Source organism: Pteropus medius, unplaced genomic scaffold, assembly GCF_902729225.1.
Source record: "Pteropus medius unplaced genomic scaffold, Ma_sr-lr_union100, whole genome shotgun sequence".
NCBI classification, from domain to species: domain Eukaryota; kingdom Metazoa; phylum Chordata; class Mammalia; order Chiroptera; family Pteropodidae; genus Pteropus; species Pteropus medius.
This window is the reverse complement of record NW_024345602.1, coordinates 1,310,737-1,454,915: the sequence shown is the minus strand read 5'-3', so window position 1 is coordinate 1,454,915 and position 144,179 is coordinate 1,310,737. Positions and strand designations below refer to the sequence as shown.

At 40.0% G+C, this 144,179-nt stretch overlaps 4 protein-coding genes, 1 non-coding gene and 1 pseudogene across 12 annotated transcripts; 3 read left to right on the top strand and 3 right to left on the bottom strand.

The window, feature by feature from the left end:
• The first annotated feature begins 5,010 nt into the window (after positions 1–5,010).
• GP9 (glycoprotein IX platelet) lies at positions 5,011–6,970 on the top strand. Its single transcript, XM_039874654.1, has 2 exons — positions 5,011–5,177; positions 6,121–6,970. Exons 1-2 carry the CDS (start codon positions 5,028–5,030, stop codon positions 6,664–6,666), a joined length of 696 nt encoding a protein of 231 aa, XP_039730588.1. The 5' UTR covers positions 5,011–5,027; the 3' UTR covers positions 6,667–6,970.
• Positions 6,971–31,381: 24,411 nt separating this feature from the next.
• Positions 31,382–74,223, top strand: RAB43 (RAB43, member RAS oncogene family). 3 transcript variants are annotated; one of them, XM_039874625.1, is made up of 3 exons: positions 31,382–31,807; positions 67,000–67,183; positions 73,976–74,223. In XM_039874625.1, exons 1-3 carry the CDS (start codon positions 31,604–31,606, stop codon positions 74,194–74,196), a joined length of 609 nt encoding a protein of 202 aa, XP_039730559.1. In that variant the 5' UTR covers positions 31,382–31,603; the 3' UTR covers positions 74,197–74,223. The 3 variants fall into 3 exon arrangements, with proteins under 3 accessions (XP_039730559.1, XP_039730558.1, XP_039730557.1); XM_039874624.1 differs by lacking the exon at positions 73,976–74,223 and adding an exon at positions 70,062–72,260 and having other exon boundaries at positions 31,393–31,807; positions 67,006–67,183; XM_039874623.1 differs by lacking the exon at positions 73,976–74,223 and adding an exon at positions 70,062–72,260 and having other exon boundaries at positions 31,401–31,807.
• LOC120612167 (5S ribosomal RNA) lies at positions 68,680–68,798 on the bottom strand. The gene has a single exon (XR_005655368.1). It is a non-coding gene; the product is annotated as a 5S ribosomal RNA (ribosomal RNA).
• A 2,397-nt stretch (positions 74,224–76,620) lies between the features above and the next one.
• On the bottom strand, positions 76,621–109,751 carry ISY1 (ISY1 spliceosome associated protein). Its single transcript, XM_039874622.1, has 11 exons — positions 109,472–109,751; positions 107,429–107,451; positions 106,789–106,840; positions 105,982–106,047; positions 105,758–105,800; positions 95,964–96,076; positions 93,100–93,217; positions 87,156–87,278; positions 86,208–86,329; positions 77,756–77,842; positions 76,621–77,357 (listed from the first exon to the last, which is right to left on the bottom strand). Exons 1-11 carry the CDS (start codon positions 109,472–109,474, stop codon positions 77,250–77,252), a joined length of 858 nt encoding a protein of 285 aa, XP_039730556.1. The 5' UTR covers positions 109,475–109,751; the 3' UTR covers positions 76,621–77,249.
• Positions 90,563–93,106, top strand: LOC120612152 (40S ribosomal protein S3a-like; annotated as a pseudogene).
• Positions 109,752–125,035: 15,284 nt separating the features above from the next.
• On the bottom strand, positions 125,036–135,222 carry CNBP (CCHC-type zinc finger nucleic acid binding protein). Of its 6 annotated transcripts, none has more exons than XM_039874626.1 (5): positions 135,052–135,222; positions 127,201–127,338; positions 127,010–127,102; positions 126,638–126,839; positions 125,036–126,113 (listed from the first exon to the last, which is right to left on the bottom strand). In XM_039874626.1, the coding sequence occupies exons 2-5, from the start codon at positions 127,322–127,324 to the stop codon at positions 125,996–125,998; spliced, it is 537 nt and encodes a 178-aa protein (XP_039730560.1). In that variant the 5' UTR covers positions 127,325–127,338; positions 135,052–135,222; the 3' UTR covers positions 125,036–125,995. The 6 variants fall into 6 exon arrangements, with proteins under 6 accessions (XP_039730560.1, XP_039730563.1, XP_039730562.1 ...); XM_039874629.1 differs by having other exon boundaries at positions 127,222–127,338; XM_039874628.1 differs by having other exon boundaries at positions 126,638–126,836; positions 135,052–135,221.
• Between the last annotated feature and the right edge of the window lie 8,957 nt (positions 135,223–144,179).

Sequence of the window (144,179 nt, the reverse complement as noted above, 5' to 3'; positions counted from 1 at the left end):
CCAACACACAGGAACAAGGAAGCAATGGAAACACTGAGCTACAGAAAGCAAAAGATAAAATGGTTATAGGAAAACCTCAATATCTCAATAATCAACCTAAATGTAAACGGACTGAACTCACCAATAAAAAGAGTTGCAAATTGGATCAAAAACAAAACCCAACCATGTGCTGCCTCCAGGAGATACGTCTCGGTTCCAAAGACAAATATAGACTCAAAGTGAAAGGGTGGAAAATGATATTTCAAGCAAATGGCATTCAGAGAAAAGCGGGAGTAGCGTTACTAATATCAGATGAAAGAAACTTCAAAATAAAAAAAGTAAAGAAAGATACTGAGGGGCACTTCATAATGATAAAGGAAATCATGCACCAAAAAGACATAACACTTATGAATACCTATGTTCCCAATCAGGGAGCCCCGAAATATATAAAGCAATTACTAACAGAACTAAAGGGAGAAACAGACCAAAACACTATCGTAGTAGAGGGCCTAAATATCCCACTGTCGGATACGGACAGATCATCCAAACAGAAATCAATAAGGAAATAACATCCTTAAATGACACATTAGACCAACTGGACATAATTGACATTTACGGAGCCTTTCATTCCAAAAGAGCTGCTTATACATTCTTCTCTAGCGCACATGGAACATTCTCAAAGATTGACCACATAGAAATGAATGGGATCCAAAACTTACCTAATTGAGTGCTTCATATGGAAAAAAATTAACTAATTTTTATGAGTCAGCAAATTAAAGGGTACAGATAATAGAAGAAAATTCCCATTACGTTATACAGAAAACAATCCTCTGAAATGTGGAGGTTTCTATTGAGAAATCAGTTGACAGTCTTATGAGAGCTTCCTTGTAGGTAACTAACTGCTTTTCTCTTGCTGTTTTTCAGAATCTCTCTTTGTCTTTATCTTTTGGCATTTTGATTATATGTGTCTTGGTGTGGGTCTGTTCGGGATCATCTTGTTTGTGACTCTCTGCACTTCTTGGGCTTGTATGTCTATTTCCTTTGCCACGTTAGGGAAGTTTTCCATCATTATTTCTTCCAATATATTTTCAATTCCTCACTCTCTTTTTCTTCTTCTGGTACCCCTATGATATGAATGTTGCTATGCTTGATAGTGTCAGCTTTCATAGGGAAAATGCACTATGTTTTGGTGAGAGCTTTAAATTAGGCATGTTCTTTGTTCCCTCTAAAGCCAGCTCCTAGGACCCACCCCTATACCTGCATGGTTCCTGGTTTGGCCTGCTGCCCAAACTTGGTGATCCATGCATGTGCAACATATGCCTGGGCATCCAGGAATCCTCTAGGCCTGGGGGGCTCTTAAGAAAGGTTTTTAACCATTGCATAACTCCCCGGATAAAGGGAGCCCCCACCTTTTCGGGAAATTGTTGTAAGGTAGTTGCTTTAAAGCAGCCACAGTCCAGTCAGTCTGCATTTGGACTTGCTCCTCATGGGATTTTCAGCTCCTCCAGCCAGCAAGACACCCAGATGTCTCTTATTGGAGAGAACCTTGGCTGGGCTGCCTGGTTTTCTTCTAGAAAGGCAGGGTTAGATAGGACAAGGGTCTCAAGGTCTGGGCAATTCTTACTAAATGCTATTCTTGCTAAATGTTAAAATGTAGCACAGTATTTTCCAGAACAGGATGAGCTTGACAGGAACCCAACCAGATAAGTATAGCCAACTGCAAAGAAGAAATCAACATGTAATTACCCAAATAATATATATAAGCAATGGCTAAACCTTTCTTCCAGGAGGCAGAGCTTTAAATGTGAATCCCCTGTCTTCTTTACTTGATGCGAGTAAATAAAACTGCCTAATGACAACCACATCTCATTCTTGAATGGAACACCCCAAGCGAAGAAACTCCTGAGTTCAGCAACAAAAGTCCACATTATCCCAGCTTGGTCTTCAGGGAAGAAATACACATGTGTGTAGGTTAGGGCTTTTAATGAAACCTAAACCTTTTACCCCAAAAGCCAGCATTTGGGACTTGGCATGTGCCTACACTTACCTGGTTTTTGTGCCTCACTCCCAGGACCTGCATAGTTGGCACACGTGCAGTAGGCACCTATGCTGCCAGAAGCCCTCCAGGCCTGGAGGGCTCTTTGGAATATTTCCCATTTCCCTGCATAGTTCCCAGCAGCAAAAAGGATATGTAGGGAAAACTCTCATATGTGTAGGTGAGGTCTTTTAATTAGGTCTATGCCTTGTCCCCTCAAGAGTCAGCTCCTTGACCTGGCTTCACTCTTGAGTGACCTTATATGGGTAAGAAAAATATACAGGGAAAAAAAAAAAGTCTTGCTTCATATTGAAATTGAGGAGAATTTTTATTGTCTTCTTCCTGCTCATCTGTATGTTTTAATCTTTCCACAATGAAAATGATATCCTATTCGTATAGGGCTGTGTTCTGTTTTTTGGTTTTCTTTTTTTTTTTTGGTCATTGTAGTTATTTTAAGCTGTACATGCTAAAAGTAATGAAATCTCAAAGGCCTAAGAGAAAGTGTGTGTGGGCCTGAGCATGTTGAGGTCGGATCAGTAAAAATGGCCTGGGGGCTCTGAGATACCCACTCACTGGGACCCCTTCACTACCTACTATAATGGTATGCAGGAGGCAAGTGGAGATGATACCAGGCAGGGAGTCCATGAGGGTGAGGAGAGAAGGCCCCAGGAAGAGTTTCTTTGTGGGGCCCAGGCTCCTGTGAGAGTCCTCAAGGAGTTCCTGCCAGGTGACCCCACAGGGGCAAGAAAGTTACAGAGGAGATATGACTGAAGCGGACTGGACAACACCTTGGCCCTCTGTGCATACTTGGTAATGACCTTGGGCCTCACAGGAAGGTAAATGCCCAGCTCCTTCTCAGAGAACAAACTGGGCCAAGTTGCGGACAGAACCTGAGAACCCTCTGTGAACTGGAAGGGGAGACCCTGGTCTCTCTAGGGAGGCCCAGCTCAGATTGCCACAGGGAAGGACTTAGGCTAGTCTGAGTGGAAAATAAGAAGATAAGAAATAAAAACACACACTCTATCAAGTAATCCTGGACAAGGATAGTTTATCACAGTTCGTTTTACCAAAATAAAATATTATATTACGCTTTTGTGCATTTTATTCCTGTCACTCAACAATACTTAGTGGAAATTCTTTCAACACAATTCCTATAGTTTTATTTCATTTTACATGACTGTATAATATTCTTTGGTGTGCATGTGCTAGTATTTATTCTTTTTGTTTCCAGTTTTTTGCTACAATTAACAATGCTGCAACACACATCTTTGAGTATTACAAAAAAATCCAGATGTTGTAGGAACAGAAAGTTGCTGATGGCAACCACTGTGGCAGGTGTGCTGAGAAGCTCAGCTAGCCAGACCTCCCTTCAGCATCTGCACAATAAGGGTCAGGATTTAAAAGGACCAGGGTCCCTCCCTGCTGATCAAATCTTTTATAGTCGAACCATTCATTTACTCATGCAATCACTCAACACAAACTAATTGAGGACCTAGATGTGCAAGCACTGACCTAAGTACTGTGACTTTGACCACGAAGAGGGTGGATAAGGCTCCACCTCTCAAGGAGCAGACATTCTGGTGGGGAGAAGCAGATGATAAACCTACAAGTGGATATCAACTCCATGCGTTGAAAAGTTGCAAAATGCTTAATAAGAAAAAATATTAACACTCTGTTGCAAACATAAGGAATATTCCTGAGCGTCCCATGTATAAACAGTGTTCAAAGCACCCTCCAGCTCTCTGCCTTTGACCTTTCCTGCCCTGTAACTTCTGCTGTTGCCACCCTCCTTTAAAGAACAAAAATCAATTGGAAAGCATCCAGGTTCCCTCCATCCTGGCTGGAGTAGCATCTGGCCCTGCACAAGCTCCAGTGGAGCCTTAGCAGGCAACACAGCTGCTCTGCACCTTAGTTTTCCCCTCCAGCACTAAACCATTTGGAGTACTTCCAGCCTGGGAGCCCAGGATCCTCTTTTTGGGTTTGGCGTTGTTGGCCAGCACTGGCCATGACTATGGGGAATAGCCTGGGAATCCCCTTCCTCTCCTCAGCAGCCCCCCACTCTGAGTTCCTCTCCTGGGCCCCTCTGGCCAAGAGCTCTGTTTACTGAGGTTGCTAGAACCCCTTCCCAAAACATTGCTATACCCCAGGGGTTCCCACACTTCCATCGCCCCTTGCCCCCTCGGTGGGTACAAATCTTCCCATCTCTTCAAAACTTTTATTGACTTAGTTGATATTTATAAGTGATATTTTTATAACTTATTATAAAATGCATACATTAATGTTTTAATTTTATATACAGTTTAGAATATTTTACTGTTAAGATTATACTGATTAATATTTTGATATTAAAAATATAATTAAAAATACATTTCTTTTAAAGGAAACTTTATATCACTAACATAAATGGAAAACTGATGTCACTTCTCTAAGTGGAATGTAGCTATAGAAATAAATATAATGTAAATCAAACAATGGTCCTAAATTCTACCAGACTAATGTCTGATAGAAGCTCTGAGCCCCAGGCTTATAGGCCTTTATTAAAAAGTGGTATCAGGAAGTGTTAGAAGATGCTGTAGATGGCACCAAATGGAGACTTTTTTCCTTGAACTATTCAGGACCAAAGAGAATTAAGAACTAAATCACCCTCTCCGATAGAATTTTTGTCTTGCCCATGTTTGCTGCCCAACTCAACCCTTGTGAGGCAAGCACGACAGGGACTATTGCTCCCATTTTCCAGATGAGCAAAACTGAGATTTGGAGGAACAACCCACAGAACCACTCATCTCCAGGGCCCTCTCCTCCCGGAAGCCCTCCCTACCTCCTGGATCCAGGTGAAAGGCCTCCTTGGTCCTCCCAAAGACCCTGCACTAAGGCTCATCTAGGCACTCACTGGTAGTACAATGGGATGCACTATGAGACCCTTTCTGTAAACTGGGGTTGATGTAGTGTTCTGTGCCCAAGGCACTGGGACCCCAGGGCCTCCCGCCTCTGGAGATAGGCTTTCCAGGGCTGCATGCAGAGGATAAGCCAGGCTATTTTCATCACTTCCTTCCTCCCACTTAAGCAGTGGTCATCATCGGCTGCCTTACATAGAACTGCCACCTCAGCCTCAACCAGAACGGTTCAGGCCACAGAAAGGGGTACCCAATTACAGGCCTCGAAGGTAAGTGGCCCTCCTTATTACTCAGCACTACCTCTCCTAGGCCTCTCCTAGGAAGAAGTGGGGAGGCCAGGTGTCAAGTCCTACCTCTATGCCTCCTTCTGCTCTCCCCTCCAGAAGACAGCTGTGAGCATTTGCTGTAAGATACCTGCTCCTTGGCTAAGTCAAGATTTGTTGGTTTATTCAATAAATAGTAATTGGAAGACGGGGAGGAGGGTCCAGTGGGGAGTCTTAGGAAGGGGAAACAGTCATGGAGGGAAGGCAGTGAATCAGGCAGAAACTGGCCCACGAGACCTGAGTATGAGATTGGTTTTTGACACAAGTCACTCTCTCTTTCGTGAGCCTCAATTTCCCCAATTCCAAGCATTAGCCTAGATGAGTGGCTTTCCAGAGGGACCCTCTTCTGGGTTCCCTTCCATGTCCCCACCTCAGCATCCTCGTCCTGCTGTTTTCTACACCAAGTACCATGTGAAGGTTCACTTAGCCATGGCAAGCTGTTTGGAATTGATGGGATGAGGTGTGGTCTGTGAAGTCCACACAATTGGCCTGACCCCAAGCTTAGGCATGGAAGGTAGGAGCAGCCTTCCCCACGCTCTGGGGGCCAAGGGCCAGGACTGTAAATCATGTAGCAGGGATCTGTTCCCCCCACCTCCTGAGCCCCCATCTCCTTTCCAAGAATGTGCTTACCCTTGCTCCCTTCCCCCACCTCAGCAACCCTCACTGTCCTGCCTTCTAAATGTCCAATGAGGGTCAGCCAGGCTCAGGTTGGGTGCACTTCACTTCAGTCTTCATCACCACAATTTCACAGATGAGAAAGCTGAGGCCTGAGAAAAAAATTGTCCCTTGTCTCAGGTCAGATCCCACTGCTCCCACAGTACCCACTGGCCCTTGGGATGGGGTACAGGCTGCCAGGCCCTTGCTCACCTCACGGCCATTCTCCCTACAGCAAGCTTGTACAATGCCTGCCTGGGGGGCCCTGTTGCTGCTCTGGGCCACTGCGGAGGCCACCAAGGACTGCCCTGCACCATGCACCTGTCAGGCACTGGAAACCATGGGGTTGTGGGTGGACTGCAGGGGGCAGGGTCTCACGTCCCTGCCTGCCTTGCCAGCCCATACCCGCCACCTCCTGCTGGCCAATAACAGCCTTCGATCCCTGCCCCCGGGCGCCTTCGACCACCTGCCCCAGCTGCAGACGCTTGACGTGACACAGAACCCATGGCACTGCGACTGCAGCCTTACCTACCTGCGCCTCTGGCTGGAGGACCGCACACCCGAGGCCCTGCTGGATGTCCACTGTTCCAGCCCCAACCTTGCCACCATCTATCCACTGGGCCAGCTCACAGGCTATGAGCTGGGCAACTGTGGCTGGCAACTACAGGCATCATGGGCCTACCAAGGGATCTGGTGGGATGTGGCACTGGTTGTCGTGACCACAGTGGGCCTTGCTCTCCTGGCTGGCCTGCTGTGCACTGCCACAGAATCTCTAAACTGAGCCCAGGTTCCCTGGGTCACCCTCAAGCCAGGCAGCCAGGCCCTCCCTAGACTCCAACAGCTCTGATCAGCCAGGATCACCAATAACTCAAAATAAACTGGCTGCTCAGCCACTTTATCCAAGCTCAAAGATTTTCTTTTCCCTCTCAGTTCCTTCTGGAAACCTGAGTTCATTTTGTTATATCAGATATCAACTGGGGCTTCTCTGTCCCCCAAGTTCCAAGTAAAATGGGCTCCCCCCAACAATTCCACAATCTGGACATTTAGAGCCTTCCCCCAGTGCCTGCCAGGTCCCAGGACTCTGATTCTCATACCCTCCTCTGTCTACCAGGACCTGCTTCCTACATGGGCTGTCACATACAGCTCAGGCCAATTGCACATCAATATTCAGTGCCTCTCCAAATTTCACACACACACACACACACACACACAAAACTTGCTTTCACAACACAGCAGTGAACAGACAGGAGGTAATGAAGACCCTGGATGGCAGGAAGGTAGAGAGCATGTTCATCTCTGCAATTCATTCACTGAAAAAGGCACATCACCATTCCCAAAATGGCCTTTGGCCACTGTCTGGCCCTGAGGCCACTTGTACTCACCTGGCTTCACCCTATCTTCTCCTGCACTAGTTTCTGTCTTCTTTTCTTCCTCTCTACCCTTCTTCTTCAGAAACAAAACATCAAATTACTCCTTTTCTCATGGAAACAACTTCCTTCCAAGTGCTTACATCAGAAAACTGCAAACTCTGGGGTCTCACTTCTACCCCATTCAATAGTTACCAAATTCTTCAAACAAGTCACTTCTCTCCATCAGAGGAATTCTGGTGCCAGCAGTTAAGATAATGAACTTTTCTCCATCATACAAGATAACATTTACAGGTCCATTACCAGCCACCCCAAATCCAAATATAATTATACCAAGGTCCCTCCCTCAAGGAGTTCCATGTGATGGGCCTGTGGCTCAGAGGGTACCCACAAGGAAGGCCAAATGGGCCTAGAGTGCCACTGAAGGGCACTGACCCACAGAGATGAGACTAGAACAGGAACCCCAAACTCAGGGTGAGGGATTGCCAGCAGAGACTAGTAGAAACTGTGGCAAATCAGAGAGCCCATGTTCCACCCAAAGAGGTCCAGCCAAATGCTGATATGTGGAGATGTGGACACAGGTGCCCAGTATTCCATTCTTCCAGAAATATGGGAAATCTAGATCTTTATGTGAAATCTCTGAATTATTCAAGTGTTGGCAACTAAATTAAAAATAATAATATATATTGATAGGAGAAATATAACATATTATCAACTAGATGGAGTCCACAGGATGAGAGTCTGTAATTTGTGCATTAGGAATCAACTGTAACACTGCTGCCTAATGAGAACAATGGTAACAGCTGGCATCTACTTATTGCGCACATGTTATGTGCAAGGCCCCATATGGAACTCCTCACATGAGGTCATTTTCCTGTACCCTGCGAGGAAGGTACTGTTCCCCTGGCCGTGTATGGAGGAGAACACAGGCTCAGGGCCCCCAACAGTCTCTTCATTGGCATGGTCCCAGATAGGCCCTCTTCCACATCTGAAAAGTGCTCCCTTGAACACTTCCTGGGCCTCCTAGAACTAAGGTTCTTCAGCATGGAATGCCCCTAGATTCTGCTCCTTCATAAGGCCAACATGTGCAGCCACAGGTCTAGCAAAACAATGATTACAGGCCTTGATTCTGTCTACCAAATAGCTTGGTCCAGTAAGAACCTGCCAAGAGTCTGTGCAGCACAGCATCACCAGTGCAGATGACTTCCCTGAGAGTGAGAGGAATGAAGAGAGCTTCAGCAGCTGGATTTCCCAAGGGGATAAAAGATTGACATGAGATCCCCAGAGAAACTGGGAAGTTGTATTCACCATCTCCATCATTCCCATTGTCTCCATCCCAGGCCAGCAAGGCTGCCATCAGAGAGCCACCTGCTCTAAAGCCACCAACCCCAACATCAATGCCTCCCACCACCACAACCAACCATCCCCTGCCAGCCACCACTGTCCCCTTTAGGACCAGAGTCAGCTGTACAGTCAGCTCCCCATGACCACCAACACACTCTCCCCACTCCTCACAGCCATTAACACCATGACCACCACCCTTGGGACCCATCACAGCCTGTACACCAGCCTCACATCTGCCATACCATTTGTTCTCCCTATCACAGCCATGGACATCAGCCTCATGAGTCAACACTGCCCCCCATTGCCATTCTCTCACCTCTGCTGTCACCACTAGTGCCAAAAAAATGTAGACCTTATCCCCATTATAAGCAAAATACCAGCTCTGTCAGTGCCATCAATCTATCCCAGTCACCATGACAGCATCCTCATGATCATCTCCTTCATGAGTATTTTCAAATCCAGCTACACATGGAGAACTTGCCAAGGTAATTTCTACTAACTACTATGACAACCACCACACCTTGCTTACCCCAATTGAGGTTTGCTCCCCTTCATACCCCCATGTAGTCAATTGTTCACCAGGAGGCCTCCCATGGGGCTCCTGGCTCCTGCTAAGCCTGTTCTCTAGTACCTGCTCAGAGCCCTCTGCTAGCCTCCTGTCTTCCTGCAGCTATTGGGCAAGTAGAGATAGCAAAAAGGAACACACAGATGTTCCTGGCCAGGCCTAGAAATGGTATAGATGAACTTCACAAGCAATTGTTATCTCAAGCCCAGTCACTGGTACCACCCTAACTACAAGGGAGGTGTGAAAACATGCTCTTCCTCTGAGTCCAGTAACAGATGGCAGGTGGGTATATGGCCATTGTCGATCCCAGATGGTCTATTCTAAGGTAATATGTACCTGATCAGAAACAGGACATGCTATAGAAAGGACATTTTGTGAAGCAGTGGGCACTCTTAGGGAGCACATGCTGAATCTTGGCCCTGAGCCACAGCCAGACCCAGCCCCTAACACAGTGCTCATCTCCTCTTTTTTTATATATACACTTACCCACACCTCCTGTGAGCACAAGTGCGCACACGAACGCTCGCACACACACGCAGTCCCCCAAGGATTGCATGCCGGCCCAACCAGGACCCTCACCATCTTCAGCCCCTGATGATAGTAAATTCTCTTGTCAAGCAAAGAAGGCACTCCAGCCCCAGTGCATGTGCCTGAGATAGCAAAGAGCAGAAGATGGAAGGTTCTGCCCTTGCTAGGCTCTGCCCAGGTTGAGGGACCAGTGAGTCCATGTGACCAGGGCTGGGCAGCCACTGAAGTATTGTAGTTGGAGAATATGCTCAGTATGATTTCAGTCCTCTTAAATTTCTTGAGGCTCCAACATATGGTCTATCCTTGAGAATGTTCCCTGTGCATTAAATAAGACAGTATATTCTGATGTTCTGGGATGAAAAGCTCTGTAAATATTTATTATGTCTGTTTGGTTTAATGTGTCATTTAAGACCAATATTTCCTTAATGGTTTTCTGTTTGCATGATCTAGCCATTGCTGTCAATCGGGTATTTAGGTCCCCTACTATATAATTGTGTTTTTGTCAGTTTTTCTCTTTAATTCTGTTAGTAGTCACTTTATATATTTTGATATTCCCAGTTTGGGTGCATGTATATTAATAATTGTTATGTCTTCTTGATATATCATCCCTTTATCATCATAAAATGACCTTTGTCTCTTATTAACATTATTTATCTTGAAATCTATTTTGTCTAGTGTAAGTATGGCTACACCTGCTTTTCTCTGGATGCCATTTCCTTGGAGTATCACTTTCCATGCTTTCACTTTGAGTCTGTTTACCTTTGCAGTATAGATGTGTCTCCTGAAGGCAGCATATGGTTGGATTTTGTTTTCAATCTACCCCTCTACTCTGTGCCTTTTGATTGGTGAGTTTAGTCCATTTGCATTTAAGGTGATTATTGATACATGAGGAATTTCTAAAGCCACTTTATCTTGTTTTCTAGTAGATCTGTGTTTCTATTGTTTCTTTTCCCTTGTATTTCTGTCATTTTAGTTTTGTGATAGTCTAAAATTTTTTCTTCATTTTCCTCTTTTTTGTTATATGTTTCAGTTCTAGATTCTTGTTTTGTGGTTATCATTAGGTTTATGCAAAAAAAAAGTTTTATATGTACAATAGTGCTTTTTCTTCTGATTATATCTTATCTCCAGTCACCTGTGCAAATTCGGTCCTTTTTTCCCCTTACATATTATGTTTTTGTTGTCATAAATTATTCCTTTTTGTGTTGTGCATTCATTTCCAAATTGCTGTAGCTATTGTCATCTTTTTAAAAGTAATGCTTTTGCCTCCTTACACCTTTATGTTATATTTAAGTGTTTAATACCCTATTCTGAACAAGAATCGCAATTTCCTGCTTCAGTCTGTCTGTTAGTCATCTTCTCACAGTTTTGTATCCTTTTGTCTTTTTGTTTCAGGTAGAAGAGCACCTTTCAGCATTTCCTGTAATGCAGGCCTTGTGGTGGTAAATGCCCTTAGCTTCTGTTTGTCTGTAAAACCTTTATTTCTCTTTCATATCTAAAGGAGAACTTTGCTAGATATATTATTCTTGGCTCTTTTTCAATATTTTTAGTGTTTGATTCCACTCCCACTGAGCTTGCAGAGTTCTGCTAAAAATTTCCATGATAATCTAATAGAGTTTCCTTTATAGGTTACCATCTTCTTTTCCCTGGCTGCCTTGAGAATTCTTTCCTTGTCATTAAATTTTGACAGCTTTAATATAATGTGCTTGGAGAAAGCCTTTTTGGATTGAGATAATTAGGTGTTCTGTTTGCTTCTTGTTTCTGAAGATCCAGTTCTTTTCAAACGTTTGAGAAATTCTCAATTATTTGTTTGATTAGGCTCTCTGTTCTCTGATTCCTCTCTTCTCTTTCTGGTATATCTATTACTCTTATATTGCTCTTTCTAATAAAGTCAGATCGTTCTTGTAGTGTTCTTTCATTTTTTTCTACTCTTGATTTTCTCTTTTATTCTACCTGAGTCATTTCTAGATTTCTATCTTCAATATTACTAATTCTTTCCTCCATCTGGTCTGCTCTATTTCCCAAGCTCATTCTTCACCTCATTTATTGAGTTCTTCAGTTCCAAAATTTCTGTTTGGTCCTTTTTTGTAGTTTCTTTTTCTTTGGTGAAGTTCTCCTTTAGTTTGTTGATTTTATTTCTGACCTCATTGAATTTCTTTCCTGTATTTTTTTGTATTCCATTGAGTTTTTTCAGAACTGCAATCTTGAATTCTCTATATTTAAATCCGTCTTCCATGTCTTTAAGTTTATTTTCTGGAGATTTTTCACTTTCTTTCTGAACTCTCTTATTATCTTGGTTATTCATTGTGCTTGACGGATTATTTCATTTGTGGGGAATAAAAATCTTTTTTTTTTTTAAGTATTTGACTCGGCTGTTTAGCAGGTTGATAAGTAGAAGTCTTTCTTTTGTTTTCCAGTAGGTGGTGCTGATGCACAAATGTTTTTCTGTTACCTGCACTATTAAGTCTTCCAGGATCTCTGTAGAACAGTGGTACGTCGGCTATGGAAAACAACCCCAGTATTCCCGGAAGATCTGGGCATCCTCTCTCTGCCCTAGTCAACTCAGTCTCAGTGTACCCACCCCCATGGTGGGATGTGGTAGACTGTGGGTCTCCTGGCCTGTGCGCTCCTGGTGCCATCTTCTTGTAACCAAAAGCTATGCAATGGGTGAAAAAGGGGTGAAAGGGAGGTGAGTTCACAGGTCTGCAGCTCATTTCTTTCCGGTGGGTACAGCTGCATGAGTACAGATCATTTACGCCAGAAAATTGTTCCCGGCCTTTCATAACTTTCTGAGTGGTGATTTTGCTGCCAGGCAGGCCCCCAGAGGTTATGGGGATGGGTTTCCATGTCTGGAGCTTTCTTTGTCCTGTGATGGTGGTTTGTGGAATGCTACTACCCTTTGCACCACCTCCGTGTTCCTGACCCTGGGCCAGCCACCCAGGCCTGATTTTCACCTCTGCCCCTATGGTCTGGTTTGCCCAGTGAGGGCTGCACCCCGCCCCTTCACTGCTATCATATCCACTGGGGCTGAAGCAAGCACTGGACTGTGTCTGTGGCTCCCATTTTTGTCCTTCTCTCAATCCTGTCTCTGATCACTCAGATATGCCTACCTTTAAATGTCTCGATGTATGGATCCCTCGGACATATTGTGTGTTGAGCAACATATCCAACTTGTTGTAACTTCAAGAAGAAAGACGTGGTGGTCCTCTCATACAGCCATGCTGCTGATGTCACACTCTGCCCTGAATTCTTAATGTTTTCACGTGTAACTAGTTTTGTGGAATTTCGAATGTATGACTCACTCAAGGAGAGACAAAGAAAGCCCAGAGACGTAGATGAGCCATTGATGGTCATAGTCATTGAGTAAGAAGAGAGTTGAGGAAGTGGCTGGGAGTTCAAACAGGGAGATCCTCGCAGGTGAGACCCTGCAGTGCTCACCTCTATGTCCCTACTATATTCAGTAAACTCTTAAGTATCAGGCACTGATCTAAGTACCGCCCTTATTAAGGTATTTAATATTCAGAACAAACCCTTGGCAGTAGGTGGTGGGCACCATTTTCACCTTTTCCTTCTTCATAGATTGAGAAACTGAAACACAGAAAGGTACGTAGCAAAGCTGGGATTTGAACCCAGGTAGTCTGGCCCTGAAGGTCAGCCTTGGAAGTCCTCCCGTGGCTGGTCACAGGCACTCAGACATTGCTGGTTGACCCAAAAAGCCTATATTATCAAGCATGGAAAGAAAATTCATGGGAAGTATACATGAAATGGATGCATTAAATTCTTAGATGAACACAGTTGTTTTAAGGTATACTTAAGAAAGGTATAAATAAGATACTACCCCATATGTTCTTACCTCTGCCTCTTACCTTCCTCCTTTTTAGCCCACACACAGTATTTGGTTCTTAAAATATGGGGATTCTTTAAAACAAATTAGGATGCCAAATATGTCACAGAATTGTCCTTCCTGGTAATTCAGACAATGCCTTTGACAGGAGACAAAATGTCTGGTAAGAATAAACCAGTATGTGCCCTCCACCAGATGAGTAGTCTTCTCCACAGGTGTTATTTAACCCTACATCAAGCCTCTCAAATAGGACGTATTTTCCTCTTGTAGATCTCCCCCAAACTGCCTTGAACCATGACATCATTTCATGAGTATTCCCAGAAAAGAGGTCTGTCTCAGGAGCATTAAAAAATTTATAAAGCATGGGGTACCTAGAATAGTAAAATTCATGGAGACAGAAAGTATAATAGGGATTACCAGAATGGGGGGAAGACGAGTTTGTCTTTCATGAGTACAGAGTTTGTGTTTGAGGTGATGAAAAAGTTATAATTGAACAACAACATAAATATATAAATATATTTATTAATGCTACTGAATTGTACACTTATGAATAGTTAAAATGATAAATATTATGTATATTTTACCACAATAAAAAAATAATAAAATAAAAATTTTAAAGCAATATAGCACATTTCTATAAGTTTCTTTACCTAAACACAATCACTCTGAACACATTGTTATTCTAAGCCTTTTTTTACATATATGTTTTTCTTTTTCTTTCTCTAACTCTGGAAAAATTCATTCTCACTGAAACTATTCCAGTGGTAACCATTTCAGTGTTTCCTTCTAGGGTTTTTCTCTATAAAGATGTATGTAGTTGAGATCATAACCAGACAATCATTCTTATCTCAAGTTTTTCTTTCATTGTTTTAAAACTAGGAACAGTTTTGTTAGTTTTCCTGATTTTATGTATATATAATTTGTGCTCATAGCCAAAAATTCAGAAAATAGATAAAACCGTAAAAGAAAATTAAAAGCCTTGAAATCTCACCTGCCAGCAAAATATTTATTGCTAGTCAGATTGAATATCTTTCCAGGCTTTTCAGAAAAATATTTTAATATATATTTTGCTCCATTACTGGTGAACATTTAGGTTTAAATGAAAAATTGCAATTAGAAACAGCTATCTGGCTTTTTTCATTTACTAGCATTTTCCAATCAATATTGAAATTCCAATCAATATTTTAATCAAATCCTTCATGAAGATTATTTCTATGCCACCCTTTTTTATTGGACATTTAGGTTATTTCCAAGTCCTTCTCCCACTCCAAATAAATAGAACATTAATTAAAATCTTTGTACACAAAACTTTTCCGCACCTAGACATGTTTGCTTAGGACAGAATCCAAAAGTTAATTGAGAGGATCAAAGGTCAGATTCATTTTCAAAAGCAAAAAATTTTCATTCTTCCCTCTCATTCCTCTCTCTACACCACTAAAAAGTAAAGTTGGCCCTAAAATGCTGGATGAAGAAAGGGAAAAGTTCTTCAGAGCAGAAATTAATATTACAAATAATTTAGAGTGCAAAAAATTTACTCAGTGTGTGAATGCAGTCTGGTAAATAAACATATGTGTTGGTGGTTCTCCAGAGAAACATAGTTCTCCAGAGAAACAACCAATATGATGTAAAAATGTATATACATATATATGTATATGTGTATGAATATATACATATATACACATGTGTATATATATGTATATGTGTATGTATATGTGTATGTGTATATATATATACACATGTGTGTGTGTGTGTGTGTGTGTGTATATATATACACACACACACACATATATATATACATATATATACATATATATAAAATATATATATATATTTTATATATAAAATATATATATACATATATATATAAAATATATATGTGTATATATATTTTATATATATACACATATATATTATACACATATATATTATATATATATATGTATATATATGTGTATATATGTGTATATATATTTTATATATATACACATATATATTATACACATATATATTATATATATATATGTATATATATGTATATATGTATATACAGAGAGAGGTTTATTTTTAAGATATTGGTTTATACCATGATGGAGGCTGGCAAGTCCAAAATCTGCAGGGTCGGCTGGCAGTCTAGAGACCAAAGAAAGAGTTAATGTTATAGCTTAAGTCTGAAGTCCATCTGCTGCAAAATTCTCTTACTCGAGGGAGGTCAATCTTTTATTCTATTCAGGCCTTCAACAGATTGGAGGCAGCCCTACCCACATTATAGAGAGCAATCTGCTTTACTCAAAGTCCACTGATTTAAATGTTCATCTCATCCAAAAACAGCCTTACAGAAATATCTAGAACAATGTCTGACGACATATCTAGGCATTATGGTCCATGGATGTTGTCATGAAAAAATGAACCAATACAGTCAGTAATATTTATTTGTTTAATCATATACCTAATCATAATGAAAATTAATCACAATGAAAACTCTCTTTTGGTGGGTGCCAGCTATTTGTTTTTACATATATTATCATTACATGTGCATGCTATATATTGTTCCCAATCTCAGACAACCATTCAAGATAAAAAGAATTATTTTAGATAAGAAAACTTAAGCTTAAAGAAAGTTATCGCCCAAAATAGCTGATACTTGCGAGAACTGGAATTCAAACCCATCATTAGTTAACCTAAAGCACCATAGTAATTTCCAGCCACCCCTGCCAGGGACAATTAGATGTGGTGAAGACTGCACATTTTCCATCAGTATTACTCTCCCCTTCTTTCATGGGAATAGAATTTTAGCCAAGCACACAACCATCCAGAATAAAGACTACATTTCCCAGATGACTTGAGTTAGCTGTGGACACATGACCATGTTCTAGCCAAAAGGATGCAAGCAGATGTGGCAACTTCTTGGTCTTGCCCTAAAGAAGAAGAACTGCCCTCTCTCCTCCTTTCCTCTTAATATAGGTTGGTATGCAGATGCTGTCCTTCTTGGACAATGCAGCATGAGGCGATACCTCAGAGTTGTCAGTATACTGCACAGAAGGCACCATATGGATCCCCCAACAATACTACTGATCTTGTTCTGTTTTTGTTCACATTGTTACATGGACATAGAAAAAATCCCATTCCTTCATTTTAGTTAGGTTTGTGTATCCCTCCTAAGTAGAAAACAAATGTGAAGTTTACAAATATCATAAGAAGAGAAGGCAGGCTCTGAAGTTCACCCAACCTGCTGGTTTCTTTATCTAATGCTTTGAACTGCTTACGTTAGTGGTGGGGAAAAAAAGCAGAAGAAGGAGAACATGCATACTTCAGTTGATGTTCTAGATTCTAAAAGAACTCTATGGAAATAGGAGTGATGTCAGAAACATGGTGGCATGAAGGATCACCCTGAAACTCTCCCTTTGAAATAACAAGTTGAACATCTACAACTCAACAAATAACACCCAACCTGCACACAAAGCACATCTGAGAGATCTGCACATCTGAGCCTCTGAAGGTGGGCAAATCCATGCAAGTCTAGGAGGCAGGTTAGTAGTGAGAAACAAAGTCTAAAGTCCATGCAGGAGGAGGGGAAGAAGACATTTCGTGGCTGGGTCTTGGCCCTTTGAAGCTCAGAGCAGTGATGCCTGAGTGATCAGCATATTCCACGCAGTAGAGCCCAGTGGTCAGGGCAGAGAACAGAGCAGAGACTGAGTGCAGAGGAGCAATGGCTGTGGCTTAGCAACAGCTGTTGCCAAACAGAAGTCTGAGTGAGGGGAGCCTGGCCATGCCTCCCGCCCCATATCTTCTCAGAGCTAACATCATGGAGCCCTAGAGGAATTTGTGCAACCAATATTGAAATATACACTACAGTCTGTACCAGGAACAGGCACGATGATATCGAAGGAAGACAGCTGAAACCGAGGGGACAGTACTAAGGGAAAGAAAACAGCCACACACACCACACTCTCCTAATCAACCCCATCCCAAGTCAGGCTGAGTCAGAAGGAAGCAGCAGAATATTGCATCTACCTGTTGGAGCGGTAACGAAACTTCAGACCTCTTCAGAGACTCAGACTCCCAACACCCTTCACACTCTTTCATGGGGCTGGAGCCCTGGGGCAGAGGTGACCAGATAGCAGAGGAGACACACAGACACATACCAGAGAGAAAAAGGCATTTTTGGCCTCAAAGCAGAGATCCAAGAGGCTCAACTCCACCTACTGGAAATCGAAAGAGAAACCCCTTCTTAACAACCAGCTAAAAAGAGATCACTATCTTATAAATTTTCTTTAAAAAAAAAAAAAAAAGAAAAAGCATAGTACACTGCCATTTATTTCCAGATAGAGAAGTAGGCCCTCAAATACCATGGATAACCAAAGTGACAAGGCAGCTCAAAAAGAAAGTAAGAGATTAGAAAAAAAGCTCAAAAAACATAGAAATATGCAATTTAAATGACAGAGAATTCAGGATTGCACTTCTGAAAAAACTGGGATGCAAGAAAATTCTGACCTACAATTCCAAGAAATTAGAAACAAAATAAACAAACAAAGTGAATACTTTACCAAGGAGATTGAAACCTTAAAATAGAACCAAATAGAACTTCTAGAGATGAAAAACACTTTAAAAGAGAAGAAGAATGAAATAGCAAGCTTATGAAAATAGAGCAGACCAGATGGAAGGAACAATTAGTGATAACAAAGACAGAAATCTGAAAATGATGCAATGGAAAAAGAGAGACTTGAGAGTGAAAAATAATGAAAGAACTCTATAAGAACAATTTGACACCATCAGAAAAACCAATATAAGAATAATGGGTATACCAGAAGGAGAAGAGAGCAAGAAGGAAACAGAGAGGCTATTCAGACAAATAATTGACGAGAATATCCCAAACCTATGAAGAGAACTGGATCTTTGAATCTAATAAGCAAACAGAACACCAAATTATCTCAACCCAAAAAGGCCTGCTCCAAGACACATTATAATAAAATTGTCAAAATTTAACGACAAAGAATGAATTTTCAAGGCAGCCAGGGAAAAGAAGATGGTAACTTATAAAGGAAAACCCATTAGACTATCATCAGATTTCTCAGCACAAACCTTACAAGCAAGGAAAGAGTGGAACCAAATATTCAAACTATTGTAAGAAAGAAAATACCAGCCAAGAAGAATATATCTAGCAAAGCTCTTCTTTAGATATGAAGGAGAAATAAAGAACTTTCCAGACATACAAAAGCTGAGGGAATTCTCCACTACGAGATTTATATTACAGAAAATATCAAAGGAATCATTCTACCTGAAAGAAAAGGACAAAAAATACATAACTATGAGTAAGATGACCAACAGGCAGACAAAAGCAGAAAAGTGCAACCCTTAATGAGAACACAGTATTAGAAGCTTAAATATTACATAATGACTAAAGGCCAAACAAAAAAAAGAAGATAACAACTACTGCAACATAGAAATGAATGTTCCACATATATAGCGATAATTTGAGACAATAAAAACAGAAAAATGAAGGGAGTAAAAATCTAAATCCAAGAAGGGGAATAGAGATAAGCTGAATGCAGAAGAAAATGAACTACTGTATACACACACACACACACACACACACACACACACACACACACATATACGTGTGTGTGCGCACAAACTTAATGGTAACCACATACCAAAACTCCAGAACTGAGACACATAACATAAAACAAGAGGGAACAGAGGGAAAATTTATTAAACACCACCAAATTAAAATAACAGACAGAAACATTAGGACAAAGAAACAATGGAGACACTGAGCTGCCAGAAAACATAAGATAAAATGGCTATAGGAAAATCTCATATTTCAATAACCACCCTTAATGTAAATGTACTGAATGCACCAATACAGAGTAGCAGATGGGATCAAAACACAAAACCCAACCACATGTTCCCTAAAGAAACACATCTCAGCTCCAAAGACAAATATAGATTCAGAATAAAAGGGTGTAAAATTATACTCCAAACAAATGGCATTCAGAGAAAAGCATGTGTAGTCCTACTTATACTGACAAAATAGATTTTGATATAAAAAGAGTAACGAGAGATAAGGATGGCACTTCATAATGATGAAGGGAACCATACATCAAGAAGACATAACACTTATTAATATTTATGCTCCCAACCAGGGAGCACCAAAACATATTAGGTGACTATTATCAGCATGAAAGAGAGAAACTGACAAAAACACAATTACCCCACCGCCAGCTATGGATAGATTATCCAAACAGAAAATAAGGAAATATCCTTAAATGACATTATTAGACTAACTGGACATAATCGACATTTACAGAGCCTTTCATCTAAAAACAGCAGTTTATATTCCTCTCTAGTGCACATGGAACATTCTCAAGGATAAACCATATGTTGGTACACAAAACTGGCCTCAAAAAATTTAAGAAGATTGAAATCATATCAAGCATGTTATCTGACCATAATGTTTTGAAACTAGAGATCAACTGCAAAAAGAAAGAGGGAAGAACTACAAATACAAGGAGATTAAACAACATGCTACTGAAGAATGATATGATTGGGTCAGAGAAGAAATAAAAGGAGATCAAAAGATACATAGAAACAAATGAGAATGAAAATACAACATATTAAAATTTTCGGGACACATAAAGCAGTACTAAGAAGAAAGTTCATATCATCACAGGCCTAGCACCAAAAACAAGAATGAGCCCAAATAAACAACCTAAAATTATATCTTTAAAAACTAGAAAAGAACAAAGTCCAAAGTCTGCAGAAGGAAGGAAAAAATCAAAATTAGAGCAGAATCGAATAAAATTGAGAACAAAAAGACAATACAAAAAATAAATGCAACAAAGAGCAGGTTCTTTGAGAAGATTAATAAAAGTGACAAACCCCAGGCTAGCCTCACTAAAAAAAGAGAAAGGACACAAATAAACAAAATCAAGAATGAAGAGAAGTTATGACAGATACCACCAAAATATAAAGGATCATACAAGATCTATGAAAATTTATTGAAAAATTATATGAAAAATTATTCAACACTAAATTTAATAACCTAGAAGAAATGGAAAAGTTCTTAGAAAGACACAACCTTCCTAGACTGAATCATGAAGAACTGGAAAATCTAAACAGACCGATCAACAATAAGGAAATTGAAACTATCATAAAAAACTTCCCAAAAAGTAAAAGTCCAAGACTATATGGCTTCACCAGTGAATTCTACCAAACTTTAAAGAAGATTTAGTACCTATTGTCCTTAAACTTTTCCAAAAAATTGAAGAAGAGGCAATACTTCCTAACTCATTTTATGAGGCCAATATTACCCTGATACCAAAACCTAGTAAAGATAACACAAAAAAAGAAAACTATAGACTAATATATGTCATGAACACAGATGCAAAAATCCTAAATAAAATACTAGCAAATCTAGTGCAATAACACATTAAAAAGATTATACACTGTGATCAAGTGGGCTTCATCCCAGGGGCACAGGGATGGTTCAACATATACAAATTGATTAATGTGATACACCACATAAACAAAATAAAGAATAAAAATCATATGATCATATTAATAGTTACAAAAAAGCATTTGATGATACAGCATCCATTTATGATTAAAACATTTAATAAAATGGGTATAGAAGGTGTATGACAAACTCTCAGCTAACATCATACTTAACGGTGAAAAACTAAAAATTTTCCCTCTAAGATCAGGAATGAGACAAGGCTATCCACTATCACCACTATTATTCAATATAGTATTGAAAGTCTTAGCTAGAGCATTCAGGCAAAAGAAAGAAATAAAAGGCATCCAAATAGGGATTAAGAAGCCAAATTGCCACTTTTTACAGATGACATGATTTTCTAGATAAAAATTCTAATGACTCCACTAACACACAATTACAAACAATAAATAAATAGAGTAATATTTCAGGATACAACATCAATGTTCAAAAATTCATAGTGTTCCTATGTTCTAACAGTAAATTTTCAGAAGAAAATTCCTTTTGCAATTGCAGCAAAAAGAATAAAATACCTAGGAATAAACCTAACAAAACATGTGAAAGACCTATATACTAAAAACTATAAGACATGATTAAAAAAACTTGAAGAAGACAATAAAATATGAAAGATATCTTGTGTTCTTGGATTGGAAGAATCAACATATTTAAAATAACCTTATTATCTAAAGCATTATACAGATTTAATGCAAATCCCATCAAAATCCCAATGACTTTTTTTAAAGAAACAGAACAGAAAATTGTGAGATTTGTGTAGAAACACAAAACATCCCAAATAGCCAAAGCAATCTTGAGAAAAAGGAACAAGGCCAGAGGTATCACTCTGCTTAACTTCAAATTATACTATGAATTGACAATAACCAATAGCATAGTATTGGCCAAAAAAATAATAATAATTAAAACACACACACACACACACACACATACACACATACACACATACACACACACATGCACACAGCACACACACACACACACCAATGGAACAGAATTAAGAATCCAGAAGAAGTAAACCCTGCATATATGGGCAAATAATTTTTAACAAAGGAGTTTTAGCTCCTTTGTTACAATGGAAAAAGGAAAGCCTCTTCAGTAAATGGTTCTGGGAAAACTTGAAAGCTACATGCAAAAGAATGAAACCAGACTGTTGTCTATCACCACACACCGAAATTAACTCAAAATGGATTAAAGACCTGAATATGAGACCTGAAATAATAAATTGCATAGAAGAAAACATAGGTATTAAACTCATTGACCTTGGATTTAGAGAGGAATTTATTAATTTGACCTCAAAGGCAAGGGAAGTAAAAGCAAAAATAAATGAATGGTACTACATCAAACTAAAAAGCTTCCGCACAGCAAAAGAAACTGTCAACAAGACAAAGAGACAACCATCCAGATGGGAAAATATATGTGCATACAACGTCTCTGATAAGGGCCTAATATCCAAAATATATAAAGAACTCATACAACTCAACAGTAAAAAAAAAAAATCCAATTAAAAAATGGGCAGAGGACCTGGACACTTCTCACAAGAAGAGGTACAAATGGCCAACGGACATATGAAAAGATGCTCAACATTGCTAGCTATTAGGGAAATGCAAATCAAAGCAACAATGAATAACATGAGACATCCCCAGATCTCTCTCCTTGGAACAATAAGCTGAGCATCTAAAACTCATCAAAAAAAACAAACTGCACACCGGCAAGTCTGAGTGTGGGATCTGTGCATAAGAGCTACCACAGATCAGAATCCCTGGGTGTCAGGCAGTGGACAGGAGATAAAAAGAAGCTGCCCAACACAGCCAAAGCTCCTTGTAAGAGGAGGGGAAGGGGAGAAGGTGTGGTGACTCCCCCGAACAGCACAGCCAGAGAGAGCTGTGAGCTCCACACAGCCCACAGTGCCCAATCATCAGGACAAAAAGCACAGAAATGGAGACAGCAGAGAAGCGGGGACAGCAAGAACCAACAGTTGATTTTTACAGGTCCCAATTGCAAAACTGAGGCTGAGCCGCAGGCCCCATGCCCCAACCCAGAAGGCTGCTCCCCCCATAACCTCCAAGACCGAACACCATGGAGCCCCAGGGGAATCAGAGCAAATGATACCAAAACTCTTGCTATCACTGACAGGGACTGAAATTGAGGGTAGCAAATGTGATTAAATATCTACAAGAAAGTTTAAAGGCATTATTAAGGCTTTACATGAAGCAGAGATCAAAGAAGCTTAGACATTACCTACTGGAAATCAAAAGAAAAATGCCTTCTTTGCAACAGGCTAGAGAGACCTATATATAGTAAATCTTCTTTCTGGGAAAAAAGCAGAATACATTTCCATTAATGCCCAGGCAAAGAAATAGTCCATTAAACACCATGAACAACCAAGGTGGCAAAGCATCTCAGAAAGAAACAGAAAATAAGCTTACAGATATAGAACTATGTGACTTAAATGACAGAATTCAGAATGGTACTTCTGAAAAAAACTCAATGAGATCCAAAACGAATCATATTAACAATTTCAGAAACTGAAAAATCAACTAGATGAGCAGAATGAGTTCTTTAGCAAGGAGATTGAAACCCGCAAATCAGAATTGAACTTCTATAAATAAAGAAAACACTACAGGAGTTGAAAAATGAAATAGCAAGCTTGAGAAATAAAGTCAACCAAATTGAGGAAAGGTTCAGTGATATCGAAGACAGAAATCTAGAAATATATCACAAGGAAGAAGAGAGAAAATGAAGAATGAAAAATAATGAAAGGGAAATACAAAAACTAGCTGATACCATCAGGAGAGGAAACATAAGAATAATGGGCATTCTTGAAGGGGGATTAGGAAGAGCAAGGATTAGAAAGCATTTTCAGACAAATAGTTGACAAGAATTTTCCAAATCTAAAGAATGAGCTGTAGCTTGGAATTCAAGAAGTCAACAGAACACCCAATTATCTCAACCCAAAAAGGCCATCTCCAAGACACATTGTATTAAAGTTATCAAAAATCAACGACAAAGATAGAATTCTCAGGAAAAAGAGGACAGTAACCTATAAAGGAAAAACCATTAGATTATCATCGGACTTCTCAGCACAAACCTTACAAGCCAGAAAGGAGTGAAATCAAATATTCAAAATATTAAAGGAAAGGAACTATTAACCAAGAATAGTGTGTCCAGCTAAGCACTCCTTTAGATATGAAGGAGAAATAAAGACCTTTCCAGCCATACAAAAATTAAGGGAATTCTCCAGTACAAGATCTGCATAAAGGAAATACTGAAAGGTCAGCTCACCTAAAGCCAAATGATAAAAAAAAATAAATACATACATAATTATGAGTAAAGTGACTAGCAGGCTGATAGAAGCAGAGAGTGCAACCCTTACTAAGAATATGGCATTATAAGCTTAAACAATAAGAAGAGATATGCTATAGCTAGATAGTAATGAACATTCAGCATACATAGGGACAAACTGAGATGACAATGACTGAAAAGGGGAGGATTCAAAGATTCACATTTGTGAAAGTGAATGGAGATAAGGCACACAGAGAAGAAAATGGACTACTATATATCTAACTATCTTCTACATACTTGTAATTGTAACCACACACCAAAAGTTCAGAACTATAATATATAACACAAAACAAGAAGAACTATAGGGAAAACCCACAAAAGCCAACCAAAATAAAGAAAACAGAAACACCAAGCTACCAGAAAGCAAAAGATAACACGACTGTAAGAAGATCTTATATTTCAATAATCACCCTAAGTGTAAATGGACTGAACTCACCAATAAAAAGGCACAGAGTTGCAGAATGAATCAAAAAACAAAACCCAATCATATGCTGCCTCCAGAAAATACATCTCAGCTCCAAAGACAAATATAGACTCAAAGTGAAAGGGTGGAAAATGATATTTCAAGCAAATGGCATTCAGAGAAAAGCGGGAGTAGCAGTACTAATATCAGACAAAATAGTCTTCAAAATAAAAAAAGTAAAGAAAGGTACTGAGGGACACTTCATAATGATAAAGGGAATCGTACACCAAGAAGACATAACAATTATGAATATCTATGCTCCCAAACAGAGTTAAACAAAATATGTAAAGCAATTACTAACAGAACTAAAGGGAGAATCAGACCAAAACACTATCATAGAAGGGGACCTGAATACCCCACTGTTGGATATGGACAGATCATCCAAATAGAAAATGAATAAGAAAATAATATCTTTAAATGACACATTAGAACAACTGGACATAATTGACATTTACGGAGCCTTCCATTCCAAAACAGCTGCTTATACATTCTTCTCAAGTGCACATGAAACATACTGGGACACAGAGATAGCCTCAACAAATATAAGAGGGTTGGAATCATACTAACCATATTCTCTGATCATAATGCTTTAAAACTAGAGGTCAACTGTAAAAAACAAAACAAAACAAAACAAGAAGGACCACAAATACATGAAGAATAAACAACATGCTACTGAAGATAAACTGAGTGAGAGAATAAATAAAAAGAGAGATCAAGAGATACATAGAAACGAATGATAATGTAGTACAACATATCAAAACTTTTGGGACATAGTAAAAGTAGTACTAAGAGAAAGGTTCATATCATTGCAGGTCTATCTCCAAAAGCAAAAATAGCACAATCAACAACCTAATGCTTCACCTTAAAAACTAGAAAAGGGAGAACAAATGAAGCCTAAAGTCAGCAGAAGGAAAGAAATAATTAAAATTACAGCAGATAAATAAAACTGAAAAACAAAAAAGAAAAAAGAAATGCAACAAAGAGCTGGTTCTTTGAGAAGGTTAATAAAATTGACAAACCCCTGGCTAAACTCACTAAAGAAAAAAGAGAAAGGACACAAATAAACAAAATCTGGGATGAAATAGGGGAAATTACATCAGACACAGCAGAAATACAAAGTCGCATACAAGAATACTATGAAAATTTTTTCAACACCAAATTTAATAACCTAGAAGAAATAGACCAGTACTTAGAAAGATACAACCTTCTTGGACTAAGTCAAGAAGAATTGGAAAATCTAAATGGACCAATCAGCAATATGGAAATTGAAACAATCATCAAAAACCTACCAAAAAGTCCAGGACTATATGGCTTCACCAGTGAATTCTACCAAACATTCAAAGATTTAATAACTCTTCTCCTCAAACTCTTCCAAAAAACTGAAGAGGAGGCAATGCTTCCCAATTCATTTTATGTGGCCAATATTACTCTGACACCACAACCTGGTAAAGATAACACAAAAGAAGAAAACTACAGACCAAGATCTCTCATGAACACAGATGCAAAAATCCTAAATAAGGCACTCGCAAACCGAATACAACAACATATTAAAAAGATTATACAAGTACTACGGTCAAGAGGGCTTCATCTCAGAGGCACAGGGATAGTTCAACATATGCAAATCGATTAATGTGATACACCACATTAACAAATTAAAAAATAAGAAGCATATAATCATATCAATAGATGCAGAAAAAGTCTTCGACAAGATACAGCACTCATTTATGATCAAAACACTTCACAAAATCGGTATAGAAGGAAAGCACCTTAACATAATAAAGGCCATGTATGACAAACCCTTAGCCAACATTATACTTAATGGTGAAAAACTAAAAACGTTCCCTCTAATCAGGAACAAGGCAGGGCTGTCCACTATCGCCACTGCTATTCAATGGAGGTCCTAGCGAGTACAATCAGGCAAGAGAAAGTTATAAAAGGCATCCCACCGGAAACAAAGAAGTCACACTATCTCTATTTGCAGATGACATGATTCTCTATATAGAGAACCCTAAAGACTTCACAAGAACACTACTAGAAACAATAAGCAAATATAGTAAAGTTTCTGGATACAAAATCAACATTCAAAAATACATAGCATTCCTATACTCTAATAACGAAGTGTCAGAAAAAGAAGTAGAAAAATAATTCCTTTTGCAATTGCAACAAAAAGAATTAAATACCTAGGAATAAATTTAATGAAACATGTGAAGAACCTGTATAATGAAAACTATAAGACCCTATTAAAAGAAATCGAAGAAGATACAAAGAAATGGAAAGATATGCCATGTTCTTGTACTGGAAGAATCAACATAGTTAAAATGACCATATTACCTAAAGCATTATACTGATTTAATGCAATCCCCATCAAAATCCCATTGGCTTTATTTTTAAAGAAATAGAACAAAAAATCATCAGATTTGTATGGAAACACAAAAGACTCCCAAATTGCCAAAGCCATCCCGAGAAAAAAAAGAACGAGGCTGGAGGCATCATTCTGCCCAACTTCAAATGATACTGCAAAGCAACAGTAATTCAAAACACATGGTATTGGCAGAAAATCAGACACATAGACCAGTGGAACAGAATCGAGAGTCCAGAATTAAACCCATATTTATATGGGCAAATAATTTTTGACAAAAAAAAAAAACCAAAAACATACAATGGAGAAAGGAAAGCCTCTTCAATACATGGTGCTGGGAAAACTGGAAAGCCACCTGCAAAAGAATGAAACTAGACTGTTCTCTATCACCACACACCAACATTAACTCAAAATGGATTAAGGATCTGAATATAAGGCCTGAGACAATAAAATGCATAGAAGAAAACATAGGAACAAAACTCAAGGACCTTGGACTTAAAGAAGATTTTATGGATTTGACCTCAAAGGCAAGGGAAGTAAAAGCAAAAATAAATGAATGGGACTACATCAAACTGAAAAGCTTCTGCTCAGCAAAAGAAACCACCAACAAGATAAAGAAACAACCATCCAAATGGGAAAATATATTTGCAAGCAACACCTCTGATAAGGGCCTAATATCCAAATATACAAGGAACTCACACAAATCAATAACAAGAAAAAAACAAAGGATCCAATAAAAAAATGGGCAGAGGACCTGAACAGACACTTCTTCCCAGAGGACATTCAAATGGCCAACAAATGTATGAAAAGATACTCAACATCACTAGCTATTAGAAAAATGCAAATCAAAACCACAATGAGATACCATCTCACACCTGTTAGAATGGCTATAATCAACAGGACAAGATATAACAAATGTTGGAGAGGATGTGGAGAAATAGGAACCTTCATACACTGCCGGCGGGTCCACAAACTGGTACAGCCACTATGGAAAACAGTATGGAGTTTTCTCAAAAAACTAAGAATTGATCTACCATATGATCCAGCAATCCCTCTACTGTATTTACCCCAAAGACTTGAAAACCCATATCCAAAAAGATATTTGCACACCGATGTTCATAGCAGCATTATTCATGGTGGCCAGGACAGGGAAGCAACCGAAGTGTCCTATGATAGAGGATTAGATAAAGAAGCTGTGGTATATATATACAATGGAATGTTACTCCCATAAAAAGAGATGAAATAGTGCTATTTGTGACAACATGGACAGACCTCAAGATAATCATGCTAAGCAAAATAAGCCAGCCAGAAAAAGTTGAAAATCACATGATATCACTTATAAGTGAGATATAAACCTAAAAGCAACAAATGAACTGGACAAACAGAGACTTATGGACATGGACTATAGACTTGTGGTTACCAGAGGATAGGTGGTAGGGGAGGAGGGGGTAGGTAGACAGGTAAAGGGGGTCAAATGTAGGGGTTTGGGGGAGGGTGAAGGTGGGTAAAGGGGATTAAATACATGGTAGCTAAAGGAAACTGGACTTTAGGTGGTAAACACACAATAGAATATACAGATATCAAATTATATTGTACACTTGAAAATTATATAATTGTATTAACCAAAGTTATCCCAATAAACTTAATTTTTAAAAAGTTTAAAAAATTTTTTAAATAATAAATTAGAATTGGGGTCACATTTTCATTACTAGTCTGGGCACTACCAAATTAAAAAAAAAAGTGGATGATATTGTTAGAGTCTTTACATTTTAACGTTGACTGTAGAAAGAAAGAGAAAGATGAAAAAAAAAGAAAGAAATAGTGGGAAGGAAAGGAGAGAGACAGAGAGCAAGGGAGGAGGAAGGAGAAAGATGGTACTCTCTCTAACCACTTGGAGAAGTTCTGATCCATTGATCATTGGGGTTACAGCACATGCTACAGATGTTACAGCTAAGATGATGCCACCATGTGGCAATAGCACAAACACAAATAAAATTCACTCAGCCTTTCTGCTGCCATTAGTTTTAAAAATGTTAAATTCTTGATACATTTTTTTTTTAATGGGATGTGTATTACTTCAAATTTTGGGCATTGAGACATTACAAGTATTTTCGAATTGCTCCATTTTAAACAAGCATAATTCAATTTCAGGTAAAATGCCACTGTGCTATTCAGGAATTTACCACCAAAAGAGAAGAAATGCAGGGTTGTTTTTTTTTTTTTTACAGCTTTATTGAGGTATAATTTGCATACCATAAAATTCACCTATTATTAAAGGTGTTGATAAATTTCCTGAGTCATACGACCTCCATGACAGTCCGATTTTAGAATGTTTCCATCACCTCACGAATGCAAGCTGGGCTTTCTGGCAAAATCCACGTCTAGACCAACATGCCCACCCCACCCCAAACTAATTCCAGTCAAGACCAGCCACTTGTCTACCTCACCCCTCAACTCTCAACATTCCTCCTTCCTCTCATGCCTCCAGTTGGTGACAGCCTTGACTCATCCTGGCTCCTGGACTCACCTTTCCTTCCCCCTTCTCCACCTTGTGCTGTAGGTAGCCACTCTGAGCTGGAAGCAGACGTTGTTTTCTGGGGTTCTGGGCTATGACATGGCCCACTTTCCCAGAGCCAACCCCATCCCATCCCATCTGCTTCTATCTTGGAATGAAGGCTATTTCCTGCCGCTCCAGCTGTCTGCTCATGTCTGACATATCAAAGCTGTGCTCCCAGAATTGCTTGTGCATAGCATTTTGGAGTTTCCTGTCTGGTACTGTTGGATATTTCCCATGGCAGTGGAGTTCAAACTCTTCCAGAACAAATTACTCTTCCACTTTTATCATGGGTCTATCTTTGCCTCCTCATTCAGTCTCTTCCCTACTTGGCCAGTAAAGCTGGTGAGGGGTCCTCAAGGGTACTGGTCCTGGTGGACTTCCTCTCTGTGGTCTCCTTAAGCTACGAGGCCCCCTTCCTTTTTCTAATGAGCAGGGTATGGATTTTTGTCTGCTCTGTTCACTGATATATTATTCCAAGATCCTAGAATGATACCAAATCTATAGCAGGCATTTAACTTATTGAGTTAAATAGAATTGGAGAGCTATAGTCTCCTTATAAGGGTGCTGTCTGAAGAGGGTAGGAATGTTCTTAATTCTCTTCCATCTAGGTAGCTAGAAAGCCCTTTGGGAAATAGGTTCTATTTTATCTATTTTAAGCTTCTTACAGATATTTGGATCTCATTTTTCTGAGGATCCCTAGCTCACTGGGCCATCTTGGGAGCTGGTCTGCCCTGCCAGAGAACTCCCTACAAACCTCCCCTGTTCCTCTGCTCAGGTTAATCTTTGATGTTTTACAGCTGGGTCAGTTCCCCCAGCTGGACCCATAACCCCAACTGAGCCAGCCCATCCTGAGACATTCAAGCAGCTGCTTCAACAGCTAGGCTGCCTTTTAGAGTTAGTATCTCCCAACTCCTCTTTCTGGCCTAGCCTTCCACCGAACAGGGCTCCCCAATTCTCCTCTCCCTGGAGTCCTGGGAGGTCATCTTGAGTCAGAGTTTCAGGTCCTCTCCACAAGGATTCTGGCCTCCTTCCCAGTTTTGTAGCCAGCTTAATTTCTGGCCTCACCGAAGACTTCTTTCCTACTTGTAGTGTGCCACCAGGCTTCTCCCTTCTTCAGTGCGGCAACATGCTACCACCTCTCCCACTCTTCGTTAGAGAAATTCTGCATTGTTGGCCGTTAGTGTGGGCACTAAGGTGACACTACTGTGGTTGTTCCCTTCCCCAGTGATCGACTCTAGAGGAACCCATTCTGGGTCCAAGTGCTGGGTTAACAGGCCCACGGAGACCCCACCATTCCCTCAAGCCTGCTCCTGACTGTGGGTCTGGAAGAGCAGCAGGTAGGCGAGCCCAGGAAGGCTGACCAGGCCTGGGGAAGGGGGAGGTGGGGCGGCGGCGCCGAGACAAGGACCTGGCTGGAGTCCTGGCTGGAGAGTAGCCTAGGTGAGGAAAGGTCTGAGGTGGGCAATGGTTTGGGGGCTGTGCAGAGGGTGGAATAAATAGGCGAGGGGGGTGTGAGGCGTGCTGGGGGCGGTGCTGAGAGCGGTTCTGAGGGCGGAGTCAGGCTGGGGAGGTGCTGTGGGCAGTGCTTAAGGCGGACCTGAGGGCGGGACTGGCCTGGCTGAGAACTGAGGGCCGGTCGCGAGCTTCGCGGAGGGCCGGGCTAAGGGAGTCCGGGGCGGAGCCCAGGCCGCGGCAGAGGGTCGGCGGGGGCGGGCCCGAGCCTGCGGTCCGCAGCGACCCCGCTTCAGGTGTTGCAGCGGCTCCACGTCGTCAGGCGTCTGCGGCTTCCGTGAGCCCAGGCCGCCCTCAACGTCCCGTGCGGCGGCCCGTGGCTGCCGCGCGGCCATGGCTGGGCCGGGCCCGGGCCCCGGGGACCCAGACGAGCAGTATGATTTTCTGTTCAAGCTGGTGCTGGTGGGCGACGCGAGCGTGGGCAAGACGTGCGTGGTGCAGCGCTTCAAGACCGGCGCCTTCTCTGAGCGCCAAAGCAGCACCATCGGCGTCGACTTCACCATGAAGACGCTGGAGATCCAGGGCAAGCGGGTCAAGGTGGGAGGCGTGGCCTGACTCTCCCCGCCGCTGCGCAGCGGGGGCACCAGGGGCGGCCGGGTCCCCTAGAAGGTTCTCCCTTAGCGGGGGTGAGGGCCACAGCTGGCGTCCACGATTGTCCTGAGGTGTCTGGCAAACCCCTTTCGCTTCTCCTTTCCTTCTTCCTGTCGGAACAGACCTGGCCTTTGGGGTCTGGGCCAAGTTCGGTCCGCAAAGCGCCGGCCTTAGGGAGTGCGTGCGTGCGTGTGTGTGTGTGTGTGTGTATGTGTATGTGTATGTGTATGTGTGTTGGGGGCTAGTGTGAGGGGGAGGCCCTGCCCTCGTGAGCTCACACCCTGGGGGACTTTGCTCCAAAATAACTTCGCCAATGTAAGGCAGTAGAGCGCCTGGCTGTGCCGACCCTTCCCCACCGCGGTCGAAGACCCCAGCTTTGCCCTCGGTGGGGAACCCAGCCAGAAAACTACACCCGCCCCCACGACTAGAGCGATCAGGAAGTAGTTGCGTCTAGGACCAGAAGGCCAAAACTTTTTGTCAGAATTTCCGGCCTGGCCACGCCTCCCTGCAGTCTCTTTGTGAACCTGGTGGTGGAACTTTACTCGACTAGGGCCAGCATTGGGTCCCCTCCCCCAGCTGGAGTTTAATAGAAACTGAAAACTTCACAGATACCGGAAGGTAGGGAAGAGGACCACTCTTTGACAGTGGCTCGGAATAGAAACAGCAGGATGTAGTTGCCACAGTCTTCTGGCAATGGTTTGATAAATATTTGTAATTGATGAATCAGAATTTCTTAACCTGGGTGTCAGCCCTCTCAAACAGAGGAGACGGAAGCCAGGACTGAGCATTGTTCTTGCTCAGTAACTTAACTGCATTGTACAGAAATCCTTTTCCATTCTTTCATGGGTTTGAGTTCACATGATCTCCAGGACAATTCAAGAGCACTGGGCAGGGGCAGTACAGGGTAAATGTTATCTCTGTGTTTTCAATTAGTTGATCCCTGATGCCGCAGATCTCTGCCTCCTTGGTCTGCTGTAAGTCTGCTCATGGTTGCCTTTGGCCTGAATAATTAATTAGCTCTTTGTTTCAGCAAAATTTGGGTGATTTCTCAGTGTTGCCTTTCTCCTGCCCCATCATGGAGAAAAAGTAAGCCAGCAGTCTTTACATGACCACAGTGCACCTAGAGTAGATGTGACTGTGGAAGCAGCAACTACCTGCCTGAAGGGTTATTTTATTTTATTTTCTGGTCTCCTTGGGATACAAAAAAAAGAGCAAGATGTAGCGGGCAGCTTTGAATCATTATTTGGGACCACCCCTTCAGAGTAGGTGGTGAGGGAAGAGCAATGTAATGGGTGGGATGTATCCATGGGTGAGTTTGTACCCTTTGATGATGCCGGCAGCCACAGAGAAAGTGGAGTATTAAAATATGGGCATAAACAGCAGTGTGTTCTTGCAAGCTGTCAGCCTGCTCTCACTCCAGTGTTTGTGGTGACCCATGCTAACGGTGGTCAAGGAGGGGGAAGGGTGTTCTTGTTTACCTGGCAAGATAACAACCTGTGCCCCTTTGGAGCCCAGGGTGTACTGTGTACCCAAGCACAGGTTATGCAATGTAAAACAGGCAGTTCATTATTTCTTTTCCTTACTGTCACCTCCAGATTGTTCTTAGGAGACAAGCAGGTGGGACTAGGAAAGGGAGAAGAGTGGGTATGGTAAAGCTTTTAATAGTTACAATCATTGCCCTTCTTGAGAGTCTGTTGTGTGCCAGCTGTTTTATTGTGTTCTTATTATTAACCCCTTCTTATATAGGATGGACTTGCCCCAGAACACACATCTAGTAAGTGACAGAAGTGGGAATTTTTCTTCCAGTTTTTCTGACTCTAAAGCATTGAGGTTTTTCTTCCTAAACCAGACCATTTCTTAGAATCTGATTGTTTGGAGTAGCAAAGCTCTTGGCAATTATTTACCTCCTCACTTTGCAGTTAGAGAAATCTGTAGCCCAGTGCTCTGAATTAAAACTGAGCAACAGTTGATAGGGGACAGACAGTCTCTCAAGTCAGGATTTGGGGGCTCTACTGACTCATCAGGAGCAAATCATTTTTCCTCTCTCCGAGTCTGTTTTCTCATGTGTAAAATTCCTCTGCTATATCTTCCAGCAGTGTAATTTTTTTTAAATAAGGTTATTGAGGTTTAATTTACACACAGTAAACTTCACCCATTTTTAGATAAAGAGGTCTGTGAACTTGGACAAATTTATACAGTCCTATAACCACCATCACCATTAGGTATAGAATATGTCCGTTAACCCAAAAAGTTCCCTTGTATCCCTTCGTGTCATTGCCCTACCTTCACCCCAGCTCCTGGCAACCACTGATCTATTTTCTGTCCCTATAGTTTCAACAATGTGATTTTAACTGGAACCTTTGATGAACCAGACTTTTTTGTTGTTTCTGCAACAATAAAATTCCACATCAGGGATTTAGTTTAGAACCTTTCCAGGATCTGTCCAAGATCCAACAAGCATCCAGTGTGATCTCCTAAACTTACTTTCCCTGTAATGCTGGCATTTGTTAAAGCTTGAGGATCCTTAGATGTAGATTACTTCGTAGTTTTCCAGCTCCTCTGAGCTCCAGTGCTTGGGAGTATGGTAGGATGAAAGGGGAAGGCCAAAAGGCCACAGGTTCAGAAGAGCCTTAATTAGCTTCTCATGCACCCAGAACAATACTACTTTTATCTAGTTTTATATTGAAGTTCCACTTGTTTTTATTTGACCAGGGAGTTCGGCTGCTAAAAAATAAAGTGTGAAACATCACAGATCTAATTAAATTCCTTTATTTCTATAGTCACTTCCCATTACAAGCAGAATAATATCCAAACTCCTTAGCAAACCCTTGCCTGTCTTGCTGACTTTCTCTCCCTTTGTCCCTCACTCACTACTCTTCAGCCCTTTCTGTCCTTCAAACACACTTGCCTCAGCCCTTTTGTATTTTTGCCCCTGTCTGTCATATTCTGTCCCAAAGGGATCTGTCCCTAGAGCCCCATGTAACTACTGCTTCATCATTTGGCTTCCAATGAGAATCTCACCTCTTAAGAGAGGCCTTCCATGGCCTCTCAGACCCTCCTTCCCATTACAGGATAATTCAAGTGTAAGTTTATAGCACTTACTAGAACTTGAAATTATTTTGTTTATTTGGTTTCCTCTTGTACAGTGTCAGTTCCTTGAAAGCTCAGGGATCCAGTCTATCTTGCATATCAGTGAATTTCCGCACCTATATCGGTGTCAGACAAATGGTGTTAAGTACATGTCTGTTAATTGATTTTTATTTATAGAGGGGAAGCCGAGGCCAAAATAAGTGAAGTGACCAACCTGCCCAAGGCCAAACTAGAACTTAAACCCAGGGTCAGCTTGGCTTCTAAGCCCGGTACCCAGTTTTACACTTGACCACCATTCTGAGTTCCTCTGAGTTCTAATGATGACCCTGAGATTCTGCAAGTTAATTAATCTAGTAAAAGTGCAGTTGTAGCCACTGCTCTTTGAGAGAAGAATGTGGACTTGGCATTTTATAGATGTTCAACAGTAAGGATTGAAAACTCAGTGAATTTCAGAGTGTTTGTCAGCTAACAGAACATCTAGCCAGTCCCAAACAGCTCATGTAGCCTGTTCTACTGGTTAGTAGGCCTTTGTATGTAGTGATGAGTTCCTGTGCCCTATCCCATGTGGATTTCTTCTTCTCTAACTATGCACACTGAACTTCAAGAGTGCTGCTAATCTTTCAAATTATAGAGTCTCTGAGCAGGAATACTGGATTAGAAGTCTAAAGGTCTGGATCTTATGTTCAACCCCACCACAACTGTAGCCAACTCCTTTTCCCTTCTTGGAGCCCCTGGCTTTCTCATTTGTGGAATGGGTCTAATGATCTTTATTCTCCCTGCTTCTTAGGTTGTTGGAAAACTATGGACGTGCTTAAAATAGATTAAATTCCCTTTATATATTTTTAAATACATAATTCATCCACATGGTTTAGAACTTCAAAATTTCAAAGACATGAAAGGGCATTCAGTAAACAAATCTCCTTTCTGTGTTTGTCCCCCAAGCCACCCAGTGCCCTCTAAGAAGAGGCCGTGTTAACTCATTTCTTATCTGCCCTGAAAGTGCTGTTGTAAATAAAACCAAGGAGTCATAACTATAAGGAATTGTTTTATTATTGCTGTTGTTACCATTTTCCTTCCTAAATTAAACAGATTATTTCTTAACCTGCCCTCTCCCACTCCTCCCCGACCTCCCTGTCTGCCAGGAAATCTCAGCAGGTTCTAAATCCTTAAAATATTCTGACTGTTCCTCTACTCACTCTTATCTGGGACAACACAAAGGCCTGTTATGTAAACTTGTTTTTGCCGATCACTGGGGACATTGGCCTTAAGATTACACACAGAAGTTCACCTTATAAAATTGTACCCCATTTATTCAGCTTTCTCTCAGGTTCATTATCCCCTTTTTGGGGCTGCTGCCACAGAAGTAAAGTCTATGCCCTTAGGCCTAGGCCTCCCGAATTTAGGACCTTCACCCTTGACTTTCAAACTTCCCTTGGCGCTAAAGTCATCTTTGTTTTATGGCATTTCCAAAAGGGACAGGATAAAAGGAACCAGCTTCTTTTAAAAGTTTACATCCTCAGGCCTTCCAATCAGGGGTCCACAAGCCTGCATCTGCAAGCCTGTCAGGGGAGGGCTCAATAAAGGAACAGTGTCCTCTGCCAGCACTTCTGTCTAGGAGAAAGCTACCCCTCCAGCCTTCACCCTGAAGCCAGACAACTCAGTTCCTTTCCATATGTTCCTGGCACCTTTCGAGCTGTTGCCTCAGCACTGGAGCTCAGAACAAGTGAGTCCATCACCAAATAAGTCCACATGCAGGCCCCTTAAGAAGAAAGTCTGCGGCTCCCTCAGCCCTCCGTCTCACTCAGCCACAGTCTCCACTGGTTTTCACAGCCAGAAGTTGTGGGGACTTCTCTTCGCAGTACTGGAACCCTAGGCTGGGGAACTTGTAGTGGGGCCGGGATCCCTCACTCTTCCAGGGGAACTTCTGCAGCCAAGATATTTTTCCTGATTCTCAACCACTACACACAGGTGTGGGACCAGCCTGTTTCACATCTCCACCCCTCTTACCAGTCTCAAGGTGTCTTCTTCTTTGTGTTGCCAGTTGTAGGATTTCTGTTCAACTAGACTTCAGGTGACTCCCAATGGTGGCTATTTTGGAGTTTAGTTTTAATTTTGATGTGGTTGTGAGAGGAGGCACAGCATTTACCTATTCTGCCATCTTGACTGGAAGCCTCCTGACTTCTTCAATTTTGATCAGAGATAGTAAAAGAACTGTTAGATAAGAGAGAAGTTCTAGGTCCTGCTAGTTGTCTGAAGAAATCTGTTCTTGAGACCATTGACAACCATCCTTACTGCAAAACAACAGTCTTCAGGCAGCATGTGTAGTGGAAAGACAGTGGAAATGGGACCAGTGTTAGAGCCAAACAGCACCAGGTTAAAATCCTAGTTTTACCACATGGCCTTGGGCACATGACGTCACCACTTCTAATCTGCTTCACCTGCAAATACCCTAGCTTTAAGGACCTGAGGTATAGTGGATCATCAGTAAATGGGAACTGACATTAGCATGGAATCACCTGAGAGAGATTGTGTTGTGGGGAATCAGGAAGTGTGGGGCTGCCCAACTGGCTTTGTTCAGGTTACTTCGCTGATCTCTTATCAGTGAAATGAAGAAAAGATTCCCTGTCTTACCTATCCATATAGGGTTTCTGTGTAAAAAAAAGGCAAGAGCCTGGCCCCTGGGGCAGATCTGGGCAGAGATTTCACACTGGTTAGGGGGTCACAGTGGGACAAGTCACACAAGGCCTTTAGCACCTTGCCTGGTCCGCATTACAGCTCAGTGTCGACATGTCTGTCTCCTTTACTCACTTTTATCTCTTTAGTCTTTAATCTCTTTTGGAATTTCTTCATTTTCCATTGACCTTTTTGTAGTGTTACGTCTATGGTAGGCCCTTGCTGAGGCCTAATGCTGAATGTGGTTTTCTTTCGATGCTTTGAGTGTAAGGAAATAATAGAGTTGAGTAGTAATAGGGCAGCCCTTCCTCTTTCATGTACTGCATCTTCTGTTTTCACCATTATTCTCATACATTGTTCCACTTGATCCTCGCAGTGGCCCTGTGAGAGAGACCCTCATTTTACAGAGGGAGAAATAAAGGCCTGTGTGTAGCAAGTCTGAACCAGAACCTAGCCTTCTAGCTCCTAGTCTGGTGCTTTTTCCTCATTGCTGTATTATGCCCTCTATCACTACCAACATACACATACATGTATGCACACACACATACACACACACACGTATGAAAAGGTCTGGGACAAATTTAATATGTAGACCATCATATATCACTTGTATTTTACATTTTGATGAACAGTGTTAAATGAAAATCCTAATGCCAAGTGCTTATTAAATAAATCCTTATGAATTGGGAGAAATAGTACATATGGCCAGTGAGAACAAAAGAAAAGCTCATTATCTAGAATGACCTACAAAATGCTGCTTTATTGAACATATAGTAACAGAAGCCAAGCAAGTGCTATTAGATAGAGGGCTTCTCTAACCTGCTTCGATGAATTAATAAATAAGGACCACTTATCATTAATAACTCCTGTCTTTATACCATTACAAATATGTCTTCCCCTAATCTCACTTGCAGTGCTTTGCCTTGCAAACCTCCCTTTTCTGGATTAGAAAAGGCAGACTTAATCCTAGGTAAGGTGTGTGAGCATTATCAGTTCTTAGAGGTTTTCACACACGTTCATAGTGATACCATCCCAAATATGAAGTGTAGCTAAAAAGTATAATGGCTGATTTTTAAAAAATGACAACCTAGAAATTAAATGTGTAAGTAGGTGCTGTCCCTTTAAAACTAGTCTCCATTCAAGAGTGTATAAGTATTTCCCAAAAGTTTATAATCAGCTATGATGATCCCTACTCAAAATCTTCAGAACCTGCAACTCTTTCTTTAGGCAGGTCATTCAGAGGTAGATTTGATGACTAATAGCAGAAGGCCACTAGAGACTACCACAGTGTTAGCAGGTCCAAAATGAGGTTTAACCATAAAATCACAATTCTAGTTCACATTAGGCCAGGTGGCTTGCCCAAGGACCGTGAGGGCAATTGCTGTATCTTTTGGGCAGTGACAGGTCATTGGAGTAAGTGTGCTGCCTCCTGATGTGACTACTTTTTAAGGAGACAAGGTTTATTTTGAGTTGGGAGGCCTAAAAAGTTGGTCTCTAGCTCTCAGCTAATAGTGGGTCATTTCCCCTCCCTATGTCAGTTATCTTGTTTGTGACATGAGGATATTGGACTATGCTATCTTTGAAGGATTCATCATTCACTGAAAAAAAAAATTCCTTGTAATTTCAAGCCAGGTAATCCACACCCCTGCCATTTTTATGCCTGAGAAGTGTACAAATCAGATATTTTTAAAATTAAAATATTCTATTTACATTTTCCAGTGAGAAACTTTGACTTTTTTTGTTTTAACTTGTTTTTTACTCTTGGGTTTTAACTCTGTAATGGATACACATATAGTGGGTTGTTTCATGATGAAAAACATGGATCACAGCTCTCAGAATAAACTTCACTTTGCTAGCTATCTGTCATGTTTACATTATAGATGAACTACATAGAAAAAAATCAATTTTATTATTGAAATCACAAGGTAAATACCTCAATATAAACTGACTCTACAGTTTTCTTTGAGTTATTTTCTCCAGAATAAGCCCTTGACAAGTATTGGCTGAATGAACAAGCAAGTGAGCAGGAGCGAAGGGAGAGGCACATCTGGATAGGAAAGTGTCAGTGGATCTGTAAGCACTGCTTCAAGAGTGGGATTCATGCAAAAGTTGGAGGGTACCTGAGCACAGAGCAGGAAATGAATGTGAGGTGAAAAGAGGGACCTTGTGGAAACTCGGGTTTCCCTGATACTGGAAAGGAGAGTGGTAATAGATGGAAGGCCCTGGTGTGTTAAGATGCTTTGGGGCAGTTTGCTCTGCATGTGTATACATGTATGTATATGTCAACAGATTATTATTTTGCTTTACATAAGTTGGCCTTACCTGATTATCCTGCCTAATGTAGCACTTTACCAAGTTCTCTTTTTAAAAAAATCTTTATTGAGATATAATCCATTACCATAAATTTCCCCATTTAAAGTATACAGTTCAGTGATTATGTATGTATGTATGTATGTATGTATGTATGTATGTACTCACCAAGTTGTGCAGCTGTCACCACAATTATCTCAGGATGTTTCCATCACCCCAAAAAGAACCTTGTACCGGTTAGCAGTCACTCACATTCCACCCTCTCCCCAGCCCCTGGCAACCATTTGTCTACCTTCGCTCTCTACAATGTTGCCAACTCGACATTACATATAAACTGAACCACACAATATTAGAGGTTTTCTTGTGTCTAGCTTTTTTTTTTTTTACTCCAAGCATGATGTTTTCAAGGTCTGAGTTACTTTCTTTCCTTTCCTTGTTTTGCTTTGTTTCTAATTCCCAGGACTTACCACCACCCTAAGTCACCCTTGCTTATTTGTTTTCAGGCCTGAGAAGGAATGTGATCTCTGCCTGTGGGCCCACACCTAAACCTGTGCCTTCCCTGTTTGTTGTTGATGAATGACTGAAGCACTCTGCCCTCACTGTTCAGTGACTGACTTTTTCCACGTAACAAAGTATATTTTAGTATTTATTGGATTAATTAGTTGTTTCTCTTTCTTGTCACCTCTAGTAATTTGGAAATATTTATATGCTACTTCTACTTATGTTGTTAAATTTTAAATGCATATTTAAACTTCTATTTTTCTATCTACGGTCTATAATTAATATCTATTTTTTGACCTGAAGAAGACAAGAACCCTGGCATGCTTTTTCTCCCTCCTCATTGCCTCCATCCCTACAACTTCCACATTAAAATCATCTAGGATTTGAATTCCAAAACATTATTAATTTTTTGACATTTTGCATCAATAGTTAGACTTAATTCTAAGTTTTATTTATGGTTTACTTTACTTCTTTGATTTATTTTCGTTTTGTCTGAATTGTTTCTCAAGTGCAAGTCTATAATTGATCAACTTGCAGTAACCACATATCCAAAATTAACTTTATTCCCCTCTCCTCCTTAAATGTTAGCTTGGCTAGATATAGAAATCTACTTAGAAAATAATTTCCTCAGAACTGTGGTGATATTGCACTACTTTAAAGCACCCAATGCTGCTGATATAAAGTCTAAGTCTAGCTAAGTTATTGTTTGTTTGAAGTCAACTTACTTTGTCTTTTCGTAAGCATTTAGGTTTTTTTTTTAAAAAAATGATTTCTGATGTTCTGAAATCTTACCATAGTGTGCCTAAGTTGTGGGATATTTTTCGTCCTGCTCTGAACTCAGTATGTATAATCAATATAAAAATGCCTATATTTTAATTGCACAGGACAGAAGCTAGAACCTAAGTTCTATCCTCAACATCTCTTACTTTTACCTCCATCCTGAAGCTTGTTCTGTTGTGCTTTGTTCTGGACAACCCCTGGGCTCCGCCTTCCAGCTCACTGATTTACTTTTTAGCCGTATCTCTTCTAATAGTCATTTCATCTTTTGGTTTCTTTATTTTGACAATGACATTTTTCATTTCCAAGATCTCCAGTTGGTTCTCTTTCATATCAGTAATATTTTTATTTGGAGGATATTATTCATACTTTTATTTTTCACAACTTTTCACTATGAAAAATTTCAAACATATAGAAAAGTTGAAAGAATAACGCAGTGAACCCCATTCATACTCCACCTAGATTCAACAGCTGTTCATGTTTTGCTGTATTTGCTTAATCTTTCTATGTATGTAATAGAAATATTTTTATTTCAAAGTAAGTTTCAGATATCATGATATTTCACCCCTGGATACATCAACATACAACTTTTAAGAATAAGCATAATACCCCTATCACATCTAAGCAAATCAGTATTCCTATAATAGCATCTACTATCTAGTCCATTTTTAAATTTCTCCAGCTTTCTCCAGAATATGTTCTATAGTGTTTTTCCCCTTGAACCAGAGTCCAGTATGGGTTTAGTCCAGAACAGTGCCTCACTTTTTTTTAACGTCATTGTCTTGTTGTTTTTATTGTCACTTAAGAATCACTTTCTGGATTTGTCTCATGGTTTCCTCGTGGTGTCTTTTCATTTGTTCGTTTATCTCTTATATTGCCTGTAGAGGCCTAATTAGACTTGGGTAGAATGGTTTTGGTGAGAATGACTTATTGGTAATGTTGTATACTCCACATGGCATCACAGCAGACGGCATGTGATGCCAAGCTTAGTCACTTGGTTAGGGTAGTGACCACCAGATTTCTCCATTTATATTTATTGTTAAAGATTCCTCTTTGTTCTGTTAACTTCGTTTCTTGGGCTATCATTTAAGAACCATAGCCTTGAGCTGGCCTTTTCTGTCTGGAGCAGTGGGCAAGTTGAAAAGAGAATCATGCCTAAGACTTGGAAGGTGCTCTGTTGAATTTAATTACAGTTGTTGGCTAGAAGTTACCATATGACACCCTGAGGCATACACTACATGTCAGGGAGATTATTAAATGGCAACAAGTTCACAGTTTATGCATCTATTCAGTAACTATTCTTTCCCAGGCATTGTTGTAAGCACTGATGAAAAAAAAAAGATAAATAAGATACAGCACACATCTGGTTGGGGGAACAGATGTGTAAATAAATAGCATGCAGTGCTATTAATGCTGTTTCTGTAGTGACTGTAATTTCTGAACCAAGAATTGGAACATATGGCCTGACAAGTACATGTGTGTTTATTGTGGTGACAGAAGGACTGAGTATTTAAAACTAGGACTGTTCCATCAAAGCAGGGCCCTGTGGTTGCCATGGCTGTTGTAGGGATGTGTGCTCAATGTTGCAGGGGCACAGAGGAGACAGCAGTCTGCTCTCCCCAGGGTCATAGAGGTAGTGAGGTTTGAGCCTGACCCTAAAAGATAAGTGAGTTTTCCAATGGGGAAAGACAGAAAGGGCTTTGCTACCAACATCATATCTGTACAAAGCCATGGAGGTATGAAAGACAGCATCTGTGTGTTTGTCCAGTCCGGTGTACTTGAAATATGGGGTTAGTGAGCCCATGGGCAGAGGTTAGGACCAGCGTTCTGATCATACTAGTAAGTATGTCAACTGTGTCCTAAGGAAGCACACTGGTCAGCTTTGTCTGGGAGACCCACTGTTTGTCTCTGAGGGTTGACATGGGCTGGAGGCATAATCAGCAGGAATTATGGGGCAGCGAAGGGGTCAAGGCTAGTGGGGCTCCCAGCTTGGCCCATTCTCCATTAATCCAACTAGCAGGGCACAGGAGGGACTGTTCGAGGGAAGGCAAAGTTCACTTTCGTTCATAAGGTATTTGAATCCCTGGTAGGCCAGGCCCTTGCTTATGAGGAGTTTTGGGGGAAAACTGTCTGATGGCAGGCCTGGGGCTTTGGCAGTGCTTGGCTGCTGGGAAAGTGAGGCCTCTCTTGGCTTGGCTTTTCCCATCTCCTTTGAGACACAGAGGGCATTTGAGCCAAGTGATTGGGCCTCCTCTACTAAGCTTTCTCTGCAATCCCACAGTAGGCCCATTTTCTACCCAGCTACCCAGGTGATACTTCACAAAAAAAGAAGCAAGTTGGGGTTTCAGGGAATTATTGTGGAGGCTATGAGGGCTCTACAAAACCATTTACCAAGGAAGTCAGAACTTGTAGTTGTGTCTCTAGGAATGCTGCCATTGCTTGCTTTCAGCATGCACTGTTGCCATGAGGAGCTTGCAGTCTACCCTGTTTGCTGCTGACTCTTCCCTGCTCATCTGGAATGAACTGAGTGGAAGGGCTTCTGGCATCCTGCTTTGAATGGTCACCCTACGTTTCCCCATAGTGCACAAAGTGGCCTGTGAGTGTAGTTTGGGTGGTGACAGGGAAGAGGGCCATGGAGGAAAGGCTTGGATAGTGATAGATGGTCTCAGCTTCCCTGGAGAGGGGAGAAAGGGGTCCCTGGTAAGCTGATGGCCCTTTGTGAGTGACTGGGGCAAGATTCATTGGTCAGAGGTGAGGGTCCTTTCCTACATCATGCCTTTTTCCCACCAAGACTGTTCAGGAAAGGGTTTGACTGATTCCTGCAGAAAATGTAAATCATCAAGATTTCTTAGAAAAAAAAGAAATGGATATGATTTGTGGAGGAACTGTGCATACATTATACGGTATGAGGTTTTAGAGTCAGACAGTGCTCTCTGACACTTCTTTCCTGTGACACTGTGACCCCTCATCTAAAAATAATAAGACTTACCTTCTGGGGCTATTGTGAGGATGAAATGGACCAACAGGCATGAAGCAGTAATAGTGCCAGTGCCTGGAGGTTCCCAAAGCACATTGGAACCCAACCTTCACCCTGTGCTCCCACCAGCCCTGCAAAATAGGGCTTGTCACTGCTGTTCCCAAGTTACTGGTGAGGAAACACAGACTCCAAGAAGCTACTGTGACAATCCTTGATCACTTAGCTGATCTCTGTTTCATTCAAACTGCAGATGGCCCTACCAAGGAGAGCTGCAATGAGACAGAGGACAAAGAAAATATTCTCTGATGCTGGGATCTTGAGTAACTATCTTTAGGGGGTGGGATGAATTTATGCTCAGTGGTCCGTCCCCAGCCTTACTGCCCACTGCAGAGGAGCAGTCTTGCCCATCTAACACTGTCTGTATGAGGTCCATGTTGCTTGCCTCTCCCTGTGTTGCTAGCCCAGCATTCTCACCTTTCTCTTCCTCTCTTGATCTCTGTTTAGTTCCTTGACTGTCTTTAACCTGCTAACATACTGGAGGTTTTGCAGCATTTTACTATTGTCCTAACAGTACACCCATGTCTCGGGCTGTGGCTTTTTTGCAAGCCTGGGCCAAGCTCTTCCCTTGGAGAACTGAGCCAAGAGAAGTGACAATGTTGGCTTGGAGGAGTAGCCCACAAACAACACTTCCTGGTTCTACTCACCACATCCCAAGACACCATGAAAAATAGCCCAGGAACTCGTATTTGGGTCTGTCTGTCCAGTTTTCAGAGTTTTGTCCTCAGAACTAAGTTTTCCAAGGTCCTTTTCTACTATGAGTAGCAAAGAACTTTCCATTACCTGCTTTGTCACGCAGGAGAAAGACTGTTCAAATACAATCCTCTTTTCTTTCCACTGGGACGGGCAGTGCTGGACACAGATTCTGAGAACTGAACCATGTATGCTTTTAACATAATAAGCAGCATTGATTTCCCACTGGGGCATATGCATACTCACTTCATAAGAATAGCAGCCATGAGACCCTGGAAAGTAGTTTGAACCTCACCACGCCTCTGGTCTCCTCACTGGCCTGACTACCAGGACCTGCTTTCGGAAGGCTTCCTTCCTTGTTGAGCACCTGCTGTGCACCAGATTACTGGTGGCACAAAGGAATAAGGTGGGGTCTCTCCTCTCAAGAGTCCGTTCTGGATAGTGAGAAACAGACTTACAAACCAGAAGCCACCATGCAAACAGCCCTAGGGCAGTTCCCATTATGAAGCCCATTTTGTTTGGCCTACAGAATGGCAATTTGCTTGTTTGTATTTTTATTGTATTTGCTTTAGGCAGGATATTCTTTTCTGTCAGCTTGCTGTATTTTATATTCCCTGCCTGGCCCCCAAAGACATTCAACATGTCTATGGGAGCATGAAAGAAAGGAGAATGAATCTGCTTAGGGTTGGAGCCCAGGCTAATGTCAAGGAAAGCTCTACTAACTAGGTGACTTTGGAACTGGGGTCCTGAAGGTTAGGTAGGAGTTTACCGAAATGGCAAGATGAATACAGCCTATCCTAGAAAAAGGAGATAATGACAAGAATGATAATACCCCATCATGGGTGTGGGGACTCAGAGGGACAGTATAAACTGGGAGTCATTAGATGTGGAGCGTAGAGGAGAAAATAAACCTCATGGAGACTGTGCTTCCCCGACTGAGGCAACAGTTGGTGGACCAGAGCCTGCCTGCCACCAAGGCAAAAGAAGGACCAAAACCAGGCCTTTTGAAACCCCCACCCCACTCTACCCCTTTGAAACTTACCACCTCCTGCTGAGTGAGAAGGGGTCAGTTCCTGTCTTCTGAGCCGATGCCTTCTGGGAGCCATTTCCATCCTAGCTGGGCCTCGCTCGTACCCTCTGTGCCAAGCAGATGCTTCTGGGCTTTGCTTTAGATAAGAGTAGCCCAGGGAATTTCCTCTAAAGAGAAAAACTGGCAGGGAAGGGTTAGAGAAGCTGACAGTGTGCCAAGTGGGAGGTTAGAGAGTTAGGGAGAGAAGGCTCAGGTATAATTCACAGTACAAAGTCCCTGTATATTTGTCAAGTGAAAGTGCAGGAAGAGAACTTCCAGGTGGTAGGGGTGGTAGGTGGAGAAGTAGGCAAGGTAGGGTGGCGGTTTCAACTTAGCAGATGTTCTAAGTAGTTTAAGGCTGATTATGTGATCTGGTAGTGAAATATTCCGAGTCTCATCAGGATGCGAATTACCCAACAGTTAGCTTTCCTAAACTAGGGCTTAGAGTCTAGCTACTAGATGAAGAGCAGATGGGGCAGGGTAACAGGCTCTGAGGGCAGAAATGGTACTCATCCATTCAATATATATTTACTGAGCGCCTTCTGCATGCCAGGCACTATGCTGAGTGTTGGACACATGCAGAAAGCCAGACGGACACATGCAGAAAGCCAGACAGACACAGCCTCTGCCCTTGTGAAACTCATATGAGGGAGACACAGTTAATATTTAAAAAGTGCAAGTTGGATGTGCATTATGGCAGGCAGCGGAGTGCACTGAAGAAAAATAAATTGAGGTGAGGGGATAATATGGGCTGCTCTTTTAAAAAAGGGTAGTCATGATAGGACTGTCGGCAGAGGCGATATTTGAATGTAGATTGGAATGAAGGGAAGAAGTCGGCATGTGGAGAAGAGCACTTCAGGGGAAACATCAGGGCAAGCATTTTGACATAGAGACCTCAAGGAGTTGACTCAAGGACCGGTAAGGAGGCAAATATACTGTGGTGAGGCTACAGAAGGTAAAGTTGGATCCTGTGGGTCCTTTTATCTGGGTCCTAAGAACCTAGGGGATGCCACTTGAGGGGGAGTGCAGAGGAGTGACAGGATTTCAACACTGTTTTAGCAACTTCACATTGGCAGCTATGTCGTCAATTGGGAACATAGGCAGAAGGCTGAGCAGGTTTAAGGCTGTCTTCAGTGACCTGGTGTCAGGCTAGGTAGAGGCAGTGGCAAGTATGAATGGGAGGGAGCAACAAAGGCAGAAGAGTGGAGACTCAGTGCCTTTGGTTTACTGCTCACCAGGCCCCTGCTGAGGACTAGAAACAGGGAGGTAGGCAGAGAGACAGACAGACAGACAGGCTTAGACTCACTTTTGTGCTGAATGCCTTCAGAACCAACCTTTCTCCTCTGTGACATTGGGCTTTTGGTCTCTGCAGGTCCAAGTGAAGATTCTGTGAGATGTCCCACATGCCACTCCAGAACCCCACAGTTTCTACACGGTTGGCTTTGCTCTGGTTTCTGAGACCTAGAGCTTAGAGGACTAACCGTCCTTTCTAATAGATAGTTCAGGATGATGCTAGTCAGCTTGCCTGCCTTCTCAAGTAGCTAAGGTGGCTGATCAGACGCATTAAACTTTTCACCTGGTCTCCCTTGGGGCCCTGCCTGATGGCAGGCCAAAGGCTTTGGCAGTGCTGGGAAAGTGGGGCTTCTCTAGCTTAGCTTTTCCCGCCTCCTTTGAAACACAGAGGGCATTTGGACCAAGTAGTTGGGCCTCCTATACTAATCCTTCTCTATAATCCCACAGTGGGCTGATTCTCTACCCAGCTACCCGTGTGATATTTCGTAAACACCAATCAGAACACATCTTGTCTTAGCTTGAGTTTTTCCTGGAAAATAGCCTGAGACAAGGGCTTGCATGTAGCTTACTTGTTTTGGGGTCTAGAGAGAGAAGAAAGGAAATGTTATACAAGGTTGCATTCTAAAGTTGGTCACTGCCATGGGCAAGTAGGGTTTAATCTGGCCTGAGCATCCTTTACCCCTGGCAAAGGGTTGATCCAAAGGGTGGTACATCCCTGTCACTTCTGGGTTATAAAAACATGAGTGCTTGGTGATTTCCAATAGACCTCCTGGGCAAGAATCAGAGGCTACATGGCAGGCAACAAGGCATGCCAGGTGCTGCAAGGAGTTTTAAGTTGTTATACTGTGTGAAGCTGGTTGCTGCTGTGATGGCCGGAGTACAAGGTGAACTGCTAAGATATGTGAAGTAGAATAAAAGAGGCGTCTGATACATATTTCCCTTCTTCAGACAATGTCCAATGGCTTCCCATTGCAATAAAAATAAAATTCACTCTTGACGTTGGCCTACAAGATCGTACATGCTCTAGCTTCCTCTGACTGCATCTCCTTCCAAATTCCTTCTTTGCCGCCATCTGTCCACACTGCCCTTTCTGTATCTCGAACATGGCTAACTTTGTCCTGTTTCTGGGCCTTTGCTCTCTTTCCTCTGCCTGAACATTGTCCCAATGGCTCTTCCTCATCAGGCCTCAGCTCAAGTGTCACCTTCCATGACCACCCTAGGAGTCCCCCAGACCGGGAGGTTCCTCCCATTACTTTGATTTTCTTTAGAGTGCTCGTTATCCCCCTCTGCAAGTATCCTATTTACATTCTTCTTGTCTGCCTCTTTTTACTAGAATGTGAACTCTGTTTTTGTTTCATTCCCTGCAATAGCTCCAGTTCCTAAACGGGCTGGGACATGGCAGAAGCTCAGTACATAATGACCTGTGCACACAACCCAATGTATTTTTCTTTGGGCACTTTATATATTCTGCTTTGTATTAAAGTTTCTTTGTATATATTAAAAATACTAGCCAAAAATTGTAATAGCTCAGTAGATAGTATTAAATTGATGCGTTTATCCAGCACCTTCTCTGTGCTAGGCACTGTGCACATTGAATCTGTTATTTTACCTTTCCAGCACCTTGTTTTACAATGAAACACTGAATTAAGTTTTAGCCCAGAGACACCAAGCTGGCAGATCTCAGAACTGGTTTATGATCTCAAGCCTGTTGGACTCCAGAGCACTGACAAGGCTCTTTATTTTCCCCTTTCTTTAATATGGGAGAATATGATAAGAATACTACTAGTCCTGAAAAGGATCTACTTTCTAAAAATATCTCCTCCATTACTGCCCAAATTTCACCAATTGGTTGACCTAGATAATGTAATCTGTAGCTGTTTTGTTGGTTTTTAATTTAGTTTTTATTTTTATCAGAGTTATACTCATGTATGGTTTAAAGAGTCATTTGGTTCAACCAGGCTTGTTACAAAAAGGTCTCCTAATACCCCTAACCCCAGTCTACAGGGGCAATCACTTGCAACTCTTTAGTTGATAGGGTTTTTCTATTTTTCTTGCTTATATTGCTCCCACCTCATTATAGGCATAATCTGTTGACTTCCCGCTTTGGAAGATGAGGGTTTAACTAACTCTCAGCACCACCTCAGCCCCCGTCACACACATACACCCTTTGCATCCTCCCAATAGACGTGTGGTAATACTGACTAGATCAGCATTAAGTTCCTTTCAACTCTATTCTTGAAATATATCCCAAATTCAATCACTTCTCCCTACTTTTTACTGCTACCGTCCTGGTCCAACCACCATGTCTTACCTAGATTATGGCCATAGCCTCCTAATTGGTCTCCTCATTTCTGTCCTAGTTCTCCTTTGATCTGTTCTCAGTACAGCAATCAGAATGATCCTGTTAAAAAGTAAATCTGATTAGCTTAAAATTCCTGTGGCTTCCCACCTTCACTTAGAATGAAGGCCAGAGTTCTTACTATGGTCTATAACAGCAGTCGTCAACCTTTTTGGCACCAGGGACCGTTGCTCCTATGAGAATTTAATGCCTGATGATCTGAGGTGGATCTGAGGCGGTGATGCTGGCACTGGGGAGCAACTGTAAATACAGATGAAGCTTCGCTCAGTTGCCTGCCACTTACTCCTGCTGTGTGGCCTGGTTCTTAAAAGGCCACGGACTGGTACTGGTCAGTACTGGTTCCCTGACCTATAAGGCACTGCATAATCTTGCTCCCTTGATACTTCTCTGTCATTCCTTCTTACTCTTTCCCTTTTTACTCTGTTCCAAATACAATGATCTTCTTACTTGCTTTGAATGTACTAGTCATATCTACCTCAGGACCTTTACACTTGCTCTACTTCTCCCTAGAATGTTGTCTGCTAGACATCTTTATAGTGATTTTCCTGCACAGCTAGATATCTGCACAGTTAGCTAATTTTCTTCAGATCTTTATCTAATAGTTATTTCAAGAAGGATTTCTTTGGCCATCCTATCTAAAACTTCATTCCTCACCATTCCTCATAATTTCTTCCCCTGCTTGTTTTTTCCTTCTTATCACTATTCAGAAAACTTGCCATTTTTATTAACTTATTTTATAATAAATATTTTTATATTATATGTTTATATATAAATATATTTTATAATAAATATAAATTTAAACTTTTTTTCAATTACAGTTGGCATAAAATATTATTTTAGTTTCAGATGTACAACATTGTGATTATTTATATAACGTATGAAGTGATCAATCCAGTAAATCTAGTACCCATCTGACACCATACATAGTTATTACAATATTATTGACTATGCTATATTTTACATGACTATTTTGTAACTACCAATTTGTACCTCTTAATTTTTTCTGCCCATCAACCATCCCCCAACTCTCTTCCCATCTGGCAATCATCAGTTTGTTCTTTATCTCTATGAATTTGTTTCTGTTTTGTTTGTTCATTTATTCTGTTTTTTAGATTCCACATATAAATGAAATCATATGGTATATGTCTTTCTCTGACTTATTTCACTTAGTACAATACCCTCTGGGTCCATGTTGTTGCAGATAGCAAGATTTCATTCTTTTTTGTGGCTGAGTAATATTTCATTGTGTATATGTACCACCTCTTTATCTCTTCATCCATTGATGGACACTAGGATGTCTCCATATATTGGCTACTGTAAATAATGCTGCAATGAAAATATGGATTCACCTGTCCCTTCACAGTGGTATTTTTGGTTTCTTTGCATAAATACCCAGAAGTGGAATTACTGCGTCCTTCTTGTCTCCTTTTATAGCCTTTGTTTTAAAGCCAATTTTGTCTGGTATAAGAACTGCCACCCAGCTTTTGTTTGTTTCCATTTTCATAAACTGTCTTTTTCCATTAATTTACTTTCAGTCTGTGTGTGTCTTTGGATCTGAAGTGAGTGTCTTATAGGCAGCATATGTAAGAGTCATGTTTTCTTATCCATTCAGCTACCCTATGTCTTTTGATTGGAGCATTTAACCCATTTACATTTAAAGTAATTGTTGATAGGTGTGTAGTTATTGCCATTTTATTAATATTTTTAATCTTTTTTCTTTTTAAGGAAGTTCTTCTAACATTTCTTATAATACTAGTTTGGTGATGATGAGCTCCTTCAGCTCTTTCTTCTCTAGGAACCTCTTTATCTCTCTTTCTGTTCTAAATGATAACCTTGCTGGGTAGAGGTAATCTTTGTTGCAGGGCCTTGCTATTTATCAATGAATATTTCCTGCCAATCCCTACTGGCCTGTAAAACTTTGTTGAGAAATCAGCTGACAGTGTTATGGGAGCTTCCTTATAGATAACTGCTTTTCTCTTGCTGCTTTTAAGATTCTCTCTTTGTCTTTATCCTTTGGCATTTTAATTGTGATGTGTCTTGCTGTGGGACTCTTTGTGTTCATCTTGTTTGGGACTATCTGTGCTTCCTGGACTTGCGTGTCTATTTCCTTCACCATGTTAGGGAAGTTTTCCATTGTTATTTCTTCAAATAAGTTTTCAATTCCTTGCTCATTCTCTTCTCCTTCTGGTAACCCTATGATGCGAATGTTGCTACTCTTTATATTGTACCAGAGGCCCCTTAAACAATTCTCATTTTTTGGATTCCTTTTTCTTGTTAACATTCTGATTGGGTGTTTTCTGCTACCTTATCTTCCAAATCGCTGATTTGATCCTCTGCTTATCTAATCTACTATTGATTCCTTCTAATGTATTCTTCATTTCAGTTATTATATTCTTCATTTCTGACTGTTTGTTTTGTATCTCCTTTTTTATATTTCCTATATCTTTGTTGAATTTTTCACTGATATCATCGAGCATCCTTATGACCAGTGTTTTGAACTCTGTCTGTGTTTGTCTCCATTTTGTTTAGTTCTTTTTCTGGAGCTGTGTTCTATTCTTTCATTTGGGATATGTTTCCTCGTATCCTAATTTTGGCTACTTCCTGTGTTTGTTTCTATGTATTAGGTAGATCTGCTGTGTCTTCCAGTCTTGTTATAGTCACCTTATTTAGCAAGTGTTCTGTGGGGGCCCAGTGGTGCAGTCTCCCAGGTCACCTGAGCTGGCTGCTCCAGGGATGTGCCTTGTGTGGGTTATATGTGCCCTCTTGTTGTGGTTGAGCCTTGATTGCTATTGGCACATCAGTGAGAGGGATTGACCCTCGGCCTGATTGGTTTTGAGGACTATCTGTGACTACAGTGGAAGAGATGAGATTTTTTTTTGTTTGGTTTTGTTTTTTAACTTTTAAAATTTTCACTTCTAAGAAAGTATCTCTTTTTGTATTTACATTATACAATTCAATGAGGTTTTTTTTTTTTTGTTATACTTGGTGTACAATAATATATTAGTTTCAGTTGCACCACATAGTGATTATAGAGATCTATATAACTCACAAAATGATCACCCTACTAAATCTAGTACCCCTTTTCCCCCTTACATATTTATTACATTATTAACTATTTTCCTTATGCTGCACTTTATATCTCCATGTCTATTCTGCAACTATTCATTTGTACTTTGCCCTTTTTTGCCATCACCCCCACCTTCTCCCATCTAGTAGCCCTCAAAATATTCTGTATCTCTGAGTTTATTTCTATTTTTGTTGTTGTCATTTATTTCATTATTTAGGTTCCATATGTACATGAAATCATGTCTTTTAATCTGATGTGAGTTTCTTGTAGACTGTGTATGTAGGGGTCTTGTTTTCTTATCCATTCAGCCACTCTCTCTTTTGGTTTGAGCATAATTCTATTCCATTTGAGGCACTTGTTGATAAGAATGTAGTTATTACCATCCTTTATTCATGTTTTTGATACATGTTTTTTCTTCTTAAAGAAGTTCCTCCAATATTTCCTGTAATACTCGCTTGGTGGTGCTAAATTCCTTTAGATTATTTTTGTCTGGGAAGCTCTTTATCTGTCCTTCGGCTCTAAATGATAGCTGTGCTAAATAAAGTATTCTTGATGGTAGATCCTGGGTTTTCATCACGTTGAATATTTTGTGTCAGGCCCTCTGTCTTGCATAGTTTCTTTTGAGAAATCGGCTGCCAGTCTTATGGGTGCACTCTTGTAGGTAACTAACTGCTTTTCTCTTGCCACTTTTAAGATTCTTTGTATTTAACTTTTGGCATTTTAATTATGATGTATCTCGGTGTAGGCCTCTTTGGGTTCATCTTGTTTGGGACTCTCAGAGCTTCCTGGGGTATGTCTAGTTCCTTTACCAGGTTAGGGAAGTTTTCCATCATTATTTCTTCAAATAGCTCTTCAAATTCTTGTTTTCCTTCAAGTATCTTTATGACACAGATATTTTTACATTTAATTGTGTCCTATAAGCTCCTTAAATTATTATTGTAGTCTTGGCTTCTTTTTTCTTGCTATTCTGATTGAGTGTCCTTGGCTTCCCCATCCTCTATATTGGTCATTTGATCCTCTTCATCCACTCTGTTGATTCCCTCTAATGTACTCTTCATCTCAGATAATGTGTTCTTCATTTGTGACTGGTTCCTTTTTATAATTTCCATTTCCATTTTTATGTTTTTTATCACTTCGTTAAAATTGTCACTGAATTCATCTACACTTCCCCTAAGTTCATTGAGCATCTTTATAACCAGTGTTTTGTACTCTGCATTTGTTAGATTGCTTGACTCTATTATTCCTGGATCTCTGTTCTGTTCTCTCATATGGTTTCTACTTCTTTGTCTTCCCATTTTGGCTGCCTTTCTGTGTGTGTTTCTATGTACTGAGCAAAGCTCCTAAGTCTCCCGGTCTTATTAGCGTGGCTTTGTTTAGTAGGTGTCCAGTGACACAGTCCTGAAAGGAGTTCAGCTTCAGGCCAAGTTTAGCCCCAGCCTTGGTCCCTCTAGGGCCACCTGTTAAGATTTAGTAAGCAATCCACAGATGCTATGCTTATAGTTGCCTCAAGAGGCTATGCCAGGAACCAAGACCAGCTGCCACCAGTGTGTCTTGGTGTTGCTCAGCAAGGAGTACTGAACACTCCAAGGACACACCTGGATGTGGCTTTGATGGGGCTGTGAGTTGGGAGAGGTGGAGTTTCAGGGAATCCTCTGGGTGGAGCGACCTCTATTATCCAGTTTGATGTGATCTCAGCTATGGCCGCGGCACTGCATCCACACACTCCACACACTGGGAGTGGGGAAGGCTCAGCAGAGGAACAATGGATATTGCCAGCACCTCTGCCCAGGAGAGAGCCTCACTGCCGCCCTCACTCTGACAACTCAGTGGTCCCCTGTAAGTCCCTGGTGCTCCCCCATGCAGACTACCGGGCGCTAGTGCTCAGAGTAAGCAAGTCCATCACCATGAAAGTCCTGTCGCGGACATGGCCTCTTTAAGAGGTATCTGCAGTAGCCTCTGTCCCACTCAGCCGCTGGGGACCAGGCTGCCTCATGTCCTGGCCCCCTCCCACCTTCTACCATTGTGGGTCAATTCTTTCTCTCTCTATTTGTAGTGTCTCTGATCCCAGGCGACTTTCCTTGCTGTTCTATATTTCTGTTACAACTTTCATTTGGTCCCAAGAGAGATGAACAAAGCCTCTATCATCTGCGCCATTTTTCCCCATCTCCTGGAGGAGCCATTTTGCTGGGGCTGAACTCACAAAGCAGGATTCGCTTTAGTGAGGCTCTAGTGCCTTCCCAGTCTGCCATTTCGGTCTGTTGTTTGTGGAAGTTGTTGGGTGGTGCTCTCGTGTGGTCTAAAGCTGGCCACCATGTGTGTTGGTTGTGGGGCCCCTTGGAAGGAGTTCTGTTGCAGACCAAGGTCAGCCACTAGCTATGGCGTGTTCGAGTCCATTTAGTATGAGCTACACAGTGATCTGTAGATGGTTGCCACTTGTGCTCGGTGGTCCCTGAGAGAGATTAAGATGCATACTGAGGCCAGCTGCCAGTAGTACCCAGCTGCCAGTAGTAGCTTGGAGCTGCTTAGCAAGAGGTATAGGGCACACTGAGGCTAGATGCCATTCATTTGGGGCTTGTGAATCTTTGAGAGATTTTTTGAAAAGTCTGCAGTCTGAGCCAAGACATGACATTTGTATGGAAAAGCCACTGGAAGGAGGTTGGGTGGGGCGGGGTCTCGGGGAATCACCAGAGCGGGATGAACAATGTAAGCTGGGTTGATGGAGACTCAGATATGGAGCCTGCCTGCATGTGTGGGTAGGTGGTGGCAGGGCTCAACAAAGGAACAGTGGTTCTGCCAGCATTTTTGTCTAGGAGAAAGCTGCCCCTCCAGCCTTCACCCAAAGCCAGACAATTCCCCTGTGTCCCTAATGCCTTTTGAGCTGTTGCCCCAGGGCTGGAGCTCAGAGTAAATGAGTCCATCAGTGAGTAAGTCAGTGCATGGGCCCTTTAAGAGTAGTGCCTTGGACTCCAGTTGCCCTCTTTCTTACTCAGCTACAATCTCTGCTTGTCTTCATAGCGTGAACTTGTTATAGGGATTTCTTTTCCCATCACTGGACCCATGTGCTGTGGAACCTGGTATGGGACTGGAACCTCTCACTTATCAAGGGTGACCTTTGCAACTGAGATAGCCCTCCTGATTTTTAACTTCCATACATGGGTGTGGGACCAGTCTGACCTGTGTCTCTACTCCCTCTACAAGTCTCAATGTAGCTTTTTCTGTATATGCTTAGTTATAGGACTTTGGTTCATCTAGACTTCAGGTGACTTTTAATGATGGTTATTCTGTAGTTTAGTTGTAATTTTGAGGTGGTCATGGGAGGACGTGAGCACAGCATTTATGTACTCTGCCATCTTGACCATCTTGATATAAATCTTAGTTAGTATCTGTCTCCTGCACTAGACTGTAAGCTTGAGGACAGGAATTTGCATCAGTTTTGTTGGCCCTCGTATCTCCAGTATCTAGAACACCTAGCAGCTGTTCAGTAAATACTTGTTGAAATGACTGAATAAACACATTATGATTAATAAATGCTGTTTACAGCTAAGTGGTGTAATTTGCTGCCATTTTTTTTTAACAATTTCCATGTTCACTAGTTTTTCCTGACCCTAATAATAGTCTAGTTTTTGCTTGAGATGTCTATGTATTTCCCATTAATTCACATCCAGACCGTCTCCTAATTAGTATAACTCTTTATCTGTCCAACATATTGTGTAACTCTCCACTCAATATATTGCTTTCTCTCAGTTCTATCTTCTTGAAGAAATCTCTCCCAAAACTTTCTTAATTTCTGTTTTAGTTGTGTGTGTGTGTGTGTGTGTGTGTGTGTGTGTGTGTTTAGAGTAATCTGTAAGAATTCAATCTTTTGAAATTTACTGAGACTTATTTTATGTTTTGTCTTGGTGAATATTCAATGTCCTCGTGAAAAAAAAATATGCTGTTTTGCAGTAAACTGGTCTCGAAATCTCAATTGATAATGTTGTTTAGATATTCATCATACTAATTTTTTTGTCTACTTAGCTCTATTAATTACAGAGAAAGAAGCGTTAAAATCTCCAACTATGATTGTGGATTTCTTTCTCCTTTTAGTTGTGTTAGTTTTAACATCATGAAATTTAAAACTCTGTAATTAGCTGTAAAGATATTTAGTATTATTATGTATTTCTGATAAATTGGTCTTTTATCATTATAAAATATCTTATAATTCTTTGAAGTCTACTTTGCTATTACTATAACCATCATTCTTATATTTTTTATTCTTTTGGTATTATATATATTCCTCTTTTTATATGTGTTTTCATTCTTTTAATGTCTATTTGTTCGTGTCTTTATTTTTAAAGTATATCTAAGAAAAAGCATATAGTTAGGTCTTGCCTTCTTTCCAGTCTGACAAACTGTGGCATTTTGTTTTGTTTTGTTTTGTTTTGTTTTGTTTGTTTTGTTTTGTTTTGTGGGTCCTAATCCAATTTGATATTTATATTTCTATTTTTTTCCATTATAGTTGACATACACTATTATATTAGTTTCAGGTGTACAGCACAGGGATTAGATATTTATAAACTTTTGAAGGGATCACCCTGATAAGTCTAGTACCCATCTGACACCATACATAGTTATTACAATACTACTGACTCTATTCCCCATGCTATACTCTACATCCCCATGACTATTTTGTAACTACCAATTTGTACCTCTTAATCCCCTCTTCATCTATTCCCTCACCCCCTGAAAACCATCAAAATGCTCTCTGTATCTATGAACTTGTTTCTATTGTTTGTTTGTTTATCCTATTTTCTGTATTCCACCTTTGACATTTGTCTTTCTCTGTCTGACTTACTCTACTCAGCACAATACTCTCAGGTCCATCCATGTTGTTTCAGATGGCAAGATTTTATTCTTTTTTATGGCTGAGTAATATTTCATTGTATATAAATACTACTTCTTCCTTATCTATTCATCCATTGATGGACACCAAGATGCCTCCATATTTTGGCTACTGTAAATAATGCTGCATGTGGATTCACATGTCCCTTCAAAGTAGTGTTTTGGTTTCTTCAGATAAATACCCAGAAGTGGGATAAGTGGGTCCTGCTTTGTGTCTTGATATAGCCTTTGTTTTAAAGTCGATTTTGTCTGGAATAAGTATTGCCACCCCAGCTTTTTGTTTGTTTGTTTCCATTTTCACAAAACATCTTTTTCTCATCAATTTACTTTCAGTCAGTGTGTGTCTTTGGATCTGAAGTGAGTGTTTTGTAGACAGCATATGTAAAAGTCTTGTTTTCCTATCTATTCAGCCACCCTATCTTTTGATTGGAGCATTTAATCCATTTACACTTAAAGTAATTGTTGCTAGATATGTAGTTATTGCCATTTTACTATTCATATTTTTAATCTTTTTTCTTCTTCTTTTTTTTTTTCCTTAAGGAAGTCCCTCTAATGTTTCCTGTAATACTGACTTGTTGATGATGAACACCTTTCCTTTAGCTTTTTCTTGTCTGGGATGTTCTTTATCTGTCCTTCAATTCTAAATGATTGCCTTGCTGGGTAGAGTAATCTTGGTTGTAGGTTCTTGCTTTTCATCGCTTTGAATATTTCCTGCCAATCCTTTCTGGCCTGCAAAGTTTCTGTTGAGAAATCAGCTGACAGTGTTATGGGAGCTCCCTTGTAGGTACTAACTGCTTTTCTCTTGTTGCTTTTAAGATTCTTTGTCTTTATCCTTTGGCATTTTAATTATGATGTGTTTTGGTGTGGGCCTCTTTGAGTTCATCTTGTTTGGGACTCTCAGAGCTTCCTGGGCTTGTATGTCTTATTTCCTTCACCAGGTGAAGGAAGTTTTCTATCATTATTTCTGGAAATAGGTTTTTAATTCCTTGCTCTCTCTCTTCTCCTTCTGGTACCCCTATGATGCAAATGTTGGTACACTTGATTTTGTCCCAGAGGCCCCTTAAACAATCTTCATTCTTTTGGATTCTTTTTTCTTGTTGCTGTTTTGATTGGGTGTTTTCTGCTACCTTATCTTCTAAATCGCTGATTCAATCCTCCACTTCATCTAATCTACTGTTACTTCCTCCTAAAGTATTCTTCATTTCTGGTTGGTTCTTTTTATGTTTCCTATCTCCACTTTTATGTTTTTTGTCTCTTTGTTAACATTCTCATCGAGTTCATCTACTTTTCTCCTAAGTTCATTGAGCATCCTTATAACCAGTGTTTTGAATTCTGCATCAAGTAGATTGCCTATCTCCATTTTGTTTAGCTTTTTTTCTGGACCCTTGTTCTTTCATTTGGGACATGTTTCTTTGTCTTCCCATTTTGGCTGCCTACTTGTGTTTGTTTCTATGTATTAGGTAGGGCTGCTATGTCTCCTGGTCTTAGTAGAGTTGTCTTATGTAGTAGGTGTGCTGTGAGGCCTAGTGACACAGTCTTTCCTAGTAACCTAAGCCTGATGCTCCAGGTGTATCCCCTGTATGGGTTGTGTGTGCCCTCTTGTTATAGTTGAACTTTGGTTGTTGTTTGCTCATCAGAGGGTGGGATTGACATTTGGGCTGATTGATTGCAATAACTGGCCATTACCAGTGGAGGAGCCATTGTGCAGGAACTGACTCTACAGATCGGGATTTGCTTTAGCAGGGATCTGGTGCCTGCCCTTTCTGCCCTTTGCGTGTGTCGTCCTCAGATGTAACCCCAAATGGTGCTCCAGCTCAGACTGAAGCCAGCCAGCCACTGGGCGAGCAGGCAGGGGACCTCTTAGGAAGGGTCCCGCCTCAGGCCAAGTTCAGCTGCAGCCTGTGCCCTGCCCAGGACCACCCGACATGAGTCATCAAGCAATCCACAGATGGCTACCACCCACTTTGGGCTTTGATGTGCCTCGAGAGGCCAAGCTGCAAACTGAGGCCAGCTGCCATTGGTGCAAGGCTTGGGGCTGCTCAGCAAGACGTATGGGGCATGCTGAGACCAGATTCTGCTTGTTTGGGGTTTGTGAACCATTGAGAAGTTTTAGGAAAGTCTGCAGCCTGAGCCAAGACAGGCCATTTGTATGGAAAATCCACTGGAAGTGGCTTAGTTGGGCCCACAAGTGGGAGGGGCAGGGTCTCAGTGAACCACCAGGGATGGGTGACCAGTATCAGCTATGTTGATGGAGATTCAAATATAGCACCCACCTGTGACTGCAAGCCTGCCAGGGGAGGACTCAACAAAGGAACAGTGTCCTCAGCCAGCACTTCTGTCTGGGAGAAAGCTGCCCCTCCAGCCTTCGCCTTGAAGCCAGACAACTCAGTTCCTTTCCATATGTTCCTGGCACCTTTCGAGCTGTTGCCTCAGCACTGGAGCTCAGAACAAGTGAGTCCATCACCAAATAAGTCCACATGCAGGCCCCATAAGAAGAAAGTCTGCGGCTCCCTCAGCCCTCCGTCTCACTCAGCCACAGTCTCCACTGGTTTTCACAGCCAGAAGTTGTGGAACCCTAAGCTAGGGAACTTGTAGTGGGGCCAGGACCCCTCACTCTTCTAGGGGAACTTCTGCAGCTGAGATATTTCTCCTGATTCTCAACCACTATGCACAGCTGTGCAACCAGCCTGTTTTGCATCTCCATCTCTCCTACCAGTCACAAAGTGGCTTCTTCTTTGTGTTGCCAGTTGTAGGATTTCTGTTCAGCTAGACTTCAGGCGACTCCCAGTGATGGCTATCTTGTAATTTAGTTTTAAGTTTGATGTGGTTGTGAGAAGCAAGCACAGTGTTTATCCCAAACTGTGGCTTTTAATTTGAATGTTTAGTCCATTTATATTTAATGTAATTATTAGTAATGTGTAGGCTTCAGAGTGAATGTGGCATTTTAAAAAACCTTCATTTTTTGGACCTGCATATTTAACTGTTTTAGAAGGCAGTTGTTTCCTTATTAAGTTTCAACTATACGACTGCTACAGTCATATCACAAAAAAAAAAGGTCATTACATAATGATAAAGGAATCTAAATTGATACAACAAAATAGATACAACAAAAACCACCAAACAAGGATATGCACCCAACACAAGAGTACCTAAATATGTAAAGTAAATATTGACCAACATAAAGGGTGATCTGCAGTAATGCAGTCACAGTAGGGAACTTTAACACCCCCCATTGACACCAATGAACAGATCTTCTAGACAGAAAATCAACAAGGGATTGATAAATCAAGAAGACATAACCCTAGTAAACAAATGCACACCCAATATAGGAGCACCTACGTAAATAAAGCAATTATTTACTGACATAAAAGTAATACTTCAACAGTAATACTCATAGTAGGAGACTTTAACACACCATTGACACCAATGGACAGATCTTCCAAGGAAAGAATCAACAGGGAAACAATGGGCCTAAAAGACACACTAGACCAGATGAATTTAATAAATATTTTCAGAGCATTTTACCCCAAAGCAGCAAAATATACATTCTTCTCAAGTGCACATGGAACATTTTCCAGGCTAGACCACATGTAGGACACAAAACAAATATCAATAAATTTAAGAAGATTGAAATCATGTCAACCATCTCTGATCACAATAGTATGAAATTAGAAATCAACTACAAGAAAAAAAATTGGAAAATATACAAACACATGGAGACTAAATAACATGCTACTAAATAATGAATGGGTTATCAATGAGATCAAGGAAGAAATCAAAAGATACTAGAGAGAAATGAAAATGAAAACACAATGACTCAAAATCTATGAGACACAGCAAAAGCAGTCCTAAGAGAAATTCATAGCAATACAGACCTACCTCAAGAAACAACAAAAAAAAAGCTCAAATAAACAATCTAACCTTACACTTAAGAGAACTGGGAAAATAACAGCAAACAAAGCCCAAGGTAAATAGAAGGAAGGAAAAAATACTGATCAAAGTGGAAATAAATGAAATAGAGTCTAGAAAAACAATACAAAAGATTAATGAAACCAAGAGCTGTTTATTTGAAAGGATAAACAAGATTGACAGATCCTTAGCCAGTTTCATCAAGGTAAAAAGAGAGAGGACTCAAACAAATAAACTCAGAAATGAAAGAGGAGAAATAACTATGGACTCCACAGAAATACAAAGGATCATAAGAAAATACTATGAGCAATTATATGCCAACAAATTGGACAATCTGGAAGAAATAGATACAACAAAAACCACCAAACAATCCAATTAAAAAATGAGCAGAAGACCTGAACAGATACTTCTCCAAAGAGGAAATATAGATGGCCAATAGACACATGAAAAGATGTTCAAGGTCATTAATCATCAGAGAAATGCAAAATAAAACCACAATAAGATATCACCTGACACTTGTCAGAATGGCTATCATCATTAAATCAAAAAACAAAGGTTGGTGAGGATGCAGAGAAAGTGGAACCCTCATACATTGTTGGAGGTATTGCAAATTGGTACAGCCACTGTGGAAAACAATCTGGAGGTTTCTCAAAAAATGAAAAATGGATATACCTTTTGACCTAGCAATTGCACTTCTGGGTATTTATTCAAAGAAAACCAACATAATAATTCATAAAGATCTATGTACCCCAATATTACAGCAGCACAATTTACAATAGCCAAGATGTGGAAGCAACCTAAATGCCCACAGATGATTGGATAAAGAAGTTATGATTCATATATACAATGGAAAATTACTCAGCCACTTAAAATATGAAATCCTACCATTTGAAATGACATGGATGGACCTAGAAGTTATAATGCTGAATGAAATAAGTCAGGCAGAGATAAATACCATATGATTTCACTTATATGCGGAATCTAAGGAACAAAACAAACTAATCAAAAACCGACAAATATAGAGGAAAATTTGGGGATGGGGGATGGGGGTTGGGGGTCTGAGAGAATGAGGTGAAGGGTTAAAGAAGTACAAATTAATAGTTGATAGATGGTCACAGGGAATGGGAGCACAGCATAGGGAATGCAGTTAATATTATTATATTGACTAGGTGGAAAACCAGAGGAGAGAAGGAGCAATTGGGTTTTACAAACTATATAAATGTCTAACGTGCTGTATACTTGAAACTAATAAAAAAATTTTAAGAATAAACAATAATATTTTATATACACTTATTTACCATTTCTGGTGCTCCTCATTCCTTTTGTAGATCTGAGTTCCCATTTAGTATCATTACCCTTTATCCTGGAAAATATCTTTTAGCATTTCTCATTGTGCAGGTCTTCCATGAAGATTCTCAGAAAATCTTTATTTCACCTTTAATTTTTTGAGAGATTTTTTTTTCCTGGACATAGACTTTAATGTTGAGAGTTGTTTCTTTAGGTACTTTTTTGTCTTCTGGCATTCATTATTTTTGATAAAAAGTCACTTGTCATTTTTGTTATTGTTCTCCCATTTATAATATATCTTCTTCCACCAAGTGCTTTAAATTTTTTCTTTTATACCTTTTTTTTTTTTTTTACTTGTGGTTTTCATCAGTTTGGTTATGATCTGCCATGGTATATTTTATATTTCTTCTGCTTGGGGTTTGCTGAGCTTTTTTGATCTTAATGATCAGTATTTTCATCAAATTTGCAATTGTCAGTCATTAGTTCTGCCACATTCTCACTATCTTCTGGGACTGCAGTTATGTGAATATGAAATTGTTGTCTCAGTTTGATATAGTCTTCAATCTTTATTTTTTTCTTTTTATTCTTCAGATTGAATAATTTCTATTGATTTTTCTTCAATTTCACTGATTCTTCTTTTTGCCATCTTCATTTTGCTGTTAAGATCATCAAATGAATTTTCCACTTCATTTATTATACTTTTAAGTTCTAAAACTTATAGCCTCTTTTAAATGTCTTTAAAAGTAATTTCCATTTCTCTGCTAAAATTCCCTATTTACTCATTGTGATCATATTTGCTTTAATTCTTTGAATGTGTTTTCCTGTAATTCTCTGATCACATTTAAAATAACTACTTTAAAGTCTTTGTCTATTAAATCTAATATATGGGCCATTTTGGGATCATTTCTTACTGACTGCTTTTTTCTTCGTGGGTCATATTTTCCTGTTTTGTTTTGTTTTGTTTTGTTTCCTGTTTAGCAATTTCTGAATGTAAACTGGAAATAGTAGTTAATGTCTTGTTAAGAACCGTATATTCTGCTATCTTCTTTTGAAGAGTGTTGATTCATATCTTAATAGTCAATTCAATTACTGGCTGATCACTTTGAACCTGTGTAGGTTTGTTTTTATGTTTCGTTAGGTCAGATAGGTTGAAGTTTGAGGATTTTTTCTCTTGCCTCTCTAACTTGACAGAACTCAGCCTCCAAACCTGAGACTTGAGTTGGGTCTTGTTTTTAGGTTTTGTTAGGGTAGATTTATGGAAGACTTCCTCTAGCCATTGTTCTCACTCATGGAGTACAGCCTTCCTGATGTCTCAGCTTAATATCAGGATCATTAACAAGATGCTAAAGAGACCTCTTCATCATGTTTGGGTTGGAACTTCAATATCTTATAGCAATGCTCCACTTCTATGTCTATGTCTGGTTAGTTCTCAACCCCGGAGGAGCCACTCTCTGGTGGGATTATGGTAGACCCCCCACATAGACTTTTGGGCGCTCTCTTTCCCTGCATTGCTCTATCACATCTGGAGACTCTGGTCTTTGCCTCCCTGCCTCAGTGGGACCACCATTCTCTGCTTGGATTCTACCCACTGTCCTGTGGTCAGGAAACCATCCCTAGGTAGAGATCATGAGATGCATTTCATGAGTATTGCTTCTTTCAGGATTATAGTTTTGTGCTGCTTAGTGTTTATATCCTGAAAATGGCAGCTTCCCCTATTTTTCTCAGTCTAATAGTTATTTATGGAGGGAGGACTCACCTGCTACTGATTACTCTGCCAGAGCTAGAAGTGGCCCCAGAGCCCAGGGGCCTGCTCTGGATGGATTGATGTCCAGGCTCGCTGCTTGGCTGTTGTCTTGGGATCTCCCTCTACTACCATGCAAGGGATTCCTTTTTTTTCCTCTTTTGAATTCTCTGTTTTCTGGAGCCCACATTTTTTTTTTTTCTATTTTTGGTAATTTCTTTAGGTAGAGGAACCCTCAGTAGTTTCCTGAAAAGAGATGGCAGGAAGGTAAAATTTTTTGAGGCCCACATGCTGAACATGCCTTTATTAAACTATTGCACTTGACTGGTAGTAGGTTGGATAAAGAATTCTAGGTTGGAAATAATTTTTTCTCAAAATTTTAGGCATTGTTTTATTGAATATCTTATGCCATGTGGATCTTTTGTATGAAAACTTGAAATCTGTTTTTTTCTTCCTTCCTCTCTGAAAGTTTTTCAGATATTTTTCCTCACTGTTCTGGAATTCCCTGTCATGTGTTTTGTGTGGGTCTGTTTTTCTCCATTTCGTGTGTGCTTAGTGGGCCCTTTGGAATTTTCTTTTACTTTTACTTTTCTTTTTTTCTTTTTCTTTTTTTTCCCTGAAACTCTTATGCCATATTGGACCTCCTAGACTTGTTCTGCAATTTTCTTTTCTCTTTTCCATCTCTTTGTATTTTTTTCTTTACTGTGGATTTCCTCAACTTTATTTTCCAACCCTTGTGTTTTTCATTTCTGCTATATTTTGGATTTGCAAAGCTCTTTTTTCTTTTTGAATGCTCCTTCTACTTAAAGTGTTCTATTATTGTTTCATGGATTTTTTTCTATTTCTGAAAATGTTAATGATTGTTTTTGAGATTGTTGCCTTTGCAAAGGTTCTATATCCTTCAAGTTGTTTTTCCCCATGTTTGTTTGGCCTCTTTTGTGTTATATGCTCTCCTCTGGGGTATAGAGATGAGTTCCTAGTCATTTGGATCCTAGGTTTGTATAGTGCCAAAGTTCACATCTTTTGCTTCACCCTATGCATGAGCTAGCAGACACCATGAGTTATGGAGTATGGAGCCTGGTTTACTTGGAGCCTCTCACAGCCGAGGAGTAAATAGGATATCTCAGGACTGGAGGATTTTATTTGGCATGTTGTGGCCCAGAGCTCATTAACTCTCGGACTTCTCTCAGTGGGGCCTGGGGAAGAGGTCACCTCCACAGTGCCAGAGTCATTAACCCTGCCCTCAGGAGCTGTCTGAGGCCTCTGGGGGGTCTCTCCACACCCCAGACAGACTAGGGAGTCTCTCACACCTTGAGAACTAGATAAAGAGGCACTGAGAGTGCTTGTGCTAGAGAAGGAGCATAGATAGACAGCAGCTTGATGTAGACCAAAGGTTCATGTTCATCCTCAGAAAGCCCCCAAGAACCTGTGATTTATGGAGCAGCAAAAGCAAGCCCTGAGCTCCTGAAAGCCCTGGTACCTACCTGCTCTGATGCCCATCCACAGTTAATCTCTTCCAGTACCAGAGCTGGTAATCTCTGCCTGGAGTGGGAGACCTCCTAGCCTGGGCACAGTGTAGGTCTAGGTCTGCCCTTTATCAGCCCCTCCCCCTGCTCTATCTTATGTCTGTCCTGTCAGATTGCTGCTTCTACAGAAAGCCAGGGAAGCTCCTGCCACACACGAGCACCTCTCATCCATGGCCAGTGTCCAGGAGGGCAGGGTAGCAGGCACTGATGGGTATTTGTTAAGTGAAGACATGGACAGGAAAAGATGCCAAACTTCTTGTCTTTGACCACCCTGGATCAGCTGATGGTAAAGGTGCCACAAGAGGACTCTGCCCATTGCTTTCCCCAGGCCCTCATTTTGCCTCAGCCTAGGCCTCCTTACCCTCGGGTTGTGAGCATTTTCCCACGTGTTGCTGAGGAAGAATTAGAGAACCCTAGTTCTGGGGGAGACTTATACACAGCCAGGTACACCAGTGCATTTATAAGCCCAGAGAGGGGAAGGCACTGGAATTGCAGATAGCCAGCATCATGGCATACCTGGAGACAGCTCACCGGACTGTGAGCTGCTGGAACTCTTCTGGTTCATAGTGAGCCCAGTGTTCGTGGGAAGGAGAGCACACAGAGACCCTGGGTCTAGTGCACTTCCTGCTGCAGTGCAGAATACATCCCTGTCTTCTCACTACCTTTCCCTGGGGACTCTAGAGGGCAGAGACGGGGCTGCCCACCTTCCCTTTGCATCCGCCTGTCCTCAAAGTTGGGCCACTAAGTTGCTTTCTAAGGGCCCAGAAGGCCTTCTTTCTCTCCTGTCCACTTTCTAGTCCCTCCTGTGATAGGCTAGTGGCCTGCCAGTTGGAACCAGAGCTTTGGCCATGGGTGTGTGGGATTGCCTTTCCTATCCCCTGAGCTCAGCCATATCACTAGGTTCATGGGAAGCTCCCTATTTTTTTAGCTGCAGATCTGGGACACAGCCGGCCAGGAGCGATTCCGCACCATCACCCAGAGCTACTACCGCAGTGCCAACGGGGCCATCCTTGCTTATGACATCACCAAGAGGAGCTCCTTCCTGTCAGTGCCTCACTGGATCGAGGATGTGAGGAAGTATGCAGGCTCCAACATTGTGCAGCTGCTGATCGGTGAGCTGGGGGAAACGGGATGGGAGCTGGCAGTGTTCCTCAGGGCCACAGATCCCATCTGTCCATCTTTCTCTCTCCTTTTTAAATAAAGGGCAAGCCAGAGAGGGACTGAACTTGTTCAGGCAGGAATGGAGCGAAAACTTGAACCATGATCTTGCAAATTCTGCTCCTGCTAATCACTTGTAAAATTATATTCAAAATCTGAATTAGAAGAAGGAAGAAAGGAAGCTAACATTTGCTTTTCGGTGTTCATGTATCCGCACAGTAGTTAACACCGGTTAAATCTTCACACGTGTCTTTGAATTTAGTTCCCATAATCATAGCTACTCCTTGTTTGTCAGGGAATGGAACTAAGGCTCAGAGAAGTGAAGTAATTTCTCCCAGTTCACACAGCCTGTAAGCATATACCCGTGAAATTTGAGTTCAGTTCTGCTGATCGTAATTCAGTGACTTGCTCTGTCATAACACACTGTATAGCAGGGCTTCTCAAATGTTTTACATGCCTCCAAAGCCTTAAAGCACAGATGCTGAGGACTACCCTCAGAGCGTCTGATTCAGAGGGTCTGGATAGGGCCCATAAATGTGCATTTTTAACAAGTTCCCAGGTCACGCCTGTGACATCTGTGTTGTCATCTCAGGAACCACAGTTTAAGAACTGCTGCCACAGAGGGATGCTGTTACCTCCATTTTTCCTTTTCCTCCTACATAAACTTCCTGGGCCTGGGCCTTGGCTCAAGAAGCTTTGGATCATTTGCGTGGTCCCTGGGATCCTCGCCCCAACAGTCAGGCTGATTTCTTCTAAGATGAGACTGTACAGATGGGGCTGGATGTGGCTCTAGCTGGGAAGAGGGTAGCACTTGGTTCCACACAACCTACCTTACATAGCCTGCCTGGATTGGGCTGTGGAAGCGCTCAGCAGAGCTGTCCTCCCTGGGCAGGAATGTAGCTCTCATTACCTGGCCTTACACTGCCACTACCCCATCCCCACCTTTTTAAAAGAATTTTAGAGTGGTTTATTATTTGAAAAAAAGTCAATGAAATTCATAACAGTAACAGATATAAACAGGAGAAAATTCATATGCTCATTTCAATAAATGTAGCAAACACATTTGATGAAATTCAAAACCCATTAACCATTTTTTAAACTCTAAAAAGGAAACAAAGATAAAAACAGCAAGAAATTGGATAGAAAATGAAATAAAAATAAATAATTTGTATTTATTATTTACTATGGAATAATACATCAAAATTATGATTTTATAAAAAGAAATAAAAGAGAAAACCACTAGTCAACTTAATCAAGGAATCAAGGGAAACAACAATATATAAAATAAAGTAAATTGGGAAACAACCATTGAAACAGATAAAATAAATATGAGACTACTGAAAGTGCTTAACAAATATATTTGAAAATCTAGGAGATGGATACATTTTTTTAATTTAATTTTTTTTTAATTGACACTAGTAGAAATTTTTTTAAAAAATTTTTTTCTAGATGCCTACAGCACCTGGTATTTCCAGGTGGTCTCCCATCCAAGTACTAACCAGGCCCGACCCTGCTTAGCTTCCAAGATCAGATGAGATCGGGCACATTCAGAGTGGCATGGCTGTAGACTCTAAAATTTTTAAATACAATTTTTTACATTTCCCTTTTATCCAGGACATTTAAAATAAAACATTTTACACAAGAGCATTTTACACAAATGCAAAAATAAAACAATGTAATGAACTTCAGATACCTTTCACCCTGCTTCAGCAATTAGCAATTCATGTTCCTTTTCATCTCATCCCCTCCCTCTCTTGTATTGTTTTCAGGCAAATCTCAACACCAAACTATTTCATCTATAAATATTCCAGGATGAATCTATAAAAGGTGCAAACATTTAAAAATATATAACAACAATACCATTTTCAAATTTAAAAATATTGACATCTCCTTAATAAAATCAAATAGCTGATCTGTGTTCAGATTTATAATTACGCATAAATAACGTGTTGTTCTTTTTTTCCAGTTTGTTGGAATTAGGATAAGTTCCACACACTGAAAATGGTTACTACATCATTTAAGGTTTCCAAAGAAATTTTAGATCTTTACAGATACTTATCTATTTTTTATCCTCCCTATAATCACATAACAAAAGTCAACCAGTTAGAAACTTTAAAAATTCTTTTAAAAATTGGGTCAAGGAGCAGTTTACCAGATGATTTAGAATGTAATGAAACGCCTTCTACCTATAGGAGAAGTCAAAGGAGTACTCTCAGGTCAAGTGATAGTCTGTGCTCTTACTATCAGAAAAGCAAAGTAACCAAAACCCCCAGTCTTACAGAGAATTTAAAAAATGTCAAGGGAAAATAGGAGAAAATACATAATAAGCATAATGAAATTTTAACCAAAAAAAAATTCTTTAGCAATGCTAGATTTCTGTTAATTTCTACATTTATGGAGTGCCTACCAAGTGCCAGTTGTTTTCAAGTTTATTGTATCATTTACTACCTATACTACCGAAGGTGGCATCATAGATGGGGAAACTGAGACTCAGAGATGAAGTAACTTACCTAAGGGTCACACAGGAAGTAAAAGGAAGCTGGAGTTTCTACACAGATTTTCTTCCAGCTCTAATGTGTTCGTTTCACTAAATTTTACTGCTTATATAAGTCTGGCAAAGATTAAAAAAAAGAGAGAGAGAGACTAAAGGATAGAGTAAAAAAAGCTTTAAATTACAAAGTTGTTGTTTTTTTTAAAGATAGATTACCATTTACAACTGGTTAGTTGACAGAGGGCAGGGAATGGCATTGCATCTGTTGGCCCTGCCAAGTAGGACAGGGCTTCCCTGGAACCTGTGGGCCTCACCAAGCTGTCATTGGCCTTTCCCTACAGGGAACAAGTCAGACCTTGGCGAGCTCCGGGAGGTCCCTCTGGCTGAGGCACAGAGCCTGGCAGAGCACTATGACATCCTGTGTGCTATTGAGACGTCTGCCAAGGACTCGAACAACGTGGAGGAGGCCTTCATAAGGGTGGCCACGGAGCTGGTCATGAGGCACGGGGGCCCTCTGCTCAGTGAGAAGAGCACCGACCACATCCAGCTGGATAGCAAGGACATTGGAGAAAGCTGGGGCTGCGGGTGCTGACCGGCATGCAGGGCTGGCAGGCAGGGGCCTCCCCACTTGCTTTCTCTCTGGCCTGCCAAGCCCAGTACTCAAAAGCTGGACCTCCAGGGTACCAGCAATTCTAGAGCAACTGGATAAAGTTCTAGAATTATCCATCCCATGGCCTGAATGCTTGATCAGAAAGCTACCCCAAGGAAGGAAGAAGCAGGATTCCTCCTGCAGGAGGCCTGTTGGCACAGGGTAGGTTATGGGGCCCATCCTGTCAGTCAACGGCTATTCCTCCACGCTCTTTACATACCAGGGCTAGCCCAAGCCTGCCAGTGTGGACTTGCCAGTGTGGACCACAGTGGGAGAGGGGTCAGGAATGTGCCTCCCCTGCTCCACAAGTACTAATTCTGTCCATTTCACACCTTGTATCTGCTGTAGCTATGGCAGCAGGTTGCTGCTTTCCAGGGAAGTGGCTGGTGCCCAAGGTTGTCCCAGATCATTCCAGGGCCTCCTTATTTAGCTGCAGAGAGCAAGAGCAACCAACCCAACAGACTAAGACTGGTTCCTGAGCACAGCCCTAGGGATCCCTTAAATCCAGGTGAGGAACCTCTCTTCACTGCCAGCTCTAAGCTCACAGACAGCATTGGGCCCAGCTCACTGGCTTAGCAAGACCTCTTAAGTTTTCTGGTTTTCCACGTAGCTTTTTGTTTTCTTCTATACAAATGTGGGGTCATGGCCCACAGCCAAGCGGGGACTGTCTGCTGTCTTGGGGCCCAAAGTTTTGCCGTTCAGATTGTAAAACCAGCTAATTCTTCAGTACCAGCTCTCAGAAGCCTGGGGATAGGGGGAATGAGATAGGAACATGGACATTTAAGGGAAAAGTAAAAGCCTACATCTTTGAGGCTCAGGTCTAGGAAGTCCCTCAGTACACCCAGTATTACCCCATGTGCAGAAATCTTTCCTGCCATGTTCAGTGTCAGCTCGCTCACTGCTCCCAGTCTAGCTTATAGTTTCCCAAACAAAAAAGGCAAGGCCATGGAAATCCTGGGTCTGCCCATTTCACTCCCCTAGGCCCACCTGCCCTCAACAGCCTCAGTGTGCACTGAGTGCTGAGGTTAGAAGGCAGGTTGAAGCTGAGATCACTGGGGGCCTTGGAAGCAGCACCAGTCTCTGTGGAGTGGCTCAGAGGATCATAGGGGTTGGACCAGGGTAAGCCAGTGTTCTTCCCAAGCCAATTCCAGTCTCTCCATTCAGCCCAGTCCAGCCCCAGAGTGGAGGCCTGGGAAATAAATTGTTCTCAGAGCCATGTACTAGGCCACATCATGGGGAGGCAGCTCAGGGCTCAGTACCAGTCCTCAAAATGGGCTGCAGGCCTCCCATCAGACTCCCCTTGCCTTCCGTTCTAAGTACTTCAGTCTGCACTGCCCCCTCTCCCAGGCAGACTGGGCTGCAGAGCAAGGAGCCCAGACTTTTTGCAGCAGCCCCACAACAGTCTGGGGAGGCAGGGATGGGCATGGACAGCTGAGACCAAGACACACAGGGTTGGTGGCTCCCTTTCAGGCTGGGAGGCAGCCATGGAACAGCTGAGCCTGGTTCTGGAGGGGAAGGATGTTGGCCTGGTTAGGCCAGAAGCTGCTGAGCAGGGGTCTGCACTGAGGGAAATCAACCCACTGTTGGCTGGGGTAGGATGGGAGCTGGGAGCAAGACTGCCTGGTTCCTTCCTCAGCAGCCTTGCTGATGGGACAGTCCCAGTTGCTGGGAGGGAAAGTTGGCATCTGCTTGACCCCTTTGTTGCAATGCCTGCACTCCACCTGCAGAATGGAGAGTGCCTGTCATTGAGGAGTTTGCAAAAGGGGGTTCCATTTAGGCCTAGGGCAAAGGTCCTCCAGCCCTATGATCTCTCTGCTAGGGGCTGATATTTGGGCAGAGCTAGTTGTTCAACCCAAGGCCCCAGCTGTAAAATAAATCTTATGAAGCCCTACCTTGCAGAGACCTGCTGCTTTGGGAGGTGGAGGGACATACAAGGAGTTTTGGAACAGAGGCTTGGGCCTGCACCCCTGTGATTGACTTGCAGCCCCAGTTCTGGCCAGGTACCGACCCTGCTCATAGCTACCTGCTGCCCCTCTCTACTGGGGATGGTCCTCAGCTGTCTCATAAGGCTTGGGAAAAGAGGGAGGGACTTTTACCCTCTTTTCACATGGAAGCCTTGGGCTGCCATGAGGATCCAGGGTAGGTACAGAAACAGGTAGCTGGCTGGGGCCGGATTCATTTGTCACCTTGGAATATAAGCCATCCCCCTTTTTCTCCCACCCTAGGGCAGGAGACATGAAACCCTTGCAAAGGCTTGGCTTAGAAGGGGGAAGTAATAATTGGCCCAGCCTGGGACCAGAGGAGGTTTCTTCTCACTAGTGACCCTTTACCCATAAACCAAGGAAACAACACTTCGCTTCCTACCCTTTCAGAATCCCAAGATGTCTGAAACACTGGGCGGAGTGGATCTCCAGCCACCCCATCCTCCATGCATGGGAGCAGAGGTTTAGCCTAGAAATTGGGGGTTACCTTGGGCTTCTTACTTTCTCCCTACACCCTAAGTGTTGGGATCCCACTTCCACAGTGTGCTGCCCATCCTCTCACTTGGACATCTCATTGACCTTGGCCCCTGGGCTTCTGGCATCCACTGCCCCAAGCCATCTTCCTGCTGCTGTCAAAGTGACAGTTGTCAAAGGTTACTCCTGGTTGGGTCCCTCCCCGCCCCCAACATCTTCCAAGTGTCTTAAGGCACTGGAAATGCTGTCCACATTCAACCCAGATGTCCAAGGCCTTCACAGCTCTGCCCTGGCTTTTCTCCAGCACCTGTTTGTCCCCCAGGAGCATTGGCTGTTCAGGCTGACTCCTTCCCGCCCTCCCCCATTTACTGACTCTGCTTCTTTATTCATGTTATTTATAATCCCACAAATGACCCATCTGGACACCCCCTGAGAACTGGCCCCACCCCAAGCTAGTCTTTTGCTCATAATATTCTCTAGCAAGAATGAGTTTCCCCACCCCTTGGCCTGCAAGGTTCCCCAACCCCCCACTCCCACTTTCCAGTCTGTTTCCTACAGGCGCTAAAGGAAATGTTTCCCTGGCCCGTGTGTGGTACTGACTGCATGCCATGTGGGGTGACTGCTCTGCAGTGCCCCATCAGGCCTGGGCCTCGCTGCCTCTCTGGGCCTTCGTCCTGTGTCAAATGGGGTAAGAGAAAATGGGGAAGTGGGAAGTTATGTGAGACAGGAAACAAGACTTGCCTCTCCTCTCTCAGCCCAGGGCCTCTGGGGCAGGAGAAGTTTATTTTCTTTGTTTATAAATTACCTAAAAACAGGCAGGAGCTGGTGGGACCGGGGACCAGGGTATGGAAGGAGAGGGAGGAGAAAGGGAGCCAGGAAGTGTCTCGGCAGCCCAGGCCTGAAGGAGGGCAGTCTGTGGTGTGTGGGGGGCTGGTGTGAAATGGGCAGAATAAGAGGGAAGTTGGTGTTTTATACTCACGAAAGGATGAGTAGAGTGGGCAGGGGATACAAATCCTGACTCCTAAGGCAGGGAGGTAGGTCCCTGTCCTCCCAGAAGGGGGATTTTTGATCCCAAAGACACAGGCCCCAGCAGACTTGGAGCTGGAGGAAGCTCCTAATTCATATTGAATTCAGTTACTTTCTTCTCCAGGAAGGCTGCAGCCCCAGGGACCCTCTGAGTTCTGCCCACCTGGACTGTTGGGGGCGGGAAGGACCTCAGCCAACCCCAGGATGTCATTTGCATTTGGGAATTTTTCATGTTATCTATTTATGAATATATATATCTTTATATCAAATCTATTTTTTAAAACGTGGAAAAGTTGCCTTTATGGAAACAGCAGAGCCAGACTGTACACATTCCTAAACCATTAAACAGTTTCCTCTAATGAGTTAACAGCACCCAAGACTGGTTCTCTTACCTTTGAGCCCAGAGCCGGCCCAGGTGGCCACCTCCCCACACATGGTCCCACACGCCCAGCTTCCCGACTAGTCTCCAGGTCCGGGGTGGGTGAGTGGGCCTACACTGCCTACTACTTGTCTGTTACTTGAAGCACTTTGCCCAAAACCAATGTGGTATTCCCCCAGGCAGAGAAGCAGTCAACTGCCTAAGGAAGGAAGTTGAGTTGGGTCCCATCTCTGCTGGGGATACCTGTGTACCCTTGGGCAAGCAATTTTACCTCTCTGGAGCCAGGTTTCTTCACTTGGTTTGTGTGGGGAGGTAGGTTGGGGAATACTGTTTGGTTATTGCCAGGGGCACCAGGCATCCTTCACACTTATACCACGCTGCGAGGGAGGTGTTACTATCCTTCCAATGTCTTTTTCAGGTGAGCCAACAGACTCAGGGGATAGGAGTTCCTTTCCCAAGCCTTTCAGCCACAACAAAGTAGAGCTCTTATTCCAAGTCAGGATCTGGGAACCCCCATGAGGGCCAAACTGTTTTATTCACCACTACATTCTCAGTCCAGAGAATGGTTAGAGCCACATGGGTCCTCAAAGAACTACTGAGTGCCTGAATTGTATCTACTTCTGGTCACTCAAAATGAGACCTCTGCTGAAATGGAGGCTAGATAAGGACAGCAGAGCATGACTGCTAATGGAAGCCAGGTGGTACTGCATCCTTCCCTGCCAAACTCTGTTCCAAAATAAACTGACATCATGGGGCTCAGACCAACCTCCATTCAAATTCCTGGCCTGCCCTGACCAGTTGTGTGACCATGAGGAAGTCATTTCTCCACTCAGGGCCTTAGTTTCCTCAGATGTGGGACACTAATTCCTGTTCTGCCTGCACCTGGGGAAGCCACAATGAGATCCTGGTGAAGAGGGCCCTTGTAAACTAAAGGGCTGGAGCAGGGAGCTCCTGTTCCTGTCTCTATCCCAGGTGGTTTAGCCAGCTCAATTCTGTTGACTGAATGAAGTGAGCCTAGAGCCCTGGACAGTCCAGATGGTCCAGAGTCCAGGCACTTGCCAACCACCTATTCCAGGGAGAAGGAATGCCTGGTTGTCTGAATTTCCTGCTCTCACCAAATACAAGGCAGTCCCAAGCCCACATGCCCCTTGAAAAGAAGAAAACCATAACTGGGCCCATTTGAGCTGGGCACCCCAAACCCTTCCCAGAGATTCTGATGTGAGCCATGCTGTCCTGAGGGCCCTCCATTGCCTCTGCCCACACCAGACACTGCCCAGACCCTGGGGCTAATTCACAGGACCAGTGCTGGATTTTAAAGCCAGGGGCCCAGAGGGACTTACTCAAAGCCCCCACTGAGTTTGCTACTGAGTCCTCCTACTCAGGCCAGGCCTGGGCTGGGTGCTGGATTCCAGAGCTGACTCTGACCCTGCCTGGCTTCCAGGGGATCTGCTCCCAGAGCTCGGACCTCAACCCTCCTCTGTATCCTGCACACATTCACTGAGGGGCTTGGCTGGTGGGGGTGGGGGTGGGGAGCACCAGCACTTCCATCAGAGAAGCTAGGATGCAGGGTGCCCCTTCCCTAGTTATGTCCCCTCTCCTCATCCTCATCACTCTGAAGTCCCTCCTCTGGCACCTTCCCCACATGGCCACTCTGCACCTCACCCAGCCTCTATCTGACCTGGCACCTGCCTCTCTGGTCTCCACAGCTGGCTGCAGGCCAGGTCACCTTGTTCAGAACTCTGCACGGCTCCCTGCCACCTTCAGTTTCCCTCAAGAAGGGCCTCCAGAACCATCAACAGCCTGGCCACACTCTCCCCAATACTTGCCACCCACAGCCACACAGGGCTGTTATGTCCAGAATGTGCTGCTTCCAGGCAGGCAGACCATCCCCTACCCAGATGAAGAACTGAACCCCTACTGTGTAATGGGCTTCTCCAAGCAGGACTTCCTGTTCACGAATAGCCCAAGCTGGGGTCCTGACCCAAAGGACAGCCACCCGGTCCTGACACTGACTCCCAGACACTCCTAGGACCCCTCTGAGCATGGGGAAGGCCCCTTGCCATTGCCCCCAGAGGCTGCAGCCTTTGCTGTTGGTTCTCCCCATTAGAAAGAAAAGACCCAGCTCAAATGGCAGGTTTGGATCCAACTCATGCTTCCTGGGCATCCATGGTGTACTTTCACACAGGCCACCTCAGGGGCACAGTGAGGATGGCTATGCCTACCTACCTCAGCTCCCAGACAGAATCTGGGACTGGTCACAGCCTTCCCACACTTGGGCTGTATGTTTTTGGACTCTCTCCCCTGCAGTGATTCTGAACATCACTTTTCAATGCAACCATTGCCTCCGTACAGGGAGCCCAGGGAACAAGCTGCAGACATGGAGGTTTCTCCCATATATAAAAATCTTTTAATAAAAATATCTCTGCAGAACCAGTCAAAAAATAGAATTAGCAAACTCAACTTCCTGCCATCTGAGCAAGAGGGAATGAGCCAGGCCGAGTTGGCCATAAAGAACTGTGCCTTGCCCAAAAGGGACAGCTCTGGCTGGCTGCTGACACACAGGATTTAGGCTCAGGGTTGACAAATCTCATTTTTCAAGAGGAGTTACAAAGATGTCTTTTTAATAAAAACTACCTTTTTTTAATGATGGTCACTAATTGATCACCCTCCCCACCCAATGAGAGTAGAAGGCTAAATAAAACATTTATAAGCAACCAGTTAGCAGCCCATTTCGCATATCAAGGATAACAAAAAGTGAGTTCATACAGTAGCAAAACGCGTACAAAGGTGATGGCTAAAGTGTTTAGCATGTAGACAGCCTGCCAGGGAGGCACAGGGCAGACTCCTCCCAACATTAGTAGATGAAGTCAGAAAGATAAGAGATGAATAAATGATCATAAGTAGCAGGAAGCCTGACAGCACTAGCCTGCCAGCCTGCAGTCCAAGGACAGCAGAATCCAGCTGGGGCTGAAGGACTTCTAGCAGATTTCCAGACCCCAAGGATAGCCCTTGCTCGGCCCTAATATCCCAGGAGTCTTTTGGCCTCTTCGCTCTGGGCCTGCAGGGTCTCACTTGCATACTTCTGGAGGAGTTCCATCTTCTTCCTTCGAACAAGTGCCTCCTCAATCTGTGGATAGCAAGAGTAAAAGGCTCATGCTTCATTCCTCAGTAAGACCCTCCATGCCTTGCTGGAACCCAGCCAGGAGGGAGTACCTGAGGGGGATGTCATCGAGGAGCCCAATACCCAGAGCAGTCGCCAAGGTCCTGCTCTCTCCCACGGGAAGTATGTGAATAGTGTTTGTCACTTTTCTCTACAGCAAATGAAATCAACCCTGCCTTCTTTGGATTCCCCAACCTATTATGAGCACAGTGACCAGTGCCATGTGCTCAGGAGTCAGAGCTGCCCAAATGGATAGACAGAATAAAAAAACCCAGTAAAGCACTGTGTGGAGTCCTCTTTAGAGGCAAGGCCCCTGGCACTGGGGAAGCTCCACCTGCAAGGGCAGTTCACAGCCTCTACCCTACCTCTTGCTGCGATGGCACAGGGACATGAGCGATGAACTTCTGCTGCCCGTCTTCCCCTCCTTTCTCTTGGCTGCCTTCCTCGTCAGACTACAAGCAGAGAACAACCAAAACTCCGTGAGTAGGAGACCGTGAAATAAATGTTGGTAGTGCTATAAAATGCATTACTCTGCAGCTGATTAAAGGGGGGAAAAAAGGAATGAAGAAGTTCTGTATTCATCCAGAAACACAGCAAAGACATCAAGTGCAAAAATCAACAAAACATTTTGTGTATTATGCTACCTTATGTATTGAGAAAGAAAATAAAAACTAGTGACAGCAGTGAGGACTAGGTAGATGGAGGACAGAGCTATGAAAGAGTGTCTTTGTTGACTATATATACTATTTGGTTCTTGAACTTTATGAATATATTATTTATTTTTTAAAATTAAATTTAGAATCTGGTCAAGATGGCGGAATAGGAACAGACTATGGTCATCTCCTCCCATGACGACATCAAAATTACAACTAAATTACAGAACAATCATTGAGAACCACCTGAAGACTATGTCAATAGAATTCCTGTAACTAAAAATATAAAGAAGCCACATAGAGAAGAGTATGAGGGGTAGAGATGCAGAACCGGCTGGCCCTCCACCCACAGTGTGGCGATTAAGAATAAGGAGGAATATCTCTGCTGCAGGGGTCCCTGCTGAGGAACGAGGGATCCTAGACCCAAACTGGGCTCCCCAGCCCCGGATACCAGTGCCGGAAAAGAGGAGTCAGCATAACAGCTGGCTGTGGAAACCAACAGGTATTACATCCAAGTGAGACAGAGGGCTGCAAGAGATGGAGGCACTCCTCTTGCAGAGCCTATGCATAGACCCACTTGCTCTGAGCTCCAGTGCTAAGGCAACAGCTCGAAAAGTGCCCAGGACATGTGGAAGGAACTAAATCGACAAGTTTCAAGACAAGTGCTCGAGGAGTAGGGATCGGGGCAGCTCTCTACAGACCAGAAGTGCTGGCAGGAGCCACTGTTTCCTCATTGACCCTTCCTCCCATCTAGTTGGCAGACACAGGTCGGTACTAAATATGAGATCTCCATTAACCTGGCTAACAAGGTTCTTGCCGCCCTGGTAATTCCCTGAAACCCTTCCCCAACCAACAAGCTCACCGGACCTGAGCCTCCTAAGGCAGCTCCAGATAAGCCTCATATTGAAGTCTTTCCTAAAATCTCTTAAAAATATACAAACCCCAAAAAAGCAGTGACGAGCCTTGACATGCCCTGTCCCTCTTGGAAAGCAGCCCAGAGCGGACATAAGCAGCAACTGGTCTCATGGGCAGCATCCAATCACATATTTTGAAAATCCTAAGAGGAAGCCCCAAACCACAGAAAAAGAAGCAGCGGCTAAACATGACCTGCACTGGAGCTCCTCTGAAGAGGCTCCAGAACCAACACACCTGATAGCCAGGTTAAGACCACACCACAGCATCACCCAAACAGCTCCACAAACCACACACCCGAAGGGCGCACTCAGCTGGCACCAGAGCCCTGCTAAAGTGACTCGAGCTCCATGGGGCCAGACCCCGTATAACATCTCACCTGCGACAGTCACGGGCACCCTCACAGCCAGTAAGCCTGACAGTCAGTCCCACCTACTGACATGCCAACAGCAACTGAGGCTAAACGACAAAAAAAAGAAAGGCACACACGAGGGAAAACCACAAAACACCCAGGTCAGCTGAACAGGGAGACTGCGCCATTGGGTCCCACAAGACACCTACTAAAGGCCACTCTACTAAGACTGGGAGATGTAGCAGACCTACCTAATACACAGAAACAAACACAGGGAGTCAGACAAAATGAGGAGACAAAGAAACATGTCCCAAGTGAAAGAACAAGATAAAACTCCAGAAAAAGAACTAAACGAAATGGAGACAAGCAATCTACCAGGTACAGAGCTCACCGATTATAGGGGAAGAATAGATGAATTCAGGGACAACTTCAACAAAGAGATAGCAAACATAAAAATGGAGACAGAAAACAAAAAAGAACCAGTCAGAAATGAAGACTACATTAGATAGGATCAACAGCATATTAGATGAAGCAGAGGATCAAATCAGCGATCTGGAAGCCAAGGTCATGGAAAACACCCAATCGGACAGCAAAAAAGAAAAGAAAAAAAGAAAATTAAGATAGTTTAAGGGACCTCTGGGACAACATCAAACAGTCACATCATAGGGGCAGCAGAAAGAGAAGGGAGCGAGCAAGGGATTAAAAAACCGATCTGAAGAAATAATGACTGAAAACTGCCCTAACTTGGCAAAAGAAATAGACATAAAAGTCCAGCAAGCTCTGAGAGTCCCAAACAAGATGGACCCGAAGGGGCCCACACCAAGACACATCAAGACACATCATAATTAAAATGCCAAAAGTTAAATACAAAGAATCTTAAAAGCAGCAAGAGAAAAAGCCAGAAGAAATTAATACAAACTATTCAGAGTGATGAAAAGCAAGGACCTAAAACCAAAACCAATACTCTACCCAGCAAGGCTATCATTTGGAATCAAAGAACAAAGAGTTTCCAGACAAGAAAAAGCCAAAGAACTTCATTGCCACCAAACCGGTATTACTATTACAAGAAATGTTAAAGGGTCTTCTTCAAGAAGGGGGGGAGGGGAGAACATAAATATGAATAATAAAATGATAATAACGATATACCTCTCGATAATCATTTTAAATGTAAATGGATTAAATGCTTCAGTCAAAAAACAGAGAGTGGCTGATTGGATAAGAAAACAAGACCCACACAAGAGACCCACTTCAGATCAAAAGACACACAGACTAAAAGTAAAGGGATTAAAAAGATATTTCCTGCAAATGGAAACCAAAAAAAGCTGGGGTAGCAATACTTATATCAGACAAAATAGACTTTAACAAAGGCTGTAACAAGAAACAAAGATGGGCATTTCATAATAAGGGGTCGATCCAACAAGAGATCTACGCACCTAACGTGGGAGCACCTAAACATATAAAGCAAATACTGACGGACATAAAGGGAGATATCGAGAGTAGTACAGTAATACAGTAATAGCAGGGGACTTTAGCACTCCATTGACATCAATGGATAAATCATCCAGACAGAAAATCAACAAGAAAACAATGGCCTTAGATGACACATTAGACCAGATGGACTTAACTGATATTTATAGGACATTTCACTCAAAAGCTGCAGAATATACATTCTTTTCAAGCGCTCATGGAACAAATTTCAGGACAGACCACGTGTTAGGCCACAGAATGAATCTCAATACATTGAAGAAGACTGAAACCATATCAAGCATCTTCTCCAATCACAATGGTATGAAACTAGTAATCAATTACAAGAAGAAAACTGAAAAGCACACAAACACGTGGAGGCTAAATGACATGCTACTAAACAATGAACACATTAACAAGACCAAGGAAGAAATCAAAAGATACCTTGAGACAAATGCAAATGAAAACACAACTACCAAAACCTATGGGACACAGCAAAGCAGTTCTAAGAAATTCACAGCAATACACCCCTACCTCAAGAAACAAGAAAAAGCTCAAGCAATCTAACCTCACACCTAAAGAAACTAGAAAAAGAAGAACACACGAAGCCCAAAGTGAGTAGAAGGAAGGAAATAATGAAGATCAGAGCAGAAATAAACAAAATAGAGTCTAAAAAAAATAGAAAAGGTGAATGAAACCAAGAGTTGGTTCTGTGAAAAGATAAAAATGGATAAACCTTTAACCAGACACATCAAGAAAAACAGAGGGCCCAAATGTATAAAATCAGAAATGAAAGAGAAGCAACAACCAACAGCACAGAAATACAAAGGATTACTTAAAAAAAAAAAAATACTAAGAAAAATTATACGCCAACAAATTGGACAACCTGGAAGAAATACACAAATTCCTAGAAACATACAACCTTCCAAGACTGAATCAGGAAGAAAGAGAAAATCTGAACAGACTGACAACTACCAACAAAACTGAATCACTAATCAAAAAACTCCCAACAAACAACAGTCCTGGACCAGATGACTTTACAGGTGAATTTTACCAAACATTCAAAGAAGAATTAATGCTGATCCTTCTCAAACTGTTATAAAAAAATGAAGAGGAGGGAACCCAAACTCATTTTACGAGGCCAGCATGATACCAAAACCAGACAGAAACACTACAAAAAAAAAAAAAAAAAAAGGAAATTATAGGCCAATAGCCCTGATGAACATAGACACAAAAATCCTCAACGAAATATTGGCAAACCAAGTTCGGCAGTACATTAAAAAGATCATAAACTACAATCAGGTGGGATTTATTCCTAGGATCCTGGGAATGTGATACACCACATCAACAAAATGAAGGATAAAAATCATATGATCATAACAATAGGTGCAGAAAAGCACTAGACAAAATCCAACAACCATTTATGATAAAAACTCTCACATGAGGACAGAGGAAGCGTACCTCAACATAATAAAGGCTGTATATGACAAACCCACAGCTAATATCATACCCAACAGTGAAAAGCTGAAAGCTTTTTCGTTAAGATCAGGAACGAGACACCGATGTCCACTTTCACCACTTTTATTCAACAGAGTACTGGAAGTCCTAGCCACAACAAATGGACAAACAAACAAACAAACAAACAAATAAATAAAAGGCATCCAAATTGGAAAGGAAGAAGTAAAACTGTCATTATTTATTGATGACATACTATATAGAGAGAACCCTAAAGAGTCCACCAAAAAACTACTGGAACTTATAAACGAATTTGGTAGCGTAACAGGATATAAAATTAGTATTCAGAAATTCAGAAACTGGTTGCATTTTTGTACACTAATAATGAATTATCGGAAAGGAAAATTAAGAAAACAATCTCATTTACAGCTGCATCAAAAAGAATAAAATACCTAGGGATAAATTTAATCAAGGAGATTAAAAGACCTATACTCGGAAAACTATAAGACACTGAAGAAAGAAACTAAAAAAGATACAAATAAATGGAAGCATATACCATGCTCATGGATAGGAAGAATTACCATCGTTAAAATGTCCATGCTACCCAAGGTAATCTACAGATTCAATACAATCCCTATCAAAATACCAATGGCATTTTTCACAGAACTAGCACAAATAATCCTAAAATTTGTATGGAACCACAAAAGACCCCGAATAGACAAAACAATCTTGAGGAAAAAGAACAAAGTTGGAAGTATCAGGCTACCTGATATCAAACTATATCACGAGGCTACAGTAATCAAAACTGGCATAAAAACAGACACAAAGATCAATGGAACAGAACAGAGAGCTCAGAAATAAATCCAGCCTTTATGATTAATTAATCTATGACAAAGGCAATAAGAATATACAATGGGGTAAAGACAGTCTCTTCAATAAAAGGTGTTGGGAAAACGGGACAGATACACGTGGAAAAATGAGACTAGACCACTTTCTTATACCGTATGCAAGAATAAACTCAAAATGGATTAAAGGCTTAAATATAAGACCCAAAACCATAAAACTCCTAGAAGAAAACATGGGCAGTCAACTCTGTGATAACACTCTTAGCAGTATCTTTTTGGATATGTCTCCTCGGGTGAAGGAAACAAAAGAAAAACAAATGGGACCACATCAAACTAAAAGGTTTCTGTACAGCAATGGAAACCGTCGACAAAACAGAAAGACATCTACTGAATGGGAGGAGATATTCACAAATGATACATCCAATAAGGGCTAATACCCAAAATATATAAGAAACTGATAGACTTTAACTCCCAAAAAACAAACAATCCAATTAAAAAATGGGCAGAGGACCCGAATAGACATTTCTCCAAAGAGGACATACAGATGGCCAACAGACATATGAACAGATAGATAAACAGATAGATACTCAGCATCGCTAATCATCAGGCAGATGCAAACTGAAACTACAACAAGATATCACCTCACACCCATCAGGCCGGCTATCATCAATAAATCAACAAACAAGCATTGGCAAGGATGTGGAGGAAAGGGAACCCTCATGTAAATTGGTACAGCCGCTATGGAAAACGGCATGGAGGTACCTCAAAAAATTAAAAGTAGAACTACCATATGACCCAGCAATTCCACTTTTGGGTATTTATCCAAAAAAATCCAAAACACCAGTTCAAAAAGACAGATGCATCCCTGTGTTCACTGCAGCATTATTTACAATAGCCAAGATATGGAAGAAACCTAAATGCCCATCGACAGACGAATGGATAAAGAAGAGGCATTACTTGGACATAAGAAGAATGAAATATTACCATTTGCTACAGCTTGGATGGACCTAGAGGGTATTATGCTAAATGAAATAAGTCAGAGAAAGACAAATACCATATGATTTCACTTATATGTGCAATCTAAAAAACAAAACAAACAAACAAAACAAACAAATTCGTAGTTACGAAGAACAAATTGATGGCTGCCAGATGGGAGGGCGCTTGGGACGATGGGTGAAAAAGGGGACAGTATTGGCAGTTATAAAAATAGTCACAGGGATGTAAAGTACAGCATAGGGAGTATAGTCAATGATACTGTAATAACTATGCATGGTGTCAGATGGGTACTTGACTTATTGGGCTGATCACTTTGTAAGTTACATAAATGTCTAATCACTATGTTGTACACCCAAAACTAATGTATTGTATATCAAGTATCATTGAAAAATAAGAAAAAATTATATTTAAAAAATGTACCACATATAGAAAAAAAGTCCATAGAGGCTGCATGTGAGTTAATAGAGATTACTAATAACCGAAGGAAATAATATGGCCTTGGAAATATTGGGAGAGGGGACTCCACAACTTGATGAGAGTTATTGTGTGCCAGATGCTCTACACCCTCTTCTCTCAACCTGGCTGCAATGTGGAGCTTGCTGGACATCCTTTGGTGGAACCTCTCAGTTGCTGTAGGTAGGTTCAAGAACTAGTCCAAGCAGTTTGAGAAAGCATTTAGCTGTATCTACTTAAGTTAAACACATGTCTACCCTATGATCTGGTAACTGCACTCCTCTGAATATACTCAACAGAAACAACTGCATGCGAACAAGAATGATCAAAGCGGTCCGATTTGTTATAGCCCCAAACTGGACACTAAACAAATACCTATGACCACTAGATAGAAAAGAGTATGCATGATTCCAATGATATATCAAGTTCAAAACAGGTAAACCTTATAGGTTATTTGGGTGTCACTCTCTCATAGGCCAAGAGAGTGACACCCAAAGGGGCAAAAGCAAGATTCTGAGTGCTAGTATGTTCATCTTGTAAAAATTCAATGACCTGCACACTTACCACTTGTGTTCTTTTCTGTTTATGAAATATTACTCAGCAATAAAAAGGAATGAACTCTTGAATGCAACAGCTCAGATGGATCTCAAGGGCCTTGTGCTGAGTATAAAGGCCATCTCTAAAGGTGTCATACAATACAACTCCATTTATGAAACATTGGGAGAAACTCAGTGAAGGACAAAACTATAATTATTTCAAAATAAAAAGTAAAAGTAAAATTCCTTTGGTGGCTGTCCATTGAAAACCTTTTAACCCTAGAGCCAGTGCCCCAGCTTGTCCCACCTGGCATGGGGCTGCTCACAGTAGCCTCTAATTAAACAAATATTCACTGAAAGAGCCAGTGGATACTTGTACCTAGAGAAAATCTTCCTAGGACACGCTGCCATCCTGCTTCAAATGCTTCACTATCCCTACTGCTCAACAGCCAGACCTGAGTATGAAACTCTGGTCTGCTATATCCTATGTGACACTGACCAAGTCACTAAACCTCTCTGAGCCTGCTTCCTTGCGAGTGATATCATAGTAAGTTCCTCACATAGGACCTGACTATGGATGAGTGATCCCCTGCTTTCTCAGTCCAGCAAATCAGCTCCACTCTGGACCTACTGGGGATCAAGGCCTAAACATGCCTAAACAAGGCCTTGAAGAAGAGCTGGGAGATAGGAGGCTATGCCTCAGAGGCAGGGATTGTAGCTCCATCCCTAACTAGACCCTCTGATAAGTCCCTTCTCTGTTCTGGGCTGGTTTCCATCTTTAAAATGGGAGTGTAAAGACTACATTTAAAAAGAAACAATGAGGTCTAAGCTAAAACTTGTATGGCTTCAAATATGTTTATATATTCAATTCCACTATATTCAGTAGGGCCTATCTCTAAGACGCAAGTAAGCAATCCCTGATAAAGCAGTTTATAAAGTGCTCTCAAAGCCATTACTTTCTGGAACCCTCCCTATGATACTGGGAGGTGATCTTCATACCTGTCTTCCAGGTGAGCAGACTAAGGTCTTGGCTGGAGGAAGGGGCAAAGCTTCCTTCTTACCATACCATCTGATTCTCCAGGAACCCAGGCTTCACAATTCAGAGCAGAAGGTAGTTGAGTGCCAGATGACCCTAACTGCCCACCCAGTACCTCCTCCTCAGTGACAGCATAGATGTTGATCTCTTCCTCCTCTTCCTCCTCCTCTTCCTTTTCTCCTCTTGCCAGCCGGGCCTCTTTCTCTGCTTTCCACTTTTCCACTAATTCGGCTCTGACTGAAGACAAGGGAGAGTAGGTGTTACTTTGGTCTCTAAATAAGCTTTAAACACTATGCAAGGGAAGACCACGATGTTCCCCTAGGAAAGGGACACCTGTCATTCTGCTCTGGTGGGTGAAAACTGGATGTAAGGAGCAGTCTGGTCTTAAAACAGCTCTGGCTTTAAGTCTCTACAAGGCAGCTTTTTAGGAAACATCCTCAGATCCTCCCCAGTTCACCAACCTGCTGGCTTCCTGATATGCTCACATGAAAATGGAGATGCAGTTGTACAGCATGCTGGCAAAGAGCTCCAATTCCTAAGCTTCCAAAGCCCTAGCTCAGTGAACCACATAGGGAGCAGCACTAACTTATTCTTCACAGGGTTGTCATGAGGCTTCAAAAGAACATCCATAAAAGGTTCAGCATAATGTCTGGCATAGAAGAAGCACTCAGAAAGGGAGACCCATCTTGCTCTACAGTGATAGCCCATTAGCTGTGTTTAAAACAGATTTAAATCTCCTTAAGTGGGCACCAATTCATGATTTCAAGAAAAGCCAGTCCAGGAAGGAATCTAGATGATGATTCCTAATGGACAGGGACCAGGTCAGATGCCACTCTCTGGTTTCCCCAGTATGCTCCTTCAGGCCCAACACCACACTAACTGCCTCATAGTTACTGTGTGTGTGTATGGCGGGGGGTCATTAGACAGACCATTTCCTCTGAAGACCATTAGCAACAAAGAAAACTCCTTTTTGGAATAAAGCACTATTTAAAAGCCCATTTTCAAAGGAGAGAACAGAAACCAGATACCAACCAGTAATGAAATAAAATGCCTGCAAACCTACATCTCTTTTCATATTCCTGCTCCAAAGGCACAATAACACCATCGTCTTCATCTAGGTAACCATAGTATTCAAAATCAATTGCCTTCATGAGCTCAGCACGTGTCTTTCTCGGAGGAGGAAGAGCTGAAAGAAAGAGCATCGACATAGCTGAATTTCCCATCACGATCACACTCAAGCCTTCCCCCTACACAATGTTACACAGGCATACAGTACATGTGTTCATGAAAATATGAAAAGGCACTTCTCTACACTGCTAATAGGATTATATAAGTGGTACTAACCTTTTAAAAATCAGTGTTGAAATCTTTGACCCAATTAGTCCATTTAAAAGGAAACTATCCTAAATTAATAAACAAAAGCTGGCAAAGGTTTATGGACAGAGATGTATATCACAGCACTATTTATATAACAGTGAAAACTTGGAATAAGCTAGGATTATTAATTGCAGGATGTGTGGGATGGGGTAGCCTGCAGCCCTGATAACGCTGTTTCACAAGGTACTTTGATAACACTGGAAATGCCATAATTTTTCATTGAGAAAACCATAATGGGAAAACATAAGTATATAGGTAACACAAAAGAAGCTATAAAAGAACAAAAAAGATAAATGAGAAAGTTATGAAGAAAATATTTTCAGACTAAGGATTACTATTCAGAATATTTAAGTAATTCTTGAAAATCAAAAGGGAAATGACAACAGACTAGTCAAAGAATAAAAGCTGATAATTTAAGGAAAAACTCATGCACGAAAATTTCAATTAGTGATTGGATTGAATCATCAATTTCATTAGTAATCAGAGAAATAAAAAATATTTTTCAGCCATCAGATCAGCAAAAATATTTACAATTATGAAAATCTGGAAATAACTAGACGTCTACCGAAGAAGGAATGGTTTTATAAAGTTAAGGTTCATTCATACCGTGATATTCTCTAATCTTTCTCACCCATTAATAGAGTTCTAAGTAGAACTGTGGGAGAATATCAATGGATATCACAACATGACAGGTATGGGAGAGCCACTGTGTTTTGGCAAGCCTCCATCTGCTGCTGCTACCAGTCTGAGTCAGTGTGTTGTGGGTGGTAGTCACCATGGTGGCTGCAACCAGGACAGAGTGCTAGGCTGAAATCTGGCTGGTTCACAGCACTGCACTCAACCACAGGGACTGGTTTAAGGGTGGAACTATGATCTAATCAAAACCAAACAAATTCAATTCTGAGAATTTTGCTTGAACTGCTGAGAGAGGGCAAATATTAAGTCAATGACAGACACAAGCCTCGAAAAGTTAGAGAAAAAAAAACCTCACACAATGGAAGTCAAAACTACAATACAGAGAAATATGAACTACAATCAGTCACTCCTGATTACCTGTGGGCTTTTCAGTTATGTGAGCCAATAAATTTAGGCTTTTGTGCCTAAAGTGAATTGGGGTTGGGTCACCTGTCACTTTTACTAATGAAAGTTAGCTGATGGACTAACCATAAAAGTGCATGTAAAAAAGCCTGGAAGGGAACATGCCAAACAGATGATAATGGTTACCAGTTAACTCTAGCAGGGGCACTGTGACTAGGGAAGGAAGGGGGGTGGTCAAGAGGGCTGTACTATACTATTCAAATTATACTCGATTAACTTAGGCACTTTCTTGTTTAAAAAAAAAATCTATGACTGGAATAAATAAAAATAAATTAAGAAAAATGTAAATGAAAAAAATAAACACATAGACTATAACATCAATTTAGGAGCCCCAACACCACCATCACAATCCTTAAAACCTGGAAGGAAATATGCCCTGATATGTCAACAATCATCATCAATACGTTATGAAAACGCAGGTGGTTTTTTTCTTATTTCTGTATTTTACAACTTATCTGCAATAAAATTATATTGCTTTGATAATGAACAGCATAATATTTAAACTCTAAATTATTTTAAAGCAATGTTAATGACACGTGCAAAAGCAGTTTTAGCATAATGAATTTAAAAATAAGCAGGGTTAATAAAGGTAGAATTATATTTTTAAATTGGTGAGAATACTGGTATCACTCTTTTCTGCTTTTCACACTTTTTCTATAGTGTTTAGACTACTTTTCCAAAAAGCAAAATTAAAATACAGACATACTTCATTTCATTGTGATTTGCTTTATTGTGCTTTAGACATTGTGTGGCAACACTGCTTCCAGCAAGTCTTTGGCACCGTTTTTACAACAGCACTTGTTCACTTTATGTCTGTCACATTTTGGTAATTCTCCCAGTATTTCAAACTTTTTCATTATTATTATATTTGTTATGGTGATCTGTGATCAGTGGTCTTTGATATTATTACTGTAATTGTTTTGGGGCACCACAAACCACACCCATATAAGACAGCAAACTTAATCAATTACTGTGTGTTCTGACTGCTGTGCTGCCCATTTGTTCCCCCATCTCTCTCCCTCTCCTTGGGTCTCCCTATACTCCGAGACACAACAATATTGAAATTAAGCCAATTAATAACCCTACAATAGCCTGTAAGTGTTCAAGTGCAAGGAAGAGTCACATGTCTCAAACCTTAAATCAAAAGCTAGAAATGATTAAGTTTAGTAAGGAAGGCATGTCCAACGCTGAGATAGGTTGAAAGTTAGGCCTCTTGAACCAAGCAGTTAGTCAAGCTGTAAATGCAAAGGAAAGTTCTTGAAGGAAATTAAAATTGCTACTCCAGTGAACACATGAATTATAAGAAAACAAAAGACTTATTGCTGATGTAGAGAAAATTTTAGTGGTCTGCGGAAAAGATCAAGCCAGCCCACGACATTCCTTTAAGCCAAAGCCTAATCCAGAGCTAGGACCTAACTCTCTTCAATTCTATGAAAACTGAGAGAGGTGATGAAGCAGCAGAAGAAAAGTTTGAAGTTACCAGAGGTTGGCTGATGAGGTTTAAGAAAAGAGGCCATCTCCATAGCATAGAAGTACAAGATGAAGCAGCAAGTGCTGCTGTAGAAGCTGCAACGAGTTATCCAGAAGATCCAACTAAGATAATTAATGAAGGTGGCTACACTAAACAGATTTTCAATAGGTGAAACAGCCTTATACTGGGAGAAGATGCCATCTGGAACTTTCATAGCTAGAGAGAAGTCAATACCTGGTTTCAAAGCTTCAAAGGACAAGCTGACTCTCTTATTAGAAGCTAATGCAGCTGGTGACTTTAAGTTAAAGCCAATGCTCATTTACCATTCTAAAAATCCTAGGGCCCTTAGAGATAATGCTAAATCTACTCTGCTTGTGCTATATAAATGAAACAATAAAGCTTGGATGACATCACATCTGTTTACAACATGGTTTTCTAAATATTTCAAGCTCACTGTTGAGACCTACTGCAGAAAAAAAAGGATTCCTTTCAAAATATTACTGCTCATTGACAATGCACCTGGTTACCCAAGATCTCTGATGGAGATGTACAACGAGATTAATGTTGTTTTCATGCCTGCTAACAAAATATCCATTCTGCAGCCCATGGTTCAAAGAGTAATTTCAACTTTGAAGTCTTATTATTTAAGAAACACATTTCATAAGGCTATGGCTGCCAGAGATAGTGATTCCTCTGATGGATCTGGGCAAAGTAAATTGAAAGCCTTCTGAAAAGGTGTCACCATTCTAGATGCCATTAAGAACATTCACAACTCATGGAAAGAGGTAGAAATAGCAACATTGACAGGAGTTTGGAAGAAGTTGATTCTTGGATGACTTTGAAGGGTTTAAAACTTCAATGGATGAAGTAACTGCAGATGTGGTAAAAATAGGAAAAGAACTAAAATTACAAGTGTAACTTGAAGATGTGACTAAATTGCTGCAATTTCATGATAAAACTTAAATGGATGAGGAGTTGCTTCTTACGGATCAGCGAAAAAAGTGGTTTCTTAAGATGGAATCTACTCCTGGTGAAGATCCTGTGAAGGCTGTTGAACTGACAATAAAGGATTTAGAATATTACATAAACTTAGTTGATAAAGCAGTGGAAGGGCTTAAGAAGATTGACTCCAATTCTGAAAAAAGTTCTATTGTGGATAAAATGTTATCAAACGGCATAGCAAGCTACAGAGAAATAGTTCATGTAAGGAAGAGTGAATCGATGCTCATCGTTGTCTTATTTTAAGAAACTGCCACAGCCACCCCAGTCTTCAGCAACCACCACCCTAATCAGTCATCAGCCAGCGACATCGAGGTAAGACTTTCCACCAGCAAAAATATTATGACTTACTAAAGGGTCTGATAATGGTTAGCATTTTTTTAGCAATAAAGTATTTTTTAATTAAGGTATGTACATTGTTTTTTTAACATAATGCTATTATTGCACTTAAAAGACTACAGTATAGTGTAAGCATAACTTTTATATGCACTGGGAAACAAAAAATTCATGACCCATTTTATTGAGAAATTCGCTTATTGCAATGATCTGGAACCAAACCTTTAATATCTCCAAAGTATACTTTTACACAAAAACTCCAGATCAGTGGTTTCCAACTGTGTTTTGGAAAGCCAAGGTTTTGCTGAAGTTCTCCAGGGCCAAAGAAGAAAAGGGCAAGAGAGGTGAGGATGCCTGGACTGACACAAAACAGCTTTATTTTTCTCTATTTTTATTTTATTTCTCTTTTTTCTATTGTGGTTTGGCCCAAGGTTTTATTTGTCCTTCAGTTAGTACTTTTTCAAATAAGTGGAAATAAACCCTATTCAATGAACTTTAGAGTCTGCCCAAACAATTTTGGGAAACTTCAAACAGGGGAACTCCTCATTCAGAATGAGAAACTGGCATGTGCAAAGGGTGTGGAATTTGGCACCAGTAAATTCTGGGTACTTTCCAGCCCCCACTGTGTGTCCTGGGCTCCTGACTTCAACTCCTAGTGCTAAGATTTTTCATTTAAGATTTGGAAACAATAATTCCGACACTATAGGGCTTTGTGCAGCTGAGAAATAATACAGGAAAAGCACCCAGCACATAGCGTTGTCTACTGTTATGATTATCGAAAATTCAAGGCTAGCTTTTTTGGCTCTCTAAGCAGCAGCATGGCAGTTGGCAAGAACAGGCACCTTACAAAAGGCAGCAAAAAGGAAGCCAAGAAGAAAGTGGTTGATCCATTTTCTAAGAAAGACTGGTATGATGTGAAAGCACCAGCTATGTTCGATATATGAAATACTGGAAAAACACTAGTGTTCTTGTGAGAACTCAAGGAACCCAAATTACATCTGATGGTATCCAGGGTTGTGTTTTTGAAGTGAGCCTAGCTTATCTGCAGAATGATGAAGTTGCATTTAGAAAATTCAAGCTAATTAGTGAAGATGTTCAAGGCAAAACTGCCTGACTAATTCCATCGCATTGATCTTAATCCATTACAAAATGTGTTCCATGTTCAAAAAATGTCAGACTATGACTGAAGTTCATGTTGATGTCAAGACTACTGATGCTTATTTGCTTCACCTATTCCATGCTGGTTTTACTAAAATATGCAGCAATCACACTCAGAAGACCCCTTATGCTCAGCATCAACAAGTCTGCCAAATCTCAAAGATGATGGAAATCATGACCCAAAAGGTGCAGACAAATGACTTGAAAGAAGTGGTCAATAATCTGATTTCCAGGTAGCACTGGAAAAAAAAAAAAAAACCATAAAAAAGGCTTGCCAATCTATCTACCCACTTCATAATGTCTTTGTTAGAAAAGTAAAAATGCTCAAGAAGCCCAAGTTGAACTGGGAAAAACTCATGGAGCTTCAAGGTGAAGGTAGTAGTTCTGGAAAAGTTCCTGGAGATGAGATAGGTGCTAAAGTTGAACAAGTTGATGGATGTGAGCCCTCAGTCCAAGAATCTGTTTAAAAATTCAGACCTTTAATGGTGACAAATAAATACCTATTAGATATTTAAACACACACACACACACACACACGGCTAAAACCACCCAAACATTAATTACTTACGTTCTTTTTCAAATAGCTCTCTAACACCAGGCAAATCTTTTGCTGCTCCAAAGTATTTGTAACCTCGATTTCCTGGGACTTCTTTCCCTTCATGATCTAGCATTTTAGGGCCAACTTTCTTATTGGGAAGGAAAAAGAGAAAATGAAATCTGATCCTTAAACCCACTATTTCCATGTTTGCAAATATATTTTAAGATAATAATGCTTAACATGAAAAATATATATGTACACAGAAAAATATTTAGGTACTCTTTTATTCCTTAAAATCAACCTAAATTCCTAAAAGTAGGAGGACGATTTAAGTAAATCATAGCATATTTATGGATGCAATAAATATGATGGTTCCTATAAAACTCTTATATTAATTTTGAAATGCTTATGATATGATGTTAAGTGACAAAAGCTTATTAAAAAAATTGTAAACCACATACATGACAAGCAATAGAAAATGAAATATCCAGAAGATAGAATTCCGTCCATTAAAAATAATGATGTCAACAACTACATGTAGTGTATAGGTCCCATACTAGAGGGAAAACAGATCAGCCAAGTAGTTACATAAAGTTATTGTACCAGAGTTAAATGTCTTAAACTTGATAGCTCTACCATGGTCATATAAGAGGACATTCTTATTCTTAGAAACTATACACAGAAGTATTAAGGGGCAAAGGAGCATCATGTATTTAAGCTTCAAATGGTTCAGAAAAATAAATCTCAAGGTACAAATAATAAAGTAATACAGCAAAATGTTAAAAACTAGAAAAATCTTTATAAAGGATTTAAGTTCTCTGTATATTTTTGCAACTTTCATTTATATAATCATTAAATAATCATTTATATAATCATTTTTAAAAGCTCAAAGATGCTTTTAAAAATGATTATATAAATGATTATTTGACCTGAAAATATGCTCCTTATATACTGTTATGTGAACAAAGCATATAGAATATGAACCAACTTCTATAAAAATAAACATATATATGCACAGAAAAAATTCTAGGAAATGTTAATAGCAGCTATTTCTTGGTGGTAGGAAAATATTTAATATATTTTATAACACACAGGATACTATATAAAATTTTTATATTTTATAATTTTTATACTTTTTTGCATAAAAGTATATATCATTCATATAATCAAAATTATTATAGAACCAAAACTGTACATATAGGAATATGATCTCAATTATAGCATTCACAAAAAATAAGAAAAGGAAATATTCAAATAGTTGCACCTAGGTAATGGGACTATAACTGACTGTTCTGCTTCTTTATACTTTTCTGAACTTGATAATGTATTACTTTTTCTTTTTTTGATTGTGGTAAAATTCACATATCATAAAATTTACCATCTTAACCATTTTTATGTGCACAGTTCAGTGGCTTTAAATACATTCACAATGTCATGTATCCACAACTATCATCCATCACCATAACTCTTTGCCTTATAAAACTGAAACTCTAAATGTATTACATTTATACATATAAAATGAAAATAAATTTCTTCTTTATAGGTATATAGGGTGAATTTATAGAGTTAATACCAGGAAGTTTCTTGATACTCTTGTTCTTTTTTGAAAATACTTTTTTAATTTTTCAATTATAGTTAGCATACAATATTACATTAGTTTCAGGTGTAGAAAATAAAATTTTATGCATTAAAAAACTCAATGTTAACTTTGGGTGGTGGAACTTAAGAATACCTTACATATTAATTTTGTAATGCTTCTGAGGTCACTTTTCTAGGAGGGTTAATAAATCTCCGCATTACTTTAATGCAGTTTGACAGAAAACAAAATCACCATCACAAAACTGCTGAATGAGAAAGTTCCTAGTACAGTGCCTAGAACAGAGCAAGTTCTCAAGAAATGTGCGTGCCTTTCCTTCTGTAATGGGAAAAATAAATGCTTCATTTTTATTCCAGGTATTAAAGTGAGAATTATGGTTGTGCTAGACCTTCACGAAGGTGAAAAGACCATAATGTAAAAAAACTACATGCATTTCATATATATATGCATATATATGAAAACATACATATATTTTCTCACCTTTTGTAAAGGTCTAACACAACCATAATATATATATAACACATTACAGTTCACTTATTAGATACTATTGGTTCAAATGACCTGAGGCAGATCTCTTCACAAATGAGTGAGCAATGAAAGCTCTGGGTCAGTATTTTTCAAAACAGACCCAGTAGTGTGTCATGAAATCAATTGAGTCACAATCATCAATTTCTTAAAAATCAAAATAGATCAGAATAGAAAATACTAAAGTCCATCAACACATACTAAGTGTTTTTTTTATCACATTTCTGTGTTTACCAGGTTATGATATGAAGAGAGTGTGTGTGTGTGTGTGTGTGTGTGTGTGTGTGTGTGTTTTACATTGGGTTATGGTTCTAAAAGCTTAAAAGCCACTGTTCAAGAGTGTTGCATTAATAAGAGTCCAAAGAAAGGAAAGAATGGAGTGTTCCAAGGTCCCCTCAGGTAAAAATCCAATAAATGTTGCCCTAATTCCCAAGGAGTTCAGAGAAGGATGTGAGAGGGCCACGGTCATTTTAAACAAGAGGCCCAGAGAGACTAAGTAGCTTATTCAGGAACATCTGCCTGGTAAATACACGTGCCCTGTCTGCTCTGAGACTAGTGCTATAGAGTCTTTAAGCATCATCCAACCCATCCTTTTCATAGGTTTCCTGTCTACATGCAACAGGCACTTTTCAAGCCTCCTTTCATTTCTTTAGTGCCTACTCTTTGGTAGGCATGGGCTAGGAGCTACAGGCTCCTTGACAGGACCTACCCAGCCTGCCCAAAAGCTCCCAAAACTCCTTCCCAAGAGCCACTGGCGCTGCTGCTTACTTACTCCATAATCAGGACCACCCAGCTCTTTTATCCGGACCTCCCAGTGTCCTTTCTCTCTCAGCAATTTGTTAATTTCATCATTCAGGTCACGAATTCGAAATTCACCTAAACCAGCTAGAAAACAAAAACATTTATACATTTCTTCAAAATATCACTCAATTAATATCAACATCTACCAAGGGCCTATAACATAAAAACAGTCATTTAAATTTATAAGAAAAACCAACTACGCTCAAATAAATAAAAGGGCAAGGTTTACATACAGAGCTCCCACCAGCATAGGAAAAAAATCCTTGAGAAAAACTTCATCTTTATTAGCAACCAAAGAAATATAAACCAAAGCAATCCTGCAGTTCATTTACACAACAATTAAAGTAGCAAAATCTTACAGGTGGGGGGACTTAGCATTCAATTCCAGCAAAGATGCAGCAAGGCTAGTAGCCTTCTGTATTGATTTAGTCCTTTCAAGAAAGCAATGTGTTGTTAAATGGGTACATCATTTGGCAAAGACTATAGCCTGAGAATTAGGCCTAAGGGACTAACTTAAAAAGATGTGCACAACGGAGTTTGTTGAGGTGTTGTCTATGATGGCTAAGAGTAGGGAGCAGCTGGGGCATCTCACCACAGAAGAGAGAAAATGGTTAATGAACTCTGGTATGCTGAAATGAAACACCGTATAGCTGTTGCAAGGAAGTATCCCTCCCTTTCTCCATTGAATTGCTCTCTACCTTTGTCAAAAGTCAACTGATCACATATGTGTGACTCTACTTATGGACTTCTTATTCTGTTCCATTGGTCTATGTTTCTATCATTCACAAATACCATATTATCTTGAATACTGTAGCTTTATATTAAACCTTGAAATCAGGTGGCATGAATACTCTAAGTGTTCTTTTTTCAAAATTGTTTTGGCTGCTCTAATTCTCTTGCCTTTCCATTTAAATTTTAGAAACATATTGATAACATATATTTAAAAAATCTTGTTGGGATTCTGATTGTGATAGTATTTAAAAAGAAAAAAGAATCGCTATCTTTCCTATACCAAGTCTTCCCATCAAGAGATACTGTACATCTCTCCATTTATTTGGCCTTCTTTGATTTCCTTCATCAGTGTTTCATAGTTTTCGGCATACAGATCACACATATATTTTGTTAGATGTATATTAAAATATTTCTTGTGCATTGATGCTTTTGTAGATAGCACTTTAAAAAACGTTCCAGTTCCAAATGTTCATCACTAGCATATAAAAATAGAATTGATTTTTGTATACTGACCTTCTACTGTGACCTTGCTAAACTCCATTATTCATTTTAGAAATCTTTCTATAGATTTTTTTTGGAATTTTCTACATAGAAAATTATGTGACCTGAGAATAGAGCATTTTATTTCTTCCTTTCCAATCTGTGTGCCTTTTATTTATTTCTCTTGCTTTACTGCACTCTAGGAATTCCAGTATGATACTGAATAGAAGTGGTGAGATATCTTTACCTTCTTCCTCATCTTAGGAAGAAAGCACTCAATCTTTCACCATTAGGTATGAGGCTGGCTACAGGGTTTTTTGTAGAAGTGCTTTATCGAGGTAAAATGTTCCCTTTTATTCCTGGTTAGCTAAAAGTTTTTATCATGAACAAATGTTAAATTTTGTCAAATACCTTTTCTGCATCTACTGAGACAATCATATGGTTTTTCTTTAGAATGGTGATTCAGTGAATTATATTAATTTTTGAATACTGAATCAGCCATGCATTCCCAGAATAAATCCCACTTGGTTGTGCTGTAATGTCCTCTTTATCTATTGCTAGATTTGATTTGCTAATGCTTTGTTGAGGATTTTTATGTCTATATTCATAAAAAATATTGGTTTTAGTTTTTTCTTTTCTTGTAATGTCTATTTCTGATTTTGGTATCAAGGTAACATGTACTAAAATTTACAAAATGAATTAGGAATGTTGCCTCTTCGTTTTTCTGGAAGAAACTGTATAGAATTGGTATTCCTTAAACGTTTGGAAGAAATGACAAGTAAAGTCATCTGGGCATGGAGTTTCCTTTGTTGGAAGGTTTTTAACTAAGAATTCAAATTCTGTAATAGGTATAGTCTACTCAGGTTATTTATATCTTCTTGAACAGTATTTCTAAACGAGGCACTATTGACTTTTTGGGTTGGATAATTCTCTGCAAGATGCTTAGCAGCATCCCTGATCTCTATCTACTAGATGCCAGTAGCACTCCTCCAGTTGTAATAACCAAAATTTCTCCAATACTGCCAAATTTCAAAATTTCAAAATGCTGCCAAATGTCCCCTGGGGGCCGAAACTGCCGTGATTAAGAACCACTTCTCTAAAGTGAGATTTAAGAGTTTGTGTCTTTCAAGGAGTGACCCATTTCATCTATTTGGTAAAATACAGGCATAAAGTTATAATATTCCCTTATTACCCTTTTATAGAGTCTGTAGTAATGCTCCCAATTTCATTATTGATATTTATAATGTGTCTTTTTTTTCTTAGTCTCACTAGAATTTTATCAATTTTATTGATCTTTTTTAGGAAGCAGCCTTTATTTTCTCTATTCATCTTCTGTTTTCAATTTCATTGATTTCTGTTATCTTTATTATTTCCTTCTTTCTGCTTTCAATTTAATATGCTCTTCTCTTTTAGTTTCCTAGGGTAGAACCTTAGTTCACTGGTTTAAGACCTTTCTTATTTTCTACTATTTTAATGCTAAAAATTTTCATCTAAGCCTTGCTTTAGCTGCTTTCCATAATTTTTCTTGTCCCCTAAATTTCTTGTTCTCATTCTCATGCAAGTAAAAATGACTTGGGAGACTTCTGGTCAAGACAGCAGAGTAGGTAAACTCTGTGCTTGCCTCCTCCAATGACCATATCAAAATTACAACTAAACTATAGAACAACCATCATAATAACAACCTGAAGACCATCTGAATAGAAGTCTTATAAATAGGGATATAAAGAAGAAACAACGTCGAGACTGGTAGAGGTGGAGATGCAGAATGGGCAGGTCCCACACTCATGGTGTGGCAATTAAAAATCAGAATAGGTATCTCAGCTACTTACGTTCGTTCCTCCATGAGTATCAAGGAGTCCCAGCCCCATTCAGGGCTCCCCAGCCAAGGGCTCCAGTGCCAGGAAGAGGCGTCCCTATGACACCTTGCTGTGAAAATCCAATGGGGATTACATCCAAGTGAGACAGAGAGCTGCTGGAGACCTCGGCGATGAAGGTCTCAAAGGGCCCAAGAACAAATCTACTTTGCTCTGGGTCCAGCATAGAGGCAGCAGCTCAAAAAACACCAGGGGCATATAGGAAGGAACTAAATTGACTAGGGCAAGGACTGGAAGAGCAGGGTTCAGGACATCCTTCTCCAAGGATGGAAGTGTTGGCAGGTGCCACTGTGCTTTTGTTGAACCCTACTCCCACACAGCCAACCAGGCACAGGTAGGTACCAAATATGAACTTTCCATTAGCTTGGCTAAAAGTATTTCCACCACTAGATAATTACCTGACACCATACCACACCCACTCATGCTCCTCGCAAAACCTTTTCCAGCAGCAACTCCAACATATTCAAACTGCCTCACCTCATGCCACAAAATTTGTAAAATTTCTCAAAGGTCAAGAAACCCCCAAAAAGCAGCCACTGACCTCAGTGTACCCTGTACCTCTTACTAAGTAAATTCAAGCCAGACACAAGCAGCGAATGGTCTCAACATACATAGTAAACACGCCCATCAGAAACTCCACGATTAGTATAAGAAGCTGCCATTCGTGGATTGGAAAGTAGCCACGACTAGGCAGACACACTGAGTACAAGCAGCAGCTGAATGCAACTCACATCATGATACCCAAAAAGGGTCCAAATTCTGACACTAATGGCAGCCAGCCTCAGTGCATAACCTCTATCAAGTGCAACCAAGCCTAGAACAAACAGCAAACAATCAAATTCTAAGAGGAGGCCCCAAACCACAGAAAAAGAAGCAGCGGCTAAACATGACCTGCACTGGAGCTCCTCTGAAGAGGCTCCAGAACCAACACACCTGATAGCCAGGTTAAGACCACACCACAGCATCACCCAAACAGCTCCACAAACCACACACCCGAAGGGCGCACTCAGCTGGCACCAGAGCCCTGCTAAAGTGACTCGAGCTCCATGGGGCCAGACCCCGTATAACATCTCACCTGCGACAGTCACGGGCACCCTCACAGCCAGTAAGCCTGACAGTCAGTCCCACCTACTGACATGCCAACAGCAACTGAGGCTAAACGACAAAAAAAAGAAAGGCACACACGAGGGAAAACCACAAAACACCCAGGTCAGCTGAACAGGGAGACTGCGCCATTGGGTCCCACAAGACACCTACTAAAGGCCACTCTACTAAGACTGGGAGATGTAGCAGACCTACCTAATACACAGAAACAAACACAGGGAGTCAGACAAAATGAGGAGACAAAGAAACATGTCCCAAGTGAAAGAACAAGATAAAACTCCAGAAAAAGAACTAAACGAAATGGAGACAAGCAATCTACCAGGTACAGAGCTCACCGATTATAGGGGAAGAATAGATGAATTCAGGGACAACTTCAACAAAGAGATAGCAAACATAAAAATGGAGACAGAAAACAAAAAAGAACCAGTCAGAAATGAAGACTACATTAGATAGGATCAACAGCATATTAGATGAAGCAGAGGATCAAATCAGCGATCTGGAAGCCAAGGTCATGGAAAACACCCAATCGGACAGCAAAAAAGAAAAGAAAAAAAGAAAATTAAGATAGTTTAAGGGACCTCTGGGACAACATCAAACAGTCACATCATAGGGGCAGCAGAAAGAGAAGGGAGCGAGCAAGGGATTAAAAAACCGATCTGAAGAAATAATGACTGAAAACTGCCCTAACTTGGCAAAAGAAATAGACATAAAAGTCCAGCAAGCTCCGAGAGTCCCAAACAAGATGGACCCGAAGGGGCCCACACCAAGACACATCAAGACACATCATAATTAAAATGCCAAAAGTTAAATACAAAGAATCTTAAAAGCAGCAAGAGAAAAAGCCAGAAGAAATTAATACAAACTATTCAGAGTGATGAAAAGCAAGGACCTAAAACCAAAACCAATACTCTACCCAGCAAGGCTATCATTTGGAATCAAAGAACAAAGAGTTTCCAGACAAGAAAAAGCCAAAGAACTTCATTGCCACCAAACCGGTATTACTATTACAAGAAATGTTAAAGGGTCTTCTTCAAGAAGGGGGGGAGGGGAGAACATAAATATGAATAATAAAATGATAATAACGATATACCTCTCGATAATCATTTTAAATGTAAATGGATTAAATGCTTCAGTCAAAAAACAGAGAGTGGCTGATTGGATAAGAAAACAAGACCCACACAAGAGACCCACTTCAGATCAAAAGACACACAGACTAAAAGTAAAGGGATTAAAAAGATATTTCCTGCAAATGGAAACCAAAAAAAGCTGGGGTAGCAATACTTATATCAGACAAAATAGACTTTAACAAAGGCTGTAACAAGAAACAAAGATGGGCATTTCATAATAAGGGGTCGATCCAACAAGAGATCTACGCACCTAACGTGGGAGCACCTAAACATGTAAAGCAAATACTGACGGACATAAAGGGAGATATCGAGAGTAGTACAGTAATACAGTAATAGCAGGGGACTTTAGCACTCCATTGACATCAATGGATAAATCATCCAGACAGAAAATCAACAAGAAAACAATGGCCTTAGATGACACATTAGACCAGATGGACTTAACTGATATTTATAGGACATTTCACTCAAAAGCTGCAGAATATACATTCTTTTCAAGCGCTCATGGAACAAATTTCAGGACAGACCACGTGTTAGGCCACAGAATGAATCTCAATACATTGAAGAAGACTGAAACCATATCAAGCATCTTCTCCAATCACAATGGTATGAAACTAGTAATCAATTACAAGAAGAAAACTGAAAAGCACACAAACACGTGGAGGCTAAATGACATGCTACTAAACAATGAACACATTAACAAGACCAAGGAAGAAATCAAAAGATACCTTGAGACAAATGCAAATGAAAACACAACTACCAAAACCTATGGGACACAGCAAAGCAGTTCTAAGAAATTCACAGCAATACACCCCTACCTCAAGAAACAAGAAAAAGCTCAAGCAATCTAACCTCACACCTAAAGAAACTAGAAAAAGAAGAACACACGAAGCCCAAAGTGAGTAGAAGGAAGGAAATAATGAAGATCAGAGCAGAAATAAACAAAATAGAGTCTAAAAAAAATAGAAAAGGTGAATGAAACCAAGAGTTGGTTCTGTGAAAAGATAAAAATGGATAAACCTTTAACCAGACACATCAAGAAAAACAGAGGGCCCAAATGTATAAAATCAGAAATGAAAGAGAAGCAACAACCAACAGCACAGAAATACAAAGGATTACTTAAAAAAAAAAAAAATACTAAGAAAAATTATACGCCAACAAATTGGACAACCTGGAAGAAATACACAAATTCCTAGAAACATACAACCTTCCAAGACTGAATCAGGAAGAAAGAGAAAATCTGAACAGACTGACAACTACCAACAAAACTGAATCACTAATCAAAAAACTCCCAACAAACAACAGTCCTGGACCAGATGACTTTACAGGTGAATTTTACCAAACATTCAAAGAAGAATTAATGCTGATCCTTCTCAAACTGTTATAAAAAAATGAAGAGGAGGGAACCCAAACTCATTTTACGAGGCCAGCATGATACCAAAACCAGACAGAGACACTACAAAAAAAAAAAAAAAGGAAATTATAGGCCAATAGCCCTGATGAACATAGACACAAAAATCCTCAACGAAATATTGGCAAACCAAGTTCGGCAGTACATTAAAAAGATCATAAACTACAATCAGGTGGGATTTATTCCTAGGATCCTGGGAATGTGATACACCACATCAACAAAATGAAGGATAAAAATCATATGATCATAACAATAGGTGCAGAAAAGCACTAGACAAAATCCAACAACCATTTATGATAAAAACTCTCACATGAGGACAGAGGAAGCGTACCTCAACATAATAAAGGCTGTATATGACAAACCCACAGCTAATATCATACCCAACAGTGAAAAGCTGAAAGCTTTTTCGTTAAGATCAGGAACGAGACACCGATGTCCACTTTCACCACTTTTATTCAACAGAGTACTGGAAGTCCTAGCCACAACAAATGGACAAACAAACAAACAAACAAACAAATAAATAAAAGGCATCCAAATTGGAAAGGAAGAAGTAAAACTGTCATTATTTATTGATGACATACTATATAGAGAGAACCCTAAAGAGTCCACCAAAAAACTACTGGAACTTATAAACGAATTTGGTAGCGTAACAGGATATAAAATTAGTATTCAGAAATTCAGAAACTGGTTGCATTTTTGTACACTAATAATGAATTATCGGAAAGGAAAATTAAGAAAACAATCTCATTTACAGCTGCATCAAAAAGAATAAAATACCTAGGGATAAATTTAATCAAGGAGATTAAAAGACCTATACTCGGAAAACTATAAGACACTGAAGAAAGAAACTAAAAAAGATACAAATAAATGGAAGCATATACCATGCTCATGGATAGGAAGAATTACCATCGTTAAAATGTCCATGCTACCCAAGGTAATCTACAGATTCAATACAATCCCTATCAAAATACCAATGGCATTTTTCACAGAACTAGCACAAATAATCCTAAAATTTGTATGGAACCACAAAAGACCCCGAATAGACAAAACAATCTTGAGGAAAAAGAACAAAGTTGGAAGTATCAGGCTACCTGATATCAAACTATATCACGAGGCTACAGTAATCAAAACTGGCATAAAAACAGACACAAAGATCAATGGAACAGAACAGAGAGCTCAGAAATAAATCCAGCCTTTATGATTAATTAATCTATGACAAAGGCAATAAGAATATACAATGGGGTAAAGACAGTCTCTTCAATAAAAGGTGTTGGGAAAACGGGACAGATACACGTGGAAAAATGAGACTAGACCACTTTCTTATACCGTATGCAAGAATAAACTCAAAATGGATTAAAGGCTTAAATATAAGACCCAAAACCATAAAACTCCTAGAAGAAAACATGGGCAGTCAACTCTGTGATAACACTCTTAGCAGTATCTTTTTGGATATGTCTCCTCGGGTGAAGGAAACAAAAGAAAAACAAATGGGACCACATCAAACTAAAAGGTTTCTGTACAGCAATGGAAACCGTCGACAAAACAGAAAGACATCTACTGAATGGGAGGAGATATTCACAAATGATACATCCAATAAGGGCTAATACCCAAAATATATAAGAAACTGATAGACTTTAACTCCCAAAAAACAAACAATCCAATTAAAAAATGGGCAGAGGACCCGAATAGACATTTCTCCAAAGAGGACATACAGATGGCCAACAGACATATGAACAGATAGATAAACAGATAGATACTCAGCATCGCTAATCATCAGGCAGATGCAAACTGAAACTACAACAAGATATCACCTCACACCCATCAGGCCGGCTATCATCAATAAATCAACAAACAAGCATTGGCAAGGATGTGGAGGAAAGGGAACCCTCATGTAAATTGGTACAGCCGCTATGGAAAACGGCATGGAGGTACCTCAAAAAATTAAAAGTAGAACTACCATATGACCCAGCAATTCCACTTTTGGGTATTTATCCAAAAAAATCCAAAACACCAGTTCAAAAAGACAGATGCATCCCTGTGTTCACTGCAGCATTATTTACAATAGCCAAGATATGGAAGAAACCTAAATGCCCATCGACAGACGAATGGATAAAGAAGAGGCATTACTTGGACATAAGAAGAATGAAATATTACCATTTGCTACAGCTTGGATGGACCTAGAGGGTATTATGCTAAATGAAATAAGTCAGAGAAAGACAAATACCATATGATTTCACTTATATGTGCAATCTAAAAAACAAAACAAACAAACAAAACAAACAAATTCGTAGTTACGAAGAACAAATTGATGGCTGCCAGATGGGAGGGCGCTTGGGACGATGGGTGAAAAAGGGGACAGTATTGGCAGTTATAAAAATAGTCACAGGGATGTAAAGTACAGCATAGGGAGTATAGTCAATGATACTGTAATAACTATGCATGGTGTCAGATGGGTACTTGACTTATTGGGCTGATCACTTTGTAAGTTACATAAATGTCTAATCACTATGTTGTACACACAACAGTAATATAATATTGTATGTCAACTGTAATTGAAAAATAAAATATGTATATATTTTTTAAAAATAAAAATAAATCATGTATCCCCTCCAAAAAACTTTCTAATCTCTTTTTGGTTTCCTCTTGACAAAGGGGTGGTTTAGAAGTATGCTGTTTAATTTCCATATATTTGGGAATTTTCCAGATATTTCTGTTGCTGATTTCTATGTTAATCTATTATAATCAGAGAACATACTTTGTATGATTTCAATTATTTTATAGCCCAGAATATATTCTATTTTGGTGAATGTTCCTTGTACTCTTGAAAAAAAGAAATTGTCTTGTTTTATGTTAGGTGAAGTGTTGTCAGGTAGAGTGCTCAATAAACGTCAGCTAGGTCAAATTGGTGATAGTATTGTTCAGTTCTTCTATGTCTTTACTGATTTTCTGCTTTTTTTGTTGATTATGGAGAAAGGAGTGTAGAAGTCTCAAGTCTTGTGAATCTGAAAATGAAGCACTTTAAGTAGATTGACTACCTTACCATTCTGAATTTGAGCCACTTTTTTAGAGATCTCCCCAATGATCTGTGAAAAAAGTAAAAGGTAATTAATTCTTATGTCTTTTGAATATCTCTAAAAGTATAGAAGAAATATAATTCAAAATTAGTAATTAAAAATATTTAGAATTCTGATTTAAGAGCCATTTGGATAGTAAGCAATTAGAGACTTGTTACTTCTAATAAGATCAGATTCATCTAGAATGTACCTGTCGTCTCCACTTCTCAGCTTTGGGCAGCTCAGTACATTCTGAGGCAAGGAAGGGTCTTCGTTCCTAAGGAAAAGCAAAATATACACGTTGCCACTATGCTGTATAAAATTACAAGCTTCATGCAACATTCAACTGATTGAGGCCTGAAGTCCAAAATGTTTAATGGTCTAAATACATCTGAAGTTTCAATTCCAGATCATCTTCATCAAGCTCAAACCTCACTCTACAATCTCTCTCTCCTTAGGAAACAACTACATAGGCAAAAACATTCATTGCTTTGTATCTAGTACAGTGAACCACTGTAAATAACCTAAAAGTCAAATAATAGAGAGATGGCCAAGTAAACTAGGTTATAACCATTTCATGGCATATTTATATTAACTTAAGAAATGATGGCTCCCATAGTTTGGAATAAATTTACATGTGTATATCTAATTTTTAAAAAACAAAAATATTCAAAGATTGGTACATTTTATCTCTAACCTTCCTCAGTCTCCATTAAGATCATTTACTGGTTTCAGCTCCCCATAGCACTTCCACTTCTTATTATTCAATATTAGACAGAGCTGGAATAATATGGGAATCCAATTATCATATTACATAAGATATGGAAGAACAAGCAGCCAGATTATCACACTGCGCAGCTATAGAAAGGTACACCTGGAATTCAAGTGTACAGATTCAAAACTGTGTCAGCAAGTATAGACAAGAAATAGGAAGATTGAAGTTTGAAGTCTTTCAGGATGGAGATTTACCACATTTGATCTTGATATTTTACAATTCATGAGGAAGATTTACACCAACCTTCACTTTTCCCTCTTCCAATTGAGCTTGGCGAAATCTTGCTAAGGCCGTCCTACCAGAAATAAAGGAGACTCTGTTAGATTATGCTCACAGATTTCCTATCACCCAAGTTCCCTGATGGGTAAATCTGCTACTGATTATATTTAATGTCATTCCTGTGTGTGTGTGTGTGTGTGTGTGTGTGTGTGTGTGTTATGATTAAGAAACTACAGAGAAGTTATGAGTTTCCATGTTCCAAAGAGTAGGGATTATAAAACCATCTGTGTTCCTGAACACCCAAGTACCTACTTTACTTACATTGTGTAAAAGGACTGTTGGAAACTCTACTTATCAGACCACTGTGGTGAGCAACACATCCAGATGTTAAAAGACTAACATCATGGGGTACTCCAACTGTCACTCTCACAGCCCCTACGCCATCCCCAGGTGAATAAATGTTCATCCATTAAAATTCTGAGAGCTATCAGTAAACACTAATGGAGAAAGCAAATGGGAAAATATGGGAACACTATTTTAACACATGTAGAGAAAGGAACATATACCAAAAGACTCATATACCAAAAAGGCCAACACACAAAGAGCTCCATGGTAGTAATTAAGTTATATAAAATTTACAGACAAAAATCGAGTTCATACTTACATGGCCTTTTCTGCATTTCGGGCCTAAAAGGAGACAGATGAGAAGAAAAATACCCATATTTAAAATACTTTTTTTTCCCATTTACTTTTTAGAGAAAAGTTTCAGGACACAATCACAAGCAGAATGCTTGAACTAGCATACGAACACAGTAACAAAAAAAATAATAATAAAGGATATCCAAATCCTGTGACTTTACTTACGCTGCTACCTCTACCTAAAATCTTTACTCCTTCACTGTCCCCAGCTCCTTAGATCTGGCTCTTATTCATCCTTCAAAATTTAGCTGTGTCATCACCATCACAGGGAGTTCTTCCATAACCTACTTCCTCCCAGCTAGGCTGCTACCCTTTGCCTGGGTTTATACCTACCATGGCACTTTCCACCCAACACCACAATTGTCTGTTCCATGGCAATGGAATTTGAGGAAGACTAGCTTTTACAAAGTGAGTTTTATTTATGTACTGTCACACTAGTGTCAAGTCAATTATCCCTGAAAACACGTCAGGCAGGAAACATGTTTTCTGGGTATAAGTAGAAAGAGTACCTGCTGAGTCACGGAATTAAATTTTACTCCCAGCTCTTTCATTTACCACCCCTGAGTAGTAGTCTCTCTAAACCTCAGTTTCCGCATTTTTACAACAGGGACCATAACTCTTACCTCATAGAGATGTCATGATGATTTAATGAGATAAATACATGAAGACAACAGGTATGCAGTTTAGATGCTCAGCAAAAGTGAGCTCAATTGAAACAAAGTTGGCAAATGCTTGGTGGATAAATTAACACAATATCTACCAAGGAATAAAACAAAGAGGCTCTCCCAGGGAAAGCCATCATCTTGAAGGCTGAAGCTGTGTCCTAGCTATTTCATTAAAGCCTAAAGATCCTAAATACTTAATTTGGTGTTTCTCAATGCTTACTCCATGCATAAAACATCATGCTAGGTGCTAGAAATTCAGGCATGGTTCCTCCCATGGAACTTCTCCCAAAACAAGGAATCAATGGTAAGTGATCAGTGACAAGGACATGTACCCAGCGTGATGGAAGCCCACAAATATGAATGTGTGATGGTGACAGCTATATAAAATACCCAGCAACTCCTGTATCCAGTAATATCCAGGCGTAGGATCCTTCTCTTCTTCTAGGGAATAGAGAGAGGGGATTCCCTATGCTTGCCAGATTTCAGAAACCAAGAGCCTCAAGGCTGAGCAGGGCAGTATGAAACGGTAAATTTGGGGCATATCCTCCTACAGAAAGGGTCACTTCTAGTCCACTGGTTTCTCTGGTTCTTGTGCTCATCAATCTACAATGGCTTCCAATACAATCCTATATTGGAATTATTCTATAACCTTACTACGGCGTCCAGTGCGTCTTATGGGGGCCTCACTTAATGAAAATATTATTGTAACCACATGTATAGTATCTTCCTTGTACCTGCACTATGTACATTCTCATATTTACCCCTCGTGAGTGCTTCCTGAACAAATGAAGCCAACAAACCACGCCAGACCAGTGATCACACCCTCATGCAATAAGACTATGACATTCATTCATTCGTTACTGAACACCTTCAACGTGCCAGACACAATTAGACATTAAGAGGGCAATGCTAAAAAGACCCTACCCTCCTGAAATGTATATCTTGTGGGGGAGACTGAGAACAGACGTAAATCAAATAATCCAGAAACAAAGTCACGACAGCTGTTTATCTCCACTGTGAGACTTAGTGACAAACAATCCAGCCCATGGCAGGCACTGTGACTCGAAGACGGTCCTTGCGCCTCTCTGTTCCTTAGTTTCCCCTACTGATTACGTAAAGCGCTTCATGGAGATTAAAACACTATCAGAAGATAGTAACGCGGCCCCCGAAATCCTAGTTTCCTTCTCCAACTTCTGACAGCGAGGCAGGAAGAGAATCCCCAAGTTACAGTCTCTGAAGCCTGCAGTGATGCGCGGCTGTACCCCTACAAGGGCCCCAGATGGGACCGAGAGCCCTCACAGCCCGCCCGCTCACCTCCTCCCTCACCCATCCACGGTACTCACCATGCTGCAAGTGAGGGCGCTGCCCTCAGGCCGCGCGGCTCCAGTCCAGGGAGCTTCCGGGCCTCAGCAGAAGACAACCTTACCGGGAACCAAAAATTTAACTGACCCTCACTACAGATTTTCCTGTCGGAAGGAAAAAAAAAAATGGGAAGGACCGGAAATTAGGGACCGGAAGTGAAACTGAGAATTAGCCAGGTAAGGGGAAGGAAATGCAGGCGCGTTCCTGTAAGCCGCTTTCCTTAGGCGTGCGGATATCGAACCGCTCGAAGGATGGGGGCGTTGACAAAGCGCTCGAAGGATGGGGGCGTTGACAAAATTGCGCTTGCGTAGTGGGACTGACATGTCTCTGGCTCGCGATAAAAAAAAAAAAAACTGCGAAATTTCTCGCGTTAACTATTGGAAGCGGAAGCGGGCGACACCGCGGTTGTCTGTAAGGCTACGTGAGGTTGTGGTTGCTACTGTAGATACACATCCCATCGGCCCCCTCTTTGGTTCTTCTTTTTGGAAGTTACTCATCCTCATCCCTCTGAAAGGACTGAATTCTCAAAACCTACTGGGCCACTGGATAGGATCATCACCCCGCCTGCGTGGATTAGGCAGCTTCAAAAATGAAAGCTGCAGTCTCCAGCTAGCGAGCGCAGAAACGCCTCTCGGCAGATCACAGCAAGAGTCTGTGTTCTCCAGGAGCTGGAACTGGCCGGGCTTCGCAAATTCCTTCACGTTTCCTTGTCATATTTACTTGGGGCCTGTGCTTTTTCTGAGATTTTCTCCAGGAATCGTGGAGCCTGTCAGAGCTGGACCAGTGCTTGAAGTCACCCTCTTTTAAAATAAATTTAATGTCCAGGGAAGAAAAGGTCACTTACCTGGAAGAGGAGGAGAAGGTTGGTTAGAGTGGTGACATGAGTGTCACTGACCATAGATGCGTCCATTGTATGACGGGCGCATTGCTGGCATCAGAAAGTCCTTAGACAAGGACCAGGAAGACAGGGAAGAGGGCCACTGATAGCGATGGCTAGTCCCACGTGCTGTCAGAAATGGAGTAAGCTATGATGCGGGATTTAGGTGAGGGCTGGTAGCGAATTCAGTAACAGCCACTTTTCGTTCTCAAGCATGGTGCTTCACCTCTGGTGACTTCCTCTACCAGAGGACCTAACCAATGGTGGGCACTCCAGCTGCAGCCAGGAGGCACGTGGTTTGGGATCAGACAAGACAGCCAAGTACTTATGGACACCAGGATCTCGTGTCTGAACCATGAAAAGTTTTCTCAAAAGTTTTAGGTGGGCATATGACCTTACCACTAGACTCCAACTTCCCACCTCTCTGGCAACTAGGTGGGGAGTTTTGATTAAATAATGGCCAATGGGAATTGACTAAAAGGAATGTGTGCTACTTAGTACCATAAAACTATGAACATGTCCTACCCTTGCCCCTTTCCCTTCTCTGCTGAGAGGTTAAGATGAGAACAGCCACCTTGAACTCAGAAATGGAAGTACTAATGATGCCAGAGTCCCCTCCCAATGCTGGAACACCTAGCTCTGTAGAGTCAAAAATAAATGTAACCTTTTTTAAGCTGCTGCATTTGGGGATCTTTTATTGGAGTTGCTTTACTTTAACTCTCAAGCAGTCATTCCTCACTCAAATATATGTATGTGCATGTATGTATGTGTATATATATAAACTTGTAGTGTATACACACACACACCCCTTCATTAAATCCCTGACTCTAGAATGCAGATATCATTTGTAACTTGATTCAAGAAGCATTACCTATGTTGATTGTCCTTCCAGCATCCATTTCCTCTACCCACCCGCCTGAATTCCATCTGGAAAACTTCTGGTTCTGGGAAAGGGAACTGATTCCCAGCTTTAAAAGTGGTTAAAATAGGAGAGCTAGGTTAAGCCAGTCAATTTACTCACATCCCTAAGCATATCGATTGCTGGGCTTAAGACCCAAGCTGACCTAGTCAGAGTGAGTCTCAGGACTTGCTTGCAATTGTGGGTGGAATACATCCTGCTGGATGTCAGAACAGATGTAATACCAGAAGCTGCTGTTAGCTACTTTTGGACTCCAAGGGGAGACAATCCTTAGTATTTGGTGATATCGTTGAGTTGCTGAATGACAGGATCAGTGTGAACAGAGAAAGGTGGAACATTTAGAACATTATGGATTCATAACCTGGTTACACTACCTGTTAGCTCTGTGGCCTTAGATGACTTCCTCAACCTCTCTAATTTTTACTCTGCTGTGAAATAAGCATAACAGTATTTACCTTTCTGTTCTAATTTTTCTTCATCCAGGAAATTTGGGACATTAGCCTTACAGAGCTGTTGTTTTAAAGGAGACACTACATATAAAGTGCTCAAAGCAGCACATATAAATAAAGTTCTCAATAATTATTTCAAAAACAAGAACCCCATTCTCTGCAATCACATCTATTATGTGGCCTACCTAACTCCCATGTACAGTTAGCTGGGCCAGGCTCAGGGGCTTCCAGGACTTTGTAAAAGCTCTAATAACCTCTAAAACACCAGATTTAAGATTTACAGGCCTCACCTTACTGGAATACTTTTTTTTTTTTCCCCCTCCACCCCTGGCATAGGTCTGGCATGTAAGATCTGATGACTGAGTGAAAAAGCAGAGACAGTAGGCCTTCACTGCCTTCTCTTTGGGCCAACAGCCCTGACTTATAGTGTTTACTATCCACTCTAAGTTTGAACAGCATTTTTGTAGTATTAAGTCTCTCTGTACTCATATTCCAGTATCAATCACACATCTTATCACAATACCTTATCTAATTTATCCACAATTCTGATCTATCATTAGATTACAGCACTAATCCATAAGATAGCAGTTGGAAACTTCTGGCCATGGGGCTGAATTTGCTTTACCGGGCTGCTTTGACTTACATTATTTTAGAAAAAAAAAAAAAAAGGAAAATCTCACATAAAAATCTCACAAATCCTAATTTAGGGCAACATGGAACCCACACACTGCCAACACAAGAGAAAAATCCTAATGTTAGATCACTCTATGTTATACTCCTGAAACAAATATAATATTGTATGCCAACTATAATCGAAAAATAAGAAAAAATATTAAACAGGTAAAAAAAGATCAATCCAATTTATAAGCAGGGTAGAATAATACATTTAACTGTGAGGGAAAAATCTAATATTAAAAAGATTTGTCTGATCCAACAAGCAGAGACAGTACTTTTACCTAACAACACTCATATATATGTACTCTAGTACCCATCTGAGGGCCTCAAATACTGTTCACTAAATGAACAAGGATCCATCGGAGGGCAGGTGTGACAGGCAGAAAAATACCCGCTGCCCTCCCCACCTCACAGATGTTCATATCCCAATCCCTGAAACCTGTGAATATATGACCTTACATTGCAAAAGGAACTTTGAAGGTCTAATTCAAGATTTTGTGGAGAAGGTAATCCTAATTGCCCTATGACCCCAAAGTCATCACCAGGATTCTTATGAAAAGGATGTCAAGAGTCAAAGTGACTATGGAGGCAAAGGTTGAAAGGATGAAAGCAGCCCAAATTTTTCATTTTACTCCCCTAAGACCAATTTCTAATTTCTGATCTCTAGAACTTTAATTTTTATTGTCTTCAGTCAATAGTTATTTGTTACAGCAGCAATATGAAACTAATATAGATTTTGATACCTGGGAATGGACTGCTGCTGTAACTAATACCTAAAAATGTAGAAGTGGTTTTGGAATTGGGCATTGGGCAGAGGCTGGAAGAATTGTGATGACAGGAAAAATCCTAGAATGCTTTGTATAGACTATGAGTAAAAATGTGGATGTTAACAACTCAGCTAGTGAGGACTCAGAAAGAAGTGAAGAGCATGACAGAGAAAATCTATAGTCTTAGAAAACACTATAAACAGACTGTTCATAGAAATATGGACACTAAACCCACTGCTGGTGAGGGCTCAAAAGGAATTGAGAATTGTTTTGGGAAACCTGAAGAGAATCCTTATACAGTAGAAACTTAGCTGAATTGTGTCCTATAGTTATGTGGAAAGCACAACTTGTATATAATAAACTTGGTTTCTTTTTGATGCTTACAGTAAAATGCAGAAGCAGAGATAAATCTAGGGAAGAACTGTTAAAAAGGAACCTGGACTTGTTGATTTGTGAAATTATCAGCCTATCCACACTGCAAGATACTAAAATTAGGGGATTCACTCAAGAGAATTGTGCTCTGGAGAAAAGAGCAAATGAGTGGTAGAATGCATTTACTAATGCCCCAGAATGATCAAAAGGTCAGAATATTCATTCACACAGATGGTTTTTTTAAGAGGTGAGGTGTGTGATTCATGGATCTCCCTCAACCAACTCAGGAGAAGCCAGAAATAGAGATAGCATTATCCAGGAAACATCTGTAGAGAAGCCTCTTGTTTAATGGTCTGAATTCCCATGACACACACAGGAGACCCACAAGGTTGAGAATTTTACATCAGCATAAACACTGCCAGCTTGAACTGCAAGCAACAAAAGAAAAAGTCAAAGATGGCTATTGAACTCCCCAAATTCTACATGAAGGCAACAGGCTGATAAAACTACTCAGCTATTAACAAGTGCTACTCTTCATGAAAAAGGGTGGAAAACTCCTAGGGCAGCTCAAGCCCAGAGGATACTTTCAGGCCTTAAAACCTAATATCGTTTGCCCAGTTGGACATTTAAATTAGTTGAACCCAATGACTCCATTTTTCCTTCCATTTTCTCTGATTTTGAAGGGCAGTGTCTATTTCTGGTGTCCTATGCATTTTCTACCATTGAATTTTGAGGACATATAACTTAAAAACAAGTTATGAAACTACAGATTAGGAAGAATTTTGCCCATCATATCCAGTTTTTTACCCATATCTAATTTAGGTGGTTTAGACAATAAGATTTGAGACTTTGGAGCTGATGAGATTTGGAGATTTAGATGAGATTTTACTTTGCTCTGTTTCGCTAAACAGATAATAGGTTGACACTTTCAGAGATGCTGAGGTGAGGTGAATGTATTTTGCATGTAAGATGGCTGTGAGTCTTTAGGGGCCAGAGGCAAGACTGAGGTAGGAAAAATAATACCCTCCCCAAAGACATACATGTCCTAATCCCCCAAATCTATGAATATTACCTTACATGGGAAAAGGGCTTTGATTAAATTACAGCATCAAAAGGAAACTAGTACAGTTGTCTTGGGACAAGAAACAAAATCAGAATAGTGATCTTAGAGCATTCTGTTCTTAGCAGAATATAAGGATGTAACAGTATGAGAATAAAATAATAAAAAGTAATTTGTAAAAGGCCGTGAGTTCATAATGTTGCTAAAAGTGTACAAAATAGTTGTAAAGGTATGAAAAGGAGTTCTGTTAGACACTTCTAACTACATAGGTGTGTACTTGTTTTACATCTGAAGTCAAAAAATAAATTCATCCAAATAAGCCAAACAATTCAGAAAACTTATAAACTATACAAAGAACCAAAAAATATCTATGGCCTAATATCAGTTTAAATTAAAAACAAATTTGGAATCAAGATCTAAATGCCCGTGAAAAATTGATTTTCAAAATGTTGCTCAAGCATGAATTAATGTTTTAAAAAGACTGTTCCCTCCCAGCATTAGAGACTCTTTCCTCAATTAAGTGGAGCCAAGTAGCTGTCATAGTCCCTGGAAGGACATAGGCTTTTTCAGTTCCATACAACACCACTTCCTCCATTTTCCAGCTGACCAGCTTCAATTACATCACCATCTGCTGTCTTCTAAAGGCTCTGGAGTGACTGGCCACACAGTAAAGGTTTTCCTGAACTGGTTCAACCAGCCTGCTTCAGACTTGCCAAACATACTGAGAGGTATTCCTCTCAGGTGGCACAAAAAGAATCTGGAGGCACTACTTGAAGTTTAAATAAAAGTAACAGCTATCATTTAATATTCTACTCAGTGCTAAGCCCTTTACCAACAATGTCTCATGTAATCCACAATGATCCTACAAGATAAAAGAGTTGGGTTTTTTGGTTTTTGTTTTTTTCACTGAATAGATAAGGAAACCTGAGCTTAAAGCTACTTGTCCAGTTCCAAATCTAAGCCAACAACTGACTTAGAGCTGAGATTCCAATAAGGTCTGACACCACAGCCCATATTGTTTGCATGATGAGAATGGTTTTGGAGGTCCAGGTACAACAGTACCAATAGACTTTGGGGGAGAAAGTGAAAGATTACTTAGCCAGGTTTTAGAAGTTACGCACTTTAATTCCTGGCATCTTCTACCCTGGGCTTGCCTTTTTAAAGATTTAGGGTCCTTTCACTAATCATTCTCCAGGACCAAAGTGTATTAGCATAGATCTAGATATTTATCACCCATGGCTCCTAAAACTTTTTGGTGCGAGGTTGATGAGGGAATTTATAATGCAAGGAAAAGAATGAAGTCACCTGAACCTACTGATCAAGCTTAGTATCCCCAAAAGGCAGGCAGTCTGCCATTATATGTATCCTGATATGATGCAAGAGGAAAGTACACAGCACCTCCTTGTGGTATCTTGCCTTAAAAATAAAATAAAATAAAATAAAATCGAACTTTTAGACTTCCACTTTACAGAAACTGGGAGATAAAACCATGTGAAACAATACTACAAGGATGCAATCAGCCAAATGCTGGCAGTTGGGAATTCAATTTTTTTCCAATAAAGAGGGAACTGTTACAGATTTAAGGACGTAAGAGACATTACCAAATGCAATGTATACAGAGCATTTGGATTCTGAATGAAACAAACCAATTAGAATAAAATATTCTTTCATCAACTGAATAAAATTAAACACAAGACTGAGTTTTTCGTGCTACTAAATAATTATTAATCTTGTCAAACAATACGGTGGTTGATTTAAAAACTTATGGGTGAAATTATATAATGGTTGAGATTTGCTTTAAAATATTCTAATCAAAAAAGGGTAGGGGAGATCAAAGAAAGTTGATGGTTGTTTAAGTTGGATAATAGGTACAATGAAATTCATTGTCTCTATTTCTTTAAGATTTTCCTTAATAAAAAATGTTTTAAAGGGTAAAATGACATCAAATGGAAAATCACATTTCCTCCATATATTACTATCATTTTGCAAATATTCCAACACATTTTTTGGTTGACCCATCTGACTCAGAAACCTAATGAAACAATTTTGTAAAAAGTCAGTATCAACTTGGCAGCTAGGATAATTGTGATATAATTCTGAAAAGTGGCATGAAAACCACTAAAATAAATAGACTCTCTTCCACCCACAACAGAGAATCAGCAAAGGTTTCAAAGTCAGTGCCAAGTTCTTGCTTCTGCTCTCAGGTGTACTGTTTAAAAAACAAAAATCTGAATGTCCTCTTCAGGAAATAGGGTCTGTGACTGTAAGCTCTGACCTCTGCCATATCTGTTCAGGTTCACTGTGTGAAAACTATCACCCAAAATATTGGTGGACAAGCAAATGGTCACAGCTTGGAGATGAGTGTCACCTCATCTGTGTTAGACCTATCATTTATACAAATAGTTTCTGACTTTTCCAATTAAAAATACCACCTGGATGAAATGCCCATCCCTCTAAAAGGGTTTATGCCTAAATCAGCCAGAAATCTTTTCCTGACCTCAAACCATTCACCCAGGTCTAATCAATTTTTTTCCGCTGCTGTTTAAAGGATTATGTTGTTGAAAACATACTGCCTGATAAAGGGCCTTCCGGTAAATACAAATTCAAAAAGAGCTGTAAGCATTCCTAATCAATTCTAAGGGCTCCAATGACCATTTAAGGCTACCTCATAAATAGCAGGTCCATCAGCCGAGCATCCTTAGTTCATTTGCTTAACACATGAATCTCTGTGGCCTGATCCAGAAAGTATAAATGTAGGAAGCAGAATGACTGGATTCTCCTATTCTCCATTTGGGGAACTGCTCCCTGTTTTACTCCACATGCATCCGCTTTAATTGGAGGCCTCATTATAACCTTGCTCCAATGACTGTCATTATTGGGGACACAAAAAGGCAAGTGAACCTCAACTAAGAATTTTTATACAGGACCTAAAGGAAGAGGATTGTTACTGTGAAGCCAGGAAATAGGATTATGAGAAGAGCAGGTAGCTCGGCTTATGAAAGTCCCTTTGAAGGAAACGGAAGAATTCTTACTGATAAGTCACTGAATTAATTACCTCTCAGTCTGCCACCAAATTATTTTTGCCTAAGCTTGGTCACTTAGCAATGTTCTGTGGGGGAGACCAGAGTAGTCAGGTTCTATGCTCTGGTTCATGGGTCATACTGCAAAATACCTTCAATGAAAAAATGCAATGCTAAAATCTAAGAACCACAATAACAGGGAACAAAATGACTGGGAAGTACAAGGACGACTCGATGGAATTGCCCTTGTCTCCCAAGCATATTGAAGAGTGTTGTTTTTTTTTTTTACAAGTGAGAGGAGGAACAGAAGTGCGGAAAAAAAAAAAACATTTGTTATTTTTAAGAAACCACTTGCCATTACATATGTATCAGCTACCTTAGGAGGCAGGTTTAATACCACAGCTTGCTATCAAAACATTTACTAAAAAATTACAAATGGCATTTAAATTCCTTGTCAAGGTTTCCAGTGGGGCTGAAAATGGATGCATGTGAAGCAGATACATTTATGTTCTTTCAATTCTAAATCAAGCAAAAACAGATAATTACATGTAAACCACTGCAATTAAGAGTATAAGCAGTTGCCTGAGTGGTTTTCAAATGCTAACTGCACTAAGGCTAAGACCTTGATTACTTAGCCCAGTAGTTTTCGATCCAGTGGCACCCTAGAATCAACTGGAATCATAAAATACTGATGCTCAGGACTGACCCTGACAAATATAAGCCAAATGTCTACATCTCTGATTAAGAGATTACTAACACCTAGGACCATAAGACAGTCATTAGGACTTATGCTTTTAAACTGCTAGAGCAGTTACATGCTTTGATAGCAAGCACTTAACAATCAAAACAGTAGCCCCTAATATTTTAAGTTATTTTAGAGCAAATGGAATGCCTAATGCTTATTACATACCAAGGTCCACTGCAAAAACAATGTGCTCAAAACCCTTTAGAGAATCTATTACCAGTTTTAAATAGAGGTTTATCGTAGACTGTTACAACAAATACTAACGTTAAGGCAAACACATCCAAAACAGAGAGTAATAAACAGATGGTAAAGGACAAGTATGTACTAAAAACTTCTTTTGACATCCCCAAAATGTCAAGGTTTTACTTCTGGCACTTTAAGCAGACAAGGTTACAAATACACCTGTACCAGACGGCATAACCTAAATGTTTTCTGCTAGAGTCAACCACCCCAAAGCCTTCCGCTATCGATCAAAGGTAAATGTGCAATTTTTTGCACAGTCCAGTGTAATGCTGCACTGGACTCCTCAAAATTCAAAACAATGTGTACAGGTGCCTCAGTTGTGTCCCTAAGTTAATTCCATCATTGTAACCTTTCACTACAGTGTATTGGTTCCTTGCGGAGGAATGGAATTCTTGAAAGAGGATTTTCTTTTTCAGTTGTTTTTAGTGTCAAAGCAAGAATGCACAGACCATTTTTAAAAACTGTTTTGCTATACAAGCAAAAAGATATAGGCTTTGTAGTATATCACAGCTAAAAGATATTAACAGTGTAGCTTTGCTATGCATATCAAAATTAGATGGAATTTGGGAGCATTTGTGTTGTTCCCTGGCATTGTTATCAGCTTGGCTCAAATAAACTCTTATAAAATCTTTTCCACAAATTTGGATTTTCTTACATCAACATTTACTTGGCATAGTACAGTAGGATTCTGAAGCCCACCCAGGACGTGAACCCAGTGCTAAGCACAATCGAGGGCCCATTATGCCCTACCAAGCCCCTGCTTCACATCGAACTTGAGTTTCTCTTAGAATTCTGGGCCTCCTTAAGTAGCAGGCCATTACTAAATTGTCCTTAGAAAATCCTTAAGGTGGGTGAGGGTCGAGATAACCCTGAGAAAGAAGTAAAAAAAAAATGAGTTATTTTTAATTTTGGCTTTTTAATTGGATTGCTGAGAGTCTGACTAAAATCTTTGCTAGATAAATGAGACTGAATTTTTAGCTCTGAAAGAGAAAAGATACTTGCTTCTGCAAACTGGATAGCCAACGGGATGACAATTGTTTTTCAGATCCCCAAACATGGAGTGACGGAGATGAGCACCAGAAGTAGCCCAGTGCAGTAAGTAGTACAGCCAGTCCCAATCCTGAAGCCTGTGGAAGCCCCAAGGAAAAGTGCTGGAAGTCCCAAAATGGGTGCACCTTGAGAGCAGAGCCATGCCTTGGAAAGCATCACGGCTCCAGCAGCACCTGTTCAGCTCACGCTGGCCCTTGTTTGGGTATTCTTAGGTGACTAAGAATCTTGGTGGGGTTGTCCAAAGAAAAATTTCCTCTAGGGCAACGGTTCCCAACCTTTTTGGCACTAGGGACTAGTGTTCCTACGAGTATCTAATGCCTGATGGTCTGAGGTGAAGCTGAGGCAGTGATGCTAGCACTGGGGAGTGGCTGCAAATACAGATGAAGCTTCGCCCGCTTGCCCGCCACTCACGTCCTGATGTGTGGCGCAGTTCCTAACAGGCCACAGACCACTACCGGACCACGGCCCAGGGGTTGGGGACTCCTGCTCTAGGGCATAAAGCAGTCCTATAGGAATGTCCACTGAATATGGCTCATCTGGAGATGAACACATTAAGTACTAGTTTTTCCTAGAAGCTTGTCGGACTCTACAGATCTCAAAATTAACATGGGACATCGTGCCTTCAAGGCCAACAAGCCCCAAGTCAGCCAGCCTCCCATAAAGATGCCCGAAATTTTGCACACATCATTAGTCAAAGCCAACTATAAGAGGCAAAATGAATAGAAAACATATTTAATTGGTCTCTTGAAGCTCCAAAGAGAATTTGGATAAAAAGATCAATTTGCCATGTCCTTTAGGCATCAACCTAATTCTTTGAGGTATTAAAATGGCTGGTCTTATTTTAAAAAAGGGGAAGTTCATTTGGAACCTGACTAGTCATCGATAGACATAAATTATAAATGCCTCCAGGGCAAAACTTAGATCCAATTGTTTTGGAACTAGTGAGTTTTCCTCATGACTAAAAGGTCTCTGTTATCTGTGTCTATAATGTATGTTGTAAATGTAAGATTGTATTGTTAAAATTAAAGGCAAGTGCTTATGACTTGAGTATTCTAAATTTCTCATATAGAAACAAACTCGAATGCTTTTTAAGTTCACATGATCTAAGATTAATCCTTAGTAAATAAAAGCTAGCTTGAATTTCTGAACTGGCATATGCATCTATGCACTGGAAGGGTGTTGCACCCTAACTCCTTGGAGCCAGAAGCTCCTACACTCCGAACTCTTCTGAATCTCTGTACCTCTTCATCTGGCTGTTTATCCTTTATATTAAAGCAATAAGTATTTAAAAAAAAAAAAAAAGCTAGCTTAAGCTTATTGGTTTAAATAAAACGAACATGTACTTTGCCTGGGTCTTACAAAAATAAGTCCATGTTAATAATCAACTTTTTATGTATATGAAAATGTTTCTAGAGGTTTTATAAAATGTACAAGCTAAAGAATGTTGATTATCTCTTAATTTTCATTAGACATTGAGGTTTTAAGAGTTAAAATCTCAAAATAAATAGAAATAACTTTGTGGTGTTTCAGAAAGGCCCCCAGAACACCTTATGATTTGAAATTGCTTGAGAAGCATTGTAAAATAAGTGATGAAAATTTCTACAGTATATTGTATGGGTAAACAATGGTTATAAATTACACAAATAGTTGGGGCCATGGGAAACCCAAGAGAGCCTCTTGGTTCTTCCCTGCTTCCTAATTTTCATTTTTTGCATCCCTTCATGCATCACAGTGCATTTAAGCTGGACTTAAAGGAACTTATGAGCTGACATTATTAAAAGGAGACATCTTACACTACTGCCAAGGTTTGATAAACACTTAAAGAAAATGCCAAGTTAGAACCACTTCCTTTGTCTCAGGAGACAAAGACTTTAAAGATCACTGACTACCAGCTGGAGATTTTATTGGAGAGGACATCAAAGAAAAGCCGCTCTTCAACCTCACTGGAATGGACTTTATCAGGCACCTAACCATGAATGGACATTTGCCCCCATTTGCAAACATCAAAGACTACTTGAGTACAAGAAGCCACTGACACCAGAGGTAAGACGGCTATCTCAAGTCATCAACAAAGCCTATATACCTATGAATTGATATTGAACTCAGAGTCTACTGTTTGTCTTCACCTGTCTGCTATTATTAGTTATAAGAGCTATACTTGTTCTTTGGGTTTTTTCCAACTATTTATAATTACTGAATATTATAACTGAATATTATAACTGTTAATACTCTTCATAGCTTATGTAAATGTTAACTAGATGCCAAATACAGAAAAATGAGACAGAAGGCAAAACTGAGACCATGATAGTTCACAGGACAGATATGATCCAGGATTTTGTTTTTCCTCAGTGAAGGTCATAAGACCTGACTGCTTTCCATTTACTTGGCCTTCCCATTTTGGGAAACTTCAGCTTCAACTCAGATCCCATGGTTATGGTATTGCCCCATCCACAAATAGTCAAGGAGAAAACTCTGATATCGAGCCTTCCTAGGAATGAGTGAGCCTTCCTACTGCTTTGAGACTACACTATCCGACCAAAAGTTGGTCATCAATGCATCCTTAGGATTGATTTATGACCAAAAAATGTAAACTGTGGATGAAAAAAAAGGGTTCTGTGGAAAGTAACCTCACAGGGTAATCTGATCATAAATTCCTAACATGGCAGGTAGTCATACCCAAGTATTTTAACTTTTAGTGAAGTTTATCTTTGCTTTAAGCAAGCCCTGTTGTTTCTGTGTATCTAGGTTAACATGCCTTTGAAATAAGCTAAAACCACTCAAAAGAGCACATTATCTTGTTAACTATCCTGTAATCCAATCCCCACATTGTTTTCATGTAATCTTCCTTATGTTCCCTTCTTAATTTCAAATATATAAAAGAAGCTACAAAACTGTTATTCTCCAGAACATCTGAGATCTTGTTCCCTGGCACATGTCATCAAAAATAAACTCATAAAAATTTTTTTAAAAGTTTAGATGGAATTCTAATTAGAATATTAGTATTAAATAAGCTTCTCACCTCCTGTTAGGCAGACCACTTCAATTCCCAGATAAAATATCTCATGCTATGCCATTATTAGAAAACCAAGTGCCTGACCTCCTAACACTAGAAATGCTATGTGCTAAGGGGCAGTATAAGCCATAAATAATTTAACATATTAAAAACAAAACAAAACAAAACAAACAACTCAAGTGTAACAGCTACAATCTTCCCAGGCAAAATCTATCAAGAACTATATGTGAATGCTCATTTTGAAATTTTTCCTCACAACTACAACAGAAATGTGACTATTTAAGAAAACCAACTTTTCCTTATGTTTTTTTAATGACATTCAAGATTTATAAAGAAATTCAAAACCATGGAAGTGTACTATTATCACTCTCAGTATAATGTGGTTTTACTGAACCAGTGTAATTACATTCTATATTCCTTTTATACAACATGTTTATGAACATAAAGCAACAGATGATAAATGCTAAAAGCATTAAGTGAAAGGATACCGAGATAGACTACTAAATTTTCAAATGTATTATCACTACAATGAAAGAAAAGATCGCCTTAAATGATCAAGTTCTATATTAATGGTAAAACTGATGTAATGAAACATTACATGCTTTTAAAACATTCTTGCCAGAACTGGAGCTAAACCCAATGATCAAGCCTCTAGATCAGGAAACAGAGAAGATATAAACAAGCTAAATGATACCATGAAGAAAAAAAAAAAATCAGTAAATATAGGACATTCTTGAAAAAAATCAAGGTTATAAGGAGGAAAAGTGAGAAACTGTTGGAAGATTGAGACTAAAGAAACTTAACCAAATGCAATTTATAAACCTTGACTGGACCTGGTTTAAAAAAACTGGCTATGCAAGACCTTTTGATCTACTCAAGTCACTGATAAAGAAGCTTCAAGAAATTAAGGAGAAATAGCTATTATAAAAGAAGGCAAAAAAGCAGCAAAACCTAACAGGGATGCAAGAGCAAGATAAAGTTTTATCCTTTAGACAATGCAAAATTCATTGTATTACCTCCATTTATCTTTCCTTCATCCCCTCAACCCATGTAATAAGTGAAATCCTTGACCTTTTATCTAGTTTACACAGGGATGTGAAAGTCAGCAGATATTACAGAAACACAGGGGATTGGTTTCTTCCTAGTCCATATCTCCTGTAGGAAGAATTTGCTTCCAAGAATCCAGGTTCTTACCCACTGGTTCCTAGTAATTAGCTTAACTTCCATGCAAAACTTATTTTCACATTGCACTCGCTCAGTCACCAAAGTCAATGCAAACAAATGGTATCTCATTAAAGAACACTTTATGGTCAGCTGTGAGTAGGTTCTTGCGTATCAAAGGGTCCTGAAACAAAATGCCCCCAGATATTCCAAATGCAGTCCCAAGAATAGTATGAAGCAAAAAAACAGTTCTAAATATCTCATTTTCTATGTTTTATGTTTTTCTACTTGACACCAGAAACCCTGGGGGAAAATAACCCTCTGTGCATGCACCACCACCACTAACCTTAAATTTAATTACATTTAACAGTGATGCCTTTGAAAATAAGGTCTTCTGTTAGGCTGTTTCATACTGCAGTAGAAACTAAAATTATCAACATTATATTTAACATGCTTAGTTAACATCTGACTTTTCTCAGTAAAAATATAAAATGAAGAAGAAACATGTAAATCTATATTCACAAAGAAATAAACCTGCCATGATTTCACTTTCTTGCTTGCTTTGGACCACTAATTTGGACAAAGTTAGAACTGGCACAGCACAGATTAGACACTAACATCTTAACACCACAGCATCACAAACTGATCAGACCCTAGAAAGAGATGAAAAATTCACAATACATCCAAGGTCAAGAATGACATGGCACTGTAAAAAGGGTGTGTGGGGGGGGAAGGTTGGGAAAAAATATACCACTAACTGTATTTAGTTCAGTGGGAGAATAAAAAAGAACAGAGAACATAGGGTGGGAAAGACACTTGAGGCTCTAGGTTCTAATTTGCTCCTTCAAGCAAATTAAACTTCTAGTAACTCATCTATAAAGTGAGTTCATTAAACGAGATGATTTCTAAGGTCCATCTCAACTCCAGATCCTAGAAAAACAAGGAATCCAACATTTCAGACCTTTGTGAAGCCTAGGAAAAATATGAAATGCTAAAACACAGCAATGGTTTTAAACTATTCAGAATGAACATGAACTAAAAGGCATTATAAAAGATTAGAAAGAGGATTATGTTTTCTACATCCCTGCAACACAATTGACACCAAACTATAAAGCCTATGCTTCCTTGTAATAGCTATATTTCATTATCGAAGACACGACTGAGGTAACAAAAAGAAAAGTCCAAACTATCAGCTTTCAGTACTCCACATTCCCCTCTTTAATATGGCATTTTGCACTATATACATCAATGAAAATTTAAAACAAACAAAAAGAACTTTAGTCAAACTCCCCTTCCTCCTCCAGCTTTATTGGATAGTTTAAAATTACATTTCTATTTTCTAGGACTTCAGTTGCTTTTTCCATCTGACTTTAAAAAACTGATTACAGCAAATGAAACAGTTGTCTAAGTGATATAGTATACAAAAATAACATCTTGATTTTTGTGAAAATGCACTTCTCTGCAATTCCTGAATAGCTCCAAATTATGCTAACTCTGAGCATAGATGTTTACTCTGCATTTTAGATTTAGTCTTTGAAAAAAATGTGTTCTAAACTTTTGCCATCACCATCTGCTTATCCAGCATCAATGCTAGGAAGTTGTTCCTGTTTAGGCTTTTATCCCGATTTTTCTCGCATAGATATTAACACACGTTTGTCTTTTTATTTTGTTTACTCCCACTCAACTGTACGTTTTATGTATGGCCTGATATAGATGTTATTTAACAGCTACTGAGGTCAGATAATCCAAGGCCATTATTATGCTAAAATTAAAAGTTATTTATGGAAGCTCACAGACACTTCCAGAACTGGTTTTTACCTCCTACATGGGAACATATTCAAAAAACCCACAATGGGCTTACTGGTCTGACTCAGCTCTTCCCATTCATCAATCCCTATTCACCAGTGGCGTGGAAAGGGGGTTCTTTAACAAAGCATTATACATAACACCTCTACCAAACTAAACATAAACTTTTTTTTGTAGTTAAATGCAGAAAGTCGATTTTTTTTCCACCCCTTTCCTTCTTTTACACAGCAAGTAAAGCTCACTGGCCTGGGAGTAGCCTCTGTCTGCCAACCTTTGGCCAGTGAAGAGGATTCAGAGAAAATAATACAACCATCAATCAGAAAAAGGAGGGGCGACAAAGGAAAATAATTAAGCTGTGGCCTCAATCGTGCATTCCCGGGCAAGGTGCCCTGACTCGCCACAGCGGTAACAGTTGACTTCACTTGTCTTGCTGCAGTTGATGGCTACATGACCAGTTTCACCACACCTAAAGAAGAAATTAAAATAGTTTTTCACCATAGTGCTTAGAAAATATAAAAACTGTACTAAAGCAACAATCATTGCAGGACAAAAAGCAATGACAAGTGAAATCAATACATTTTTGTTCTCAAGACAGTCTTATTAACCTCCTAAAGAGCAAAAAGGAAGAATTATATAACAAAGCTACTCAGCAAAGCCGCAAAATTAAAATTTTCACCTTTACGGTATCAACCAACATCAAAACCAAAATACAAGCCAAGATGATATGTTATGCAAAATAACCCCTGAGATCTCACAGGGATGTACAAATCAAAACTTATAACATTCTTATTTTTAAAACATTAAAAATTCCCCAAGTTGTATAAGTTGCCACAAGCTATCATGGCAAAATACTAATGTACAGATAGATTGTTGGTCACAGCCAACTTTCACTGAATGTATTGATCCACGACATCCTTCCATTCATAGCTAATTCATCTCTAAAAGAATCTCTGCAATAAGCATTCCTCCAGCAACATTCTAGCAACTTACCTATAGCACTTCACCTTGGTGCAGTCTTTTTGAATGTGTCCAAATTCTCCACAAGAATAGCACTTCTGCTCATCCGCATGATCACAGTCACGAGCCAGATGGCCTGGTTTGCCACAGTTGTAACAGCATTGCTCTCGCTCTCTCTTGGGCTCCTTGCAGTCCTTGGCAATGTGGCCACCTCTACCGCAGTTATAGCAGGCTTCAACAATAAGAAAAAGAAGCAGACCAAGACTATAAAATCTTTATAAAACGTTACTATGTTTTTAAACCATACAATACAAAACCTCAAAAGTGGAAAATCTTTTCTAATGTTATGTTGCTGTGCTCACCTCTCCAAGTTCTAGAAGGATATGAAAAGTGTTAAATACTTACCATCCTCCTGAAGATCACAATCCTTGGCAAGATGACCAGACTCACCACAGCGATAACAGATGTCTGGAAGAGATGAAGAAACAAACTGGAAACCTATTTGGGACAGAAACAAAAATAATGTGGCTAATTAGGCAAGTCTTGATTCTAATGAATACTTGAGTACTTCAAAATTTTTAATTCGATAAAAATACCTCTATCTGAGGTAAAACCACCTCTGCCACGGCTTCTCATTCCACGACCACGGCCTCCACCAGTCGGGCATTCCCGGGCCCAGTGGCCAGATCGTCCACACTTGAAGCACTCATTGCTGCTCATGGCTACAGTCAGATCTTCAAAGTATTAAAAACAACATTTAACCACTTGAAATTACTTCTAGCTTTTAGTGTATTTTTTGGTAATTATTCTGGGGGGAAAAAAGCCAGCAAATATATCAGTTAGAAAAATAATCACGCAACTATTTGCTTAGGCATTATACACCTACTATAAAATATATTAAAAGTGAAAAACAAATTGTAAAACATTACATTTTTTCATACTATTTTTGATTGTTACAATTAAGATTACGCATATATATATTAAAACACATGCTAATTCAATTATTGATGGGGTGCTGAAATCTATAGGGTATCAATAAACACCCATTATTAAACATAATTAGTAATACCTCACTCCAGGTCCAACTTAACAGACACATTTTCATGTTTATAAGCCAGTAAACTTTATTTTGAGCAACTAGAAGTCATTTACTGGTCAGAAAATGGGAATAATCCAAACCAAGAGAGCTGTAGTATAGATTCTGTGAGGGGTAGGGGAAGAAAAACAATTTCTTTCTGTAACCTTAGCACCTAACACAGTGCCTAGTTATATTGTAATGCTTGCCAAATGAGTCTTCAGAACAGCTGTGTTAACAGAAACGCAGGCTATAAATTTTATCTCTAGAGAGTACATTAAAAATATTAGAAAAACAACAGAGGCACGCCAAGGCACTAATACTATCTAATGCACTGGGACTATATATATTTTTTCTTCTATTTTCAATTTTCTATAATTTTACATTTAAAACACGGCTACTTGGAATTTCATAATAGACTCCTTTATTGGGTATTGTTTCAAAATAAAAGCAGAACTGCTATTAAAGCAAATGGATTTTATACTTTTTATGTAACAATCTAAAAATAAATAGGCTATTCCTAGAATGGAATGGAATGTTGCAGAACAAACTCCTAGTAAAGTGGCTTTTAAAAAACAAAATAGCTAAAAACAATGTAACCTTTATACTGCCAAACTTCATAGCTAGATATCTTAACCCTTAATTCTAGTGTCAAGCAATGATACACAAAGTTTTTTAAATACCCTCTCAGTGACAAGCATAAGCACTGTGATCTAGCAAAACATACTGTTTCAAGATAGTGGAATCACCCAAACCAATCACAGCACATGGTACAGTAAATGGTTCATCAAGTTGTAGAGAAATCTAGCAACCAAAAATTAAAGCTTCCATGGCCAAATACTCAAGAAAATTCAATACTTATCCTCTCTACAATCAAATTTAGGATATATTTTCAGAGGAATCTTTCTACCAACTCTTGACACTTGCCATATAAATATAATACAAAAATGGGAGGAGGGCACCTTATGGGATCCTTGTAGTTAGTGTGTTCAGATATATAATGCATGTTGCTAGTCAGAAGAAACCAGTCAATGAGATTAAAAATGTATTTTTGCAAAATTTGAGATTTGCTTTCTTATACTGGTGTTAGCATTCTAAATCATGTGACGTGCTGGTTTACACCAGAGAGATCAGTAAGGATAAAAAAATGAATGTCACATAAAACGATCACAGAAAAAAAAACACCTCATCCTCCCCACATTCCCATTTTCTTCATTTTGCATCTTCTCCAGTTTACAGTCAGAATAATTTGAGCACATTTAACTATTGCGCTCAGCAAGTTCTTTGCACAGAAATAATCACTTCCTTATACAAGGTAACCCAGGCAATTTGAAAAGTACTAGTATTTTAAAATTTAATACTTAAACAAGATACTATCTTTTAGAAAAGCTGACAATCCAACATTCAATATGCATTTCTAGAGCTAAAGAAATGATAGTTCCAGAAATCTCAAGATTGCTGCTTTAAAAGGATCTCGTTTATTTCATAATAGTAAAGTAGGAAGAAAATGTTACAATGAATCATCAGCTGTTTATCAGTGGGTTAGCAGTTAAAAATCTAAGTTTACTTTAAACTAGAAATACTATTTTTAAAAAATTCAGCTACTCTAGAACTGACTAACCTATATGTAGGTTTTTCATGAACCATTTCTCCATTTTGTCTTATCTCTATTCATGGGACCCAGATTCAAAGTGAACAGGGGAAAAAGAAATGACAGGAAAAGTACTATTTCTGGAAAGAAGTCAATTAGCTAAAATAACATTTTCAGGTTAAACATTAAACTCTATTTCCTCCTACTCTAACTGCTAATTGAAATTGGTTAAAAAGTATCATTTCTATAAGTACTACAAATTTAGGGAAAGCAGTTATTTCTCCATTTAGACTGCAATTAAACTATTCTGCAAAACAGACATGCACAGTTCAGTGATAAAGGCAGAAATATATACACTGAAACTAGTTTGTTTTGCATCAACAAATTTTAATCTCACATAATTTTGTTTACTGGAATAAATTAAGGTTTTTTAAAAAACTGCTAAATCTTAAAGGGAAAGGAAAACACTAATTTCATTAACATCCCAAAGACCATCATCAGTAGGGCACATACTTTTTAAAGGTCAGCCCAGTGGCCTCAGGTAATGTGTATGAAATCTGCCTTCCTCCCCTTTGGCCAAGTCAATCAGCTGGTCTATTTTCACCGAGTCCCTTGCAATAGAATTAGCTCTTTAGTAACAGTAAACCAACTGATTCCCACTAAGTTTGAGAGGCACGCTACTTATAGTAGGTACCCATTCTAACAGTCATGTTAAATCTTTAGAGAATTTCATGCTATTCCTTGGGGGAAATTAAAGGCAGTAAGTAACGTAAGACAAAGCTATATTTATGGCTTATGGCTCCATGATTCTCACTTGCCTGGAATTTTTCTGCACTGTCCTGCCTGCTGTCCCCTCCACTTGTCACAACCCTTGCCAACCTTCAAGGGCCAGCTCAAATGCCAACTCTATAAAAGAATCTGATTCCATCTCCTAGCCTGGAACTCTCCTTCCTATTAAGACCCAGGACACTTTGTTTATACATCTGATGGTTCTACCAGGTTTGCCTTTTATCATATTCCTTGAGAGCAGAGACCAAGTAATGCACCTTTGAATCATCATAACACCCATATGATTATCCTTTTAGTAGTAGTTATATAACTCAGTATTTTAACTGCAATGAAATAGTTTTTAGACCCAAATCGAATCTAAATACTGAAAATAAAACTCCTAATTCTTGCTAACACAAGAGTTAATGCACCATTAAAATAACAAAAGATCTACTACAATCATTCTAAATTCAAGAATATTTCAGATTATCTAATAAAATCTCCCCATGTAACTGAGAAATTTTTCACTCCAGGTGACTAAAAGTCAGGACCCCTAACTTGCTACCCAGGCTCTTCCTATTACTCCAAGAATTCACAATCAACTAGACCCCAGTAATATTTTATGGAATGCTACAAAACATATACACTAACTTAAAAGACAAAATATTGCATTTTCACTGTTGCAGGTAGGAGAACATATATTTTCTTCCTTTTGCTAAAAATCATTGTATCCTTACATGGTAAAAAGATTTGGAGACCACAGGTAAATCTGGGTCAACCATTTGCTGTGTGTTGCTTCAAACACTTGACCCCTTCTCTCCTGTCTTTATTTGCAAGGAAGGTGATAAAGTTGATCTGTACTGAGAATTGTTGCCAGGTGACTTGTGCTTAAGTAGACGCTCAATTTTAAAAACTTCAAGGGTTTACTGTCCTCTGCTTACATAGCTTCCTTTCCACCTTTCCCCCAATTAAGTTAGGCTGCTTAAAGGTAGATAAAACTCAGTCCAACATCTACATAGCAGGCTTAGAGTGGACTACTCTACTTACTGAATGAAATGAAGAGATAAGAAAATGCATGAATTCTAAAGGACTTCACATTCTCAAGGGATATCAGATTACCTGTTTCCATTTCAATTTGTATGGACTGAATTTTCATGACACAAATCATACCTAAAGATGTGGTAGGAGCACATGGCATGCCAGGCAGCAGGAGTAAAGGCAGTCAAGATATCACGTGAAAAGACTAAAGATTCACTGTGAGAAGCCATGTATGCTAAACTAAGAGGTCTATTTTACAGTTTGCATTAATCTAGGCTTTAATGTTTAAATCCTGGAATTGGTACCAAAACACAAATGGTCATACTAATTTGTCTTCATTAATGTCAGTAAACTGTACCATGTTTTTGATGCTAAGAACAAAGCCAGTAAACAACTTAATTCTTAACAGTACATGGCCAAGACTACCAACGAGTTCCAATGAAAAAAAAAGACCATAACTCACTCCATAAATACATTTAAAGTAAGTAGCAAAAGGCAAGTTGATGTGTGACAAAGTGAGATGGGAATCTGAATAGCTTTAACATTTTTTTAACACAGCTATATATATATTCACATTTGCCACATGTCTAGTTATTTTCCCCAAGCTTAGGGGTTATCCCTGACTCATCCACAGTTGACCTAATTGCATTTAGAACATAGTGGAACTTTTGCCATATGAATGTACTCATTCATTTTTATGCTCTAAGTCAGTTTAGTGTTCCAACATGGTATTGAAACGTTTCAAACTGCTGTTAAAATTAAATACATACTGGAAAGTTACATTGTGTGTTACCTGCACTCTGACCAGAATAATGGAGACCAGAGTACAATACTGGGAACAATTCTATGCTCTTAACCTAGTTCGTACATCTACTGTTATGACCTTGGTTACTTACATCTATTTCTGCCTGCCCTGATTACTCTGAAGTTTTAAATAATAGTTAAATATCACCTATGAATCGAAAATTAATATACTATTTATAATCCTTACAACCCTTCAAGTTATGTATTCTTGTTCCCATTTTACTGATCTGAGACCAAATGACTTACCCAAAGCCATATAACTGGCTCTAAGTCCTTTGCAGAGGCTTGTTAGGGTTAAATGGTAATAAAGTACACAAAAATGCTATTATCATAAGAGTACACCATCCACTCCCTACTTCAAAACTATATTATATAGCAAATAATTGTACAAAGCACATACATGTTAATTTGAATTTTAATACAAAAAGTACCTGTTCTATATTTCTCTTTAGATAAAACTAGAACTGACGACTTTTTAAAAATCCACAGCCATAAATGAATTTATTCACAGTATGCTATCACACAGTTTTCCTGAATCTTAAGCCAAAGTAGGTATGACTTAAGAATGTCACCACAGACCCAAAAACTGACAACCTAATTTCACTAAATACCCTCATTTGCAACTATGGAGCCAGTCTAGGTGATCACTGTACTATAGTCTCATACTCCTGATTAACAGAATCCAATGACTTACAACTTGAATTTTGGTGGCTCTCATTTTATTAGTCCAGCAGTTTTTTTTACAACATGAAAAAGATGAAGTTTACTGGAATTTCTCATAGCATGCCCTTACTGCAGCAACATCTGACACTGCCAGAATAGGAGTTGTCTTAAGTGAGACAGTACGGAAAAAGCATTCTCCATATAGTAGGCCAGGATGCCTTGGCATCAGTCTTCTGGCTCTTCACTACTGTCAGGAGACTAGGAAGAGGAAAGAAAACCAACAATTAAAAAAAAAAACAACCCCACCTCACTCCCTCCTACAGGGAAAAAAAGCAAAATCTCCCTTATGCTCAAGATAGGCCAAAACCAATCTTTCCAATTACAAGTGTGCCTCAGATATTGTTGGTTGTTTCAGAGCACCACAATAAAGTGAGTTCTAATCTTTTTGCTGGTGGAGGGTCTTGCCTTCAATTTGTAAAAAAACACAACATCTGTGAAGCACGATAAAGCAAAATGCCTTAAGTCGAATTGTGGTTCTATTGCTTTAAAGCACCTATTTGGTACCTTCCCATTTATGTACCACATATTTTTATTAGATTTTAAAAGATAAAAGAATCCAATCATACAATCATAAAACCATATTATAAAACCCATTTATAATACCTTAAAAAAAAAAGATAGCACTCTGCCTGTACCAGATGTTCAAATGCTGGTGTAATAATTGACCCTTTGTCTTCCACAGACTTGGCTCAAAATATTTGAGACTGCCTATGTGTGTAAAATACATTACCTCTCTTTTTTATCAATATGAAAAGGAATGTGGACCTTTGACTGTTAAAAAAACTTAAACAAGTTTTCTAATGTGACATGTATAAGTACAAAATAGTTTAAAAAAAAAATAGTTGCCAGGAGTTGCAATTTGGAAAAAAATTAAGTCTTTAATCCAGCTCTTGGGAATCTAATAAATTATTCCTTTTACATTCCAATACACACAGAGCTCCTTGTAGACAAGAATCAGGCTCAACAAGCTAAAAAGAGCATGCACCTATGTATGTAGCACTTAGTGTTTGATAAAACCATGACTAGAGTGATTTTTTTTTAGAAGCCTTTTAAAAGAGCTGCTTTGTGAGGAGAAGAAAGCCTAAGAGGTAGGAACTGCATATCACATATCTTTTTAAAACCCTCAAAACCTTGCAAATTTATGGTGCCTGAGGAAAAGTAACAAAGTTGCTAATTTAATTAAGGTTCTCAATGATGCAGGAATTAGCCGGTTATGTTTCACTCTAAAACTGTCAAACAATAGGAAAAGAGGAAAATCTACTTTTAAAAACTTGAAATTTGGGGCAAGACGAGAATGTAAAATAATCCTCCTTTATCTTAAAATAAACAAAAAAATGAATCCAGACTCTTACATACTATCTGAAGTCACAATGAGCAATGTTTTCTTTTACAAAGACCCCCCTAAGACCAGATGTCACTTCCTTGGAAGTGCCCTGTGGCTGAGGCCATGTGGTTAACATGTGGCAACAAGCTAAAGCCTTACCCATAATAAAATCAACACGCAAACCCAAATGTGGGGTACGATTCCTTTCTAAAATAGGTTTTCATGTTTGGAAAATCTGGATGAAGCCTGGCTAATTAACCTTCATGTCTCGTTTTTAGATCACACGGTGTTCGTTTTATCCAAGAAATGATGCAAAGGTACTGATGCTGTGCTTCTGGAAGTTTGACAAACTGTTTTTTTTTTTTTCTGTTAATGGCATTCTTAAAAAGCTCCTCTAACTTAAATAGTGTTGATTCATGGAAAGCGAATCCTGTCACTTTTCGAGCTGTAATGTGAGACAAGCAACTTAGCACTTGACTAACGATAAAAATTCGAGAATCGGGAAGCTATCAAATACGGAAAGTATGAATTCCAAAGATTCTCAGGCCTTGCAGCCGGTGTCCTACCACTCTAAACTCAAGATCTTCTTCAAGGACCATTTTCTAAGGCCATAAGAACCTTTGGCACATTGCCCGCTAGGCCCACTACCGTAGCACATGGCCTGCATTAAGTACCCTAACACCAATCCTTTTACATCCCCACCAAGGGCTTTTTTCCACCACATGGCCTCCTTTCAATAAGTTACCGCCAAATCGACCCTCTGTCCCGCATTCCGCGACCCTCGAAGTCTCAGGGACTCGGTCCCAAGGGCGCACGGGCCAGGGCCTCACTTTCTGTAAGGCTGTGGCCTGGGGTGCGGCCTTGGCCCTGGGAGCGGCCCCGACGCGCGGCGGGCCAGCTTCCCAGGACGGAAGTAAGGGCAGGAGGGTCACTGGACTGCAGAAGTCCAGAAACTCCGGCCTGAGACAGCAGTGGCAGCCGAGTTTCCCGCCTGACGCAGCAGCGGAGAAGGCCAAAGTGCGGCCGCCATCACCGCCTCGCCGCTCCTTACTCTCTTCGTCCGCTTCGGAACAGGACCCGCAACACGGTTCCCCCTAGCTTTAGCCCCCACTCCCAGTCCTCACCTTCGGTGTCTGAACGGGCCCGAAGCGGCAGAGAAAATGACGCAGACCCAGGGAGAGACGCTCGCAAAGTAGCGGCTGTTTATTTTCAGGGTCCTGGCCTGCGCCACACGCGGGTCTGCACACGGCCCCAATGCGCTGCTGCGCACGGCTCTCCTCTGCCTCGCCCACGCGGCCAATCAGCGAATGGGTCTTGGACGTCCAATCAGAGCCGCAGGGCCCAGAGGTCCAATCAGAGTCACCCGCGGGGAGAGCCGCCAAGCGCAGGCGGCGCAGGGCGGAGCGGTGCAGGGCGGGGCGGCGCGGGCGGCGCGGGCGGTGCGGGCGGTGCAGGGCGGCGCAGGGCGGCGCAGGGCGGGGCGGCGCAGGGCGGCGCGGCGCGGCGCGGCCTGGAGCGGCGCAGTACTCATCTACGCGCCGCGGCCTTTCCTGTTTGGGTTTCCAGCCCTTGGTGTTGTCTCCACTCAGTCCTTTCTCACTTATTACACACCCCGCCCGGGAGAAACCTGTCAGTCCCCGTCTTGGAGATCTCTCCCGCGGTGAAGTAGCTGTGATAAGCGTGGGGCCAGGAAAAATTCCTTCCCCTTCTTGGGCTCCGAAGATTGTCTTCCCCTAGACCTTTGACTTGGCGGCGCTTTTTAGAGCCAGGCCCTATACATTAGTTTAGGGGAAAGCCGCGGCTGTTAAGTCACGAAAGTGGCTGGTGCTTTAGGCCACGGGCCCTGAGATTTGTTTTGGTTTTTGTTTGAGCTGGGGCAGGGCTCAGAGGGCCTTGCTGCTTTCCAGGTCCCATATAGCCAGCCACCTCAAAGTAAAAGTGCCTGATAAGGGAAAAGGACCAGCCCAGGGGATCGTGTAAAGATGGTGGAAGAGTGACTGTGAGACTTCACCACCTCAACAAACTTTATGACTGGTTTAGCACATTTATGAATGACATTTCCTGCAACCTAAGGTATGGTGAGTGCCAGGAGAGCCATCTGGCCTAGACTATTAATTAGGGCTGGTCTTTAGATTTAGTATTTTCTCTAAAAGATTATATAGTTATAGATACTGTTCAAATGAAATCCATTTAAATTGTTCAGTGTAAACTAAAACTTAAAGAATTTTGTGTCCCATTTTGGAACAGCTTTTATTAGAAACAAAAAAAGAGTCCCCAGTCTCTTAGTTTTAAAAGGCTCTGAAATTACATACAAATTTAATATGCAGTTTAAAGTTAGTGTGCAACCCATGTTAGCTGGTATGTTCCAGCAATATACTTTTTATTCCTTTAATGACTAGCTTATTCTTTGAAAAGAAGTGCACAGATCTATTAACAGGTTAAACCTGGGATAAACAGTCCTTGTTTATGACATTAAGTTCTGCTGATGGTTATGTAGACTTGAGCTATTTTTTTGCTCCTAGTTTCATCTCATTGAATCCTCCGGGTCTCATGGTTGTATGACTTTTGAAATCACGTTTCTGAGGAGGCAGTATAGCAGGGTGGTTAAAAGCACATATATTGAGAGTCAGGCATTAAACCTGGGTTCAAATCACAAGTGCTTATTTAGTCATTGTAAAGCTTTTAGCAGATTGTGCTCAGCATAGTGTTCAATAAGGGTAGCAATTATCAAAGAGTGAATGGACTATTTTAAAGAGCCATGGCTTTTTTTAACTTGTTAACTAAGACAATTTAAAGTAAAAATATTTTAAAATTCAGTATGAAAAGGCCTCATTTCCAATAAGTGTGAATTGCCTAGCACTCTATGTGTTGAGCTGTAACATCTGAGTTACCAATAATGTAGCATTTTGTGTTTATATAATTTTATTACCACGAAGCTTACACAGCTTTATAGATTTCCCTCCCTGACTGATTAATCTTTATATCTTGAGGTAATCAGTGTAGTAATCGTAGACACTTTAGTAGTGATTTCTTAAGCCCTAAAAGTAAGTCAGTATGTGCCAAAGGTTCAGAAATAGCCAAAGTTATAACTAATGACTCACTGAATTGGTAAAAATTTATTGTGCACACACCAAAAAGACAATTTGCAAACAGGGAGCACTCAAACCAAAACATAGAATGAGGATCAGGTATATACCATTACAAAGCAGCTTATACAGTAAGAAAGTAGTACCTTCACAGTGATTGGTAATTAAACTAAGTTCATGACTGGTTTTGTCTGCTCAAGTAACCTTCAAGGCTGATCTCTATTTGCTTTTGACTTTAGCAAATGTAAGAGGCTAGGTAGGAAGTCCAGCTTAGGTGCATCCAATGTTTAATCTTAGTCAAGTATTGTGCTCAGCATTGCAGGGGTTACAAAGGTAACTAGTTAAAACACAGACCTTGCCCATGATATTGTAGGATGGAAAAGGATATAAGAAAGCATTAAGTGTCCTGAGAGAGGGCCAGCTAAAATGCTGTTATTCAGCATGATTCAGGATTCCTTAAAATGAGTACCAGTTGAATAGCAATACTTGCCAACTCAATTTCCTCTAAAGAGTCCAACCGCGTAGGGCACACCTTAGCTTTTGCTGTTAAAAGGAGATGATACGTTATATATTCTTCTAAACCTTTCCATGTCTTCTTCGCCAGCAGGAAAATACTCTCTGTGACTACTTACAACATATGCAACTAAGGTTGAGGAGAATAAATTGTTTCCACCTCTCCTGTCTGCTTCTGAAGAAGAAACATAGTTTACTAAGCTAAATCCTGAAATAGGCATCAGTTATACTAATAAATAGCTAATAGTTAATATAAAGCTTTTAAAATAATGCCTGGCATAATTTCCATTAAAATGTTATCCATTATGATTTATTATTTATTATTAATTATTATTTATTGAGTGCTTACTATATGCCAGGTATTGTTTATAATCTCTTTATAAATTTTCACAAAACCTTTGTAAGTACTTTTATTATCTCTATGAGGAAACAGGTCCAGAGAATTTAACCTGTAAAAGGTCATGAGTGAATAAATGACAGGGCAGACTTTAAACAGAGGCTCTATCCAAGTGCTTAAACACAAAGCTTCCAGCATCTCAGTAGTTATTGAGACCTCCTACAATTTCCGATTGACTCCTTAAAGTGACAGTGTAGGGAATGCTAACTGATGATAAGGAAGATATGAAACACTGACTTACTGAGCGTTCCTTCTGTTGGCTTTCTCCTATGTTACCTCAAATGGAAACGATCTCTACTTCTGCAAACTAACTGGTAAGAGAAAAACTTTATTGCAAGTAGTTTTAAAAGTTTCAAAGTAAAACCACCCATTCCTTTTTTCCTTAAAGGTCGATGCATTCATTTTTTTTTAAAGTAATTTCTTATCAAGCATCTACATTATTTTAACTATGAAAAAGGTAGGAATAGAAAAATAATATTGTGTTTAAATTGTTTCCAAATAGTATTTTACAAGATGTCTTAAATTCTTTGAGAGAGCATTATAAAGTGTAAAATTTAATCATGAAGCTCTCATAAGCTACTAAATAATTGATTTTTAAAGATTAAATTGAAAAATATTAAGTAATTGAGTAAATTAGAATCTATGATCAGGAAGAGTATTTAGCTTAATCTCAGAATATTTGGTATAATATCCTCATTTTAAATGAGAATAGACACCTATAGAGTTGCAGAGTTCCTACAAATCCCAAAAAGAATGGATGTTTTTAACATGAACTAAACCAGGTACCACCCACATATCATTAGGATCTGTTAGTTATGCTTGTAACCTGATTAATCCAATTAATTTCAGTGGTGGTACGAAAAGGAGAGCCCAAATTTAACACTATACATTTGTTCTGTGTGTCTCATGCCCTTTAGAAATTAACACAAATGGCCATTCTAGTTTATAAATTAGTTACTTATGTATTTGGCAAGGATGAACCAATAATCAGTTTCTCAATCGTGAGAAATGTACTCAGACTTCAATATAAGAAATATTAACTCTAGACTAAATTTTTACACTGAAAAATATCTTTCAATTATCCATTGCAACTACAAAAGTGAACATTTGAACTTACAAGTGGCAATAGAATGACTATTAGGCAATTCAAATATTACAAATGCAGCCAATGTTCCCTTTAATCCTCCTCACCCTAGTCCCACATCTTTCCTTTCCTCCTGATATCATAAAAATGGTGTATATCCTGCTGGTCTATTTTTTATAATATGCATATTATAAAATTATATATATATATATCAAACCATACATGAACAATGAAAAATTTTACATAGTGTCATATCTAGTTACTAATTTGTGATTCCTTACAAGAGCATAATATCTACAAAGCAAGGACTTTATTTAGTTTTGTCTGTTTTCTGCTGTATTTTCAGGTTCTACAATAGCTCCTTATACAGGATAGGCATTCACATTTTTTCTGAATAAATAAACAGCAATCTTTACCTTGCTTTTTAAATTTGATGTTGTGTTTCTGATATAATCTTATCTAATTCATTGTTTTCTCTGCTATGTATTATAAATAAACTATGTTTTATTTATCCATTTGCTATTGGAGGATATTTATGTTTAGCTATTATAGACAATGTTGTAATAAAACTCTTGAATACAGATCTCAGAACATGTAAGAGAGTCTCTCTAGAGAACACAAACCCAGAAGGAAAATGGTTGGAGCTATGAAGCATTGTGTGTATTTTATATTTCACTGGTTGCCTGACATATTACTCTCAAAAGTGGCCATACCACATTATACTCCCAGCAGCAGTGAATAAAGCCACCATGTTTCTGAAATATTTGCCAACATTTTATATCATGAGATTATTTAAATTTTTGCCAATTTGATGGGTAAAATATGGTGTCTCTTTTTTGTTTCTTTGTTTTTATTGAGATAATGGTATATCCACCTGTAGTTGGAAGAAATAATACTGAGATATCACATATATCCTTTACCCAATTACCCCCAATGGTAAAATCTTACACAAGTATAGTATAGGGCAGAATAGGTAAACACTATGCTGCTTCCTCCCAGAAGCACGTCAATGTTACAACTTATTTATGCACCAATCAACCTGGAGAACTATCTGGATAGTTAACTGAATAGAACTATAACTAAGAATATGAAGAAGAAGCCACGTCGAGACCAGGTAAGAGGTGTAGAGACTCGAAACAAGCTGGTCCTGTACCCATGTGTGATCGTTGAGAACCAGAAAGGACATCTCAGCTGCACAGTTCCTCCCTTGAGGGAGAGGTCCCAGCCCCATACCAGGCTCCCCAACCCAGGACTCCAGTGCCAGGAAGGGGGTCTCCATGGCATCTGGCTGTGAAAAGTAGTAAGGAGTTTGTCCCCGTGAGACAGAGTGCTGCTGGAAACCCAGGTGTCCTCTTAAAGGGCCCACACATAGACTCACTCTCACACAAATACCTTACGCTCCAGCAAAGGGACAGCACCTTGAAAGGCACCAGATACATTCGAGAGAAACTGAATTGAGTAGCTTCAGGGTAATGGCTGGAGGGAAAGCTGCCAATGAGCCTGTGTTGAGCCCACCTCCTACACAGCCTACAGGCACAAACAGGTACCAAATCTAAATCTGCATTAATTAGAGAAAATCATTTACCCCACCCTGGTGATTCCCTGAGACCCCATTAAACCGAAATTGCACACACTGTTCACTCAGTGGCTGTGACCCAAGGGCAGCCGTCTTCAGCCAAAGCTACAACCTTTCCCAAAAACTCTCCAAGATTTGCAGGCTCCAGGCACGCAATGGCTTGCCTCGATGATTCCTGTGGCTCCTGCAGAGTGGCTCCAGGCCTGGGCTGATGGCAGCCAGCCTCAAGTGGTACAGTGGCTTCTCTCAGAGCCTCTGGGCCCAGCACAGGCAGTAACCAATAGTGGGTCACTTTGTAGTACCTACCAGGTGGCCTAGGGTAGAGCATAGGAAGCAGCTGACCTTGGCCTGCACCGGAGCCCCTCCCAAAAAGCCTCAGAACCAAAAAAATAGACCAAAATAGAGCACCATCCAATTAGCTCCACAAATGGAACAGCCAAAAGGTAGTCACAGAAGGCACCAGAGACCTGCTCAGCAAATCATGTTCCATGGGATCAGCTCCCACTGTAGTTGTGGTCAGTGTTAACAGTCAGTCAGCCTCAGGGTCAATCCCACCCACTGACATTTCAACAAGAATCAATCCCACCTACTGACATTTCATCTACACACAATCCACACAAGGGAAAGTCCTGGAGCACTGGGATCAGGTGACCAGGGATATTGCACCACTGGGTCACACAGGACACCTACTATAGAAGACCACCCTACCAACACTGGGAGACATAGCAAATCTACCTATACATAGAAACAAACACAGAGAGGCAGCAAAAATGAAGAGACAAACATGTCTCAAATGAAAGAACAGGAGAAAACACAAGAAAAAGAACTAAACAAAATAGAGGCAAGCAATCTACTAGATACAGAATTTAAAACATTGGTTTAAATTATGCTTAATGAACTTAGTGGAAGAAAAAATTTTTTTTAAATAAGGATAATTTAACAGACCTCTGGGGCAACATCGAGCATAATAACTTTACATCATAGGGGTACCGGAAGGAGAAGAGAAAGAGCAACAGACTGAAAATCTGTTTGAAGAAATAATGATGGAAAACTTCCCTAACTTGGTGAACAAAATAGACATACAAGTCTAGGAAGAGCAGAGAATCAGAAATAAAATGAACCCAAAGAGGCCCACACCAAGATACATCGTAATTCAAATGCCAAAAGTTAAAACAAAGAATCTTAAAAGCAAGAGAAAAAGCACTTATTTAATTACAACGAAGCTCCCATGAGACTGTCCACTGATTTCTCAACAGAAACTTTAAAGGCCAGAAAAAATTAATATAAGATATTCAAAATGAAAAGCAAGGACCTAAAACCAAGAATACTCTACCCATCAAGGCTAACTTTTGGAATCAAAGAATAGAGTTTCCAGAAAAGAAAAAGCTAAAGAATTTCATTACCACCAAACCAGTATTATAAGAAATGTTAAAGAGTCTTCTTCAAGAAGAAGAAGGAGAAAAAAACCCCACAAATATGAATAATAAAATGATAATAACTATATACCTCTCAATAATCATGTAAATGGATTGAATGCTTCTGTCAGAAAACACAGGGTGGCTGATGAGATAAGAATACAAGACCCACACATATGCTGTCTACAAGAGACCTACTTCAGATCAAAAGATACACAGACTAAAAGTAAAGAGATGAAAAAAAATATTTCCTGCAAATAGAAACCAAAAAAAAGCTGAGATAGTAATACTTATATCAGACAAAATAGACTTTTAAAACAAATGCTATAATAAGAGAAAAAGAAAGGATGCAAAATGATAAAGGGATCAATCCAACAAGAGGATATAATCTTTGAAAACACTTACCCACACAACATAGGATCATCTAAATTTATAAAGCACATATTAATGAACATTAAAAAAGAGATCAACATTAATTAAGTAATTGTAGAGAAATTTGACACCACACTGATGTCAATGTATAGATTATACAGACAAAATCAACAAGGAAACAGCAGCCTTCAATGACACCTTAGACCAGATGGATTTAATTGATATTTTCAGAGCATTTCACCTGAAAACAGAAGAATATACAGTCCTTTCTAGCATGCATGGAACATTTCTCAAAATAGATGACATGTTAGGCCATAAAAAAAAAATCTCAATATATTTAAGAAAATTTAAATCACATCAAGCATCTTCACCGACCAAAATGGTATGAAACTAGAAATCAACTACAAGAAAAAAACTGGAAAATACATAAACACCTGGAGGCTAAATAATATGCTACTAAACAATGAATGAGCTAACGATGAGATCCAGGAAGAAATCAAAAGATACCTAGAGACAAATGAAAATGAAAACACAATGACTCAAAATCTATGGGACACAGCAAAAGCAGTCCTAAGAGGGAAAGTCATAGCAATACAGGCCTACTTCAAGAAACAAGAAAAAGCTCAAATTAACAATCTAACCTGACACTTAAAGAAACTAGAAAAAGAACAGCAAATAAACCCAGAGTGAGTGGAAGAATGGAAATAATAAAGATTAGAGCAGAAATAAACAAAATAGAATCTAAAAAAATATGAAAATAAATAAAAACTAAAGCTTGTTCTTTGAAAAGATAAACAAAATTTATAAACCTTTAACCAAACTCATCAAGAAAAAAAGTGAGATGACCCAAATAAATAAAATCAGAAGCAAAAAAGGAGGAGTGACAACTGACTCCACAGAAACACATTGCTCTTAGTAATATTTTTTGGATCTATCTCCTTGAGAAGGGAACCAAAAGAAAAAATATAAAAATGGGACTACACCAAACTAAAAAGTTTTTACACAGCAAAAGAAACCATCGACAAAATGAAACGACAACCTACTCACTGATATAGATTTTCACTGATGATACATCTAATAAAGGATTAATATCCAAAATTTATAAAGAACTCATACAACTTAATGCAAAAAAAAATCATTTAAAATATGAGCAGAGGACCTGAATAGACATTTCTCCAAAGAGACATACAGATGGCCAATAGATATATGAAAAGATGCTCGACTTCTCTCAGTATAAGAGAAATGCAAACTAAAACCACAACGAGATACCACTTTACATCTATAAGAATGGCTATTATCAATAAATCAACAAACAACAGGTGTTGGTGAAGATTTATTGATAATGGCTATTATCAATAAATCAACAAACGACAGGTATTGGTGAAGGAAAGGGAACTCTCATGCATTGTTGATGGGATTGCAAATAGGTGTAGCCACTATAAAAAAATATATATGGAAGTTCCTCAAAAAATTACAAATACTTTATGACTCAACAATTTCATTTCTGGGTTGTATCTGAAGAAATCCAAAATTAATATAATTTGAAAAGATATATGTACCCCTATGTTCATTGCAGCATTATTTACAAGATATGGAAGTAACCTTAGTGCCTACCGATAAACAATTGGATCAAGAAGAGGTGGATAATATACAACATTCTACTGTATATTAATATACAATAGAATATTACTCAAACATAAAAAGAATGAAATCTTATTTACGGCAACATGAATGGACCTAGAGGTTATTATATAAGTGAAATAATTCAGAGAGAAAGTCAAATGCCATATCATTTCACTTATATATAGA

Excerpts from the sequence above, each read along its gene's own strand:
- RAB43 (XM_039874623.1), top strand. The coding sequence starts at position 31,604 with ATGGCTGGGCCGGGCCCGGGCCCCGGGGACCCAGACGAGCAGTATGAT. Across the intron at positions 31,808-66,999 it reads TCCAGGGCAAGCGGGTCAAG|CTGCAGATCTGGGACACAGC; the intron begins GTGGGAGGCGTG and ends CTATTTTTTTAG. Across the intron at positions 67,184-70,061 it reads CATTGTGCAGCTGCTGATCG|GGAACAAGTCAGACCTTGGC; the intron begins GTGAGCTGGGGG and ends CTTTCCCTACAG.
- CNBP (XM_039874626.1), bottom strand. The coding sequence starts at position 127,324 with ATGAGCAGCAATGAGTGCTTCAAGTGTGGACGATCTGGCCACTGGGCC. Across the intron at positions 127,103-127,200 it reads TGGTTTTACCTCAGATAGAG|GTTTCCAGTTTGTTTCTTCA; the intron begins GTATTTTTATCG and ends TGTCCCAAATAG. Across the intron at positions 126,840-127,009 it reads TTGTGATCTTCAGGAGGATG|AAGCCTGCTATAACTGCGGT; the intron begins GTAAGTATTTAA and ends TTCTTATTGTTG.
- ISY1 (XM_039874622.1), bottom strand. Across the intron at positions 105,801-105,981 it reads CTGAGAAGTGGAGACGACAG|ATCATTGGGGAGATCTCTAA; the intron begins GTACATTCTAGA and ends CTTTTTTCACAG. Across the intron at positions 93,218-95,963 it reads TGGGTGGTCCTGATTATGGA|AAAGTTGGCCCTAAAATGCT; the intron begins GTAAGTAAGCAG and ends CTTCCCAATAAG.
- GP9 (XM_039874654.1), top strand. The coding sequence starts at position 5,028 with ATGCAGAGGATAAGCCAGGCTATTTTCATCACTTCCTTCCTCCCACTT. Across the intron at positions 5,178-6,120 it reads CCCAATTACAGGCCTCGAAG|CAAGCTTGTACAATGCCTGC; the intron begins GTAAGTGGCCCT and ends TTCTCCCTACAG.